We start from the raw sequence: 142,972 nt of genomic DNA, 5'->3' as shown, positions 1-142,972 counted from the left end.
ACTAGTTATTTCTAATCATTGTTTTGTTCATGCTGAATGAACGATACTTTTACACTAAATATAGTGTTTGTAATTCTTTAAAAGTAATTCTCATATTTTCAAATAAACAACATTATGATTGTTGTTCATTGACTACCGTTTCATTTCAGAAGAGTGTCCACACTTGATATACTCTCTGTTATCTGCTTGAATAGTCCTGTCTAGACTAATTAATAGCTGATCTAGGATTTCGGAAAGCATTTTAAAGACTACTCGGTGTTATTAAGCCTCACAAAATAAACAACATTCACGATTGGACTGACTAGATGGGTGCATTAGCTGTGAGGCAATAGCCACGTCTCCAGCAAAAATAACATAATGTTTGATTACGGATATGAGTGGAAGATAGGGGAAGATCGGACACCACAACGATGTCTCCAATAGTTTTATAATGAGTAATATCTCTTCTCTGACCCTGGTTCAGCAGTATCGACCATTATCCGACCACGCGTCGTGTGATTTGTATTTTAATGGCTGCGGTAGTGACAGTGTCAGGGAACCCAATAGCCAATAACCATTTACAGTCATTTGTAAACCAGATGGTGACAAAGTTTGCCTCTGTGAAGCAAGTCTAAATGTTGCAACAATTAACTACGAAATACATTGAAATCTATTTGAAAGAACTACAAATGAAAGAACAGTTCCTTGATGCTAACTATTGACTATGATCTACTCCATAAACCACTCATGGGGAAAATTGCTCAACTGGAAATAAGAAGGATGACGTTCAACAGTTTAGTCTGCTACAGTTTATTACCATATGTATATGGTTTAAAATCATCTGTTAAAAACCTGAGTACATTCACAGTTCATCCTGGCAGAATCAGAAATGATAAAAACAGAGACGTTTGAATCATTTTCCTTTTGGCTGTATCTGCTGTAAATAATTCATACTGCTATTCTGACACATTTTAATTGAACAAACAGAGCATCGGACACAGTGTAATCATTAATATCTAGTCACAGTGTCCTTGTAGACACATACCATACACTCTGTCCAATGAAGTCTTCCCTCACCAATCCACCGCCTATCATCATAATAATGTCCATGCCAGTTCATACAGTGAGGACATTTTGATCATTCATGTTCTTCGGGGTTTGTGGCACGCATCCTATCAACCCCCACTGTTCCTGCACGGCTCTACTCAGCAGGTTACCCCCGCTATGTGGCCTGCATCCATTTTGGTCATGTCCTGGGGTGTGGACTGTGTGTGTGGTGGGGGAAGGGGTGGGTTTGCGGTTGGGTGGGTGGGTGGGATGTGTGGTGTGTGTGTGTGTTTGCACAAGTGTGTGTGTGTATTTTTCCCAGCCTCTGGACTGCTTGGCACTAAGCTCAGTCTCCTCTCCTGGCTGTTTAGAATCATTAATGTTCTCCAAACGGCTCAGTGCTCCCGCATCCTGCAGAGTACAGTGGACTGTAACACATAGCCTGTTGGGATGCTGATAAAAACCCAGGGAGCTGGGGGATTTGGAAATAGAATCAAAGTCCAGCTTTAAAAAAAAAGACTGCATTAGATTTTTCCTGCACTGCTCCTTATGAAGATGTGAGAAAAATGGAGAGAAGGAGGAAAAGGGAAAGCGGGAGATGGAAAACATGAAGTTGGTCAGATACGCTTGGTTGACTGTTGGAGAAGTCATATCAGACTCTGTAATGGGAATTTGTGATGGGACCCAGAGATGAGTGAAGAGCAGAAGTCTGTTCTCTCTCTCTCCCTCTCTCTTTTTCACACTCACAGATGGACCTCCAAATGTTTTGGGGGAGGAGGACGCTCATCGTGTTGGTAGCGAGGGTATATTTGGAAGTGAAACAGACAGTGTGGGACATGAAACAGACCACTGTTGTTGCTCACTGCTGATGCACAAGGGACCATCATGCAGACTGTGGCTTGTTGCTCATCATAGCCACTCATTCACAGCCCAGTATAACAAACTTCAGTCAGAGTCAGGATCATTAGTCTAATGGTTGATTAGATATATTGATTGTAAATAAAGAACAGATTGTTCAGTGGGCTCATTTTGTGTACTTTAGGGCTGCTGTATTATTGCACCTTTCACATATACTACTGAAACCAGCCAAGTATGAGTAGCTGCAGCCCAATATGGCGACCGGAATATGGCCGAGTGGTTGTGTCGAAAGGAGTGGGTGTATGGAAAGCAAATCAGCTAATTGGGCAGATTTGTTGCCACTCAAGACCGTTTTGAGTGGCTGATTGGGCTGCACAACTAAAGCGGCCATCTTTTTCCCTCCCATGATTTCATTTCAAGTAGGATGGCAGCCTACACAAGAAATAACTAATATTGATAACCATCTAGTCATCTTGATACATACATACAGTCTACTAGGGGAGGGCATGAACGTCAAGAACACCTGGACACAGTGCCCTTCACTCCCGCTTGCCAAGTACTATTTTCCTGGCAACAGTGTGGGAAGTAACAGTACACCCATAATAAGTACTTTTAATAAAAATAAAAAATGGTCAGTTTTATAACTGAAAAGTATTACAATTATTTGTGTAAAACTTACAGTGAAATAGGACTCAGAATCCTGTGGCTTCAAAAGTCCAAACTCTTGTGTTACGGTTGCTCAACAACAACAAAAAATCGAAATAAAACATAGCTCAATCAAAACCGTCTAACCGATAACAGAGCCCTTTTGACACACCCACTCCTTTCCACACGCCCACTACTTTCCTTTCGACACACCCGCTCGCCCATACTCTGGTCGCCATATTGGGCTGCAGCTACCCCCTTCTCAATCCAGCAGGAACCACTAGCAGAAACCAGATTTCCATATCAGAGGTAGGTAAGGACCCTGGAGTTCTTTTGACATGGATGCTTCTAGGCTGATTTCATGCACGAGAGTGAAGCTGAGGAACGGACATGTTTGGCAAGGGATAGTGTCATGATGAGTACTGACAGTACTACTGACTAAATACAGTAACAAGAGTTTGGTTAGGCAATTGAATATGACTATGTTCTCTTACCACAGGAACAAGCCAAGCCATGCTGATGTGTCCCGACAGATGACAGGTCTCTGATCAGCGCGGTCATGGGCAGACCTGCACAGCAGCATCAAAACTCCCCTCTCTACTGATCTGGTGTCAGGGGTCTGGGATGAGAGGATGAGGGTAATTTAAGGCAGGGGGAGGGGGGTTACAGAGGGTAATGGCACACATGGGACTGCCAGGGACACACACACACACACGCACGTGCATACAAACACACACACAAACACACACACATACAGACCCCCCCACCACACACACACACACACACACACACACACACACACACACACACACACACACACACACACACACACACACACACACACACACACCAACACACACTCCTACATACTTTGCAAGCACTGCACGTTTGGCCACGCGCTCCCTCTGCCCTCTGACATAAAACAATGGCACCCTTGTTGCTGCTCACAAGGGGGAGTCATTAAAAGTTAACACTGCTGTGACAAACCAGGTGGAGATCAATGGAGGCTGCAGCATACAGGAAGAGATGGCAGCTCAATGGAAACACACTGCTAGCTTTGAAGCTGACACTGCCAGCTACTGCATACCGCTGAACCAGGCGACATTGTAATACTTTTTATTTATATATATTTTTTTACAGTGAACCCAATGAGCAAGGTGCAGTATAAAGACCTGCAATGCCTTTTAAATTCAGCCTAGAGTTCTTTAGGATATGGTTTCTATTGTAAAAGAGAATGACTTAGTTACCTGGTTAAACAAAGATTATACAGTGTCCAGAATGTACAATGTCAACAAATTAATCAGTCTGATATTCCATATGAATGTGTAATACTGTTGCCACAAAATTGCTTAGATAATGTTATATCCTTCCTTCTCAAGTGTCTTGTTGTATAAAGCCAGTGCGACCATGCCATTTTCGAAACTAGAGTAATGTGCGCCCAGTTTAAGTCTAATCTCCTGTGTGTGTGTATAGGCCAAATATTGTCCCCTTCTTCCAATCCACACTCAGGGGTAGACAGCTCCATTACAATCCCCATAGCCGGAGGCATTGTCTCTCCCCAGGCGTCCACTACACTCTGTAGACGTAAATAAAAGCACAGGTTTTTATTTCAACTGGGGATGAAATATTCATGGCGTATATTTTATTCACAGGCCAAGCCGCTACTGCTACACCGGTGCAGCTCTACAGCTGTTGCAGTCAGGTTTTTGGAAAAGCTGTGGTTTCTCTCTCTGTGTGTGTGTATTGTTTACATATGCCCTTAAGAGACAATACATTTCACTTCAAAAACTGCAGGATGTATCAGAATATATAAATATCTCATTCATGTGTATGTGGTGTACAACTACCTCCCTCTTCCCCAACACATACAAACACACACGCACACACACACACACACACACACACACACACACACACACACACACACACACACACACACACACTGTTCACAGCCTTTACAACAACCACAGAGCGATACAAAACTGTGTTTTTATTCAAGACCGTATTTAATTCTGTCTTGCGTTTTTTTGTTGTTGTTTTGAGGTATTTTTAAAGAGTATTGTCTGGAGAGGGATGTTTTGATACTGTATACAGTCACTCGTATTATCCCGTTTTTAGGAGACTTAACAGGATATTTTCAGGTATGAAAGACTGTATCAGGTTATTCACACTATCCAACCAACCATGGGATTTGATTACTGGCATATAACCTCAGTCACTGTAAACAGCGAAGCACTGCAGAGACAAGACTAATAACTGGTGTGTTTTGTTTTTTTAGAATTTAAAATATGACAATTGCTTCTCCACTTGGAAAACAAACGGTATTAATACCCCCGGGAAAACACAGGAAATGACTCAGATGGAAGCAGAGTAGAAATTATTTACAGTGCATTCGTAAAGTATTCACCTTGACTTTTAAAATGTTGTTACTTTACAGCATTATTCTAAAATTGATTAAATTGTTTTTTTTTTTCCCATCATCAATCTACACACAATACCCCATAATGACAAAGCAAAAACTGTTTTTAATTATATTTTTGCAATTTATACAAAAAATAAATGGAAATATCACATTTACATAAGTATTCAGACCCTTTACTCAGTACTTTATTGAAGCACCTTTGACAGCGATTACAGCCTCAAGTCTTCTTGGGTATGACGCTACAAGCTTGGCACACCTGTATTTGGGGAGTTTCTCCCATTCTTCTCTGCAGATCCTCTCAAGCTCTGTCAGGTTGGATGGGGAGTATCGCTGCACATCTATTTTCAGGTCTCTCCAGGGAAGTTCGATCTGGTTCAAGTCCGGGCTCTGGCTGGGCTATTCAAGGACATTCAGAGACTTGTCCGGAAGCCACTCCTGCGTTGTCTTGGCTCCGTGCTTAAGGTTGTTGTCCTGTTGGAAGAAAAACCATCACCCCAATCTCGCTCTGGAGCAGGTTTTCATCAAGGATCTCTATGTACTTTGCTCTGTTCATCTTTCCCTCGATCCTGACTAGTCTCCCAGTCCCTGCCACTGAAAAACATCCCCACAGCATGATGCTGCCACCACCATGCTTCACCGCAGGGATGGTGCCAGGTTTCCTCCAGACGTGACGCTTGGCATTCAGGCCAAAGAGTTCAATCTTGGTTTCAACAGACCAGAGAATCTTGTTTCTCATGGTCTGAGTCCTTTAGGTGCCTTTTGGCAAACTCCAAGCCTTTTACTGAGGAGTTGCTTCCGTCTGGCCAGTCTACCATAAAGGCCTGATTGGTGGAATGCTGCAGAGATGGTTGTCCTTCTGGAAGAGTCTCCCATCTCTACAGAGGAGCTCTGTCAGAGTGACCATTTGGTTCTTGGTCACCTCCCTGAAGAAGGTCCTTCTCCCCCGATTGCTGTTTGGTCGGGCGGACAGCTTTTTTATTCGGTACAGGCTTCCTTCTTTTCACTCTGTCATTTACTGGGGAGTAACTACAATGTTGTTCATCCATCCTCAGTTTTCTCCTATCACAGCCATTAAACTCTGTAACTGTTTTAAAATCACCATTGGCCTCATGGTGAAATCCCTGAGCGGTTTCCTTCCTCTCTGGCAACTGAGTTAGGAAGGACGCTTGTATCTTTGTAATGACTATGTGTATTGATGCACCATCCAAAGTGTAATTAATAACTTCACCATTCTCAAAGGGATATTCAATGTCTGCTTTTTAATTTTTTTTATCTACCAATAGGTGCCCTTCTTTGCCAGGCATTGGAAAACCTCCCTGGTCTTTGTGGTTGAATCTGTGTTTGAAATGCACTGCTATGATGAGGCTCCCGAGTGGCGCAGGGGTCTAAGGCACTGTATCTCAGTGCTAGAGGCATCACTACAGACCCTATTTTAATTCCAGGCTGTATCACAACTGGCTGTGATTGGGAGTCCCATAGGGCGATGCACAATTGGTCTGGGTTTGGCCGGGTTAGGCTGTCATTTTAAATAACAATTTGTTCTTAACTGACTTGCCTAGTTAAAAATAATTGTATGTGTGGGGTACATAGATGAGGTAGTCATTCATGTTAAACAGTATGATTGTAAACAGAGTGAGTACATGTAATTTGTTAAGCAAGTTTTTATTCCTGAACTTATTTGGCTTGACAATACAAATGGTTTGAATACATATTGACTCAAGACATTTCAGCTTTTCATTTTTTATTAATTTGTAAATATTTCTAAAAACATAATTCCCCTTTGACAAATTCAGGCTGTAATACAAGAAAACATGGAAAAAGTCAAGTGGTGTGAATACTTTCTGAAGGTACTGTATGTTTGTAAATTAATTTGATCAAGCTATGTAGCCTATTGATTAATAAATAAAACCAAAAATGTTTTTTAGTTTTTTTTTGTAATACTAGCCACCTAGCAATTTTTTGAAGTTGACTTTAGCTAGCCAGCTAGATAGATTCCCAATTTCCCAACCTCATAATTAGCAACCAAGCCATTTCAGGCTGTCAATCAAGTTAGAGTAGCTTGTCTAACTGTAATAGCTGGCATGCCTGCTGGCAAGGTTTCTAGACTTTAGAAAAAGCAAGCAATTACTAAATGTACTGAATAAGACACATTCCTTTAAATCTTTTACCCAGATTTTATCAGAGATGCAAAGAAGCATATTAGGTTTCTTAAAAAAAGAGAACAACCAATCAGGAGGATACAGACAGCTCAAGAAGTATGCTTAGAAATGCAGAAAAAGACTTGGTTTAAATGTATTCTGGCACCTTATGATAATATTATGATATTTGTGTATTAATTATGATGCCATGATATGTGCCTGTATTGATGAGGTGTGTTATAATCCCATGTACTGGGTTGAAATTTGGACGTAATATCCTGGGCATGTTAGTGCAGTATATTGTGATGTGTGATATACAACAGTCAGAATGACACCCTCATTTAAATGACAATTCAACAGGTAAAGAGGTATGCTTAGATAACCTATGCAGAAAAATAGACGTATATATTGTAACATACCTTAGGCATAATGATTATGCCTCTAGATTGCAAGAAAAATATGTTTCAGGTTTTAGATTTCTTTTTAATTCTCTTCCATCCCCCCCCCCCCCCCCACTCCATCCTCTCGTACTTCGTGACCCCTCTAAAATAACGGGTGCATGACGCCCCTGGACCAGCTGGTCATCGGTGGCACTGAAAACACAACAGCAGAGCAGCGCTCTGCGTAGCATCTCTGATTAGCTAAACCGGTGCAAATGGGCATCCTGTTCTAACAGTGCATGATAATGACAAGTCTAAATCAATATCAGTGAGGCGAGGGCGGGCAGAAGAGCCCTGAAACAGGGCCAAATCACTGCTCCTTCACAATGGGCTCATTAAAGCCTTAGGTTACTGCAGGCCGTCATCACTGGGATCTATAGCAGTCTGCCCACCCACCCACCCAGACTCTCTCGCACACACACACACACACACACACACACACACACACACACACACACACACACACACACACACACACACACACACACACACACACACACACACACACACACACACACACACACTCTCTCTCATACTCTCTCACACACTCTCTCACACACACACACACACACACACACACACACACACACACACACACACACACCATTGTTCACGCCCACTTCCCCATGGCATACGTGGCTATGCGAGGTCAGAGTGGTCCGGCTGATACTGATACTCTCCTATGCAGTGGAGGATGCATGCAATGGTGATGTGGAGGATAGAGCATCCTCGCTGCATGGGGGGGGTCTTTGACTAGGGTTGAATTAAGAAATGAAGGGAATTGGTTGCAGCAGCGGGTTCACATCATACCTATTCTGTTCATAGTGGACTGTGTGAGTTGTTTTACAGCATTCGTGTATGTGACAAGTATGTGAATGAACATGTGTATATTCATAAATCTGTCTGTGTGAATGCCTTTCAGCATGTCACATACAATTGCTAAAAACGTTAACATGGTCAGCCTTAACAGCACAAACAACAACTAGCTAAATGCATTGAGTGAGGGATTTGGCATTAGGTCAGAAAGTGATGGGGAGAATGGGAGAGTATGCTCGGTGAAGCTGCCATAAGCCTAATTATTTAAATAGGCTCAGTCTCCCCTGTGCAGACGAGTAGCTGCTCTCCGTTTGGAAAAACACATCTCTCTTTCTCTTTAAGTCTGTCTATTTCGCAGTATGTATGTGTATAGTACAGTATAGTAAAATACTGTATGTCTGTGTGTGTGTCTGTGTGTGTGTGTCTTGCTCTCTCCCTCAGTCACGCCCTCTCAGTCCCTCTGTCTGTTTCTGTCTCTATCCTCTACCCTTCCAACCCCCTTCCCACCTCCCCTCTCAGTCTGTTTTCGACTCAATCACTCTCTTCCCCTCTATTTTGTTTTTGAGCTTGGGAAACAGTGTGTTGCCTCTGACTTCCATTATGCGTTCTCTCTTTTTTTTAGATCCACTCTCTCCAGTGATGGAGCCTCATTATTGGAATGACATCCATGCTTGTTTACAATAATACAGGTGCAATATCCTCTGTTTCAGATGCTGGGGAAATCAGTGTGGCACATGGCTGACAACTACCTCTGCTGAGATGTCACGTCCAGCTTGCCTTCCCATCAGCACTGTGTCAGAGAGTTCACCGGTGTTTCTGTATGTGTGTGTGTGCGCGTGTGTGTGTTACTGTGGGTGTGTGTGTGTTTCTAAATTGTTTTACAACTTCTAAATTGTATTTCACTTGACCCTTTCTTCTGGGAGCCATCGGAAGCCCAACTGATCACTGTAACATCAGTGTACTGCAACATATTCTCACTGTAGTAAATGAGAGTTGGTCTTTGTGTGACTCCAGTGGAGGGAGGGAGAGAGAGAGTGGGAGAGTGAGAGAAAGTAAGAGAGAGAGAGAAAGAAAGATAGAGCAAGAGCGTGTGAGAGAGAGTGAGAATGAGAGAGAGAGAGAGAGAGAGAGAGAGAGAGAGAGAGACTGGAGGAACAGAGAGGATTATGAGAATGTGCTGAGATAAAGTGAAGCGAGAGATCTGAGGAAAAGAGAGTCAGAGAACAGAGGAAGAGATACAGAGAACACAGGAGGATAAAAGAGTGGCGACATTACAGTACAGACTGTTAGGGTGTGTGTGTGTGTGCGTGCGTGCGTGTATATGTGCCTTTGTACATGCACGCCTGTGTGTGTGCCTGCGTCTGTGCATGTGTGTCCTTGCTGGTGGATTTTTCAGTGAGTGTGTGTGTGCCCTGACTTACATCATTCGCAAGGGCACCTTTGAAGTCCATACAGTCCAATCTTGGGTACACGTATCTACCAAAGCCTAAGAAACTTCCTGGCCTCCTGCTACAGAGATAGCATGTATATATCCACCTATAGGAGCAAAGCATTTTTCAAGAGACTATCTTCTTCCAAACACTGGTATGGGCTCATTGTTAGCACAGTTACAGTCCAACAGGCTGTAACTCTATTAACTTGGTGAATAAGGTTATCTCAGGTGCATAGGCTATTCTAATACAGACTACAACATTATTGTACACCCGCACCAACCATCACCATTTAATGGACATGTAGCTACATTCATTTTTTGGAATCCTTAAAGGGTGATCACACTTCCTGATTTGGCCTCGTTTTAGATTTGGTTAATTAAGAAACGCTATTGGCCATGACTGAATTCAAATGTGAGTTGGTTTCAGGGTGGGGTTTGATGTTGGTGTCTCGTGTGTGTCCGCAGGTGGGAAGAGTAGGCCAAACTGTTTAGCCAATTAGCTTCAGACTGAAGTGCCCGATGCAGGTATGCTTTGTTTATTGGTTGTGTGGTGCATTGGCACAGAAACCTGTTGCTGGAAAATGTATATAATTATAAATATGGCAGCAAAATGTTGAAAATCTGATTTCCCCCTTGCTGATCATTTTCTGCAGCCAGCTCTGATGGCAGTCTAAGGAAACAGACAAGGAGAGTGAGCTCATCTATGGTGGTCAGCAAACCCCCAACATTCTGGCTTGTAGCCCTGCGTGGCCTCGACTGTGCCACAAAAGCATGCTGAAGTGGCAAAGTCAATATCCATGTCTATAAACAAAGGGTTGCCACAGTTATTGTTATTTGTGGTCATTAACATTCTTTTTATTTCATTCTGTGAAGGGGGAGGGTGTTTAATTTATTTTACTGTGCAAGGAGAGGGTCATGTGGAAATATTTTTAATGTCAGGAGGAGGGTGCATCTTTTTATATGACACCTTGAGTTTGACCAGCCCCCCCCCCCTCCCCCCAGTAATTTCAATTTGTCCCTAAGAGTGTACAATACCATTCTATCCAGACAGGGTATCTTGAGGAGCCTTCACAGCAGCTAGCCAGCAGCCAGCCTGACCTCCAGACAGGGTATCTTGAGGAGCCTTCACAGCAGCTAGCCAGCAGCCAGCCTGACCAATGACACTAATGTATCCACTGTCAGGGAGACAGGACGTGACATTATGGAGGGCTGATCTATGGAACCTGCTGTTGAGTGGGCGGCTAGGTTAGCGATAGCTATAGCGTTAACCATGATGAGTGGGTGGCTAGGTTAGCAATAGCGTTAGCCATGATCTGATTACCAGCTTGCATTGATGGAGGTCTGGGACAGCTACATCAGCATCACCAGCCCCCAATTCAGGAAAGGATGCATGGCCTTCCTTTTCACTACCGGCAAATGCTGGAGAGCAGCTAAGAAGGCATTTATCTTCATGGGGTTATGGGGTTTTCTGTCTCCCTGCATGTGTTTGGTATAAAGTCGTGTCCCCATGTTGTCTAGCTAGCAGGCTGACTTCCATCATCCCTAAACGTATTAGACCCAGTGTTTTGTTCTCCTGCTTTTATGCAATGCCATTTATACATTGTGCCAATGCCATCAAAGTCGATCTTTAATCAATGTACAACGGTTGTCATGTTAGAATTTTTGATTTCTTTATCTCTGTGTAATTCCGTTTTTTTGTGGTTTCAGATTTCTATTTTCATGTATAAATGCTTTTATCTGGGAATACGTTTCAGATTTGAAATTAATCGGGTTTGAATGAATCTTATATAATCTGATAAAGAGAAAATGCCATTGTGAAGTTAGTTGGATGAATAGGGTCTGGCTTACTTGACCTTTTCTGTGTCTGTTGCCACAACAGGCTGATATCCCACCAGTGCCAGGGATGACCTTTGTCAAAATGCCCTGATGTCACCCAGTCTGAGGGGAGGGCAAGGCCCAACTCACTTCCCTATAGCTTGTCTAAAAGGTTAGAGATAATTTGACAGTGACAATGAAAGCAATCAATGGCTGCAGCACACACCACACACCAAACCTTAGACCCTATGCCCTATCCCCTACTCTCTACGCACCACAGTCGATCAGGAAGCATTAGATAGGGAGAAGCAAAAACTCTACCTGGTCCATTAGAGGGCAAGGTGGAGACAATACCATATTGATTATACCTGGCAGAGACCTTACCCTAAATACACAATTGGAAATGCTTAAAAATATAGGTGTATAGTTAAAACATGGGATCATATGAAACACATAATCAATTTGCCAATAGAACCATGCTCTAATTATTTCAGTACATTATGGAAATTATATATTAAGCAAAACTTCCATGACTGACAATGTAGGTAAAAAAATATCAAGTGGATTATTTTGAAAATATTAAACAAAGGGTTTCCCTTATGGCATGACATGCAGAAGCATCAATAAACTCCCAGAACAACCGTGACACCTTTCGGATAAATCACAGAAATAGAGACACAAAAACTGGGTCAACATAATCTGACCAATGATCGAGGATCAGTCTGCAGCATTTACAGAAAGACTGGATGGACACCGGATCTCAGATTAATCGGTAATGTCATATAGGATAAGTATGGCCTCTGTACCAAATGATTGATGATCAATTATTGTATATACGGCAATCAACATGGAGGTAGTATTCAATAATTGGGCAAAAGATCAGAATTGGCTGCCTGTGTAAACGCAACCTTAGACTTACTGTGCTTCAAATTATATTTTAAGGATCACGTAGCAAAAGTCTTGGAGTTCACGTCATACCTCTTAAAATGTTCCAATTAGGAGTAGATTAGAGCTGCTTTACTGGAGCTGTTTCGGCGGGGCACGTGAGCCCTGTTCCTTTGTGAGAGGAAGCCAGTCCTGTGCTGTATCTGCCGGTGCTGGATGGAGAGGCCTAAGACAGCTGGAGATGGGGAAAGTCAGCCGTCTGACAAAAGCCTCTCTAATTTCTCTCTCATTAGAGTCACTCATTCACCCAATAGGTTTATAGTCCCTTTGGAGTACAGTTGTTTTGTTTTTTTAAAGATTCTCTTCCTTATCTTTTTTTTGTGAAAGTGGATTTCTCTACTGGTGTTATAATCACTGTCCTATATCCACTGAGTGCTTGTTCACATTATGGGATAGTCAAATTGGAACTCAGCATTCAGGAGTAGGCTCTCACACCCTCAGTGGTGTATCTATTTTATTTTTCTTCATTTCAACCTTATGGATCTCCTCTAATCTACTATTCCTGTAAAGTGTTGAGCTGCTGTCAGCTTTGACCTGAAAAAAAGGTCGGTGAAAAAACCCCAAAGAGGACAAGAGGTGATGATGAAACTCATAAAAAGCACCGGGTTGATTAGCTTATACAGCTCATATTGGTGGCGTCTTACCTCACCCTTCTTTCTCCGTAGTAAATAAAAAGCGTACGGATTGTTTGATTTCAATTTTATTTTATTTTGTAAACAATTATAGTGTCATTAGTCATTAAAGCTGTTTAAACATTTCACAATGCATGCAACCACATGATTTCAAACGTTCCTGAGAGGTAAATCACATTTTAAATGAATATCATAATATACCAAAATATTGAGTCTCTAGCCATAATATTGGGTATTGGAGACCTGCGCCGTTTAATGCACAATGTTTGTTTATTTGCATGTGGAGCTCCACAACTGTCCTTCCTAATGCAAATCAAATCAAATGTGTACTAACAGCTTTTATCCAATAGGTGGGAGCATTGCAATAACAAAAAAAGTACCCACTCAGAAAAACCATCCTACTCTTTTCTTTATTTACCTTAGGAAAGCAGAAATGTTACAATTAATTAGCAAATAACATAGTATATTTTAGTTAGCAATCAATATAATACACCCAAATCAATTTTGAAATGTTATAAGTCCACTTAGGGAGTTTTGCCTGACAACTGACAACTTCCTAATATGGAGGCCATAAAAAGCCTTACAATCTAAGGGAGTTCACCAAGTTCACAGTGGCTCAGTTGGTGTTTTAAAAAAATATATTTTAGTGTTTCCACGGCAATGTTGTTTTAACAGTAGGCTTAGTCATTGTAACTAATAAGATGACCTGGCTAGAGAGAGAGAGAGAGTACAGGACCCAGAGATCACTGAGAACAGTATGCACAACCCAGCAGCTAGCACATTTGATTCCATGGAAGTTGTTGGAACGTAGGTTTTTGGTTTCCCATTGGTTCTGGGAACGAAGTCACAAGTTTCCTGACCTGTGAAACTGAACGTTTAAAAAAAAAAATATAGAACGGAAGTGAACATGTCACCTGTTCTCGGAATGTTAAAGCTGCAATATGTGCCTTTTTGGGCTACTCGACCAAATTCAGATAGAAATATGAGTTATAGCTTTGCCATTCGTATTGAAAGTAAGTCTAATAAACGGTAGATCTGTTCTATGTGAGCTATTTCTATGTTTCCCGTTCTTAAATTTCATTTTTGCATCTTTTGCTTTCGGGTTTGTACATGAGCTTCAAACATCTAAAAATACAATATTTTTGGTTATGGAAAATATATTTTACAGTGATTTAGATGGTACAATGATTCCCTACTACACTATACTAGCATGTTTTGTCACATAAACTGAAATTAGGGGAACTCTTTTACATTTTTGTAACCAGGATATGGCGGAGCAATTTCTACATAGTGCAAGCTTCAATTTTTTGTTTGCAGGGAGGTTCTGAGAACGTTTTATTATGGTTCCCTGAATGTTTTCCTGGGAGGTTTTATTAACGTTCTGAGAACTGAAATTATAGGTTATTTGAAGGTAATTAGCTAACTTTTTGAGAACATGTTTCAATAACAATGCACACTTAGTTTAACTGTTTTTAATTTCAAGCACAGATACAAATTCATTTGTTTAGACATTAATCATGCAAACACATTATTTTCTTAATGTGGCACGGCATCAGTAAGATTCAAATCTATAATCTGTTCTCTATCCATGAAATTAGTCCACTGCGCCACTAGGATGGAGCTAATGTAGCATGCCATGTTTTTTTAAACTCATACAAAGCTGTTAATTTTAGTCTATTCAAACAGACCCTATTTCAAAGGAAACAAGCACTCATTAAGATCAGGTGTGGCCAATTAGTGGGCGCGGCCAACACACCTGAACACACTTCACAAGAAAGAGGATAGAGAGAGTTTTGTTGACACTGAGAACAGAATGTATATGTTTTTGTCACGTCCTGACCAGTAGAGGGGGTAGTGGGGTCAGGACGTGACAGTTTTTGTGTGTAGGTGAATGTTTGATTGTTGATTTGGGACTTCCAATTGAAGGCAGGTGTGTTGAGTTGCCTTTGATTGGAAGTCCTATATAGGTGTGTGTGTTTTTCTTTGGGGTTGTGGGTGGTTGTTTTTTGCACTGCTTTTATAGCCTGCAGAACTGTCACTGGTGTCACCCTTTTGTGTTGTTCCTGTGGATGCTCTACTCCTTTTGTTGGGTAATAAAAAATGAGTATTCACATACCTGCTGCGCCTTGGTTCATTTCAGAAGACAGCCGTTACAGAACCACCCACCAAACCAGGACCAAGCAGCAGAAGAGGAGGAAGCCACAGGAGAGAAAAAAGGAGGAATGGACATGGGAGGACGTCCTGGATGGCAAGGGAGCCTACACCTGGGAAGAGATCCTGGCCGGAAGGGATCGCCTCCCATGGGAACAGGTGGAGGCACTCAGGAGAGTGGAGGCAGCTGGACAGAGGAACCAACGGGAATGTTTTGCTGGAACACGGTTGGGTAGGAAACCCGAGAGGCAGCCCCAAGATTTTTTTAGGGGGGGGCACAAGGGCTGTTTGACGGGGCAGGAGCTGCCCGCCAGTCAACAGTCACCAGAGCTGCCCGCCAGTCAACAGTCGTCGGAGCTGCCCGCCAGTCAACAGTCGTCGGAGCTGCCCGCCAGTCAACAGTCGTCGGAGCTGCCCGCCAGTCAACAGTCGTCGGAGCTGCCCGTCAGTCAACAGTCGTCGGAGCTGCCCGCCAGTCAACAGTCGCCGGAGTGGTCAGACTGCGCTGAACTGCCGGAGTGGCCAGACTGCGCTGAACTGCCGGAGTGGCCAGACTGCGCTGAACTGCCGGAGTGGCCAGACTGCCCTGAACTGCCGGAGTGGCCAGACTGCCCTGAACTGCCGGAGTGGCCAGACTGCCCTGAACTGCCGGAGTGGCCAGACTGCCCAGACTGTCCCGAGCTGCCAGACGTCCCCAGTCCAGTCCGGCCCGTCCCTGCTCCCCGCACCAAGCCAGTGGTGCTTGTCCCCAGTCCAGTCCGGCCCGTCCCTGCTCCCCGCACCAAGCCAGTGGTGCGTGTCCCCAGTCCAGTCCGGCCCGTCCCTGCTCCCCGCACCAGGTTGGTGGTGCGTGTCCCCAGTCCTGTCCGGCCCGTCCCTGCTCCCCGCACCAGGTTGGTGGTGCGTGTCCCCAGTCCAGTCCGGCCTGTCCCTGCTCCCCGCACCAAGCCGGTGGTGCGTGCCCCCAGTCCAGTCCGGCCCATTCCGGCTCCCCGCACCAAGCCGGTGGTGCGTGTCCCCAGTCCAGTCCGGCCCGTCCCTGCTCCCCGCACCAGGTTGGTGGTGCGTGTCCCCGGTCCTGTCCGGCCCGTCCCTGTTCCCCGCACCAGGCCCACGGCGCGTGTCCACAGTCCGGCACGGCCTGTGTCCGGTCCACAGGTGACCAGTCCTGTTCCGGTCGGCGGCTCCGCTCCGGAGCCTGAGCATGCCGCTCCACCGTGGTCCAGTCCGGGCCAGAGGGGTAGGGCTAGGGTGGAGGCAGGGGGAGAAACACGCCCGGGGCCAGAGCCTCCACCGAGGGTGAGGCGCCCACCCGGGTCCCCCCCTAATAGACTTTAGGTTGGTGCGCCGGGAGTACGCACCGTTGGAGGGGGGGTACTGTCACGCCCTGACCAGGTGAACTCTTCTATTTTGGTCAGGGTGTGGCATTTCTATAGTTTATTTTCTATGTTTTTGGTATAGCCTTGCTTTGGGGCGTATTTCTATGTTGGGTTCTGTCGATTCCCAATCAGAGACAGCTGTCGCTAGTTGCCTCTGATTGGGGAATCATATTTAAGTTCCTTTTCCCCCCACGATGTTTGTGGGTTGTTGTCTCTTGGTCTTTGAGCAGTAACGATACGTTTATTCTCTGTTTTGACCGTGTTATTTCAGTCTTTAATAAATAACATGTGTTCGCTCCCAGCTGCGCCTTGGTCCACTTCTTCCTTCCTGCACGACGATCGTTACAGAACCACCCACCAAACCAGGACCAAGCAGCAGAAGAGGAGGAAGCCACAGGAGAGAAAAAAGGAGGAATGGACATGGGAGGACGTCCTGGATGGCAAGGGAGCCTACACCTGGGAAGAGATCCTGGCCGGAAGGGATCGCCTCCCATGGGAACAGGTGGAGGCACTCAGGAGAGTGGAGGCAGCTGGACAGAGGAACCAACGGGAATGTTTTGCTGGAACACGGTTGGGTAGGAAACCCGAGAGGCAGCCCCAAGATTTTTTTGGGGGGGGGCACACGGGTAGCTTGGCCAGGCCAGGGAAGAGCCGTAAGCCAGCTACCCGTGATTACAGGGAGGTGCGTATGAGGTGGAGGGCGCCATGTTACACTGTGGTACGCACCATCTCGCCTATACGGACGCACAGCCCAGTTCGACAAGTACCAGCGCCCCGCAGGTGCCAGGGCAAGGGGAGCATCGAGCCGGAAGGGGTGATGCCAACCCTGCACTCAAGACCGCCAGTGCGCCCTTTCGGTCCGGTGTTTCCCGCTAGAAGCACTAGCATGGAGGTGCGTGTCTCCAGGCTGGCAAGTCCAATACCAGCCCCACGCATCAGGAGTCTAGTGCGTCAGCCCAGCCTCGCCAGTCAACAGTCACCAGAGCTGCCCGCCAGTCAACAGTCACCAGAGCTGCCCGCCAGTCAACAGTCAGAGCTGCCCGCCAGTCAACCATCACCAGAGCTGCCCGCCAGTCAACAGTCGTCAGAGCTGTCCGCCAGTCAACAGTCGTCAGAGCTGTCCGCCAGTCAACAGTCGTCAGAGCTGTCCGCCAGTCAACAGTCGTCAGAGCTGCCCGCCAGTCAACAGTCGTCAGAGCTGCCCGCCAGTCAACAGTCGCCAGAGAGGTCAGACTGCGCTGAACTCCCGGAGTGGCCAGACTGCGCTGAACTGCCGGAGTGGCCAGACTGCCCTGAACTGCCGGTGTGGCCAGACTGCCCTGTACTGCCGGAGTGGCCAGACTGCCCTGTACTGCCGGAGTGGCCAGACTGCCCTGTACTGCCGGAGTGGCCAGACTGCCCTGTACTGCCGGAGTGGCCAGACTGCCCTGTTCTGCCAGAGTGGCCAGACTGCCCTGTTCTGCCGGAGTGGCCAGACTGCCCTGTTCTGCCAGAGTGGCCAGACTGCCCTGTTCTGCCAGAGTGGCCAGACTGCCCTGTTCTGCCAGAGTGGCCAGACTGCCCTGTTCTGCCAGAGTGGCCAGACTGCCCTGTTCTGCCAGAGGTGCCCGCCTGCCCTGATCTGCCAGGGTGCCCGGCCTGTCAGGATCTGCCAGAGTGGTCCTCCTGCCCTCCGGTCCAGCCCGAGTGGTCCTCCTGCCCTCCGGTCCAGCCCGAGTGGCCCTCCTGCCCTCCGGTCCAGCCCGAGTGGCCCTCCTGCCCTCCGGTCCAGCCCGAGTGGCCCTCCTGCCCTCCGGTCCAGCCCGAGTGGCCCTCCTGCCCTCCGGCCCAGCCCGAGTGGCCCGCATGCCTTCCGGCCCAGCCCGAGTGGCCCGCATGCCTTCCGGCCCAGCCCGAGTGGCCCGCATGCCTTCCGGCCCAGCCCGAGTGGCCCGCATGCCTTCCGGCCCAGCCCGAGTGGCCCGCATGCCTTCCGACCCAGCCAGAGTGGTCCGTCTGCCAGGGTCAGCCCGAGTGGCCCGTCTGCCCGGCGCAGCTATCGGCGCCAACAAAGTGGGCGACGCCGAAGGTGGAGCGAGGTCCACGTCCTGCACCTGAGCCACCTCCAGGATAGGTGGGTTGGGGAGGGAGGGTGTAGCACAGTGCCGTCGGTGACGGCAGCCACCCTCCCTTCCCTCCCTTATTGTTTAGGTGTTAAATTTTGGTTGGGGATTTTCTTGTTTTCCTTTTTTAGGTGCATCCATGCGTCTGCACCTTGAGGGGGGGGTACTGTCACGTCCTGACCGGTAGAGGGGGTAGTGGGGTCAGGACGTGACAGTTTTTGTGTGTAGGTGAATGTTTGATTGTTGATTTGGGACTTCCAATTGAAGGCAGGTGTGTTGAGTTGCCTTTGATTGGAAGTCCTATATAGGTGTGTGTGTTTTTCTTTGGGGTTGTGGGTGGTTGTTTTTTGCACTGCTTTTATAGCCTGCAGAACTGTCACTGGTGTCACCCTTTTGTGTTGTTCCTGTGGATGCTCTACTCCTTTTGTTGGGTAATAAAAAATGAGTATTCACATACCTGCTGCACCTTGGTTCATTTCAGAAGACAGCCATTACAGTTTTAAAATAACATTCTTAGAACGTCCTTTGAACATTACTAATGTTTTCTTGTGTTTTTTTTAGAATGTTTTCTTAGTGTTCTGAGAACATGACTTTAAATAGAACCATGAGGAAACCTCTAGAAACATTATGCTGAAATACTGAAATTTCTCTTAACGTTCTCTGAACAATTTGAGAACATTACTCAGAGGAGGATAGGCCACTGGCAATTCTGGCAAATGCCAGATGGACCAGACAATTTTTCTGTTGGGTGGGCTGGTTGAAATTGACACACACACATTTTTTTTAAATATATAAAATGAAAAAACAAAAAGGTGACATGGCCGGCTGTTCATAGGCCTGTTAATTAGGATTTTTGTTTTAAGATTTTTGCGTAATTTCTCTGTTACGCTAATCTATAATGAGCCTGGGTGATCAGTGAGCAACGGTCATCCCCCTATCATGATGGGCTAGGCTGAGTTGAGGTCACGCAAGCTCACATTCAAAGTCAAACTCAACATCAGCCTAGAGACCTGCTCCGATTCTGTTATCAGTTAGACAGCCAAGATCGTGGATCGTAAAAAAATGAAAAGGGTGATTATAAACATAGAAAGAGGGATACCTAGTCAGTTGCACAACTGAATGCATTCAAACAAAATGTGTCTTCCGCATCTAACCCAACCCCTCTGAATCAGAGAGGTGCAGGGGGCTTCCTTAATCAAGCTGCCTGGGGATAGCTGCCTTGCTCAAAGGCAGAACAGATTTTTCCATCTTGCCAGCTCAGGGATTCGAACCAGCGATGTTTTGGTTCCTGGTTCAATGCTCTTAACCACTAGATTACCTGCTCCCTGTTCTACATTGTCACCACAATGTAGGGCGGCTAAACCCATGTTTTGGTCAAACAGTAAAGTGTATTATTCTCATGATTCCTGTAATGAAAGTGGGGTCCTGCCCCTGAGCCTGTTTCGCTGTGGTCTGCTGCTGTATGAGCGAACCACTCTCCTCTCTCCCCATGCGATGGCGAGAACATTTTGTTCAGATCGTATAGCATTTCAAAATGCCTATGTGGGAAAAACACTGCTTTGGAAGGTTCATCCCCTTGTCCCTGTCGAAGTGAGGAGGATCTCAGCTTTCTGTAGGTATAATTTGTATTCCTCAACTGTCAATATTCAGGTCAATAGCAACTATTTTAAAACTAAGATATTTGATAGGGCTTTGAGATATGGAGTGGCGCGAGCTCGAAATGCGCACCGGCCATTGCAAGGGCATAGGCCTATAGGTCTCATGGGTAGTAGCTTCCAACTGCCATTTCTTTAAGGACATTCAATTTACTGTTACTAGCAGTGGAAATTGTATTTAGAGTTAGTGATCTAATTAATGTGTTCGGAGTTACACTTCCTCAGGTGTTGAACCCCAAAGTAATTATCCTATGATAGTTTGTGCACAAAAAGATGTATACAATTCAACTCAATTGAACAAAAGAAAAATACGGAAATTCTGGAGTCCTATTTTGACAGTAAAACAGCAAAATTCATGACAATCATTGGATTAGGTTGTACAAAATAACTTTAGTCATGCATTCCTGCTTGAATGTGTTAGATGAAACAACGTATTTCTTGAATACCTCAGTAGTCTATTTATTACACTTCTTAATAAAGTACTATGAATTACTTTATACGATGATTACTCATGATTTGGGTCTGATGGGGAGTTGGTGGCAAGCACAGTGATGTGGGCTCATGTGGATAAAATGCCAGGGCTGAGTTATTGTACCAGTCCGCCCCTGACATTACTTTAAATAGAGGCATGAGGAAACCTATAGGAAACTTTATGCTGAACATTGGTGTAAAGTACTTAAGTAAAAATACTTGAAAGTACTACTCAAGTAGTTTTTTGGGGTATCTGTTCTTTACTTTACTATTTATATTTTTGACAACTTTTACTTTTACTTCACTACATTCCTAAAGAAAATGATGTACTTTTTACTCCATACATTTCCCTGACACCCAAAAGTAGCCTACTCTTTACATTTTGAATTCTTAGCAGGACAGGAAAATTATCTAATTCACACGCTTACAGTATCAAGAGAACTGGTCATCCCTAATGCCTCTGATCCGTCGGACTCAATAAAGACAAGCTTCGTTTGTAAATCATGTCTGAGTGTTGGAGCGTGCCCATTGCTATACGTAAATAAAATTATGAAGAAAAAAAACTATTTTAGCCTACTTGTGGAACAGTGCAACATGAAATAGATACATAATAAACACTAACAAGACCGACTTCAAATACCAACATCAATGTGAAAGTAACCAGTGCATAAAATAGCTGACTGTGAATGCAAACTATGCCAGATAAATCCTACACATGCATTGAAATAAAATACATAAATCAAAGGATTACATAGGCCCACAGTCGACAAGGACGCGTAAGACAAACAAATTTGACCATGGAACGAAGAAAATCATGAAATACAAAAGGAAAAATCTAGATTAAGGCCGCACCCTTGATTCAGCAACTCCTCGGGAATAGGTAGGCATGGAGCTCCATGGCGTGTGACTGAACGGACAGTGTCTCTGTCTAGTAGCCAGCTAGAATTAGGCTATGCAGTTTGTGGGCAGTTAGCATTTTTTTTGTGCACAGTTGAATAGCCTACAATGCTTATACGAAAATCACAAATTGTAGGATCAATTGTAAATTGCCACTCATATAAAAAAAGGTTGGCCACCCACTGCTATAGGCTATATGAAGGCCCCCTTGTGGAACGGCGAATACAGTGTACTATGACAGTGTCATTGTCCACCGAAATTGTTGCTCTGCATTCAGAGATCTTCCTTATAATGTGTGCGCTCAACTCGTTTTTGTGTTTGCTTGTCTGCATTATTCACCCGGGAAGGGAAACATTCTGTGAATATTGAAGCGTTGCATGAAGGTGTCTCCGAGAATATTGAAATATTGTATCATCTAATGAGGCAGCTCTGAGAATATTGAAATGTTTTGTATCAACAAGACCGTTCCGAGAATATTAATATCACAACATAGTAGCCAACGTTTCCCCGGGTCAACTTGTCTCTGTCTGATATTGTGTTGCCTACTGGGCGCTCATTATAAACAAAAACAGCCCTACATCCACACTATAGCTAAATAACTTAGCAATATTACATTAATTTTTGCAGCAAGATTGATCTGTTAGAATATCACATTTTAATTGAGGAAGATGGATAAGCAAAACTGATAGAGTGAGAGGTGGAAATTATACCAGAGTGTCTGGTAAAGGCCCAGTGAGAAATTATACCAGAGTGTCTGGTAAAGGCCCAGTGCACTACTTTTGTGAAAATAAAAGTTTTTACAAAAATAATACTTTTTTATTATTCCGAATTTTTAGCACCCCTACTTCCCGCGGCTATGCATAGAACAAAGATCAATGAACACAGAAAATAGCAATATACATTAGGTACCTAATGTACAGTACCTACATAAAATACAGAACAAAGGCTAGATATAATACTTGAACAATGAACAGCAGGGAAGCCCGAATACAGAACGAGAACAATGAGTCACATAGGGCAGCACACAATTGGCCCAGCGTCGTCCAGGTTAGGGGAGGGTTTGGCCAGCGTAGGCCGTCATTGTAAATAAGATTTTTTTTCTTAACTGACTTGCCTAGTTAAACAAAGGTTAAAAACTAAATAAATAAATAAAATTGAAAGCAAAGTACGCAGAACAATGAACACAACCCGGCCACTGAGCAATTAGATGATTATGTCAGTGCCCCAGCTGTGTTCAGTGAAGTCTCCTTCTGTTGGGCCACGGGCTGGAACAGCCATGTACACAACACAGCACACATAGTCAAAGTATCCAACACGCACACACATACGGCATCCATATTAGGAAGTCCCTCAGTTGTCAGACTAAATTAGTTTTGTCTGACAACTAAGAGACTTCATAATGTGGATACTATACACACATCGAAACTGAAAGATACAGCACATATAAGGCTTTATTTTGCAGGCGGTAGCTCTATAAGTTCGGTGTGTGGGAAATATTTGAGCTATTTTTACTATTACTATCATAATTATTTGAAACAAATAAAGCGAAAAAAAAGTGTTTTATGTGTACAGTCACCAAAATCACATTAGGCTACTCTTGTTCCATGCACGCATGGGTAGTGTGTGTCACTGCTGCATCCACTGCGTTTCCACTGTCAAAATTCATTCCATAACCAGCTGCATTACTGCTAAAAAAAGCTTTTGGTTGGTCTTAAATATCCATATCACCGCCGCCTGAAAATAGCACTTTGGATCATGTTTTTAATAAGGACACACCTCAAATATTTCCCCCACTCCCATCTGAGCGGAAGCGAGCTGATATAAGACAGGTAAATTGCAGAACTTGGCGTTAGGGCTGGAAAATGCCAGTGCGACAGTTTTTACATGATGAAATTGCAAACTAACTGTTTGACACTAGCACAGCCTTAACGCCATCTGAATATAGATCCCATACTGTACACAGTATCACAAATATGGACATGCCTTCGTGCATGCCTTCTAACACAATGCCAAATCTAAGTGCAGGCGGTAGTGCTATATGTTCAGGGGTGTGATAGAAATAATTTAGCTAATTTCACTATCACAATTATTGGCACATTTCCTGGCGCTGGCTCAAAAGGGCTGGGTTTTGATGAATGAACAAGTTGTGGCTGTGTCGAGGATTGGCCCAATCGCTGGCCAATCAGAACGTGCTCCATGGAGAAATAAGTGGTTGCTTCAGGTTGTCTATTTATTGTATTTTATGTATTGCCTTGGAATCAACTCCAATTACAAAGTTAGTCCATTATAGTTTGTTAAATGGCTTACAAAAAAACGAAATGACAAAATGTAGACCTATTGCATCTTTGCTAAATAGGTTAACTTGAACCCATTTCCAGTCCACATTGTTCTAAGTAATTGCATGAATTCAATAGCATTCACACTGGTATAGGGGCTAGGCCTATTTTAAATTGCATTATGGCTGAGCATGGACATACCAAAAGTTATCAATAAGCAAGATTCAATTCATTATTGATAAGGCCTAAAAAGAGAACGAATAAATGATATTCAAATTCTAAACAAAACAAAAAAAAAACACTTGTTTTAAATAGGCTATTTCACACTTACAGGCACCATCATTTCTCCCCGTGGGCATATAATATTAAAACAATGCAGACTACATCCAAAATGGGACCTGCATGGCTAAAATAATGTGGGCCTGCCTACAATGCATAGATAAAAATGAAATGTCAGCTCAATGTTTAACGTCTCTCAAACTTCATATTTTAACAAAGCTTTGATGATTAAGATTTATTCCCTTGCAGTCTCAGGAACCCTTTATCGACAGTTTTGACTACTTTGCGATTGTATTGGGCAGATCAACAAAAAAAGAAAAATCGAGAGGGGAGGCTATGCTTGGTTTATAATCAAATAAAACGAAAATAGAAAAAAACCATCAGTTTTTATGTTTCTAAATACAAAGTATACAGGCACCAAAAGCACATTAGGATACTCTTGCTCCATGTTCATATGGGCAGTGTGCGTCACGCTGGATAGGCCGCATTTCTGCTGTCAAAATGTATGCCATAACCAACTGCGTTACTGCTAAAACCAGCTTTCTGTTGGTCTTAAATATCTCTATGAGCACTGCCTGAAATTAGCACTTTGGATCACGTTTTTCAGGACACACCTCAAATATTTCCAACCCGCCCATCTGAGCGCTAGCGAGCTGATATAAGACAGGTAAATTGCAGAACCTGGCATTAGGGCTGGAAAATGCCAGTGCACCAGTTTTTACAAGACGAAATTGCTAACTTCTGTGTGTTTGACACTAGCGCTGACTTAACGCAAGCTGAAAATAGAGCCCCCAGAGAGACACGTATGCACACACACGCACTTTATTGTGAGAGTACCGTAGTCTCTCTGATTAAGGATCACTCTGGATGAAAGAAAGCAGATACTTAGAGCTACTCTCATTTACCAAGAACAAAGCATTTGATTGCAGGCATGGCCAAAGAGCCCTTATGATATGCAAGTGGCTAGTTTCAATATGATTCCAATACTTCAGATCCAGCCTGTAAACATCTTTCATCGAGCTTTCTCATCAGAAGTGTACTCTTGAGATAATTGGAGCAACATCATTTTGGTGTTGTGGGAATTTCAAATATTGGATAAAACACAAATTGTAAATGATGTTTTTCAATTGAATTACTTTGTTCATGGAGCTATAGTAATGTTGGTGCATGGGAGGGATAGCAATTGGGCACCGGTCATGTAGAGTCATGTCAATCAATCGTCACAAGAGGACTCCATAGCTACAGCTGCAACTATTAACATATCAGAGAGTTCATCAAATGCTCAAGGCTGTCCTCACTTTTGGATGCAGTATTATGTCAACACATACTGTACCTCTCCAGAATAGTCTCTTCCCACAGCTGCTGTGGAGTGCCGTGAGGCTGGTAAGCGAGACTAGTCCAGAAAGTCTCTATGAGCTCACAAACATGTTGAGCCAGTGGCCATGATACTGTGTGGAACTAATGGAGAAAAAAACAACAGATTCTTGGAATCAGTTGAACCAATCAATCGCCTTGGTCAAGCAAGGTTATGATCACGGCTTCTATCCATCCGTACCCATACATTCATTACCACTGTGATGTTTTACTTCCTCTTCAAGTCAGTGAAACAAACAAACATGGCCTCCTCTCCCACACCCGAGGCTTCCTTGCTTCTTCCCTGTTGTCTTCGGAGAATGATCAACAAGCCAATGAATAATTGATGGTGACGCCGCTCCAGGAGGTGCAGCCCCTCGTCTTATTAGTACAGCGTCCCCGGCTTGGAAATTGCAGCTTGATAATTAGTGTTGATTCCAGGGTCGTGAACAGACAAGTCAAGTCACGCTCAAGGATGGTGAGTTTTTTCCCCCTCATGCCTGCTCTACTATGCCAGCAATGACAATTGAATCCACATTTAGGGATGGAGAGAAGAGGAGTTACAGATATGCCTCTGAACTATGGCTGTCCTAACAGACCCCTGTTATAGCTGACACTAGAGTCTCTAGTGTCAGCTCTATCCCCAGTCTATCACCACACACGGTCATGGGTGGCGTTCACTATGAAGGATCTGAGTAACAGGTATTTTATTCCAGACATCAGGATGAGATTGCCTGACTATCAATGCTTTTCACAGTAGTAAATAGCGTTTGTCTTTTTCTCGCCATTTTACTGTTATTAATTACCCCAAACTGCTGCCACTCATATCTGAAATAAATCTTTGGAATATTGTTAAACTCCCCCTGAGAAGTCTATTAGCGACTGCAGGTGGGTGGCGACTAGAGAAGGTACAGTATAAAAAGACGCGTTTCTCTCATCTTCTATAAACGGCACTGTTAATAACTTTCAGGTAATGCAACTTCCAGGGGATTGCCATGGTGATGCCATGGCAACAAGGATTATTACTGAAAGAGGCGGACAAGGTCTGCATCAATTAAGGACATTGATTTAGCAGAGTGTTTGTCACATCTAAATCCACCTAAATGCTAAGTGGGAGTAAGAGGAGTTATTTAAAAGTGCATCCAAAAAATTTATGTGTAGGGTACAAAAAGCAATGTTCTGAAAAATAACAAGAACAAGCCAAACATGTTGAATGCTCCTACACTTATTGAATGCTAATGTCGTTTTACGAAGTGCATTGTGTCAAGAAGATGGTTTTCCTAAAATACACTGTTTACAGCTAATGCATTCACAGGTTTGTACAACCCTACATAACCCAGCATTAACATTGGTGGTAAGAATAATCTAGCGATTTTAACCGTGGATCCATTCACTTGCCGTGCATTAGTCATTAGGGTGTGACATGGCTTAGTCAATAACAGAGCCAGTGGAGCATCCTACATCCTGCAGTCCTGGCTACTCCCGATGCTGGGCAGAGAGATGCTGTCTGAGAGAGGCAGTTTGCTAAAGGTCAGGGGGAAACAGAACAGCAGGGTCCTCACATGAACCACCAGCTGGACTAACCTCCTCTGACAGGGAACTGTCACTCACTGCATGGGCCTCCGGTTCTCGGTCAATCGCATACCAAAGGGGGGACAGAAGTGTCCACCTTGAACTTAAATCTAGGCTAGATTTAATTGTGAGTATGTGACTCTGTATGTGACCATGTGTGATATATGACATGTGACATATAAGGAGTATAACTACAATGGTTAAATGTCACTATTTGGACATATTCTAATGAGACCATTTTGTGACTATTCAAAGTGTTGATACATAGAATTGGTGATACAGTCAGTATCTGCATAGCTTCCATCTTTAACGTACAGACATGTAGACAGTTCTGCTCCAGAGGATGTGATGCTGAGCGGGTTTGATGAGGCAGAGAGGTTGTGAAGAGGGGTAATGAGGTAACTGAACCTGAAGATGAGTGAGTCTCTGGTACGCTGTCAGTCATGGTCTGATACAAGCCAATGGATAGTCTTTGAAAGGGTGAGCATGGAGGATGAGCTTCTGATGGTTTACATGAGGTGATTTACATGAAGGTGTTTAGTTTCACATTTAACATTAAACATGGTAACAAATAGAATGTAAAAAAATAAATAATATGATAATACGATCTACAGGTACTTTTTCCTCATCAGAAACTTGATCAGATGAGCTATCTATTTCCTGTTTCTTGTCACAACCGTGTTAGACAGACAATGATGGCTGCTTCAAATGTTAGGACCTCTGGTACACATGGTTTTGTATGCATTCCCTCCACCACCAGAGCCTTGGACTTGGATGCTTCAGCAGATTGAACAGGCTCCAGCAGATTCAACAGGCTCCACAGTTGTTTGTTGTGAGGGTGTCTGTATGAAGGAATTACAGGTGAGTGGGTGGACTTGCCCTCAGGCTGGACTGTGGTCCGTTGGTCTAGGTCTAGGACAGTTCAAAAAGGCCTTAGTGAAAACAGAGGAAGAGGATAACACACAGTTATGGGTCCATGTACTTTAGACCTTCTCTGGATATTACACATCTCTTCATCGATAAAGGCTATTATCTTTCTCCACGTCGTTTCTATCTTTAAACAGCATGGCGCCACTGTTTCTGTTGCAGATGGATTGTACTTGCGTTTCTATTAGTCATGCGGGTAGCCCTACACTCTGTCTCGTCATTTCTTGAATGTATGTATGTTACTCTGGTTGCTTGATGCTGTAAGGGTTTGAATATGAATGTGTGCCTTTCCACTGTCAAGTCACAGTCATTTTCAAGTTAGTGCTTCAAAAGCGGTCCCTGCCATATTTACTAAGGACTAGGAAGTAAACTTCCAAGCAGTTAAAGGAAAAGAAAACACTAACTAGAAAACTGTACTCCTCTCAATTGTATGTTAATAATGCACACATAAAGTGCAGACTCAGCGTGATATGTCTGCGTGATCAGATTCTAAGTACTGTTAGCAGTTGATGTTACTCTTCATTAACACAGACCACAAAGCAAATCAGGGAGAGAAGAATAGGTTTATTTAAAAAGGACAAATCATAGATGTTATGCTGAGAGGTAAATGTTCATTCTCCCCTGTCCTCAGTGATTCTCTCCACAGAACAAAAGGGACAGGATGTACTTTATAATCCAGCCCAAGCCTGTGGTTGACCAATTAGAATCCCTTGCAATAAAACTGGGCCAATGGCCAAATAACAAGTATCCTATTTCAAGCTCAATGCCTAGACATATTCCTCCAATGTCTCTGACCCATTGATCAATAATTCCCTATTACAGAAAAACACTATTTCCATTGATCATTAATTCCCTCTTGACCTTTAGTCCTCTATTGACTTTTAGTCCTCTTGACATTTAGTCCTCTTGACCTTTAGTCCTCTGTGTTGTGTATTTATCTTCAAAATATCCGTACAGTAGGTTATTGACTTGGCTTAATAAAATTAAATATCCAATCGCATTTTCTGAGAAAAAAAGGGAGAAAAGAGAGGGACTCCAGTGTCATTGATCTCAGTTTGTCACATATAGGCCCACCTGTTTTCCAGAATGACAGGAAATGACAAAGCACCATTTCAGAGTGATTGACACAAGTGATTTCCAAGCAGCTTGTCATGTGAGGTTGTCAGTGGCAACTGATATGGTTGAACAAATTCAGTAGTATGATAGCGATATTACCAACAGGTTTTCTGATAGTTTTCTTGGTCACTAAGTACGTTGGAACAGGATTCTTATGTAGGGTCTGTAACGTCTGCTTCCAACTCACACTCTCAAACACGTAGATCCCCAGAACGCAGCTCACTTTCCAGCCCACTTTCCAGGTCACATTCTCAAACACAGATCCCCTGAACGCAGCTCACTCTCCAGATCCCAATCACCTGAATTCTGATCACCTGTTCACACCTGTATGTCATTATCACAACCTATTTAGTTCAGTTCCTTGCACTCCATCATTGTGAGGTATTGTTTGTTTTGTGACACACTCCTTTCAGAGCGCTGGTTTTCCCGTAATTGACTCCTCCCTTGTATGATGGTTTATGCCTGCCTCACTTACGATGCCTTTTGCCTATTCCCTGCTTGTATCAGATTTCCTGTTATCAACCTATTGCCTGATCTCCCAGATGACATTACTAGGCAGAGTTGCAAAGAAAAAGCCACATCTCAGACTGGCCAATAAAAAGAAAAGATAAAGATGGGCAAAAGAACACAGACACTGGACAGACGAACTCTGCCTAGAAGGCCAGCATCCCGGAGTCGCCTCTTCGCTGTTAACGTTGAGACTGGTGTTTTGCAGATACTATTTAATGAGGCTGCCAGTTGAGGACTTGTGAGGTGTCTGTTTCTCAAACTAGACACTCTAATGTACTTGTCCTCTTGCTCAGTTATGCACCAGGGCCTCCCACTCCTCTTTCTATTCTGGTTAATGCCAGTTTGGCTGTTCTGTGAAGGGAGTAGTACACAGCGTTGTACGAGATTTTCAGTTTCTTAGCAATTTCTCACATGGAATAGCCTTAATTTCTCAGAACAAGAATAGACTGACGAGTTTCAGAAGAAAGGTCTTTGTTTCTGGCCATTTTACACCTGTAATCGAACCCACAGATGCTGATGCTCCAGATACTCAACTCGTCAAAAGAAGGCCAGTTTTATTGCTTCTTCAATCAGAACAACAGTTTTCAGCTGTGCTAACATAATTGCAAAAGGGTTTTCTAATGATCAATTAGCCTTTTAAAATGATAAACTTGGATTAGCTAACACAACATGCCATTGGAAAACAGGAGTGATGGTTGCTGATAATGGACTTCTGTACGCCTATGTAGATATTCCATAAAAAAATCTGTGGTTTCCAGCTACAATATTAATTTACAACATTAACAATGTCTACACTGTATTTCTTATAAATTTTATGTTATTTTAATTAACAAAAAATTTGCTTTTCTTTCAAAAACAAGGACATTTCTAAGTGACTCCCAACTTTTGAACGGTGGTGTCCCTTTTGCATCATTGTTCAGTATGAGTTGGAAAACACTAAGATCTGGCCGTTTCACCACCTCCTCAAACACATCCCCAACAACTTCAGTTCCAGACCCATCATACAGCTTTGCCTCTGATAAAGTAGTAAGTGGGATCTCAACTTTGAGGAAAGCTGTGTCACATTAAAACAACAAGCTACAATTAGATTTGCAATCGTAATGGTAAGAGTAATCAGACCGCCTTGTAAATGTATGAAAACAATACATTCATTTCCAATCACAAATGAAAAGTTTACCTCCAATCAAAAGGTTTGTGTCTGGTCAATGATCTTGACATATTTTTGTTCACCATTGAATTTCACCCTGATCAGCATGACTAGGTCTGAAAGCAGTTAATGGTACGAGAAGGCCAAAATTGATGAAAAAGCATTACATTTGTATTTCAATCATGACACATTATATAAGGATGACTACAAACGTTTTCACCAATACTCCTTTACTTAGCATTATGAAAATATTGGATCATGACTACAACTTGGGTTTTGTTGATCCAACAATGGTGTCGAGAAAAGAGGAACTTTGAACGCAGAATCTGAATTTATGGGCGGGGTTGTGATGATGTTTACACTTACTGAGTGAAAGTCTACACTAATAGAGTAAAATGTTATACCTTAGCAATTAATACCAGTTATCAGCACTGACGCTAAGGGTCATTTGGCACCGCCAGTTGCTAAAACTATGCGACTTGATCACTTTTGACACAGTGAATCTAACACGGGTGATTTTACTGTATAGTTGGGAAGCCCGCCATTTGGACAGCGTGTGTGGCTATAGACCTAGCTGATTATTGACATGTGGCTGTCAGTGAAACGCAATGCATCTGAAATATGTGTGAAGATAATGCGACTTGAGGATACTTTGAAATATTGAGACAAGAATGGGAGGGGTGTGTGGCGAAGATATTGGTGCATCTCTCTCCAAAACGCGGTCAGCTCTACATAATGCACTGAGCTGTCTCCTGCCAATTCTTGTGCATTCATTGTTTTATTGTGTTAATTGTTTGCCCTTTGATGGTTTATTTTTATTACATACAGTATGTCACCAGTAGGTAATTTACCATTAATTCCCCTAATTTGGTTACATTCATTTATGTTAATGTATGGATTGATTAGGCCTACAGTCATTTACCTTTCTCATTCTCAGAGTTCACAACCTGCTACACTTGTGAGAAACAAGTGTTGGTTCATTTCATACCATCACTTACGATGTTTGTCAATTTTTTCATTGTAGAGTCGTGGCCAAAAGTTTTGAGAATGACACAAATATTAATTTACACAAAGTTTGCTGCTTCAGTCTCTTTAGATATTTTTTTGTCAGATGTTACTATGGAATACTGAAGTATAATTACAAGCATTTCTGTCACGTCCTGACCAGTATAGGGGTTATTTGTATTTGTAGGTTGGTCAGGACGTGGCAGAGGGTATTTGTTTTATGTGGTTCGGGGGTTATGTGTATTGTAGAGGGGTGTTTTATTCATGTATTCCGGGGTTTTGGTGTATGTTCTGGTTTTTGTATTCTAGGTTTTTTTCAGCCCACTCCAACTCGGCCGGTTCCTGCTCCCCGCATTAGCCCTGAGGTGCGTGTCTCCAGGCTGGCACGTCCAGTACCAGCACCACGCATCAAGCTTCCAGTGAGTCAGCCCAGTCCAACTCAGCCTGTTCCCGCTCCCCGCACTAGGCCGGAGCTGCGTGTCCCCAAACTGGTACCTCCACTACCAGCCCCACGCATCAGGCTACCAGTGCGTCAGACCAGGCCCGAGTGTCCGGCAACAGTGCCTCGTCCAGAGTGTCCGGCAACAGTGCCTCGTCCAGAGTGTCCGGCAACAGTGCCTCAGTGTCCAGAGTATCCGGAACCAGGTGAGACGGCCCACTGTCCGGAACCAGGTGAGACGGCCCACTGTCCGGAACCAGGTGAGACGGCCCACTGTCCGGAACCAGGTGAGACGGCCCACTGTCCGAAACCAGGTGAGACGGCCCACTGTCCGGAACCAGGAGAGACGGCCCACTGTCCGAAACCAGGTGAGACGGCCCACTGTCCGAAACCAGGTGAGACGGCCCACTGTCCGAAACCGAGTGAGTCTGCCTGCGACCCGGAACCAAGTGAGTCTGCTTGCTACCCGGAACCGAGTGAGTCTGCCTGCGACCCGGAACTGAGTGAGTCTGCCTGCGATCCGGATCAGAATGAGGTTTACAATAACTTTGAATTGTGTGAGTCTGCTTACAGCCCGGAACTGAATGAGTCTGCCTACGACCCGGAACTGAGTGAGTCTGCCTACGGTCCGGAGACAAGAGACTCTGCCTACAGTCTGGAGGACAGTAGGCCAGAACCTAAGACACCTCCAGTATAGGTGGGTTGGGGAGGGGGGGTGTAGCACAGGTGCCGTCGTTGATCTCAGCTCGTTACCTGTATAAAAGACACTTGGGAGCCAGAAATCTTTCTGATTGAGAGGGGGTCAAATACTTATTTCCCTCATTAAGATGCAAATCAATTTATAACATTTTTGACATGCGTTTTTGTGGATTTTTTTGTTGTTATTCTGTCTCTCACTGTTAAAATAAACCTACCATTAGAATTATAGACTGATAGTTTCTTTGTCAGTGGGCAAACGTACAAAATCATCAGGGGATCAAATACTTTTTTCCCTCACTGTAAAACAGTCACAAACTTTTACAACTGCACAATCGAGAGCATCCTGTCGGGCTGTATCACCGCCTGGTACGGCAATTGCTCCGCCCTCAACCACAAGGCTCTCCAGAGGGTAGTGCGGTCTGCACAACGCATTACCAGGGGCAAACTACCTGTCCTCCAGGACACCTACAGCACCCGATGTCACAGGAAGGCCAAAAAGATCATTAAGGACAACAACCACCCAAGCCACTGCCTGTTCACGCCGCTATCATCCAGAAGGCGAGGTCAGTACAGGTGCATCAAAGCTGGGACCGAGAGATTGAAAAACAGCTTCTATCTCAAGGCCATCAGACTGTTAAACAACCATCACTAACATAGAGTGGTTGCTGCCAACATACAGACTCAAATCTCTGGCCACTTAAAATCTCTTTGGGAAAGGTGGGACGCAAGCGCCCCATCTCGACAACATCCGGTGAAATTGCAGAGCGCGAAATTCAAAATACAAAAATCTTATATTAAACATTCATGAAAATACAAGTGTCATACATCATTTAAAAGCTTAACTTCCTGTTAATCCAGCTGCTTTGTCAGATTTCAAAAAGGCTTTATGGCGAAAGCATACTATGGAATTATCTGAGGACAGTGTCCAGCATACAAAAGCATTAAAAACATTTTCCAAACCAGCAGAGGAGTCACAAAATTCAGAAATAGCAAAAAAATTAATCACTTACCTTTGAAGATCTTCCTCTGTTTGCAATCCCAAGGGCCCCAGCTACACAACCAATGGTTGTTTTGTTCGATAAAGTCCTTCTTTATACCCCAAAAAAGTCAGCTTATTTGGTGCGCTTGATTCAGTAATCCACCTGTTCCACTCGTTCAAAATGCATACAGAGAAATCCCAAAAGTTACCAATAAACTTCGTCCAAACAAGTCAAACAACGTTTGTAATCAATCCTCAGGTACCCTAATATGTATATAAATGATACAATTTAAGACGGAGAATAGTGTGTTCAATACCGGAGATAAATAACGAAGTGCGCGCCCTCATCCACGGGCGCCACAAGTCTACAGTCAAAATGAGATCCACCTTGAAAAACTACAAATTCTAGCTCATTTTTCCAAAAACAAGCCTGAAACCCTTTCTAAAGGCTGTTGACATCTAGTGGAAGCCATAGGAACTGCAATCTGGGAGGATTTCTTTTGAATTTCAAATAGACAAGCATTTTCAATGGGTGGTGACCTAAAAACAATTTCCTCTGGTTTTCGCCTGCCATATCAGTTCTGTTATACTCATAGACATGATTTTAACAGTTTTAGAAACTTCAGAGTGTTTTCTATCCAATACTACCATCATGCATATCCAAGCTTCTGGGCCTGAGTAACAGGCAGTTTACTTTGGGCACGTCAGTCATCCGAACTTCCGAAAACTTCCCCCTAGCCCTAAGAAGTTAACCTCTCTGGGGAATGTGGGACGCTAGCGTCACAAAAAGCAGAAATAGAGATAAAATGAATCACTAACCTTTGATGAACTTCATCAGATGGCACTCATAGGACTTCACGTGACACAATACATGTATGTTTTGTTCGATAAAGTTCATATTTATATAAAAAAAATCTCATTTTACATTGGCACGTTATGTTTTGCCTCTAAAAAACATTCGGTGATTTTGCAGAGAGCCACATCAATTTACAGAAATTCTCATCATAAACTTTGATGAAAAATACAAGTGTTATGCATAGGATTATAGATACACTTCTCCTTAATGAATATCGTACAGATTGGTTTCCAACACACTCATGTGTAAAACAAGGAGACTCCTTATCACCGACTTTGTTTACCTTGTTTATAAATGATTTGGCAAAATAAATTAAACAGTTAAATATTGGAGTAAGATTTGATGATGAAATGCTAAGTATCCTTTTATATGCTGATGATATTATTTTGATGGCAGAAACTGAACAAGACCTACAGAACATGTTAATATGTGCTGTCAATTGGTGTAAAATATGGAGACTATTTTAACCAGACAAAAACACAGATAGGCATTTTTGAAAACCAGGTACTAAGATAAGTGTTTTTCGGTTTTCTTTTGGTGAAGACATTCTTGAGTTTACTAGCAATTATAAATATTTGGGTATTTTTATTGATGAACATATTGCCTTTCTATATGGAACATCTGCCCTGGCCGACTCAGCAAGTAGAGCTCTTGGGGGAGTTATAGGAATAACATAAACACTCAAAGATATTGGTTATGCCACGTATTCCAAACTGTATCAGACGTACGTGTGTCCTGTTCTGGACTATTCAGCAGGAAGGTGGGTTGCTAAGAGGTATTTTAAAAACAAACATGTCCATAACAGAGCAGTAAGTTACTTTGTAGGTGTCCACAAGTTACATTAATCATAAACCCAAATTGAAAACCTTTTGTTTGATTAACCCTCCTGCTGTGTTCTGGTTGAATTGGACTGATTTATAAGTTTCTCTCTGAAGAATGTAGTTAATTTCATCTGATTGTCACAAGATTCCATGACTTTGTCCACACAGGGCATCTGAACACACAAAATACATTTACATGATTTTCATAACATTTTGGATTTTTAATTTAACTTTTGTATGCCTGTGGTGTTCCCGGTCAAAAATGACCAGTCATTAGAAATTAATGGGTGAGACTACAATTAGTGTATAAAATCGAGTTCAGGCACATGCCCATTCCTCAGATGGACACAGTTCCTCTCCCAGACCCCCACATGCATTTGTGTTTGAGCACACACACGCACACACACCTCACTCCCCTTCTTGGCTTCCATGGCAACCCCCACAGGAACCTTTCCCCAATAGAATCTTTCCCCCACGGGAACCATTGTTTCAATAATATATAAAACTTTTCTCGCAGCCCTGGGATATAAAGCTTTTTTGAGGCCTTGCTCACAATTCATTCTGTGGCAGCACAATGACCAAACAATATACTATATGTGAGGCTCTTGATCATATCTTTGATCATGACACTGGTGAGGAGGAGAGAGTCCTTGTTAAACTTTGACACAAAGTAGTCTGTGATAAATATCACAATATGTTTAATCTGAGTATTTGTTCCAGTCAAAATAATCCATACATTATGCTTTTTTTTGTATGAGCTCAGGTCAATGAGGCCTACAGTACATAAATAGCAAATAGAAGTTCAAAACTTGTAATGTTCACAAGAACTTAAGTTGCTAAAAAGATCTAACACAACATTAGGTGATAATATATGTATTATTATGGATTTATAATCAGCTATAATGGGGCGGTCATTCTGGACCGGGAACACAGAATGAATTAACACGAAACGAACACAACAGGAGGGTTAAGGGTGAATGTGTGTGAGAGATATATTATGAATAACCTACCTAAAAGCAAGAGATCGCTAAGTGCACAGGTAAGATCAGCGATATTACCTCTGCGTATTGAAACAGGTAAGATCAGCGATATTACCTCTGCGTATTGAAACAGGTAAGATCAGCGATATTACCTCTGCGTATTGAAACAGGTAAGATCAGCGATATTACCTCTGCGTATTGAAACAGGTCAGATCAGGGATATTACCTCTGCGTATTGAAACAGGTCGGTATTGTGGTGAAATGGAAGAGGAAATATATGTAACTATTGTGACCTCGAAGAAATTTTATTTTATTTATTTTTATTTCACCTTTATTTAACCAGGTAGGCAAGTTGAGAACAAGTTCTCATTTACAATTGCGACCTGGCCAAGATAAAGCAAAGCAGTTCGACAACATACAAAAACACAGAGTTACACATGGAGTAAAACAACATACAATCAATGATGCAGTAGAAAAAAATAAGACTATATACAATGTGAGCAAATGATGTGAGATAATGGAGGTAAAGGCAAAAAAATGCCATGGTGGCAAAGTAAATAAAGTATGGCAAGAAAAAACACTGGAATGGTAGATTTGTAGTTTGAAGAAAGTTAAAGTTAAAATATAAATATAAATAATATGGTGCAAAGGAGCAAAATAAATAAATACAGTAGGGGAAAAGGTAGTAGTTTGGGCTCAATTAAAGATGGGCTATGTACAGGTGCAGAGATCTGTGAGCTGCTCTGACAGCTGGTGCTAAAAGCTAGTGAGGGAGATAAGTGTTTCCAGTTTTAGAGATTTTTGTAGTTCGTTCCAATCATTGGCAGCTGAGAACTGGAAGGAGAGACGACCAAAGGAGGAGTTGGCTTTAGGGGTGACCAGAGAGATATACCTGCTGGAGCGCGTGCTACAGGTGGGTGCTGCTATGGTGACCAGTGAGCGGAGATAAGGGGGGACTTTACCTAGCAGGGTCTTGTAGATGACCTGGAGCCAATGTGTTTGGCGACGATGATGAAGTGAAGGCCAGCCAACGAGAGCATACAGGTCGCAGTGGTGGGTTGTATATGGGGCTTTGGTGACAAAACGGATGGCACTGTGATAGACTGCATCCAGCTTGTTGAGTAGGGTATTGGAGGCTATTTTGTAAATGACATCGCCGAAGTCGAGGATTGGTAGGATGGTCAGTTTTACGAGGGTATGTTTGGCAGCATGAGTGAAGGATGCTTTGTTGCGAAATAGGAAGCCAATTCTAGATTTCACTTTGGATTGGAGATGATTGATGTGAGTCTGGAAGGAGAGTTTACAGTCTAACCAGACACCTAGGTATTTGTAGTTGTCCACAAATTCTAAGTTAGAACCGTCCAGAGAAGTGATGCTGGATGGGCGGGCAGGTGGAGGCAGCGATCGGTTGAAGAGCATACATTTAGTTTTACTTGTGTTTAGGAGCAGTTGGAGACCACGGAAGGAGAGTTGAATGGCATTGAAGCTCGTCTGGAGGGTTGTTAACCTCTACGGGCCACGGGGGCAGTATTGAGAATTTTGAAAGAAATATGTGCCCATTTTTAACTGCCTCCTACACCAACTCAGAAGCTAGGATATGCATATTATTAACACATTCGGATAGAAAACACTCTGAATTTTCTAAAACAGTTTGAATGGTGTCTGTAAGTATAACAAAACTCATATTGCAGGCAAAAACCTGTGAAAAATAGATAAAAAAAAAAGAGAATTTTGTGACTGTATTATTTAGTGTCATTGTTTTAAAGATACCACAGTGAGAAAGGATTCAGTTCGCAACTCCTACTGCTTCCACTAGATGTCAACGATCTTTAGAAAGTTGTTTGAAGCATCTGTGATAAATACACACCGAATTAGAAAGCTTACAAGTTGACACGTCATCACTTCATTTTTTGCGCCTGCGCATGAATCTGAGAAGAGTGCCTTTGTCATTATCGTTTATTCTAGACACTTGATAGGTTGTGTGAAAATATTACTGATGTTTACTGATGTTTCACGTTAAAAATGGAACAAAAGATTAGTGCTAAACAACGTTTGACATGTTTAAACAAACGTAAATAGATTATTTACTAGGTTTTCTTTAGTTTTTCGACGTGACTTTACACTGCCCACCTCATTTTGTGGGAGCCTACTGAACGCTAACTATTTGGACATAAATTATGAACTTTGTCAAAAGAAACCACATTTGTTCTGGACCTGGGATCTCTGGCAGCGCCTTCTGATGGAGATAATCAAAGGTAAGGGGATATTTAGAATGTTATTATCGATATTAGATGATGCTAATGCTAACGGTATAGCTTAGCTTAGCTTAGCATATAGCTTATTGTTGTTAGCATAGTACCCAGTTTATACAAAATGTGATTTCCCAGTAAAGTTATTTTGAGATCTGGCCCTTCGGTAGCAATTACGAGATGATAATATATTATTCTTTGAATGACAATATTATAATTTACCAATGTTTTCGAATAGTAATTCCGTGATTTGTAATGCTGGATTCACTGGGTGCATTCGAGCCGAAAAAAATTCTGAATTTCACCGCGACTGTAAATGCTGTTTTTGGATATAAATATGAACTTGATGGAACTAAAAATGCATGTATTGTATAACATAATGTCCTATGAGTGTCATCTGATGCAGATTGTCAAAGGTAAGTGCATAATTCTAGCTAGTTTTCTGTCTGTTGATGCCCTTCTTTGAATTGGCTAAACATTACACGCAGCTATTGTCAATGTACTCTCCTCACATAACCTAACTTTATGCATTCTCCGTAATGCCTCTGAAAATCGGACAGCGTGGTTAGATTTAGGAGATATATCTTTCAAATGGAGGAAAATAGTTGATTATTTGATTTTTTGAAATGATTACTCTTGCAGTTTTGAATTCCCCGCCATGGTCACATGACAATGAATCCCAATACCGGGATAAGATCGGGATAAGATCCTCAACAGGTTAACACAGTGTCCAAAGAAGGGCCAGAAGTATACAGAATGGTGTCGTCTGCGTAGAGGTGGATCAGAGATTCACCAGCAGCAAGAGCGACATCATTTATGTATACAGAGAAAAGAGTTGGCCCAAGAATTGAACCCTGTGGTATACCCTGTGAAATAGAGAATGAAACAATTTTTTTCCTCTATTGTCCTTTCTACCACGAAATATGCGCTTGCTCTTATTCCAGAAAGCACACCAGATATACCCTGGCATTATGTGGCTGAGAGATGAGGAGAAATTGAAATGTTTTTTTGTCCATTGTGTATTTCCGTTTGCAAAAATATTTAGATAAAGCCTGGAATAAAAGAAAAAGTGCTACCTATAATTAAATTGTAAAAATGTTTAGCTTCTATGTGGTAAATGGCATGTGTGTATATAGATTGTGTATAGGCTTGTCTCCCATATGAATCTTATTTGTGCCAGACAGGGTTCAAGTGACTTCTGTTTCTTTTTTCTTTTTCTCTGGTATTTATTTATCTCTAAATGTTATGTATGCATGTATGTATGTGTATATATACAGTTTTACACCCGAGTGTGTGGGAAACCAATCTGTATGATATTCATTAACACGCACACAAGCAATTGGTACTTTGGAAGAGACTGGATTTCGTGATACAATTTCCCATCAACCCCTGTCTTTAACAAACTATAGGCTAAAAGTTGGAAATGTTACATGTATGAGGGGAGATTCACAATCCCTCTCCGGCATTGGATTTGCAGGGGAATTTGTCTAAAATATGACAAAAATGTTGATGGAGTCTTGCGTCTTGTGTTTCAGCATTTAAACTGGTTGTGATCGCTTCATAGCTTTTGATATCCTGGTTCTTGGTTTTAAGAGCATAGGTCTTGGTCTGTAGACCTGGCTCCAGTCTTGACACCAATGCAATATATAATCCTGTAAAACAACTACTGCTATTAATATCTCATATTTAAGAATTATAGATTCAGAACTCCTTTATGCAATCGCTATGTCAGATTTCAAAATAGCTTTCGGCAAAAGCACATTTTGCAATATTCTGAGTACATAGCTCAGCCATCACGGCTAGCTAATTTGACACCCGCCAAGTTCGGGACAACCAAAACTCAGAATTACTATTAGAAAAATTGTATTACCTTTGCTGTTCTTCGTCAGAATGCACTCCCAGGACTGCTACTTCCACAACAAATGTTGTTTTTGTTCCAAATAATCCATAGTTATGTGCAAATACCCCCATTTTGTTCGTGCGTTCAGGTCACTATCCAAAGGGTAACGCGCGAGCGCATTTCGAGACAAAATATTTCAAAATGTTCCATTACCGTACTTAGAAGCATGTCAAACGCTGTTTAAAATAGATTTTTATGGTATTTTTCTCGTAAAATAGCGATAATATTCCAACCGGACAATACTGTATTCATTCAAAGAGGGAAAGAAAAAATGGCGAGGTCTCGTGACCGCGCATTTCCATTCCCTTTGTCCTCAGGCAGACCACTGACAAACTGAGTTACTATACTTTGCCCAGAGACAAGAGACGCCCCAATCCGCTTCCTGGCGGCTTTAGAGAGCCAATGTAAGCCTTAGAAAGTGCAACATAACCCCACGGACACTGTAGTTTTGATAGACAAGCAAAAGGAGAACTACAAAATCACAGACAGGCCACTTCCTACTTGGAATCTTCTCAGGTTTTTGCCTGCCATATGAGTTCTGTTATACTCACAGACACCATTCAAACAGTTTTAGAAACTTTAGAGTGTTTTCTATCCAAATATACTAATTATATGCATATTCTAGTTTCTGGGCAGGAGTAGTAACCAGATTAAATCGGGTACGTTTTTTATCCGGCCGTGAAAATACTGCCCCCTAGCCCAGACAGGTTAAGTAATGAAAAATAACGTTGCAGTAGCGCCCTCTTGTGGCAAAATGTGACATCACCATAAACTGCACCAGCAACGTCTTATCTTTTTTTCACCTTTATTTAACCAGGTAGGCAAGTTGAGAACAAGTTCTCATTTACAACTGCGACCTGGCCGAGATAAAGCAAAGCAGTTCGACACATACAAGAACAAAGAGTTACACATTGAAACATACAGTCAATAATACAGTAGAAAAGGTCTATATACAGTGTGTGCAAATGAGGTAAGATAAGGGAGGTAAGGCAATAAATAGGCCATTGTGGCGAAGTAATTACAATATAGCAATTTAACACTGGAGTGATAGATGTGCAGAAGATGAATGTGCAAGTAGAGATACTGAGGTGCAAAGGAGCAAAATAAATAAATAAATACAGTATGGGGATGAGGTAGTTGGATGAGCTATTTACAGATGGGCTATGTACACTATGTACAGGTGCAGTGATCTTTGAGCTGCTCTGACAGCTGGTGCTTAAAGTTAGTGAGGGAGATATGAGTCTCCAGCTTCAGTTATTTTTGCAGTTCGTTCCAGTCATTGGCAGCAGAGAACAGGAAGGAAAGGCGGCCAAAGGAGGAATTGGCTTTGGGGGTAACCAGTGAAATATACCTGCTGGAGTGCGTGCTACGGGTGGGTGCTGGTATGGTGACCAGTGAGCTGAGATAAGGCGGGGCTTTACCTAGCAAAGACTTGTAGATGACCTGGAGCCAGTTGGTTTGCCAACGAGTATGAAGCGAGGGCCAGCCAATGAGAGTGTACAGGTCGCAGTGGTGGGTAGTATATCCTGTTGGGGCTAGGTGGCAGTATTTTCACGGCTGGATGAAAAACGTACCCAATTTAAACAGGTTACTACTCTGGCCCAGAAAATAGAATATACATATTATTAGTAGATTTGGATAGAAAACACTCTTTCTAAAACAGTTTGAATGGTGTCTGTGAGTATAACAGAACTCATATGGCAGGCAAAAAACCTGAGAAAAATTGAATCAGGAAGTGGGAGAAATTACAAATGTAGTTTTTCTTTTGAATCCCTTGAAAAACTACAGTGACATTGGATTTACGTTGCACCTCCTAACTCTTCCATTGGCTGTCAACAATCTTTAGGAACTGGTTTCATCCATCACCTGTTACCGGGCAGACAATTGTGGCTCAGTCAATCACTGGCCAGTCTGAGGACAGGTGTCTTATGACGCGCATGCACGTGACTTCGTTGTTTTTTATTATTCTTCTGGGATGAATACCTATTGCCCGGTTGTAAAATTATCGCAATTTTACATTAAAAAAATACCCTAAAGGATTGATTGTAAACATCGTTTGACGTGTTTCTACAAACGGTAATGGAACTTTGAACATTTTGTCTATGGATTTGCATCCATGCCACATGGCATTGTAAAGTGTTCTGGATGGGTCAACAAAATGGACGTATTTGGACATAAATGATGGACTTTGCAGAACAAATGAACATTTCTTGTGGAAGTGGGTGCCCATCCGAGTGCATTCCGCCGAAGATCAGCAAAGGTAAGTAAATATTTCGAACAGATTTTTAGCGATTTTTCTCGACGCTGTGGTTGTAGGCTAACTGTATAGCTTAGCATTGAAGGCTAAGTTCTGTACTCAGAATATTGAACAATGTGCTTTTTCCGTAAAGTTATTTTGAAATCTGACAAAGTGGTTGCATAAAGGAGTAGATTATCTCAAAATCTTTAAATAATTGTTATACATTTTGTCAACGTTTATGAGTTCTTCTGTAAATTAAATGTGCCTATTCACCGGTAGTTATGGGGAGAAAACATTTTCTGAACGTCACGCGCCAATGTAGAAATTGGGTTTTTGGATATAAATATAAACTTGATCGAACAAAAAATGCATGTATTGTCTAACATGATGTCCTAGGAGTGTCATCTGATGAAGATTGTCAAAGGTTAGTGCTTAATTTTAGCTGTATATCTGGTTTTGTGATGGCTATCCGTGCTTGGAAATTTCTTTATTTTTTTGCTAAGGTGCTATGCTAAAATAATCTAATGTTTTGCTTTCACCGTAAAGCCTTTTTGAAATCGGACAATGTGATTGGATTAACGAGTAGAGTATCTTTAAAATGCCGTTTAATACTTTAATTTAAATTTTTGTTTAGAATTTAGAATTTTGTTTTGAATTTTGCGCCGTGCTATCTCACTGGTTGTTGTCCAACCAATCCCTTTAGCGGGATTGTATCCTCTAGAGGATATGGGGCTTTTATATGGGGCTTTGGTGACAAAACGGATGGCACTGTGATAGACTGCATCCAATTTGTTTTCAATCTGATTCTCGAACGGCAACCACGGCGACGTTCTGAGATGGAAATCCAGCGAACGATGATCCGATCCAGAAGAACGGTCCCGGCACCACTGTAACAGTACTCTTCTTGCATTGTGTACAATCATCAACACGAAATCATGCAATGCGCGGCTCACCATCCAACTCTGCACTCATGCATGCTGGTTTGGTGCTTGTTCACTGGGCAACGCAGTTACCAAAATAATACAGCAATTACAATATAATATTTCTTACATAGAAACAGCACAAAATTGCACGTCTTGCAATGCACCCACCACCAGACACAGTAAGTTGGGAGCTACTGTAGCATTAGCTGGAGTTCTCTACAACATAATGCACAACAAATATGCACAAAAAACACTGCATCTTATGTGTGATGATTTGAATGTACAATTTATATCAATTTGTTTGTAAATGTTATTAGAACATCACTTGGGAGTATAAAATTCACTTTTGACGTACAGTGCTTTGCAACCAACAACTTACCACTGGTTTGGTGCTTGTTTACTGGAACGATTCTAACTGAAACAGCCTCCCTCGTAAGCAAGCAAACCAGCCAATAAGGTGCCCTTCTTTCCGAGGCATTGGAAAACCTCCCTGGTCTTTGTGGTTGAATCTGTGTTTGAAATTCACTGTTCGACTGAGGGACCTTAAAGATAAGTGTATGTGTGATTTACAGTGATGAGGTAGTCATAAAAAATTATGTTAAACAGTATTATAACACACAGAGTGAGTCCATGCAACTTATTATGCGATTTGTTAAGCAAATATTTTCTCCTGAACTTATTTATGCTTGCCATAACATAGGGGTTGAGTACATTTTGACTGAAGACATTTCAGGTTTTTTAATTAATTAGTAAATATTTCTAAAAACATAATTCCAATTTGACATTATGGGGTATTGTGTGTAGGCCAGTGACACAAAATCTCAATTTAATCCATTTTAAATTCAGGCTGTAACACAAAAAAGTGTGGAAAAAGTCAAGGGTGTGAATACTGCCTGAAGGCACTGTGAATATCCCATGTTTTTTATCATCTCCCCTACCTCATTCCCAGTATCATTTATATCAATAATTCAACAGAAAAATTGCTTAATAGTTTTTTATTGCAACACAAATTCTTGCAGTTTACCATCGCACCACCAGGGGGTGGTGCTTTACCCGTAGCACCTGTACGTCCCGCGGCTATGCTTGCCAAATCAACCCAATTTTGGCCAGATACTCTCAAAACCTGAGTGGTGCAGCGGTCTAAGGCACTGCATCTCAGTGTTAGAGGTGTCACTACAGACCTGGGTTCAATCCCAGGCTGTATCACAACTGGCCGTGACGCGTGAGTCCCATAGGGCAGCGCACAATTGGCCCAGTGTCTGTCATGTGTGCTCCCTCTCTGGCCTCTAGGTCACCAGGCTGCTCGTTATGGCGCACACCTGTCACCAATGTTACACGCACCTGCGCATCATCCCTCACCTGGACTCTATCACCTCCTTGATTACCTGTCCTATATATGTCACTCCCTTTGGTTCCTTCCCCGGGCGTCATTGTTTCCTGTCTGTGTGCCATTAGTGTTTCTTGTTTTGTATTATGGTCCGGTCTGTTAATTTTATTAAAATACTCACTCCCTGAACTTGCTTCCCGACTCTCAGCACACATCGTTACAGCATCGTCTGGGTATGGGGATGGTTTGTAAATAAGAATTTGTTCTTAACTGACTTGTTAAAAAATAATAACAATAACTTAAACAGTTGAGCATTAAGCCCTCTGAGCATATATAGCCCCTAAATAAAATATATATTTGCTTTTAGATTAGCCCAGGTGGTCTGGAAGGACAGGGAGAGAGAACAGAGAACAGCTCTGTCCAGATCCATTGTCTGATAGCGCCATCTCTGCCATGCAGTAGACACACACTTCCCCCCCTGGCCTTTCCCTGGCGCTGCCACCCAGTTAAGCTGTTTACCTTTTTGTTTTCTGTGCACATTTTTATTGGTTTTGTTGATGGGGTTACAGGTACATTATCCATTTCAAATTATGAATTCATAAATCATGTACCCGTAGGCTGAAAGAAATTAGAGAATGTGTCACGTGTGCTTCCTCTCCAGCCTTTAGGTCACCAGGCTGCTCGTTTATGGCGCACATTTGTCACCAGCGTTACGCACAATTGCGTATAATGACACTCACCTGGACTCCATCACCTCCTTGCTTACCTGCCCTTTATGTCACTCCCTTTGGTTTCTTCCCCAGTCGTCATTGTTTCTGTTTCAGTTTCATGTCTGTGCGTTGTTCTTGTTTCTTGTTTTGGATTATGTTGCGTTTATTTATTAAAGCACTGTGTTTAACACTTTTTTGGTCTTCACTATTATTCTACAGAAATAAAATTTAGAAATAAAAAATCCTTGAATAAGTAGGTGTGCCAAAACATCTGACTGGTACTGTATATATTTCCAAAAATATATATTGGGGATTGGAAATGATGCAGACAATTACATTGATGGAAGCTACAGTTTATTGGCAATATTAAAGCTGATCAAAAAACATTGGCAGTAGAATGGCTTTACTGAAGATCTCAGTGACTTTCAACGTGGCAGCGTCATAGGATGCCACCTTTCCAACAAGTCAGTTCGTCAAATTTCTGCCCTGCTAGAGCTGCCCCGGGCAAGAGCTGCTATTGTGAAGTGGAAATGTCTAGGAGCAACAAGGGCTCAGCCGCAAAGTGGTAGGCCACAAAAGCTCACAGAACGAGACCACCGAGTGCTGAAGCTCGTAAAAATTGTCTGTCCTCGGTTGTAACACTCCGAGTTCCAAACTAGCTCTAGAAGCAACGTCAGCATAATAACTGTTTGTCGGGAGCTTCATGAAATGGCCGAGCAGGCGCACACAAGCTTAAGATCACCATGCGCAATGCCAAGCGTAGGCTGCAGCCATTGGACTCTGGTGCAGTGAAAACACGTTCTCTGGAGTGATGAATCACGCTTCACCATCTGGCAGTCCGACGGACGAATCTGGGTTTGTAGGATGCCAGGAGAACGCTACCGGCCCCAATGCATAGTGCCGACTGTAAAGTTTGGTGGAGGAGAAATAATGGTCTGGGGCTGTTTTTAATGTTTCGGGATAGGCCCCTTAGTTCCAGTGAAGGGAAATCTTAACGCAACAGCATACAATGACATTATAGATGATTCTGTGCTTCCAACTTTGTGGCAGCAGTTTGGGGAAGGCCCATTCCTGTTTCAGCATGACAATGCCCCCATGCACAAAGCAAGGTCCATACAGAAATAGTTTGTCGAGATCGGTATGGAAGAACTTGACTCGCCTGCACAGAACCCATGACCTCAACTCCATCAAATACCTTTGGGATGAATTGGGACGCCAACTGCGTGCCAGGCCTAAACGCCCAACATCAGAGACCGACCTCACTAATGCTCTTGTAGCTGAATGGAATCAAGTCCCCGCAGAAATGCTCCAACATCTAGTGGAAAGCCTTCCCAGAAGAGTGGAGGTTGTTATAGCAGCAAAGGGGGGACAAACTCCATATTAATGCCCATGATTTTGGAATGAGACGTTTGACTAGCAGGTGTCCACATACTTTTGGTAATGTTGTGTATTTCTCAATATTGGCCACCATTAATTGGATATTTGAGTGATATAAAATACAAGTGAACTATACCTGACAAGTATCAGTTGTTTAGGTTCATTTCCCCTTCTTTGTGGGCTTTGCCTGTCAAGCAGCAGAAGGGCGCATTTGCTGATGTACTGTTAGCTGATGGTGTTTGCTTTGCAAGCTATCGGTAGAAACTTTGAACAGCTGGCTAAACACAGTGGTAAGTAGACCTAATGTAAATATTGTTGGATTTACTTGCCATCTGACAGCTCTGCCAGGATGAGGAACAGCCAAATCAACAAAACCAACAGAAAATGTCACCATGTCATTGGATTTAGATTAAAAGTCGATGACTTTTAGCAAATCCAATACATTTTCCACGTTGATTCAACGTCATCTCATAGTTTTTGGGGGGTTGAAATTATGTGGAAACATTGTTGATTTAACCAGTATTTGCCCAGTGGGTGGTTGCTAAATATGCAATTTGAATGACAAATTGCATGTTGTATGATGCAAGCCTGCGAATATAATGAATGCCTTGTAACGAGCCCTTCAGAGCACCTTTTACTCTATAGTCTGAATACGCTCCTGAGTCAACACAAAAGGAAGAAAGGTCTGAACGCATTAGAGATGGACTGCTGAGAAAGAGAGACGGACATGAGGACCTGACAACCCTCACTGTATGGCGCTTTCCTTTCTTTCACTGTCTCTTATCGCCTTCCTCTCACCCCTTAGAGTCATTAACAGCCAACCGCACTCACCACCAGTGTCAAAATAACCAACAACCGTATTTCCCAAAAGTTCGCTGCAGGATAGAAATGTACTTTCCCTTTCTCTTCCTGCATGCTGAGTCTTTCTTTGCCTTTCATAAAGATCTCATTATTAATTTTTGCAAGGGGTTGTAAAATTGCTGAAGCCACTTTCTTCATGTCCCCTCATCCAAATAAAGACTTCCCCTCCATCTTATTGCGTACAGATTTAAGTACCCTCAAGCAGTGCCTTTCTTTACTTAACGCAGAACGAAAGGAATTAATAAAATGTGAACCAGAATGTTTTGCCCCTGCGGGAAACATGATGTAGTTAGAAATTCATTGTAGAACAGGCCTATGCATAAAATGCATCCTCCAATTGCAACGTCTGCCTACAGTATGCCCAGACATATTGTCTCAAGAACATTTTCTATTTTTAATACCCCCAAACACCAAGTTAAGGCATACCTTGTTTCAAAATAGACCATCAACACTGTCAATTGTGAATTTTAATTATTCTCTTTTTACCACCGAAATGTCCACAACTGCATGCCAATCATTTGATCTCAATCAGTTTCATGGGAATATGCATTTAGAGATTCTTGAATGACTGTTTTGTGAGCAAATTAAGGCAGATGGTGGTTAACAAACTATTGGCCTTTCTTGAATGCATATTTTGTTTAAATTGAAACATTTATCCTGCCTAGTGGCATACGTTTTCGAGTTTTGGCCGCATGAAGGGAAAAAAAATACTTTTCAGCTTCAGACAAGTAATGACTGAGGATGTATTTTTGGTGTATCATATAGGCTTACTATGCTACAGTATATGCTATTTCAACATTTCAACCCACGAAAATCATATGGCCCAGACGACATCAGCAGCAAGGCACTTCAGGCATGCGCAGACTAGCTCGCATTACCGTTCCAGAAGCTGTTCCAGCTGTCACTGAACAGTGAGATGATTCCAGACTTATGGAAGAAGTCGCTGATTGTTCCAATACCTAAAAACAGCAGGCCAAAATAAATGAACGATTTGTACCAATGAAATTCTGTACAAAACAAATTCTCTCTGGTCTCTCATCCCAATTAGACCCAAACCAATTCGCCTACTGCGCCTCCTGGGATGTTTATGACGCGTTACTGGTCATGCTAAGCAATATCTATGACCATTTAGAAAAGGCAAATAGCCTAGTGAAAATTGTACTCATTGACTCAGTAGTGAGTCACTCAGTAACGCGTTTAACACCACCCAACCCCACCTACTGGTGGATAAACTGGTGAATTTAGGTGTCAACTCTCTACTGATCAAGTGGATTAATAGTTTCCTGGTGAACCGCACTCAACAACTCCCCAATAACTTAACTCTTTTAAGGGCTTGTAAGTAAGCATTTCACGGTAAGGTCTACACTTGTATTCGGCGCATGTGACAAATAAAGTTTGATTTGATTTTAACTCAGCCTCTCTATATCTTGAACGGTGAATACAGGAGCCCCTCAAGGTTGCATACGTTCACTGAGACTGTACACACACGATTGTCAAGCCTCTTACGCAGCACATACATTTTCTAAATGTACAGATGATACCACTGTTGTGGGTTTTCTCCACCCAGACCAAGCCATCTTCAAGGTTTTGACAAAGAAAGGCAAAATTCATCCAGTGGTGTGCAGATAACTTTCTTGAAATAAACGTTAAGAAAACAAAAGAGATGGAACTTGATTTCAGAATGGAAAAAACCTCCACTACCCCCTACGAAGATCAATGGGGAATCAGTTGATAGAGTGACCGCAAATAAGTACCTGGGAATCGAAATAGACAAACTGAAAATCAATGACTGTGCCTTTGTAAAGATAAAGACATTGCATATCTTACAAATGTTCTATAAATCTGTCCTGCAGAATGTGCCGTCCTTTGGTCTGATATGCGTGTTCGGAAACATGCGAGTGCAAGACCAAATCAAGCTTTAGCGCTTGATTAAGACGGCGGGAAAGATAATTGGTATAGATCAAGAATCAGCCACCAACCTGCACACAAAACTCATCGAGACATTGATTCAGCTTTGATCTAACTACTAAACGAGCACCATTATGAGAAGTGATAATCTTCTATAATAATAAGTGATGAGTAGGATTATTAGGCATAGGCATCATAACTTGATGAGGGTTATTTTAAGCGACTTTGAAATCGTGGTGCTGAAAGGACAGCAACCAAGTGTAACCAAGTGGTCACATATCTTTCTGGGTTCCACTGCACAAGAGGAGTGATGGTTGGTGATAAGGTTCATATACGTTTCTGTTGTCTTAGCACTTGGACAGTAGGATGAGTTCAAGTGCGTCGTACAGGAGCCTCAAGTCCATAACGGAAGTAACGAATATAACTATGGTTCTGCAAATACATGGAAGACCGTCAGTCGGTTGAAATTATGGATTATATCCCTGGCACTCCACGCAGGTCGAGTGATAATAACAACTGCTGACGTGACAGTGTGGGAGGACATGACAGCATGGGAGGACGTGCCCCCACGTCCTCCCACGCTGTGGTATCATGTAGTAACCAAAAAAGTGTTAAACAAATAAACATTTATTTGAGATTTGAGATTCTTCAAAGTAGCCACCCCTTGCCTTCATAGCAGCTTTGCACATTCTTGGCTATCTCTCAACCAGCTTCATAAGGCAGTCACCTGGAATGCATTTCAATTAACAGGTGTGCCTTCTTAAAAGTTAATTTGTGGAGTTTCTTTCCTTCTTAATGCATTTGAGCCAATCAGTTGTGTTCTGACAAGGTAGGGGAGGTAGACAGAACATAGCTCTATTTGGTAAAAGACTAAGTCCATATTATGGTAAGAACAGCTCAAATAAGCAAAGAGAAACGACAGTCTATCATTATTTTAAGACATGAAGGTCAGTCAATATGGAACATTTCAAGAACTTGAAAGTTTCTTCAAGTGCAGTCGCAAAACCATCAAGCGCTGTGATGAAACTGGCTCTCCACAGGAATGGAAGACCAAGAGTTACCTCTGCTGCAGAGGATAAGTTCATTAGTTACCAGCCTCAGAAATTGCAGCCCAAATAAATGCTTCACAGAGTTCAAATAACAGACACATCTCAACATCAACTGTTCATAGGAGACTGTGTGAATCAAGCCTTCATGGTCAAATTGCTGCAAAGAAACCACTACTAAAGGACACCGATAAGAAGAAGAGACTTGTTTGGGGCAAGAAACACGAGCAATGGACATTAGACCGGTAGAAATGTACCTTTGGTCTGGAGTCCAAATTTGAGATTTTTGGTTCCAACCGCCATGTCTTTGTGAGACGAGTGAACGGATGATCTCCGCATGTGTGGTTCCCACCGTAAAGCCTGGAGGAGGAGGTGTTATGGTGTGGCGGTGCTTTGCTGGTGACACTGTCTGTGATTTATTTAGAATTCAAGGCACACTTAACCAACATGGTTACCACAGCATTCTGCAGTGATATGCCATCCCATCTGGTTTACGCTTAGTAGGACTATCATTTGTTTTTCAACAGGACAATGACCCAACACACCTCCAGGTTGTGTAAGGGCTATTTTACCAAGAAGGAGAGTGATGGAGTGCTGCATCAGATGACCTGGCCTCCACAATCCACTGACCTCAACCAAATTGAGATGGTTTGGGATGAGTTGGACCGCAGATTGAAGGAAAAGCAGCCAGCAAGTGCTCAGCATATGTGGGAACTCCTTCAAGACTGTTGGGAAAGCATTCCAGGTGAAGCTGGTTGAGAGAATGGCAAGAGTGTGCAAAACTGTCATCAAGGCAAAGGGTGGCTACTTGAAGAATCTCAAATATAAAATATATTTTGATTTGTTTAACACTTTTTTGATTACTACATGATTCCATATGTGTTATTTTATAGTATTGATATCTTCACTGTTATTCTACAATGTAGAAAATAGTAAAAAATAAAGAAAAACCCTTGAATGAGTAGGTGTTCTAAAACTTTTGACTGGTAGTGTAGCTCCCCACTGACCATTCCCCACATTCTTATGTTAGAAATATTGATCCAATATGCACTTTTGAACGTGTTAGAGTTTAAGAGGGAAAACTGTCTGTGAAACAAAGATACTAAAGGGGGAGAAAGAGCCCCCCTTTCTTGTGAACCGTCGAACCGGCCCAGTTCCCTCTTCCCCTTTTCTGTGGGTGAGAGAAGGTATGGTTATTGTCAATCATTGCCAAGCTGATCTGACCCATTGTGATCCTCACATGACAGTCATGACAACATGCAGGGCAATGACCAGGTAGCAGCTGCGCATATATCATTCAGGGGGACGCCTCTCTGTGCAGCCCAGGATGTGGCGACACTTCTGGTCGAGTGACATATCACACCTTCTGGGACAGGGAGCCCTACACCCTCGTAGGCCTGAGTGATGACATCAACTACCCAGTGTGAAAGCCTCTGCTTGGACAATGCAAGGCCTTTTGACTTCCCAGCACAGAAACAGCTGGTCTGATTTCCTGTAGTGCTCTGAGGCTTGCATATAGCGTTTGAGGGAACGGACTGGACAAGGGAGATTTGCTCGCTCCTCCTCCACATTCTGGAAAGGAGGGGGGCAGTAGGTCACCATTTCGATGGCTTGATTGATGTGAAGGGGTGATAAACTTGTCTAGTTAAATAAAGGTAAAATAAAAAAATAAAACCTTAAGCAAAAAGACTGGATTGGGCCATAAAGGCCTTCCATTGTAGGCAGACAGGGATCATAGAGACTGTATGGAGCTCACTCACATGTTTCGATGATGAAATAGCTAAGAGGAAAGCCGTTTTCAGAGAACCATTTTATGTCCGGCTCCTCTGTTTGCTCAAAGGGAGGTTTCATCAAAGCCTCCAATACTAGTGGCAGCTCCCAAGATTCTGCACGGACAGCCCTGGGGAGATGCAGCCAGCAGACACCTTGGAAGAATTGGCAGATGAGGTAGTGGGCCCCTGCTGATTTTCCATCGATGCATAAATGGTTAGCCGATATGGCTGAGGCATACACCTTCAAGGTAGAGTACAATATTTTGTGCATTTAAAAAAATATTTTGCCTCTTTTTTCTCCTCAATCTCGATTTTGTCTCATCGCTGCAATTCGACCAACGAGCTTGGGAGACAAAGGTAGAGTCATGCGTCCTCTGAAACATGACCCGCTAAACCATGCTTCTTAACTTTTTAGTGACAGGGGGCAGTATTCGGAAATTCAGATGAATAACATGCCCAAATTTAACTGCCTGCTACTCAGGCCCAGAAGGTAGGATATGCATATTATTAGTAGATTTGGATAGACAACACTCTGAAGTTTCTAAAACTGTTTGAATGATGTCTGTGAGTATAACAGAACTCATATGGCAGGCAAAAACCTGAGAAAGAATCCAACCAGGAAGTGGTTTGTAGTTTTTCAAGTGATTGCCTATCCAAACTACAGTGTCTGTGGGGACATTTTGCACTTCCTAAGGCTTCCACTAGATGTCAACAGTCTTTAGAACCTTGTTTCATGCTTCTACTGTTACTGGGGAGAGAATAAGAGCACGCAGGCGCGCCGTTCCTTCTTTTTCCTCTGTAATGAATACGCTATTGTCCGGTTGGAATATTATCGAAGATTCATGTTAAAAAGACCCTAAGGATTGATTGTAAACATCGTTTGACATGTTTCTACGAACGGTAATGGAACTATTTGACTTTTCGTCTAGGGTTTTGCGCTAGCGCATTCTGCCTTTGGAATAGTGATCTGAACGCGCGAACAAAACGGAGGTATTTGGACATAAATATGGAGTTTATCGAACAAAACTAATGTTTCTTGTGGAAGTGGGAGTCCTGGGAGTGCATTCATTTGAAGATCAGCAAAGGTAAGTGAAGATTTATAATACTATTTCTGAGTTTTGTTGTCTCCAGAACTTGGCGGGTAACTGTATAGCTTGCTTTGATGGCTGAGCTCTGTACTCAGAATATTGAACAATGTGCTTTCGCCGTAAAGCTATTTTGAAATCTGACAAAGCGGTTGCATTAAGGATAAGTGTATCTATAATTCTTTCAATAACTGTTGTAAATTTTATCAACGTTTATGATGAGTATTTTTGTAAATTGATGTGCTCATTCACCGGAAGTTTTGGGAGGCAAAACATTTCTGAACATCACGTGCCAATGTAAAATGGGGTTTTTGGATATAAATATGAACTCTATCGAACAAAACATACATGTATTGTGTAACATTGAGTCCTGGGAGTGTCATCTGATGAAGATCATCAAATTTTAGCTATATTTCTGGTTTTTGTGACGCCTCTCCTAGCTTGGAAAATGGCTGTGTGGTTTTTCTTGTTTAGGCGCTGTCCTAACATAATCTAATGGTATGCTTTCGCCGTAAAGCCTTTTTGAAATCGGACACTGTGGTTGGATTAATGAGAAGTTTACGCTACCATCCCACATTTCCCAGAGAGGTTAAGACCACTACAAGTGTCGTAGGCATTAGCTCATCTGTGGCCCTGCACTGAGGTCTGGGGCAGCTGCCATCATCTGGGAAGAGCATCAGCTCTGCTATGCATTCATCCACCTTATGTACTGTATATGGTCCAGGCTATGTTGTTTTGCATCGCACATGGCAGATAGCATCCTACTATCCTTGCCGTGGTGGACCAGAGCCTGCGGGTCGGCCCAGCATCTCTGAAGCTCTGTAAGAAAAGACGGTGAAGGTGGCAAACTGAACGGTGTAGCTGTCTGGGCCTTCTTAAAGAATGTGTTAGCTGCAGGGGCTTTCTAGAAAAAAGAAACGCACACCTATAAAGGCGAGGTGCTGGCTAGCGGAGCAGAACACTAGAAAATAAAGGAAAGCCGCACACTCTAAGAGCTCAGATGCAAAAATTTTAATAACCAACGTTTTGACAGCTAAGCTGTCTTCATCAGGGTATCATCACAAACACTGAGAGATGAGTCATTTATATAGTGTCAAGAGACACACAGGTGTTTGTAATCATGGCCAAGTATGGCCTAATATCATTGGTTAACTGAAATATTTAAAAAATGGTATACAAGGAACATACAAAAAGACAAACAAATGGATAACATATGATCATAGCATTTGTAGTCTAAAAAGTATCTAACAAACAATTACAATGGCAAAATCACAATAATCACAAGAATGGCTTCAGATCAAAGTCTATGTTGAGACCGAAGGGAGCAAGTGTCTTTAAATTAAAGATCCAGGCAGCCTCTCGTTTTAACAATAAATTATCAAGGTCACCCCCTCTCCTCGGGAGGGTGACATGTTCGATGCCAATATAACGCAGAGACGAAATCGAATGGCCTGCCTCCAAAAAGTGGGCCGCAACTGGGTAAGTCAGGTTTTTGCACCTAATGGTGCTACGGTGCTCTGAGATACGTACTTTTAATTCACGCTTTGTTTTACCCACATAATTTTTACCACAGGGACAAGTTATAAGGTAAATAACTGCCTTAGTGGAACACGTAATAACACCTTTAATTGGGATAGATTTCCCTGTTTGGGGGTGTTTGAAGGATCTACATTTGTAAGTGCCATTGCATTGAGCACAGCCATTACACTTGTAATTTCCATCCAGTATGGGCGCAAATAGGCGTTGTTCAGGAATATCTTGGGGTGGTAAATCAGAGTGTACCAATTGGTCTCTGAGATTTCTGCCCCGCGAGAATACGACCAGGGGAAGATCAGAAAACACATTACCAAGACTATCATCATATTTCAGAATGTGCCAATGTTTGTGAACGATTCCTTTAATTTGTTCAGAGCACTTTGAATAGCGGGGCAGAAATCTCAGAGACCAATTGGTACACTCTGATTTACCACCCCAAGATATTCCTGAACAACGCCTATTTGCGCCCATACTGGATGGAAATTACAAGTGTAATGGCTGTGCTCAATGCAATGGCACTTACAAATGTAGATCCTTCAAACACCCCCAAACAGGGAAATCTATCCCAATTAAAGGTGTTATTACGTGTTCCACTAAGGCAGTTATTTACCTTATAACTTGTCCCTGTGGTAAAAATTATGTGGGTAAAACAAAGCGTGAATTAAAAGTACGTATCTCAGAGCACCGTAGCACCATTAGGTGCAAAAACCTGACTTACCCAGTTGCGGCCCACTTTTTGGAGGCAGGCCATTCGATTTCGTCTCTGCGTTATATTGGCATCGAACATGTCACCCTCCCGAGGAGAGGGGGTGACCTTGATAATTTATTGTTAAAACGAGAGGCTGCCTGGATCTTTAATTTAAAGACACTTGCTCCCTTCGGTCTCAACATAGACTTTGATCTGAAGGCATTCTTGTGATTATTGTGATTTTGCCATTGTAATTGTTTGTTAGATACTTTTTAGACTACAAATGTTATGATCATATGTTATCCATTTGTTTGTCTTTTTGTATGTTCCTTGTATACCATTTTTTTTAATATTTCAGTTAACCAATGATATTAGGCCATACTTGGCCATGATTACAAACACCTGTGTGTCTCAACACTATATAAATGACTCATCTCTCAGTGTTTGTGATGATACCCTGATGAAGACAGCTTAGCTGTCGAAACGTTGGTTATTAAAATTTTTGCATCTGAGCTCTTAGAGTGTGCGGCTTTCCTTTATTTTCTAGCTGCAGGGGCTTTGGCTTGAGGGTTATCATGCTTAGCTAAGGCCGCACACAGGATGGCTCGTAGTCAGGCAGAGCTTTCCTCTGACTCAGTGTAATCAGAGCCTCGGAATGACTCCTCTGACCCATCTTCAGCGTTGAGACTGAATGGTTGGCACCTCCTTCACCATGTTGGGCATGCCATCATCCCGGTTGGATGCCCGAGTGAATAGCAGGTCATCATCACGGCTATCTGAGTCCTCTGTTGCGTCCCCCATGCTGGAGGGAGTGCTAGAGGGCCCCGACTCAGGGGGCTTGAAGGAACCCAAAAGCGTTGTTAGCTGCTCAATCTCAGAAGATAAAGAATCAACTTTCTGAGTGAGGCTCTTATTTTTTTTACTTTTTCACAAGGGGGGTGCCATCGGTTTCGTGGGCTTTCCCTCTTGTGGTGGTCATGGGTGGGTCCTGGAGAACAACATTGGACTCTGGTAAATTATCTGTGAAAACCAGGCCCTCAACTCTGGCTAGTCGCTCTTCCCTTACCTTCACAGTCAGGATGGTGCAGTTAATGCAGGGCCTCAGAAAGAGCCTCACGCAGGTGACCAATGCCTAGGCAGGCGGGGCACAGGTCATGACCATCAGGTCATGACTATCTTATACTTGTAGTTCAACTCTTGTTCTCTCAGATCAGAATGTGAAGAAAAAAAAATAACATACAGTACCAGTCAAAAGTGTGGACACACCTACTCATTCAAGGCTTTTTCTTTATTTTGACTATTTTCAACATTGTAGAATAATAGTAAAGACATCAAAACTATGAAAAAATAACAGTTGGAATCATGTATTAACCAAAAAAGTGTTAAACAAATTATATTTTAGATACTTCAAAGGAGCCACCCTTTGCCTTGATGACAACTTTGCACACTCTTGGCATTCTTGTTGTGCCTTCTTCACCACGCTGTCTGTGTGGGTGGACTATTTCAGTTTGTCCGTGATGTGTACGCCAAAGAACTTTCCACCTTCTCCACTACTGTCCCGTCGATGTGGATGGGGGGGGGGGTGCTCCCTCTGCTGTTTCCTGAAGTCCACAATCATCTCCTTTGTTTTGTTTTGTTGACGTTGAGTGAGAGGTTATTTTCCTGACTACACACTCCACGGGACCTCACCTCCTCCCTGTAGGCCGTCTCGTCGTTGTTGGTAAACAAGCCTGCCACTGTAGTGTCGTCTGCAACCTTGATGATTGAGTTTGAAGCGTGCATGGCCACGCAGTCATGGGAGAAACAGGGAGTACAGCAGAGGGCTGAGAAAGCACCCTTGTGGGGCCCCAGTGTTGAGGATCAGCGGGGTGGAGATGTTGTTTCCTACTTTCACCACCTGGGGGCGGCCGTCAGAAAGTCCAGGACCCAGTTGCACAGGGCGGGGTCGAGACCTAGAGTCTCAAGCTTAATGACGAGTTTGGAGGGTACTATGGTGTTAAATGCTGAGCTGTAGTCAATGAACATAAAGCTGAAGTAGGAAGTTTACCTACACCTTAGCCAAATAGATTTAAACTCAGTTTTTCACAATTCCTGACATTTAATCCTAGTAAAAATTCCCTGTCTTAGGTCAGTTAGGATCACCACTTTATTTTAAGAATGTGAAATGTCAGAATAATAGTAGAGAGAATGATTTATTTCAGCATTTCTTTCTTTCATCACATTCCCAGTGGGTCAGAAGTTTACATACACTCAATTAGTATTTGGTAGCATTGCCTTTAACTTGTTTAACTTGGGTCAAACGTTTCGGGTAGCCTCCCACAAGCTTCCCACAATAAGTTGGGTGAATTTTGGCCCATTCCTCCTGACAGAGCTGGTGTAACTGAGTCAGGTTTGAGGCCTCCTTGCTCGCACACGCTTTTTCACTTCTGCCCACAGATTTTCTCTAGGATTGAGGTCAGGGCTTTGTGATGGCCACTCCAATACCTTGACTTTGTTCTCCTTAAGCCATTTTGCCACAACTTTGGAAGTATGCTTGGGGTCATTGTCCATTTGGAAGACCCATTTGCGACCAAGCTTTAACTTCCTAACCGATGTCTTGAGATGTTGCTTCAATATATCCACATCATTTTCCTCCCTCATGAGGCCATCTATTTTGTGAAGTGCACCAGTCCCTCCTGTAGCAAAGCACCCCCACAACATGATATTGCCAACCACATGCTTCACGGTTGGGATCGTGTTCTTCGGCTTGCAAGCATCCCCCTTTTTCCTCTAAAAATAATGATGGTCATTATGGCCAAACAGTTCTATTTTTGTTTCATTAGACCAGAGGACATTTCTCCAAAAAGTACGATTGCAAACCGTAGTCTGGCTTTTTTATGGCAGTTTTGGAGCAGTGGCTTCTTCCTTGCTGAGCGGCCTTTCAGGTTATGTCGATATAGGACTCGTTTTACTGTGGCTATAGATACTTTTGTAGCTGTTTCCTCCAGCATCTTCACAAGGTCCATTGCTGTTGTTCTGGGATTGATTTGCACTTTTCGCACCAAAGTACATTCATCTCTAGGAGACAGAACGCGTCTCCTTCCTGAGCGGTATGACGGCTGCGTGGTCCCATGGTGTTTATAGTTGTGTACTATTGTTTGTACAGATGAACGTGGTACCTTCAGGCATTTGGAAATTGCTCCCAAGGATGAACCAGACTTGTGGAGGTCTACAATTTTTTTTCTGAGGTCTTGGCTGATTTCTTTTGATTTTCCCCTGATGTCAAGCAAAGAGGCACTGAATTTGAAGGTAGGCCTTGAAATACATCCACAGGCACACCTCCAATTGACTCAAATGATGTAAATTAGCCTTCTAAAGCCATGACATCATTTTCTGAAATTTTCCAAGCTGTTTAAAGGCACAGTCAACTTAGTGTATGTAAACTTCTGACCCATTGGAATTGTGATACAGTGAGTTATATGTGAAATAATCTGTCTGTAAACAATTGTTGGAAAAATTACTTGTGTCATGCACAAAGTAGATGTCCTAACCGACTTGCCAAAACTATAGTTTGTTAACAAGACATTTGTGGAGTGGTTGAAAAGCAAGTTTCAATGACTCCAACCTAAGTGTATGTAAACTTCCGACTTCAACTGTATATCATAGAGGTAGGCTTCAGAACCAAGTGCAAGATTAGTTTCTGCATCACTATTTTGAACTGTGATCAGTCAGACCTACTGTCATACAGTATGTCTTGAATCAATTGACCTTATTTTCCAAAAACATTTCAGTCATTTTGATTGCCTTTTTCCCTTTTTCATCAACTTTTCTTTTCTTCCTAGAGTCCGTTGTACTGCTTCTCTTCACCCTTTATTGCCTTTTATGTTTTTCTTTGTATTTTTCAGCCCTTTTTCATTCACTCATCTCCTTTTCTACTGTCCGTGGTATATCTTGAAGAACTCAATGTGCAGTGGCGCTTTGCATTTCTCACATGCATATGTAGTGCGTTTGTCACAATGACGACATCTATGGAACCGGTGCATCGTGTTGATTGGCCAGTGAGAAGCTTTGTCATATCTTGCCTGATCTTCAACAGTAGCAGGCAGTAGAGATCTCCTTCTGTGGCTCAGTGTTTTCATGCCAAACTTTTGCATATTTGGGCTGTATACTATGTGTTTTAGAATCTGTGTTTTTAGGGAGTCTGTAGAGATTGCATGGTATCTACTGGCCCAGGGTTTGGTCGCACATTACCAGAGATCAACAATAAAAGCATAACAATATATTTCAGTTGCCCAATGCGTGAGGACTTGGTGGATCCAGCACCATTATCAATAAAGCGAATTGAGTCTTTCGACACAGAAAAAAAGTAATTCAATAGCTTGAGATTTTGGAAGTATGCCATCAAGTGTAGGTCCAGTTGCATTTGAGAGGGGTACAAATGCAATTGCAGAGAGAGACCAAGTTCCTGGTGGTATTGACATGATGGTCTCGTCAGAGTGTTTGCAAATTGTAGGGCATAAGGCAAAGATAATTCAGTCAACCATTGATAATTCAGCCTATTTAATCCAGGATGGCATTGAGTAAAGAGCAGGCACAGTAACAGATACATAATGCTGGTTTTTAGACGTATTTCAGCACAGGTGTGCAATGACCAGTAGACGTTGTGTAGAACAACGTAGATTTTCCCACCGCTCACGGTGCATCAGGTTTTCCAATCCGATAACCGCTTCTCTGCTCCTAGCCTTCAGTGCGCACCTGCGCTCGCGCCGCAGGCCTTGCACGCAGACAGACGCTCCTGACACGGCTGGCTCCAACTCCAGAAAGGTGTAGAAAAAAAATAAAGGCCTTCTCAATACGAAATATTTGTACATGTAAATTTCGTAAAATAGAGACTGAGATCTAAAAATAATATATTTTATACACAGCATCCACCTTCACATAAAAAGTATTTGCTTCTGTAAATAGGATCAGGGTCATTAAAACATAAAAACTCTTAAAACTCTGATCTCAAGGATCACACATACAAACGGACAGACTGATTGGCTACCATCTTGGATTTGAGAGATCCCTCTGGTGCTGCAAATAAATAAATAATAAAGCTTCAGCTGGCTCAAAACAGAACAGCATGCAACTAAAGGTCTCTTCATAGTCCCTAAACGAATTCAAGGTAACATATAAAGCCATGATAGTATGGCAAGCAGCAGCAAAAGTAGCTTCAAAAAACTGCACATCACAGCACAACTCCTCTGACCTAAATAGCTGTTGCATCTCCCTCCCGAACATATCTGGTGTTTTGGTTAAAGTTAAAGATAAGATGTGCCCTTGGCATCAGGACATCAAAGCCTGCTCAGAGAAAGTATTTGAAAGCAAAGTCTCAGTATAGTAAGAACGTACTGCTCCATATGATATGATAGTCTGGTCAGCTTACTGATGTTAGTCAGTAGAGCAAAGTTGTATTGAAGTGAATGAAAGTGTATTCTCATTTTGTGTGTGACTGGATGCTGCTGGGTGTAAGTGTACTGCGGGGAATGAAAATGGAAATGCAAAACAAGTTCATGAGAACCGGAGGAAACTCCACAAGAGAACTGGAGGAAACTCCATATCAAGGAAACTTTATTCATCTTATGAATAATGAGTCATTTACAGGAGGTTGACTGTTTACACAGCAAATGTTTGGTTTAGTTCATTTCTATGCACTAGACAGGGTGAAGGACGTAAGTGAAGCCCATCTGATGATAATGATGGAGCGATGGCTCTCTAAAGAGTCCACAAAATTACCTAAAGTGAAGGATTAAATTGAAACATTCGCTGGAGAAAAGTCTAACACGGTTGCTGAGGGGAAGGATTAAATTGAAGCCTTAGCGGGGAGGAAACTTTATCTGTAGCTCATTGCTTTGAGCTGAATGGCACGGTTGCTAGGGTGAAAACTGTGGTTCAAGCCTTAGCTGGAGGAATTGTTGCATTTCCATTGTCACTTTCATTGCACTTGCATTCAGTAGCATCTATGGATCACATTATTATCATTAATAGTATTGACGTCAAAATGGGAGAACCAAGGACACGAGTGGTTCCTAATGTTGTGAGATTCTCGCTAGTGTTTACAGAAAAACTGGTTCTGAGATTTTAGGATCAGGACCTGCAATCGTAACAGTAAGCAACTGTAACAAAATGGATGATTGCAGTGTAGCCGTTATTATGAGTACATGTTGCATGGATTGCTAAGGCATAAGAATATGAAAGTGTGTATTCTTGTTTTAAATGTATGTAGTTCTGTACATGTCTATTAATGCTATGTATTGCCTTATTTACATTTAATTTATGTCTATTAATGATAACCATTCAATTGTATTATGTAATTTTATGTAGTTCTGTCCTTCAGCTGCAATTGTCGATTAATGTTATGTATTATATCATGTTTTATGTTTTATGTGGACCCCAGGATTCACCCCCCTTTTCCTATTTTGTTGCCTTACAACCTGGAATTAAAATGGATTTTGGGGGGGGTTGCATCATTTGATTTACACAGAGACACCTTTTGCAGCAATTACAGCTGCAAGTCTCTTGACGTATGTCTCTATAAGCTTGGCACATCTAGCCACTGGGATTTTTGCCCATTCTTCAAGGAAAAACTGCTCCAGCTCCTTCAAGTTGGATGGGTTCCGCTGGTGTACAGCAATCTTTAAGTCATACCACAGATTCTCAATTGGATTGAGGTCTGGGCTTTGACTAGGCCAATCCAAGACATTTACATGTTTCCCCTTAAACCACTCGAGTGTTGCTTTAGCAGTATGCTTAGGGTCATTGTCCTGCTGGAAGGTGAACCTCTGTCCCAGTCTCAAATCTCTGGAAGACCGAAACAGTTTTCCCTCAAGAATTTCCCTGTATTTAGTGCCATCCATCATTCCTTCAATTCTGTCCAGTTTCCCAGTCTCTGCCGATGAAAAACATCCCCACAGCATGATGCTGCCACCACCACACATCACTGTGGGGTTGGTGTTCTCAGGGTGATGAGAGGTGTTGGGTGTGCGCCAGACAGAGCGTCTTCCTTGATGGCCAAAAAGCTACATTTCAGTGTCATCTGACCAGAGTACCTTCTTCCATATGTTTGGGGAGTCTCCCACATGCCTTTTGGTGATCACCAAACGTGTTTGCTAATTGTTTTCTTTAAGCAATGGCTTTTTTCTGGCCACTCTTCTGTAAAGCCCAGCTCTGTGGAGTGTACGGCTTAAAGTGGTCCTATGGACAGATACTCCAATCTCCGCTGTGGAGCTGTAACGACCGTCGTCGCAATGAGACCAAGGTGCAGCGGAGGATGTGTTCATCATAAAAGGTTTTAATGACCGAATGAACCCTACAAACAAAACACGAAAAGAAACGAGAGCCAAACAGTCCTGTCAGGATTAACACAAACCTAGACAGAAAATAAGCACCCACAAACCCCAAAGGAAAAACAGGCTGCCTATGTATGACTCTCAATCAGCAACAACGATCTACAGCTGTTCCTGATTGAGAGCCACACACGGCCAAACCAAAGAAACAAACCAACATAGAAAAATAAACATAGAACGCCCACCCATGTAACACCCTGGCCTAACCAAAATAGAGAATAAAAAAACCCTCTCTATGACCAGGGCGTTACAGGAGCATTGCAGCTCCTTCAGGGTTATCTTGGGTCTCTTTGTTGCCTCTCTGATTAATGCCCTCCTTGCATGGTCCGTGAGTTTTGGTGGGCGGCCTTCTCTTGGCAGGTTTGTTGTGATGCCATATTCTTTCCATTTTTTAATAATGGATGCTCCGTGGGATGTTCCATGGGATGTTCAAAGTTTCAGATCTTTTTTATAACCCAACCCTGATCTGCACTTCTCCACAACTTTATACTGAGATCATGTGACAGATCATGTGAAACTTAGATTGCACACAGGTGGACTTTATTGAACTAATTATGTGACTTCTGAAGGTAATTGGTTGCACCATATCTTATTTAGGGGCTTCATAGCAAAGGGGGTAAATACATAGACACGCACCACTTTTCCGTTTTAATTTTAAATTTATTTTTTTAAACAAGTTATTTTTTAAATTTCACTTCACTAAATTGGACTAGTTTGTATGTCAATTACATGAAATCCTAATAAAAATACATTTAAATTACAGGTTGTAATGAAACAAAATAGGAAAAACACCAAGGGGGTGAATACTTTCGCAAGCCACTGTATGGCTCTGGTTATATCCACTGTCCAGATGGATGGAACGTTACATACATTTTTTTTCCGCTGGTGCAAAAGTGAGTCATTTAGTGAATCATTCCCATTATATTTTTCTGTTCAGTCAAAAGTTAGGTTTCTCTAAATATTTTTTCCACACTTAGAAACATAATCAGTATCAGTAGAATGTAATCAATATTAATTTAGGTTAACCCCTGGCTTAAGGGGTCTGCATACATAAGCTCAGTTTGCTCTTAACAGAACTCGGCTAGGCGAAGCAACCGTCTGTGCTCTCATACTCCCTAAAGACCTATGCTTGAAAAACAAGAAAAAACAACAATAATACTGTTGTTTGTCCGTCTTGAGCCACTGTAGCAACAACATAAGCAGAAACACTTCCTCAGAATAGTCCAAATTAATCTAAGATAAATCAAGAAATCTATCATTCATTTAGATGTTTTTGCCAAGGTCTTAGTTACGCAATTTTACATCTAGCTAAGATATTTGGTGCATTATTCCTCAAGTGAAAAAAATTTGCATGAAAACTAGTCGTCGACACCAAACACGTCATGTTCCCACTCCTACTAAGATTAGTACTGTTGACCAATAACCAAGGAAGGGGTGTAGACTTCGGCTACTGAACTTCGACTTGTCAGCCGAAAAAACATTGTGTGCAAGAACATCACAAAAAGAAACTGTGGAAGACCAAAACAAATGAAAACGTCAACATTTCATCATAATATATGCGCAAACTGTTTCAATTGGGAAGTATACGGTAAGCTTAAGTCAGCCAGATACGGTGATAGACAGCTATCAGCTGTTCACGCACTGGCTACCTAGCGTTACGTTAGCTTTGAGCTCTTGAGTGTCGTGGACCCTTTGATTATTATGGGTCCCTTCGACAGTTTGGATCCTGTGATATCTGTTCCTGTTGGACGAAAAAGTAAACTTTCTAAACATGCTCATGAAAAGGAGAGAGCCAAGATCCAGCGACGGGAAACACTGCAAACATACGGAGGCAAACAGCGGGCTGTGTCACTCTGACAACAAGAATCAATCCATCCTTGACCGGCAAATTCATTGCAACAGACTTTCCATGTCCTTATTATTCCTTAAATCCTTCCCTAAAGTCTACAGTGCCTTCAGAAAGTATTCAAGTACCCCTTGACTTTACCCACATTTTGGTGGGACTGAAACGGGTTTAATTGTCATTTTTTTGTCAACTATCTACTCAAAATACTCTGTATTATCAAAATGTATGAAAAATAAAACACTAATATATCTTCATTACATAAGTATTCAACCCCCTGAGTCAATACATGTTAGTATCACCTTTGGCAGCGATTACAGCTGTGAGTCTTTCTGGGTAAATCTTTAAGAGCTTTGCACACCTGGATTGTACAATATTTGCGCATTATTATTTAGATATTCTTCAAGCTCTGTCAAGTTGGTTGTTGATCATTGCTAGACAGCCATTTTCAAGTCTTGCCATATATTTTAGAGTCGATTTAAGTCAAAACTGTAACTAGGCAACTCAGGAACATTCATTGTTGTCTTGGTAAGCAACTCCAGTGTATATTTGGCCTTGTGTTTTAGGTTATTGTCCTGCTGAAAGGTGAATGTCTTCCAGTGTATGTTGGAAAGCAGACTGAACCAAGTTTTCCTTTTTCTTTCTGTTTCTTTTTATCCTAAAAAAAACTCCCTAGTCCTTGCCGATGACAAGCATACCCATAACATGATGCCGCCACCACCATGTTTAAAAATATGAAGAGTGGTACTCAGTGTGTCATGCCCTGATCTGTTTCACCTGTCCTTGTGATTGTCTCCACCCCTCCAGGTGTCACTTATTTTCCCCGGTGTATTTATCCCTGTGTTTCCTGTCTCTCTGTGCCAGTTCGTCTTGTCTTGTCAAGTCAACCAGCGTGGTTTTCCCGTGCTCCTGCTTTTTCTTATCTCTCTTTTTCTAGTCCTCCCGGTTTTACCCTTGCCTGCACTGACTCTGAACTTGCCTGCCTGATCATTCTGCCTGCACTGACCTCGGGCCTGCCTGCCACTCTGTACCTCCTGGACTCTGTCCTTGTTATGATCTTTTTGCCGGTCCACAACCATTCTCTTGCCTGCCCCTGGGATACTAATAAATATCAGAGACTTAAACCATCTGCCTCCCGTGTCTGCATTTGGGTTCTTTGCCCTTATACAGTGATGTGGTGTGTTCGATTTGCCCCATTCAGGACATAAAGTACATTTCTTTGGCAATTTTTTTGTAGGTTTACTTTAGTGCCTTATTGCAAACAGGATACTTGTTTTGGAAAATGTTTATTCTGTACATGCTTTCTTCTTTTCACTGTCATTTAGGTTAGTATTGTGGAGTAACTACAATGTTGTTGATCCATCCTCAGTTTTCTATCACAGCCCTTCAATTGTGTAACTGTTAAAGTCACCATTGGCCTCATGGTAAAATACCAGAGTGGTTTCCTTCCTCTCTGGCAACTGAGTTAGGAATGACGCCTGTATCTTTGTAGTGACTGGGTGTATTGATACACCATCCAAAGTATAATTAATAACTTCACCATACTCAAAGGGATATTCAATGCCTCTTTTTTTAAATATTTTTTTACCCATCTACCAATAGGTGCACTTCTTTGCGAGGCATTGGAAATCTGAGTTTGAAATTCATTGCTTGACTAAGCTAATTGTATCTGTGGGGTACAGAGATGAGGTAGTCATTCAAAAATCATGTTAAACACTTATTTCCATGCAACTTATGTGACTTGTTAAGCACATTTTTACTCCTGAACTTATTTAGGCTTGCCATAACAAAAGGGTTCAATACTTATTGACTTATTGAGAAATTTCAGCTTTAAATGTTGTATTAATTCGTATAAATGTCTAAAAACATAATTCCACTTTGACATTTTGTGATATTATGTGTAGGCCAGTTACAAAGAATCTCAATTTAATCCATTTTAAATTCAGGCTGTAACACAACATAATGTGGAAAAAGTCAAGTGGTGTGAATACTTTTTGAAGGCACTGTATAATGAAACTCAAAAAGCTTTCCTTAATTTATCCTAATGATAAAACCTGTAAAACCCGCAGATTTTTTTTCAAAAGTTGCTTAAATGTCCAAAAAGAAAAAACACATTGTATACACTGTTCGCTCTCTGGATACAATAAATTGACTATGTGATATAGGCTATTTTGCACAAAAAAGTTGAAAGAAATTGATTATTTTAATATTTATTCATTCATGTATCGATACTTTCTTACATATAACTGTTTAAAACCCAATCGGGATACCTTTTCTATTGGAGTTTTGTTGTTTGAAGTGGATATATAGCATTTTGCCACAAAGCATGGTTATTTGTCTCTCTAAAATAAAAATACCTTGCAATATATTTCAAACAAAATTATATCTGTCTTTTCACTAGCCCATGTCATGTTAAGATGAAAAAAGCTGAGCTCTATCTCTTTCACAAGATGTGTTGTTAATTCATGTCAATTTTAAAAAAAATCTGAAAATGGATATATAGTATCACGTTTTGGAATGAAACTTCAAAACAGACATGCTTGAGTCAAACCTATTTATTTTGATTTTATTCAAATACATTTACACCACAACTTTCTCACAGTTGAGTTATTTTTTCATTTTCTACAGTGTAAGAGGTCCTGCAGCTGCTGCTGGGTTAATGTTACTCATAGTGATGAGATCAATAAACAAAGATCTGGTATAATGGCACAATATCAAAACAAAAGAGTTATAAAAGTAACGAAATCTGTACAAGTGAAAAAACGAACACTCAAACTACATATAAGATCAAAACAATACACAAATATATTATATATTATAATTAATACATTTACATATTTTTTTAAGTAATGAAATGGTTGACAGTGAACAACATCTCCAGAATCATTCAAATGCCCCATACATTTTCTAGAAAAACTAAGACAAAGTAAATAATGAGATTTTAAACGTATAAAAACCATGTCATCACATTGTACATGTATAGATACCTTTTCTAACTGCACATGAATAGTAGAACCCTCCATTTTCAGATGATGGTCTGAGACTGTTAGGGGTCATACGGTACGACATACCATTCAGACAGTAGACGGTAAACAGTACAGCCACATACAGTACAACAGTGTAAAAATGTCATCATGGAGATTAAACATACAACAGGGGTTTTCATCAAATTGTGGTGGTATAAAAACAACTTTACCCATAATGCATTTGGGAAACTGAAGTCTAGTCGTGCATCAACTATGAATCTCATTGCTGGCCTGTGAGTTTAAAACAATACTCCATATTGTGCTAAACAAGTATCTGACATATCAACATACAGTATAGATCCATGCTTTTGCAACACAATGAAATAGGAGGAATGAAACCGAGAAATGAAAAAACATCTCTTTATTTCCATATTATTTCCGCACTGGCTCTGTTGCCTGACCGTGGTCATGTTATGGTTGTTGATTGTCTGGCAAGCCCTAAGCAACATCCTTCAATCCACAAGAGAAAATTATGTTCAAAGGTTTATCAAGCACACACACACGGACACACTTTTACGGCTCCATGCACATATGTACACACAGTCGCATAGTTGCACACCTAAATGCCCATGTATTTCTAGCTAATCGTAAGAGGGACACAATTCATTAATTGATTTCTCTGAAAACTACCAAAGCCTATATAAAATGGCAATGATCTTTGGCTCTTCATTCTCTCAGGTCTGGTTGGTAAAATCTAGACAGAAGTAAACCCATACGTATTGGCTCTGACAAGATACAGTTTGGATTGCACTTTTGCAAGCAAGCACATATAAAGTAATAAACAGCCATGATAGAAAACACATTATACACGTTTACGCTGTTGGCTAGGATTCATGATCTTTGACATTGAAGGAAATAAAATAAAAATGCTGTACAATACATATATATATACACATATATGAGACGTGTTTGATACAGTAACTTATAGTATATACAAATAAGGAATACTTTTTGGGAAATCAATGAACACCATTCATCAGGTGAAGAACAGAAGGAGGGAACATGTTGATTGGAGAGCAAAAAAAAAAGTAAAGCTAAAGGATGTTTGATTTGGAAATAGGGTCATACTGTATAGATCAAGGTTGGGGTCAATTTGAATTGAAGTCAATTCTTGAAGTAATTTGAATTTAAAATAAAATGATGGAAATAAAATATAAAATGATTGAGAAGTCTTATAAAATAGATGCCTTTTTTCAATTATTGAATTGCAATTTCAGTTTACTTCCAGAATTCACTAAATGCAACTGACCACAACCCTGTTATACATAGATATCATCTTCAGGATCTGTGTTGCCCTCTGGTGACCATGACAGTGAGCAGCAACCACATCCAACTGTGTGTCATGTGACACATTCATTGTCATGTGACCTCGGCGAAAGTATTAGAGTTCTAAAGGAAAAAAGAAGCAAAAGAAGAAACAGAACAAAAATTTGTCTTCAGTGATTCACTATATTTAATATTCAAGACATTCTCTGCATTCAATACATCCCAAGATTAGTAACGCCATAAAGGAACTATTAAGTACTGAAGCATTTTCATGAAGTAAACTGATTACGTCAGATTAGACATTACTTGGTAACATGATATTTGCGATCTTGATATAAAAAAAACACAAAATAGCACAGTCAAGGTACAGTATCAGTCCTGTGACATCTTGGTCCCCAACATCTCTTGCTTTCCGTATTTCAATTATATAACGACCCTTACATAACCTCAAGCTAATGAGTCAGTTGCTTTGATTGCGCTGAGGGGCTTGTTAGGCTGTCTGTCCACACATGCATGCACTCACACAACATGTAAATGCACACACACACAGACACAAACACACACACAAAGTGGGCCAGGTAGCATGAGGCTAGCACACTGTACAGCTCCTGGGTTGCCTCTACAGTGGTTGCTCAACTAAAAGTTTTCAGATTATGCTGTGGGGCATAGAGGTAATTTGTGGTTTAGTACAGTACCCTGCGTCACTACTTCATTACTCCAGACCAGCGCAATGGGGAGTTAGAGCACTGATTATGCTTTTGGGTCCCAAGGCGCTAATGTGTCTCTAACTGACAATGAATGGGCGACATAAACCAAATAGAAACTGATAATTATGCACGACTTCAAAATGTAATTTCAATGAACTGAATGATGAGGATGAAGAAGGTGATTGAATTTAGAAAAATAGTGTAAGAATTGCTATTCATCTGTCCTGCACGTGCACACCCTACTCGTCAGTATTACTTACTAAAACTGTTGTTACACTAAGGTTTTTATTCTAAGAGAAATTAAAATGTTCAATTATATTCCATGATATTCTTAAGATATACAGTTGAAGTCGGAGGTTTACATACACCTTAGCCAAATACATTTAAACTCAGTTTTTCACAATTCCTGACATTTAATCCTAGTAAAAATTCCCTATCTTAGGTCAGTTAGAATCACCACTTTATTTTAAGAACGTGAAATGTCAGAATAATAGTAGAGAGAATGATTTATTTCAGCTTTTATTTCTTTCATCACATTCCCAGTGGGTCAGAAGTTCATATACACTCAATTAGTATTTGGTAGCATTGCCTTTGAATTGTTTAACTTGGGTCAAACGTTTATGGTAGCATTCCACAAGCTTCCCACAATAAGTTGGGTGAATTTTGGCCCATTCCTCCTGACAGAGCTGGTGTAACTGAGTCAGGTTTTTTGGCCTCCTTGCTCGCACACACTTTTTCAGTTCTGCCCACAAATTCTCTATAGGATTGAGGTCAGGGCTTTGTGATGGCCACTCCAATACCTTGACTTTGTTGTCCTTAAGCCATTTTGCCACAACTTTGGAAGTATGCTTGGGGTCATTGTTAATTTGGAAGACCCATTTGCGACCAAACTTTAACTTCCTGACTGATGTCTTGAGATGTTGCTTCAATATATCCACATAATTTTCCATCCTCATGATGCCATCTACTTTGTGAAGTGCACCAGTCCCTCCTGCAGCAAAGCACCACCACAACATAATGCTTCCACCCCCTTGCTTCACGGTTGGGATGGTGTTCTTCGGCTTACAAGCCTCTCCCTTTTTCCTCCAAACAAAACAATGGTCATTATGGCCAAACAGTTCTATTTTTGTTTCATCAGACCACAGGACATTTCTCCAAAAAGTACGATCTTTGTCCCCATGTGCAGTTGCAGACCGTAGTCTGGCTTTTTTTATGGCTGATTTGGAGCAGTGTCTTCTTCCTTGCTGAGCGGCCTTTCAGGTTATGTCGATATAGGACTCGTTTTACTGTGGATATAGATACTTTTGTACCTGTTTCCTCCAGCATCTTTACAAGGTCCTTTGTTGTTGTTCTGGGATTGATTTGCACTTTTCGCACCAAAGTACATTCATCTCTAGGAGACAGAACACATCTCTTTCCTGAGCGGTATGACGGCTGCATGGTCCCATGGTGTTTATAGTTGTGTACTATTGTTTGTACAGACGAACATGGTACCTTCAGGCGTTTGGAAATTGCTCCCAATGATGAACCAGACTTGTGGAGGTCTACAATTATTTTTCTGAGGTCTTGGCTGATTTCTTTTGATTTTCCAATGATGTCAAGCAAAGAGACACTGAGTTTGAAGGTAGGTCTTGAAATACATCCACAGGTACACCTCCAATTGACTCAAATTATGTCAATTAGCCCATCAGAAGCTTCTAAAGCCATCACATCATTTTCTGGAATTTTCCAAGCTGTTTAAAGGTAGTCAACTTAGTGTATGTACATTTCTGACCCACTGGAATTGTGATACGGTGAATTATAAGTGAAATAATCTGTCTGTAAACAACTGTTGGAAAAATTACTTGTGTCATGCACAAAGTAGATGTCCTAACCGACTTGCCAAAACTATAGTTTGCTAACAAGACATTTGTGGAGTGGTTGAAAAACGAGATTTAATGACTCCAACATAAGTGTATGTAAACTTCCGACTTCAACTGTAATTGTCAGGAGAGAAGAACAGAACTGCTGGCCTGACACTGAAAACAAACAAGCTACTGGAAATACACAGGGTTTGTAGATGGATGGGGTTAAGTGTTCCACAACATGAATTATTAATTTTTATAAGAACTTAACTTAGCTTTAGTTATTGTTTTCAGATGAATTCATGTATCCTATATGCACCAATAGTATCAGTTGTGGAAATGCCTTTTAAAATAATAATTGTATATTAATTTTCATTCTTTCTTACTTAGCAAGGCATGATATCCTTCACTAATATCTACTGGCTTAATTATGGGATAGTGTATGCGTGTTTAATTTACCTCCCTTAAAATCTATGAATACTGAAGCAGGCAGCCAGGCAGTCAAAGCGAGCAGTGAGCCTGGATCCAAAGGGTTTTCTAAAGCATCCTAATGTGTCAGATTTATTTGGGTCACCTCCTGTACTGAGTTTGAAGATGGCCTATGGCCATGTTGATGTTGTGTGTACCAATGCATTTAGTGTGGAAATGCATTTAGCTACAGTCTCCCTGCTGCTACACTAAACTGTGCAATGAGTGAATCCATACTGCAGTTTAGGTTTCCACTGGGTGTTTTTGGATTTCTAAAGTACATATAGTCCCTCAAACCTCAACTACTACAAATTTGACCATTCTTGCCATTAATCCTTTGCTCATCTCGCTCTCACGCATGCATTCATGCATGAACGCAAACACAAACACACCTCTCCACATCTCCTCGTTCTTATTCACCTCACACACCTCAGTCTAATGAGATGTGGTCATCCTCCTTCGCGTTGACGAATGGCCCAATGTAACTTCCCCTGGACTCATTGTGATTTCAAATAGGGGGAGCACTGGGTCTCCATAAGGCACTTCATCAAGATTACCAAGGGGGCCGGAGACATACTGTATGTCCCTGTAATGCATGACCTTGCATTCCCCTCGGTATAGGGTCTGCAAAGGCTACATCATTAATCTTCAGGAGCAATGCCACTGTATTATGCTTATAGAGGCAACCCAGGAGCTGTACAGTGTGCTAGCATCATGCTACTTGGCCCACTTTGTGTGTGTGTTTACATTTTGTGTGTGTGCATCCGTGTGTGTGTGTGTGTGTGTGTGTGTGTGTGTGTGTGTGTGTGTGTGTGTGTGTGTGTTTGTGTGTGTGTGTGTGTGTGTGTGTGTGTGTGTATGTGTGTGTCTGTGTGGACAGACAGCCTAACAAGCCCCTCAGCACATTCAAAGTGCAGTGGTTCTTCCTGTAAGGTCTGCTTCATACTGCAGCACACCTTGCGGGCTGCCACAGAGATCTATGGCATGTTATTTAATCGTCAGCCATTGTTACCATTAATACTAGTTAGTGCTAGCTTGACCACCAGAGGATATCTTTGAGAAGCATTCGATAGCCTTCAATATTGGCTGTACTAGAGAATTTAAAACCTTTTTTGTAAGAACATAGTATATGGGATTGATTTTAAGAAATGTAGCTTAATTTAATTAATAATATTACATTTACGTCATTTAGCAGACGCTCTTATCCAGAGCGACTTCAAATTGGTGCATTCACCTTATGATATCCAGTGGAGCAACCACTTTACAACAGTACATCTATATCTAATATATCTAATATAATGTTTCTATTCCAAGAAAAAACTAAAAACGAAACCCTCATGGTTTCCGTTAGGAAAATATGGCGCTGTACTACGTGACGGTCGGGAGTAGGCTACAGTACTAAGAGCATAACATTTCCACACCCTAACTATAGTCTAACCAATACCCAAATGGAAATTCAGTGAAAATACAAATCTCATTGATTTATCAAGACCAGTCCCCAACGGTGCTGAAATAGTTGACCACAGCGGGTAGGCTATGGCTTCAAATCCTATTGCTTCTAACTTCAATATACTTCTGAAATAAATAAGACCTACACCACTTTTAACAGCACATTACTCAACACTAGTGAGACTCATGTCGCCGACGGTAGGCCTTCAGTATATTGAAAAATACTTTTTTCAATGACGTGACTCTCCACCAATTATTAGATTTAGAGGATTGGAGGATTCTAAATTAATATCTAAGGGGCATTTTTCTTTAGAGCATATCTGATCTGTGAGAATATCTAAGGGGCTTTTATATCATTCTAAATTAATTAATAATGATAATAATAATTTCTTTGTTTAAAAAATAACAATATTTTGGAGAGTTCAAATAACATAAAGTGAGTGAGAAAAAGGCCATTCTTGAACATGGGGTGAGATATTCTCACTAATTTGTAAATAAAGCCAGTTTGTTATTTAGAATGATTTCTTTCTGTTTTTAGAGGGAGATGAAACCAAAAGCCCACCGTCGCGGCCGGAACGGGTATCTGTAGCAACGCAGTTTGCTACAGCATCTGTAGCAACGCAGTTTGCACTGCGATGCAGTGTCTTAGACCGCTTCGCCACTTGGGAGGCCCCATTCACAAAGTTTGTAATGCTAATCAATTGCCTTGCAAAAAGTATCAAAATACTGGAAAGAGTCTATTGTCCTACTAATAGCCCATAATGGACGATTATAATACATGGTGTCAAGATCAGGAAAACCAAAATATTTCTTTATTGAAGTCTATCAGAAAGAATGTTTGTACTTATTTATTTTGATCCAAAGCTATGAATGAGGCTACATGACTGCGTCATCAACTTGATTATTTAGCTTATATTCAGTCAACACATACAGTTGAAGTCGGAAGTTTACATACACTTATGTTGGAGTCATTAAAACAAGTTTTTCAACCACTCCACAAATTTCTTGTAAACAAACTATAGTTTTGGCAAGTCAGTTAGGACATCTACTTTGTGCACGACACAAGTAATTTTTCCAACAATTGTTCACAGACAGATTATTTCACTGATAATTCACCGTATCACAATTCCAGTGGGTAAGAAGTTTACATACACTAAGTTGACTGTGCCTTTAAACAGCTTGGAAAATTCCAGAAAATGATGTCATGGCTTTAGAAGCTTCTTCACCTCCAATTGACATCATTTGAGTCAATTGGAGGTGTACCTGTGGATGTATTTCAAGGCCTACCTTCAAACTCAGTGCCTCTTTGCTTGACATCAAGGAAAAACCAAAGAAATCAGCCAAGACCTCAGAAAAATAATTGTAGACCTCCACAAGTCTGGTTCATCATTGGGAGCAATTTCCAAACGCCTGAAGGTACCACGTTCATCTGACAAAACAATAGTACGCAAGTATAAACACCATGGGACCACGCAGCCGTCATACCGCTCAGGAAAGAGACGTGTTCTGTCTCCTAGAGATGAACGTACTTTGGTGCGAAAAGTGCAAATCAATCCCAGAACAACAGCAAAGGACCTTGTGAAGATCCTGGAGGAAACTATATCCACAGTAAAATGAGTCCTATATCAACATAACCTGAAAGGCTACCCAGCAAGGAAGAAGCCACTGCTCCAAAACCGCCATAAAAAAAAGCCAGATTACGGTTTGCAACTGCATATGGGGACAAAGATTGTACTTTTTGGAGAAATGTCCTCTGGTCTGATGAAACAAAAATAGAACTGTTTGGCCATAATGACCATCGTTGTGTTTGGAGGAAAAAGGGGGAGGCTTGCAAGCCAAAGAACACCATCCCAACCGTGAATCACTGGGGGGGCAGCATCATGTTGTGGTGGTGCTTTGCTGCAGGAGGGACTGGTGCCCTTCACAAAATAGATGGCATCATGAGGAAGAAAAATTATGTGGATATATTTAAGCAACATCTCAAGACATCAGTCAAGAAGTTAAAGCTTGGTCGCAAGTGGGTCTTCCAAATTGACAATGACCCCAAGCATATTTCCAAAGTTGTGGCAAAATGGCTTAAGGACAACAAAGTCAAGGTATTGGAGTGGCCATCACAAAGCCCTGACCTCAATCCTATAGAGAAAATCTGTGGGCAGAACTGAAAAGGCGTGTGCGAGCAAGGAGGCCTACAAACCTGACTCCGTTACACCAGCTCTGTCAGAAGGAATGGGCCAAAATTCACCCAACTTATTGTGGGAAGCTTGTGGAAGGCTACCCGAAACGTTTGACCCAAGTTAAACAATTCAAAGGCAATGCTACCAAATACTAATTGAGTGTATGTAAACTTCTGACCCACTGGGAATGTGATGAAAGAAATAAAAGCTGAAATAAATCATTCTCTCTACTATCATTCTGACATTTCACGTTCTTAAAATAAAGTGGTGATCCTAACTGACCTAAGACAGGGAATTTATACTAGGATTAAATGTCAGGAATTGTGAAAAACTGAGTTTAAATGTATTTGGCTAAGGTGTATGTAAACTTCCGACTTCAACTGTATGTGGTAACTGTTGCTCCCAATGTTCTGAACAGTGTTTCAATCAACACACAGCAAATGGGCTACTTATCCCAATTTGACACACAATGTTTATACCCGCACAGCTTTGCTATCAAGACACTTTGTATAGACAGGTAACGAGGCATGCAGGTTTTCATTCTTACATGATCAGTTTACACAGTGTGCGATTTAGTCCAATGTAACAATGTGTGTGACTTCTTGCTACTCACCTGTATACAGATGATTAGCAGACAGACTATTTTCAGGGACTGGGATTGTGTACCTCTTGCCAGAAGCATTGTAAGAGCTTATAGAAATTTTAACTGGACTATAAAACTAAGAAGATGAGACTCTCAACCCAAAGTGATACATACTTTGTATTCCAAACCCCAATGTATATTTTTGTCAATGTTCATATTCTTTGGTCAATTTTCAACCTTCACACTACACAACTGGAAGACATTTGTATCTTTCTATACAGATAATGGAGGATATACTGTATCTGATGTGTCTTTCTGTATGGTGGACACAGCAGAATGGACTGAGGCTGACAAACAAGGTACTCTACTCCAAGCAAAAGCACATTATATTGTATTTAGCCTACTGCAGTGAAGTGTGGCTGACAATACCTGTGAGGCTATGTACTTCTCCATGGTGTTGTCCATGATGCGGGGCTGGCCCATCATAGGAACACTGCTGACCACGCTCTCCTCCGGCGGGATCTCATTCAGCAGGGTCTTCCCTTTGAAGTTCTGCACCACCCCCAGAACCTGCACTCACAGCCACAATCACGGGGCGGAAAATAGATAAGGGGATAGATGTGCACGGAAGAGAGACGGAAAGAAAGAAGAAATAGAGATGTGAGAGAGGAGAAGGAGTGGGAGACTTAGTAAGTTAGTTAGGCTGAGCTGGAAATAGAGGCTCTGTGGTGTTTTTGCAGAGCTGAGTGCCTCGCAGAGTGCCTTTCACTTCTCATAACATGGGTTATGTAAGTATTTTTTTCTATTATAAAGGAATTGCATGGCTTGTTGCCCAAAAACATGAATTCAATCAGGGGCTGTGTGTTTGTGTGTCTTCAAGGAGTTTCATCCATTACCAGAGCCCAAATTAGCCTTTTTTGTGAGATGTCTATCTAAGGCAATGTTCAGATGGAAGAGAAATGCAACTCAGAGAACAATGATCATCTAGAGCAGTGGTCACCAACCAGTCGATCGTGTTCAATTTCTATGTCATTTGTAGTCGTTTACCAAACATTTCTGTAAAAAAAAAAAAAAAGATAAAGCCTTGCGTTCCTATAATTCTTCCTTTGTTTAGCGCTGTTGGCGGTAGGTGCACATGATTCAGCAGCACTAGCGCCATGAAGGCAGTGTGTTCCCATTTTGAACCATTTCATGTTTCTGAAGGTAGAACTCTGCATACCTGGCAGGCCCAGAGAGCCAGTGCACCTATAGGCCTACCGCTGACCAATCAGGTAGTTCAGGTCACTGTGTCTGCAGTTTCCTCAAGCCGTAGACATAAAACAAAGCCTCGAGCACACTGCAAAGTTGATACTGTGAGATTTCAAAACGTTTAAAACCCTGACTAGAGAGAGACAATGAATACAGCAAAGAGCTACTGTTTTAAAAGTAAATTCATGTTTAAGTTGTTATTCAGCACTATCAACACTTTGTTCAACACTTTTACAAGTCTTAAATGCGTGTTCTCCCTACTTCCACTCACGCTACAACCAGTACTGCTGCTGCAATGAATAAGTATAGAAAAGATTTTCGATAAGCTTGCAAGATTCTTATTAGCGGCTTGTCTTTTATAATATTGAGGAATATTTCATTTTCCCTAGTCATAGGAGTAACAACATGAATTGGTGCATAAGGCAGAAATAATGCAGTGCGACTTGAAGACTGAGGGAGAGCGGAGGGACTCACCGCTGCTCTCTTTCTCCCTCCCTCCCCTCAAACTTACCATCAGATGCAGGCCATCAGTCCAGTAAAATTGTTAATTTTTTTTTATGTTCACTCAGCTGTGCCTCACAAGTAATACAACAAGTGATCTATAACCAGTCTGATCATACAACAATTTTTTATTTTATATACTGAAAAAAATATAAACGCAACACGCAACAATTTCAACGATTTTATTGAGTTACATGTGACCCGCTGGCTCAAATTGGTCTGATGTAGCAACATTTGAAATTGCGTTTTTTACATAGGATAAAAGTAGAGACTCAGAGCCACACAATGGTATAACATACACTACAGTTGAGGTACAATGGGGAAGTAATTTTGCTTTGAAAGTTGATCAACTTGTAAACTCACTTTTGAGAAAATGGCCTTTGAATGTTTTGTTACTACTACTGGAGAGCCCTTCTCTTCTATACCCATTCAGCGTCGTTCACACCCTCTTCAGCTTTAGCCCCACCCATCTCTTTAACTTCTCAGCGCTACATGGGACGCTACTGTCCAACCTGCGGCACACACTATTCAACAGCCAGTGAAATAGTATGGCGCAAAATACAAAACAGCAAAAATCTTATAATTTCATTTTCTCAAACAATCAACTATTTTACACCATTTTAAAGATAAACTTCTCGTTAATCTAACCACATTGTCCAATTTCAAAAAGTCTTTACGGCGAAAGCATACAATTTAGATTATTTTAGGACATAAACTTCACAAGAAAAACCACACAGCCATTTTCCAAGCAAGGACATTGTCGTGTCTTTGGCTATGCCGGATTAAGTGATATGACATGCTATCCTATAAAATTCTTCCTCTGTAATTAATATCACCTGATTCGCTAATCATGTAAATGTAATTAACTAGAATGTCGGGACACCACAGAAGAGTGTTTATAGAGCCATTATCTTCCGAATAAACTCTTAAAAACGTAGTATTATTTTACATTGATAGCAGTCAATATTAATCGTCACCTTATTTTCAGTCTCATAATGAAAGTTGTAAATTCTTGGTTATCTTCACGAACTCTGGCTAACAAGTTGAATCAGCAATACAAAATTGGGTTTAATTATTTATTTACCAAATACCTAAACTAATCACACAGAATTACATATACACAGAATACAAATTATGTCATACAGAAAACTCCCTGGTGGACGGAGCCGACATGGCGGCTTGTTACACAAAGAAAGGGGGTTGGACTTGAATGAAAGAGCGGGAAGACTGAGGAACAAAAGAAACAGCAGCTATGCTATCGTAAATACATTATCTTATGCATTCTAAATTGCTGCCCATTTGGAAAAGGAAAATGCAATAAATATTTACTCTGAGCTGCGCTTCGGTAGGTTGGTCGTAGATGCTGGCCGGGTTGGCCAACAGAGATCTTCCTGTTCTCGGAAGAATGTCTCTTTTGGTAAATTGGATACGTTGTGGTATCTTCGTCGTGTGTTAGACTGGATCCGTCGTCCGTCCTTTCCTAGCCCACGTCTACAGTGGATGCTGCAAACTCAACGGCTAGGAAGTATCACTTCCGTAGTGAATAAGCGTTCAAAGTTCATACCATTCACAACCAAAGTTCACGCTGAGGTTGGCTTAGTTCTGTACTTGACATGTGTGTCCTTTTAACGCAGAGGCTGCAGACCTCACGTAGTGGAACCCTGGTTACATTGTGTCATTGTCTTAAATAGTGGCGAGGGGAAAAGGGTGTGTTTCATCGTTTATAACCCCTGTCTTTTCACAGGGGCGGGCCACTGATTAAGCAGGGCACTTTCCTTATGAAAACCCAATTCTCTCATTTGGAAGCTAAAATGACATTTAATCTCCTAACAAACAATCTCAATATTAAACATTTAAATTGCACAACAATTCCATGTGAATTTGATAACTACAATGTGTGGACTTTCCCAGGTACAGTTTATGTCGTCCTGTCATCAGTCATAATGTCTCTGATGACAACTGAACTGACATCCATACTCATTAATTTCCAACGCATATTTCCAACTGGTTGTATTACCGAAATATGGTTCCTTTCCCCCAACTTGTTTGATGTTCCCAGACTCTCTATATTTAACAAAGGCTGTTCAACAGTCCTTCAGTAGGGTCAGAGAGAGAGGGGAAGGGAGAAAGGTATTTATGGGGGGGTCATAAACCTTACCCACAGGCCAACGTCATGACAACATGCATCACAAAAACCAAAGATACAGCTAAAATATTCACTAACCTTTGATGATCTTCATCAGATGACACTCATAGGACTTCATGTTAAGCAATACATGTGTGTTTTGCTCGATAAAGCTCATATTTATATCCAAAAACCCCATTTTACATTGGCGCGTGATGTTCAGAAAATGTATTCCCACCAAAACCCTCCGGTGAATATCAATTTACAAATATACTCATAAACGTTGATACAATTTACAACAGTTATTGAAATAATTATAGATATAATTGTCCTTAATGCAACCGCTGTGTCAGATTTTAAAATAGCTTTACGGAGAAAGCACATTTTTCAATATTCTGAGTACATAGCTCGCAATCAAAGCAAGCTATACAGATACCCGCAAAGTTCTGGGGTCAACTAAACTCAGAATTAGTATTATAAATATTCTCTTACCTTTGCTGATCTTCGTCAGAATGCACTCACAGGACTCCTACTTCCACAAGAAATGTTATTTTTGTTCGAAATACTCCATATTTATGTCCAAATACCTCCGTTTTGTTCGTGCGTTCAGATCACTATTCAAAGGCATAACGCGCGAGCGTAAATCCAGACACGAAAAGTCAAATAGTTCCATTACCGTTCGTAGAAACATGTCAAACGCTGTTTACAATCAATCCTTAAGGTCTTTTTAAGATAAAATGTTGATAATATTCCAACCGGACAATAGCGTATTCATTCAAGAAGAAAAAGCAGGAACGGCGCACTAGCAGGCTCGCGCATGACCAAGTCTTTGTCCATAGGCAGTCCACTCATTGACTGAGCTCCTATTTTCTGCCCAGTAACAGGAGAAGGATCAAACATGTTTCTAAAGGCTGTTGACAGCCAATGGAAGCCTTAGGAAGTGCAACATGACCCCACAGACACTGTAGTTTCGATAGGGATTCAAAAGAAGAACTACAATTCTCAGATTTCCCACTTCCTGGTTTGATTTTTCTCAGGTTTTTGCCTGCCATATGAATTCTGTTATACTCACAGACATCCTTCAAACAGTTTTAGAAACTTCAGAGTGTTTTCTATCCAAATCTACTAATAATATGCAAATATTTGACTCTGGGCCCGAGTATTAGGCAGTTTACTCTGGGCACGCTTTTCATCCGAAAATGTTAAAAAGTTAAGGGTTGATCCGAGTGTTCTGTACTAACAACAGCAGTCAAGCACCCCTGTAAAGGCCTTTATTATACACAGATTCAAAATAGTTAATGATAACAAATGTTTATTTTGTGGTTGTGACCCAGAGACTCTTGACCATTTATTTTGGGCCTGTTCTTATGTCAGAAGATTTTGGAGTGAGTTAGAATATTTTATTTTTAAATAAACTATTATTAATATTAATGCAAATAGTCCGGGTAGCCATTTGATTACCTGTTCAGGAGTCTTATGGCTTGGGGGTGAAAGCTGTTGAGAAGCCTTTTGGTCCTAGACTTGGCGCTCCGGTACAGCTTGCCATGCGGTAGCAAAGAGAACAGTCTATGACTGGGGTGGTTGGGGTCTTTGACAATTTGTAGGGCCTTCCTCTGACTCTGCCTGGTGTAGAGGTCCTGGATGGCAGGCAGCTTAGCCCCAGTGATGTACTGGGCCATACGCACTACCCTCTGTAGTGCCTTGCGGTCGGAGGTCGAATAGTTGCTGTACCAGGCAGTGATGCAACCAGTCAGGATGTTCTCGATGTTGCAGCTGTAGAACCTTTTGAGGATCTGAGGACCCATGCCAAATCTTTTCAGTCTCCTGAGGGGGAATAGGTTTTATCGTGCCCTCTTCACGACTGTCTTGGTGTGTTTGAACCATTCTAGTTTGTTGGTGATGTGGACACCAAGGAACTTGAAGCTTTCAACCTGCTCCACTACAGCCCCGTCGATGAGAATGGGGGAGTGCTCGGTCCTCCTTTTCCTGTAGTCCACAATCATCTCCTTTGTCTTGATTACGTTGAGGGATAGGTTGTTATTCTGGCACCACCCAGCCAGGTCTTTGAGCTCCTCCCTATAGGCTTTCTCATTGTTGTCGGTGATCAGGTCTACCACTGTTGTGTAGTCTGCAAACTTAATGATGGTGTCGGAACAATGCCTGGCCATGCAGTCGTGGGTGAACAAGGAGTACAGGAGTGGACTGAGCACACAACCCTGAGGGGCTCCAGTGTTGAGGATCAGTGTGGCAAATGTGTTGCTACCTACCCTCACCACCTGGGGGCGGCCCGTCAAGAAGTCAAGAATCCAGTTGCAGAGGGAGGTGTTTAGTCCCAGGATCCTTAGCTTAGTGATGAGCTTTGAGGGCACTATGGTGTTGAACGCTGAGCTGTAGTCAATGAGTAGCATTCTCACGTAGGTGTTCCTTTTTGTCCAGGTGGGAAAGGGTAGTGTGGAGTGCAATAGAGATTGCATCATCTGTGGATCTGTTTGAGCGGTATGCAAATTGGAGTGGGTCTAGGGTTTCTGGGATAATGGTGTTAATGTGAGCCATTACCAGCCTTTCAAAGCACTTCATGGCTAAGGACATGAGTGCTACAGGTCTGTCGTCATTTAGGCAGGTTACCTTAGTGCTCTTGGGCACAGGGACTATGGTGGTCTGCTGAAGCATGTTGGTATTACAGACTCAATCAGGGACATGTTGAAAATGTCAGTGAAGACTACTGCCAGTTGGTCAGCACATGCCCGGAACACAAGTCCTGGTAATCCGTCTAGCCCAGCTGCCTTGTGAATGTTGACCTGTTTAAAGGTCTTACTCACGTCGGCTACGGAGAGCGTGATCACAGAACAGCTGATGCTCTCATGGATGCCTCAGTGTTGCTTGCCTCGAAGCAAGCATAAAAGTGATTTAGCTCATCTGGTAGGCTCGTGTCACTGGGCAGCTTGCAGCTGTGCTTCCCTTTGTAGTCTGTAATAGTTTGCAGGCCCTGCCACATCCTACGAGCGTCGGAGCCGGTTTAGTACGATTCAATCTTGGTTCTGTATTGGCGCATTGCCCGTTTCATGGTTCGTCGGAGGGCATAGCAGGATTTCTTATAAGCTTCCGGGTTAGAGTCCCACACCTTGAAAGCGGCAGCTCTACCCTTTAGCTCAGTGCGTATGTTGCCTGTAATCCATGGTTTCTGGTTGGGGTATGTACGTACAGTCACTGTCGGGACGACATCCTCGATGCACTTATTGATAAAGCCAGTGACTGATGTGGTGTACTCCACATTGCCAACGGAAGAATCCTGGAACATATTCCAGTCTGTGCTAGCAAAACAGTCCTGTAGTTTAGCATCTGCTTCATCTGACCACTTTTTTATAGACAGTCACTGGTGCTTTCTGCTTTTGCTTGTAAGCAGGAATCAAGAAGATAGAATTATGGTCAGATTTGCCAAATGGAGGGCAAGGTAGAGCTTTGTACGCGTCTCTGTGTGTGGAGTAAAAGTGATCTAGAATTTTTTTCCCTCTGGTTGCACTTTTAACATGCTGATAGAAATTAGGTAAAACTGATTTAAGTTTCCCTGCATTAAAGTCCCCGGCCACTTGGAGCGCCGCCTTTGGATGAGCGGTTTCCTGTTTGCTTATTTCCTTATACAGCTGACTCAGTGCGGTCTTAGCGCCAGCGTCCGTCTGTGGTGGTAAATAAACAGCCACAAAAATGTTTTTTGAAATAGTGTGGTCTACAGCTTATCATGAGAGACTCTACTTCAGGCGAGCAAAATCTAGAGACTTCCTTAGATTTCGTGCACCAGCTGTTGTTTACAAATATACACAGACCGCCCCCCCCTCATCATACCGGAGTGTGCTGTTCTGTCTAGTCAGTGCAGCATATATCCCGCTAGCTGAATGTTTTCCATGTCGTCATTCAGCCACGATTCGGTGAAACATAAGATATTACAGTTTTTGATGTCCCATTGGTAGGATATTTGTGATCGTACCTCGTCTAATTTATTGTCCAATGATTGTAAGTTGGCAAGTAATATTGATGGTAAGGGGCGTCGGCGGATCCTTATGAGGCACCCCGCCCTGTGTCTCTTTCTCTTGACTATGGCGGGGATTTCGGCCTTGTCGGGTGTCTGAAATACATCCTGTGCGTCCTGCTCGTTGAATAAAAAATCTTTGTCTAATCCGAGGTGAGTGGTCATTGTCCTGATATCCAGAAGCTCTGTATGTACAAAACATTATGTACAAAATAAGTTACAAATAACACAAAAAATAATAATAGCACAATTGGTTAGGCGCCTGTAAAACAGCTGCCATTTCTTCCGGCATTATCTTAACTCATGACGTTACTACCCTGCATGAATCTGTAGGTAGCTAACCAACCAGGTTCAATGTTAGCTACAGTAGCTAACATTAGGCTATAACTAGTCAAGCAAATGGGTATAATAAGATCACACACGGAACAATAGCTAGCTAGCCAGCCAGCTAACATTAGCTAGCTAACAGTACACTTTAACTTGAAATGAAACCACTGTCAAAATCTGAAAATGTAAGATAGTCAAGCTAGCTACCCATATACATCATCGATGGACGTGTCTCCTTTGGACGCCATGGCTGCTCTTAGTATGAAGATGGAGACAGATGTTTTCTCCATCTCCTTAGCTATCATACTCAAATTCCACTGATTTCAAAACTCAGTCCTCCAGAAAGTGTAGAGCATACACGTAACATTAGTTAGCTATTAGTACACTTTAACTTGACATTAGGCTTTTGAAGATTTACTACGCAATACAGTTTTAAAAAAGCAGCATTAGAGAGGATTAGCTAGACATACTGACCAGCTCAAAAAGAACCAGCTCAAATAGACAGAAGCATGCTATATGGCAGACCAATCCAAACTCAACTCTCGGCATGTCCAGTCCACTCATTTTTTAAAAATTTCTTTATTTATTTCACCTTTATTTAACCAGGTAGGCCAGTTGAGAACAAGTTCTCATTTACAACTGCGACCTGGCCAAGATAAAGCAAAGCAAAGCAGTGCAACAAAAACAACAACACAGAGAAACACATGGGATAAACAAACGTACAGTCAGTAACACAATAGAAAAATCTGTATACAGTGTGTGCAAATGAAGTAAGGAGGTAAGGCAATAAATAGGCCAATAGTGGCGAAGTAATTACGATTTAGCAATTTACACTGGAGTGATATATGTGCAGATGAGGATGTGCAAGTAGAAATACTGGTGTGCAAAAGAGCAGAAAAACTAAAACAAATATGGGGATGAGATAGGTAGTTGGTTGGATGGGCTACTTACAGATGGACTGTGTACAGGTGCAGCGATCGGTAATCTGCTCTGACACCTGACGCTTAAAGTTAGTGAGGGAGATATAAGTCTCCAACTTGAGTGATTTTTGCAATTCGTTCCAGTCATTGGCAGCAAAGAACTGGAAGGAAAGGTGGCCAAAAGAGGTGTTGGCTTTGGGGATGACCAGTGAAATATACCTACTGGAGCGTGTGCTACGGGTGGGTGTTACTATGGTTACCAGTGAGCTGAAATAAGGCGGAGCTTTACCTAGTAAATACTTATAGATGACCTGGAGCCAGTGGGTTTGGCAACGAATATGTAGCGAGAACCAGCCAAAGAGAGCATACAGGTCGCAGTGGTGTTTAATATATGGGGCTTTGGTGACAAAACGGATGGCACTGTGATAGACTGCATCCAATCTGCTGAGTAGAGTGTTGGAGGCTATTTTGTAAATGACATTGCCGAAGTCAAGGATCGGTCGGAAATAGGAAACAGATTCTAGATTTAACTTTGGATTGGAGATGCTTAATGTGAGTCTGGAAGGAGAGTTTACAGTCTAGCCTGAAACCTAGGTATTTATAGTTGTCCACATATTCTAAGTCAGAACCGTCCAGAGTAGTGATGCTAGTCGGGCGGGCGGATGCGGGCAGCGATCGGTTGAAGATCATGCATTTCGTCTTACTAGCATTTAAGAGCAGTAGGAGTCCACGGAAGGAGTGTTGTATGGCGTTGAAGCTCATTTGGTTTGTTAACACAGTGTCCAAAGAAGGGCCAGATGTATACAGAATGGTGTCGTCTGCGTAGTGGTGGATCAAAGATTCACCCGCAGCAAGAGCGACATCATTGATATTTACAGAGAAAGAGTTGGCCTGAGAATTTAACCCTGTGGCACCCCCAGAGGTCCGGACAACAGGGCCTCCAATTTGACACTGAACTCTATTTCAGCCAATCACCGAACTCTATCTCAGCCAATCATGGCTAGTGGGAAGGTTGCTGTCTTTTTATGTGGCTAAACCAACTAGGCTTGTAATTTAACCATTTTATTTGTATTTACAGATGGCATACAAGTTTGTTATTAAGGCACATGTTCCAGAAGGCATTTCTGCCAAAAACCGCATTTTGATAAAAAATCACTTTTTAAAAAGTTTAAAAACGGCTCTCCTGTGAAGTAGTGACCCCCGACATATGCCTAGTTTCCTGATACGGGTCACATAAGGAAAATCAGTCAATTGAAATAAATTCATTAGGCCCTAATCTATGGATTTCATGACTGGGAAGGAGCACAGCCATGGGTGGGCCTGGGAGGGCATAGACCCACCCAACTGGGAGCCAGGCCTACCTACTGGGGAGAAAGGCCCAGCCAATCAGGATGGGTTTTCCCCACAAAAGGGCTTTATTACAGACAGAAATACTCCTCAGTTTCATCAGCTGTCTGGTTGGCTGGTCTCAGACGATCCCGCTGGTGAAGAAGCCGGAAGTGGTGGTCCTGGGCTTGCGTGGTTACACATGGTCTGCGGTTGTGAGGTCGGTTGGATGTACTGCCAAATTCTCTAAGATGACTTTGCAGGCGGCTTATGATATTAACATTAAATTATCTGGCAACAGCTCTGGTGGACATTCCTGCAGTCAGCATGCCAATTGCACGCTCCCTCAAACGTGAGACATCTGTGGCATTGTGTTGTGTGACAAAACTGCAGATTTTAGCATGGCCTTTTATTGTCCCCAGCACAAGGTGCACCTGTGTAATGATCATGCTGTTGAATCAGCTTCTAGATATGACACAGCTGTCAGGTGGATGGATTATTTTGGCAAAGGAGAAATGCTCACTAACACGGATGTAAACTAATTTGTACACAAAATTTGAGAGAAATAAGCTTTTTGTGCATATGGAACATTTCTGGTATCTTTTATTTCAGCTCATGCAACATGGGACCAACACGTTACATGTTGCATTTATATTTTTGTTCAGTATAATTTCAAAATGCTCTGAGAAGAACAACATTGGCAGGGCAATTCAAGCATAGCCAGTATGCAGTAATAATGGATTGGGCCTATAGCCTACTGCACAAACCTCATTGCTACAGAACTGTTTTTAACAAGTTAATGTTGCATTGGCTTATGTTTTTTAAGTCATGTTTAATAGATCTCGCCTTGCTTTTGGACTCAGAGAGTGATCTTGACTCAGAAAAGGTTGGTGACCACTCATCTAGAGGGACTCTCCCATTACCATTACAAGGCCAAAAGGCCCTGCAGTCATACCGTATGTGTGGTACTTCTTTTCAGTATATGGATCAGTATACTTCCATTATCTCAGCAGGTTGCTGTAGTACTCTGCTTCAGATATGGTATGTTATGAAATTGCAATGTAGTAATAATCGTTTGTGCGCAAGTTGTAATCTTACGCCACGGCACTAAATTATATACACATGCATCACTGAACACTGCATGTGAGAGTGAATAACACAAGCAGGGCACAAGCGTACAGAGAATTGACAAAAGTAGGGCACATCAAAGGTAAAAGACATATGTGCCTTAACGTGAGACACATACACATGTTATGAATGCATCCAGAATATAACATTCTGTAGTTATAGGTTCATGTACTCTATAATAACACTTGAGGGGAAAAAACATGCAGACACACACAAGACACAGACATGGATGCAAGTAAACCTGCACACACACCTTTACCCCATGTTCCAGGCACCCTGCGGTTTTCACACACACACACACACACACACACACACACACACACACACACACACACACACACACACACACACACACACACCATGGCCCAGGCACCCTGCTGTTTTCTGTTAGGCACTGTGCTTTCTTGCTGATGACGCGTGATGTGCACCTGCTCGCCTGTTATACGGTGGTTTGATCTCAGATATCTCCTGCTGGGTCCTTTCCCACCTTTCCCCTTTCCCCATTCTCGTTAACTAGGTCATACTAGGCTTCTGTCCCAAATGGCACCCTATTCCCTACACAGTGCACTACTTTTGACCAGGGCCCTGTTAGAAAAGTGGTGCACTACATAGGGAAATAGGGTGACATTTGGGACACACTTTACACTACAACTCTCCACCTATCCTGTCAGAAATGGATGATCTTTGTGCTAGTAGTAATTTAGAGTTGTTGAGGATAGACATGCCACGAGCAGCAACTTTGCACTAATGTTTCCACAACCAATTTGTATGCAACAACCAATTAAGCAAGATTTCTCCATAGACTAGTGCTCTGAAATCCGAGAAACTCAAGCAAATCTAACAGTTTTCATACTCACTCTAGCAAGAGACACACCAACTAATACGTGTATTGCAGAGACATCAAAAGGAGCCCACTCACAGAGGAGCTCAGTCACTTTCCCTATACTAAACACAACAGATCCACGTGGCCCTACTGTGTTCATCTGAGCCAATTATCCAGCCATACTAGGGGGACAACCCAATGTTTTCCATAAGTGCCGGCCGTCGGCTAAATTCACAATAACATTGTCATTGTTTCTTTTCATTTAAACGTTTCAATTCGCTAGTCAGAAAAATCCGTACAGCCTTCTCCCGCTAGAATGAACGATATGCATCTTACAGTGATCTATTGGTAGGACAGGCACCTGTCAGTCACAAAGCGAGCGATGACAGGGAGACTGCTGGTTTGTACAGTTTGTCAGTCTGCTGTCTGTCCCACCTCTTGGCACCGGTGTTATTTTTGTGCCCTGTGGTTGGCTGAAGTCAAATCCATTTATGGAGGAGAGCATGATGCTTCTTCCTCATCTCCTGTGAGTGAATTTACACGTCCTATGTAATGTAACTGGTAACGATGAGTTGAAATTCACGTAATTATTGTTTTGTGGCACGTGCATACTGGTAGGCTACTACTGCTTTTTGGCGATTATCTGCAGATAAATTATGAATACATTCGACGAAGGTCTTGAATCCTCACTGCAGGATCAATAGGAAGTGAAGAGAGAGCCTCATTCTGGTCCAAAATACGATAGAAGACAACAGATTAGCATTTGCATTTATTAAGGATCCCCATTAGCTGCTGCCAAGGTCCAAACAGGATTAAGGCAATTACATCACCCGACATGTACTACTTTATTTAACATCATACAACACATTATTACACCACTACTCTACTACTACATATTTACAATACAAAATATATAATACCATAATATTTCTACATTACAATGTACGTGTGTGTAGTGTGTTTAGCATATGTTGGCGTATGCGTGCGTGTGCCTGTCCTTGTTGTTCCATAAGGTGTAGTTTTATCTGATTTTTAAATCTGATTTTACTGCTTGCTTGAGTTACTTGATGTAGTCATGGCTCTATGTGGTACTGTGTGTTTCCCAGAGTCTGTTCTGGACTTGGACTGTGAAGAGACCTCTGGTGGCATGTCTTGCTGGTTATGCATGGGTGTTGGAGCCGTGTGCTAGCCGTTTGAACAGCTCCCAAAAAGACAAGCAGTGATGCAGTCAATCGCTTCTCTATTTTGAGCCAGGAGAGATTGACATGCATGTTATTGATGTTAGCTCTCCGTGTACATTTAAGGGCCAGAGGTGCTGCTCTGTTCTGGGCCAATTGTAATTTGCCTATGTTCCTCTTTGTGGCAATTGACCATATGACTGGACAGTAGTCCAGGTGTGACAATACTAGGGCCTGTAGGACTTGTTTTGTTGATAGCAACGTCAAGAAAGCAGACCTCTCTCGATCTTAGCTACCGTGGCATCAATGTTTTGACCATGACAGTTTACAATCCAGGGTTACATCAAGCAGTTTAGTCCTAAACTTGTTCAATTTCCACATTACAAGATTTAGTTGAGGTTTAGGGTTTAGTTAATGATTTGTCCTAAATACAATGGTTTAAGTTTTTGAAATATTTAGGACTAGCTTATTACCTGCCACCCATTCTAAAACTGACTGTAGCTCTTTGTTAAGTTTTGTTGTGATTTAACTTGCTGTGGTAGCGGACGTGTATAATGTTGAGTCATCAGCACACAGACACACAGGCTTTACTCAGTGCCAGTGGCAGGTCATTAGTAGACAGCTGCCCTGGGGTATGCCTGACTCTACCTGGATTATGTTGAAGAGAATTCCGTTAAAGAACACCCTCTGTGTACATCTATATCATTTTTTTGGGGGGGGGGGGGGTTAGAAGGATTACTTTATCCTATCCCAGGTATTCCTTAAAGAGGTGGGGTTTCAGGTGTCTACGGAATGTGGTGATTGACTCCGCTGTCCTGGTGTCGTGAGGGAGCTTGTTCCACCATTGGGGTGCCAGAGCAGCGAACAGTTTTGACTGGGCTGAGCGGGAACTGTGCTTCCGCAGAGGTAGGGAGGCGAGCAGGCCAGAGGTGGATGAACGCAGTGCCCTTCTTTGGGTGTAGGGACTGATCAGAGCCTGAAGGTACGGAGGTGCCGTTCCCCTCACTGCTCCGTAGGCAAGCACCATGGTCTTGTAGCAGATGCGAGCTTCAACTGGAAGCCAGTGGAGTGTGCGGAGGAGCGGGGTGATGTGAGAGAACTTGGGAAGGTTGAACACCAGACGAGCTGCGGCGTTCTGGATGAGTTCTAGGGGTTTAATGGCACAGACAGGGAGCCTCGCCAGCAGCGAGTTGCAGTAATCCAGACGGGAGATGACAAGTGCCTGGATTAGGACCTACGCCGCTTCCTGTGTAAGGCAGGGTCGTACTCCGCGAATGTTGTAGAGCATGAACCTACAGGATCGGGTCACCATTGAACACCATTTATTGATTGAACACTCACCTTCAACAACATAGTGCCCTTCAAGCTCATCACTAAGCTCGGGGCCCTTGGCCTGAACCGCGCCCTGTGCAACTGGGCCTGGACTTCCTAACTGGCCGACCCCAGGTGGTAAAGGTAGGCAACAACACCTCCGCCACGATGATCCTCGCCATGGGGGCCCCACAAAGGTGTGTGCTCAGCTCCCTCCTGTACACCCATGACTGCGTGGCCAGACACGTTTCCAACTCAATCATCAAGTTTGCTTGAAGCATGTAGGCCTCATCACCAACATGCTTCAATCATGTTTCAAGTTTTATTAGTCGTATGTACAGGATACACATGGTATACACTCTCCAACGAAATGCTTACTTGCAGGTTCCTTCTCGACAATGCAACAACAATAAGAAATAAGAAAATAAAAATATGAACAAAGTAAATGGCTGAGTAGAATAGAATAGACATTTTAGCATAAGTATAATACAGGAAGGCACAATTTATAGTACAATATTTACACAAGGAGGGATTGGAGGGCAAGTGTTTAAATTGTGCAGTATGAGCAAATTGAGTCTGGTAGCAGTAGTTGTAATTTGTGTGTAGCATGAATGCATATACTGTATGTGTGTGTGCACCACACAGGTGGATTTGCAGAGCTCCTACCTACTTGCATTGTACGCGTTGCACGACACAGAGCCGTCGGGGTTCGTTCTGCTGACATTGAATTCTGAACTACGGGCTCTCAGCAAGGTATGGATTTCTCAGTTCATCCAGGTTTTTTTGGTTGGGGTATGTCCAGATTGTCATTGTGGGTACATCATCATCATCAACGCATTTCCTAATGAAGCCTGTGACTGACGATGTATATTCCTCAATGTTGATGGATGAATCCTGGGTGGATGAATCTTTGAGCATATTCCAATCAGTATTTTCAAAACAGTCCTGCAGCATCGAGTCTGCCTCCTATGTCCAGCGCCTCACTATTCTCTGTATTGATGGCTCCCTCTTGAGTTGCTGCTTGTAGGCTTAGAGAAGGAACAGAGAGACGTTATCTGATTGGCCGAAGTGGGGGTAGGGATGGCTTTGTACACATCACGGCTGTTTGCGTACACATGGTCCTGCACGTTGTTCGCTTTCGTGTGGCAGTTTAAATGTTGGCGATACTTTGGAATCATTTGTTTAAAATTTGCTTGGTTAAAATCTCCCACGGCAATAAAGACTGCTTCCAGGTGAGACAATTCTTGCTGGTTAATGTGCTTATACAGTTCACTAAGTGCGGCCTTGATGTTTGCTTGTAGGGGTATGTACTCAGCTGTGATAATAACAGAAGTGAATTCCCTCGACATATTGTAGCATCAGAAGCTCCATGTCGGGTGAACAGGAGCTGGAGACCTTTTCAACTTCGGTACACCAGGAATTGTTGACGAGGAAGCATACACCTTCCAGCATACTCTAATCAGAAGCCACCATACGATCCATACGTAAAATTAAAAAGCACAGTCGAGTGAATTGTATGTAAGCCATGTGTCTGTAAAAACAAGATTCAGCATTCCCTGATGTCCCTCTGTAATTGAAGCTTTACTCGAGTTCACAAAGTTTATTTTCCAGTAACTGGATATTAGCCATCAGGATACAAGGAATCATACCACAGGAGGTTGGAGGCACCTTAATTGGGGAGGATGTGCTCGTGGTAATGGCTGGAGCATTATGAATGGAATGGTGTCAAATAGATCAAACACATGGTTTGATAACATTCCATTTACTCCGTTCCATACATTATTATGAGTCGTCTGCCCCGCAACAGCAGCCTCCACTGAATCATACCTGTAGGTCTATTCATGGGTGCCTGACTTTGTATCTGGAGGGGGGTCTGAGGGTCCTCCCCCTGAAAATGTAAGCATTTTTAAAACCATTTCCTGTGATTCTATATTTTTCTCAACAGGGAATCAATGTTAACTTGAAAGAACACAAAACATTTTTAGGTTTTTGCCACAATAAATTCAATTGAAGTGTAGACTAGATTTAGATTTTGCCATAATAAATTCAATTGAAAGAGTAGACTAGACTAGTTTTTCTGACTTGACTACTAATCTACAGCCTTCCTCTAAGTCCCACCCACAGTGATTGACAGGTCTGAAACCCTAACAACTCTGTGACTCAAAAACACCCTGCCCCCTCCCCTGACAATCCCAACCACAGTGATTGATTGAAAGGCCAAACTGTTAAAGGGATAGTTCACCCAAATTACAAAATGACATTGGTTTCCTTACCCTAAGTGTCCACAGCAGCAGAGCCAATAAAATACATTCAGTGCAATTGGAAAATATTCAGACCCCTTGACTTTTTCCACATTTTGTTACGTTACGGCCTTATTCTAAAATTTATAAAATCATTTTGTTTCCCTCATCAATCTACATGCAAAACCCCATAATGACAAAGCAAAAACTGTTTTAAATGTATAAATAAAAAACAGAAATATCTTATTTACATAAGTATTGCTATGAGACTCGAAATTGAGCTCAGGTGTATCCTGTTTCCATTGATCATCCTTGAGATGTTTCTACAACTTGATTGGAGTCCACTTGTGGTAAATTCAATTGATTGGACATGATTTAGAAAGGCACACACACACACCTGTCTATATAAGGTCCGACAGTCGACCAAGCCATGACAATTAAAGAAATTGCCCATAGAGCTCCGAGACATGGGAAAGGGTATCAAAAAATGTCTGCAGCATTGAAGGTCCCGAAGAACACAGTGGCCTCAATCATTTTAAATGGAAGAACGTTGGAACCGCCAAGAATCTTCCAAGAGCTGGCCACCCAGCCAAACTGAGCAATCAGGGACGGGCCTTATTCAGGGTGGTGACCAAGAACCAGATGATCACTCTGACAGAGCACCAGAATTCCTCTGTGCAGATGGGAGAACTTTCCAGAAGGACAACCGTCTCTGCAGCACTCCACCAATCAAGCCTTTATGGTAGAGTGACCAGACAGAAGACACAACTCAGTAAAAGGCACATGACAGCCTGCTTGGAGTTTGCCAAAAGGCACCTAAATGACTTTCAGACCATGAGCAACAAGATTCTCTGGTCTGATGAAAACAAGATTGGCCTCTTTGGCCTGAATGTCAAGTATCACGTCTGAAGGAAACCTGGAACCATCCCTACGGCGAAGCATGGTGGTAGCAGCTTCATGCTGTGGGGATGTTTTTCAGCGGCAGACTAGACAGGATCAAGGGAAAGATGAATGGTGCAAAGGACAGAGAGATCCTTGATGAAAACCTGCTCCAAGGCGCTCAGGACCTCAGACTGGGATGAAGGATCACCTTCCAACAGGAAAACGACCCTAAGCACACAGTCAAGACAACACAGGAGTGGCCTCGGGACAAGTCTCTGAAAGTCCTTGAGTGGCCCAGCCAGAGCCCGGACTTGAACCCGATCGAACAACTCTGGAGATACCTGACAATAGCTGTGTAGCAACGCTACCCATCCAACCTGACAGAGCTTGAGAGGATCTGCAGAGAAGAATGGGAGAAACTCCGCCAAGCTTGTAGCGTCATACCCAAGAAGACTCGAGGCTGTAATCGCTGCTAAAGGTGCTTCAACAAAGTACTGAGTAAAGGGTCTGAATACTTATGTAAATGCATTATTTCTGGGGTTTTTTGTTCCATAAATGTGCCAAAAAAATCTAAAAACTGTTTTTGCTTTGCCATTATGGGGTATTGTGTGTATTTTGATGAGGGAAAAAAACAATTTCATCCATTTTAGAATAAGGCTATAAAGTAACAAAATGTGAAAAAAGTCAAGGGGTCTGAATACTTTCCGAATGCACTGTCATTTGACGAACAAACATTATTGTAAAACTGTAAATATGACTTTAATCTCAAGAGGACACAGGTTAAATGTTAAAAAAGGTTATCTTACTTAGAAAAATAGTCCTGATCATATAGGCCTAGACGATAGACGATATCCGAAACACTGAATTCATACATTTTCAGTAATTTTAATTGTAAAGTAATGTATTTTTACTCAATACCACAATCTTGGAGGTAAAGTGCTTAAAGTATTCAAATTAGCTGTGTATTTCAAGGCATTTGAATGTACCAGAGGCCACCAAAATAGAGCTTGTTCTGCAATGTTTTCCCCCCGAACCTCAAGCCCAGAACTCCCTGGTTGGTTACTTTTGTTATTTGCCTGGCTACTCCATGTACTTACAGAAAACAGAACTGAGCCATGACCAGTGATTTTTCCAGGTTTTCCACCCAGATCTACAGTAGATAGTTAAACAAGGATCAATCTATGACAGTCTTAAGATTAATCATTGGGAGGAAATGGTAAAACAGGCCTTAGATCAATGCTTAGAGGAAATTTCATCCTACATCTTGTGGCTATCCCTGGCGCCTCTTTTTTAAAAGATGGTGAGAGAGAAGGGACACAGGCAAACACAGGGTTGTCCTAAAGACATTCTGCAAAGTTCCCATTAGGTCCATTTAAGGGTTTTGGCGAGACTTTATCCGACTCACGTTCTGGGAACATTCCAGGAATATTAAAACATAACGATAACCTCGGGACCATAAGAAGATATTCAGTACAGGTTCCGGTTTGGTCACAGTATAACTTTATAATAAGGTATTATGATGTCCATTACATGCTGACCTCACCGCCCGCGATGTGTGTGCCAAAAGTGGTCAGGATTTTGTTTCATGGTCATCTGGAGGTTTGTGTAGTTCTCGCATTTTCCCAGGGACGACCACAAGGACGTTTTTAGGACGTTCTTGGGCATTGTATTATGGTCCCCTGGAGATTTTGTCTAGTTCCCGGTATGTTCCAGGGACATCCCAGAGGATTTTTTAGGACAGTCTTGTCACGGTTGTCGTAGGTTAAAGACCAAGGCGCAGCGGGTTGCGTGCTCATCATTATTTTATTTATAGGTGAACGCAAAAAAACAATAAACAAAGAACGACAGTATGACAGTTTCGCAGGCTATACACAGCAGTGCAAAAACAATCTCCCACAAAGGGACAGGTGGAAAACAGGCTCCCTAAGTATGACTCTCAATCAGAAACATCGATGTACAGCTGTTCCTGATTGAGAGCCACACCAGGCCAACAAAGAAATACACAACATAAAAACCCTAGAATACAAAACAAGAACATAAACCAAAAACCCCGGAACACATAAATCCAACACCCCTCTACATACACACACCCCGAACCATATAAAACAAATACCCCTCTACCTAAATACATAGCCCAAACCACATGAAACAAACACCCCCTGCCACGTCCTGACCAAACAATAACAATAAATAACCCCTATTACTGGTCAGGACGTGACAGTACCCCCCCCAAAAGGTGCAGACCCTGGATGCACCTCACACAAATAACCAAAAATGACCCCCCAAAAATAAATCCCAAATCTAAAGGGAGGGAAGGGAGGGTGGCTGCCGCCACCGACGGCTCCTGTGCTACACCCCCCCTCCCCAAACCTCCTACAGTGGAGGTGGCTTAGGCTCAGGCCTTAATCCCCTACCGGACCAAACCACCCCCACTGCATACCTCTGCCTGAGGCCAGTCACTGAAGACCCTGGACTGGGCTCTGGGAGCTCTGGACTGTAGGGCGACTCTAGGAGCTCTGGTCTGTAGGCCGTCTCACTCGGTGCCGGACTGTAGGCCGTCTCACTCGGTGCCGGACTAGACACTGTTGCCGGATCCCACTCTGGACGAGGTACTGTTGCCGGATCCCACTCTGGACGAGGTACTGTTGCCGGATCCCACTCTGGACGAGGTACTGTTGCCGGATCCCACTCTGGACGAGGTACTGTTGCCGGATCCCACTCTGGACGAGGTACTGTTGCCGGATCCCACTCTGGACGAGGTACTGTTGCCGGATCCCACTCTGGACGAGGTACTGTTGCCGGACACTCTGGACGAGGTACTGTTGCCGGACACTCTGGACGAGGTACTGGGCTGACGCACTGGAAGCCTAATGCGTGGGGCTGGTAGTGGAGGTACCAGACTGGGGACACGCACCTCAAGGCTAGTGCGAGGAGAAGGAACAGGCCGAGGTGGACTGGGCTGACGCACTGGAAGCCTAGTGAGTGGTGCTGGTACTGGAGGTATCAGACTGGAGACACGCAATTCAAGGCTAGTGCGAGGAGCGGTAAACACTGGACCGTAGAGGCGCACTGGCGGTCTCGAGCGCAGGACTGGCACCGCCCATACTGGCTGAGTGCCCACTTCCCCCTGGCAAATGCGGGGGGCTGGCACTGCGCACACCGGCCTGAAAATACTTGGCCTCGCCACAGTAAGCATTACCCCTAAGCACGGGACCTGTCCAGTCATATGTTGCCTAAAAAAAGCACGGGGATTTGGCTTGGGGCTTAATCCTCGCCCAGCCAAATTACCCGTGTGCCCCCCAATTTTTTTTTATTGGGGCTGCCTCTTGGGCTCCCTTAACTCCTCCATAGCCCTGGAAATACTCATCCTCATCTACGCCCATGTCCATCCTTCTTCCTCGTGCTCCTTACCCCGCTGCTTGGTCCATTTGTGGTGGGAGATTCTGTCACGGTTGTCGTAGGTTAAAGACCAAGGCGCAGCGGGTTGCGTGCTCATCATTATTTTATTTATAGGTGAACACGAAAAAACAATAAACAAAGAACGACAGTACGACAGTTTCGCAGGCTATACACAGCAGTGCAAAAACAATCTCCCACAAAGGGACAGGTGGAAAACAGGCTCCCTAAGTATGACTCTCAATCAGAAACAACGATGTACAGCTGTTCCTGATTGAGAGCCACACCAGGCCAACAAAGAAATACACAACATAGAAACCCTAGAATTCAAAACAAGAACATAAACCAAAAACCCCGGAACACATAAATCCAACACCCCTCTACATACACACACCCCGAACCATATAAAACAAATACCCCTCTACCTAAATACATAGCCCAAACCACATGAAACAAACACCCCCTGCCACGTCCTGACCAAACTATAATAACAAATAGCCTCTATTACTGGTCAGGACGTGACAAGTCTTGGAATGTGGTGTCATAGTATATTGTCATCACTGCATTCATCTCATATAAACTATTCATAGAGCAGTCTTTTCTATTCCCTGAAATCTTACCAAGGTAAATTCAAGACCAGAATTTCCCACTTACACAATATCATGCTATGTAGGCAAATTTACTTGGACCAGAATAAGTCATTTCTTTTCTTTCACTTTGAACATGTGGAGGACGTTGTGTAGATCAGTAGGGGGGAACAAATCTAACCTAATCCCTTTTTAGATTTAAGGCAGCAAAATGTGAAGACTGTGCAAGGGATGTGTAGACTTTCACCTTGGACTGTATAGAGTTCAAACATGTTACATGTAAAAAGCATGTACATGTGACCACTGAGAGGGCCTTATCATGAAGAGTTAAATGTAGCAAGCATATAATAAGCATGTAATGCATACTGTTGGAATCGGCTAAACTTTGAACATTGAGATATTAAATAAATGGTTACACGATGGTTACGCAAAAATTAAGAGGGCCAAGAGGATTGCTACACTACCTTAGGGCGGTACAGGCGACAGAAATGGTGTTGCATAACATTACAAATGGGTAAAAAAGTTGATTTGTACGTTACACACGCAGTAGCAACCATAGTGAACAGCACATGTTACTAGTGCAAGATGGACAAAATGGGAGTTAACGTTAAATGGGGAAAATCTACGATTTCAGAAGATTGGTGCTTTGGAACCTGCGTCGTTAATGCTGTTGCATGGGGAGGGTGAATTGCATACATGTGACCCAGATCAGATTACTCCAAAACCTAGGCCTGATTTGCAAGAGACAGCATTGGAATCTGGAAAAATATTGTATACAGATGGCTCTAGTTACATGAACACAGAAGGGAAGAGAGTAACATAACGGGGTACGCTGTGTGTGGTATGCATTTGGAGTAGTTCATGATATCGATACATTGTGGACACAACGGGGCACGTTAACAGCGACAGGAACACCAATAAAAATGGTCTGGAGGTAGAGGCATTATCAGAAGCATGTCAGTTACCCAGTAAATTAACAGTGGGGAAATGTAAAGCTCATACTAGTCGTACAGACAAAATCGCCATAAGGAATCGTAAAGCAGACGGAATGGCTACCTTGGTGAGAGAAAGTGTTAGAAAACCACATGTATATATTGCGGATTCCTTACGATGGCTAAATTTGTCACAGGAAAACATATTTTGGGTTGAAGATTCTAGGCGAAATGCCAGGGGAATGGATTCTAAAGGTAAAACATTTAAATTATATGGCCAAACACTCCTTGCAAATGCAGAAGGTTATTTTATGTGGTTTTATTTTTAAATACATTTACGTTTGACGTCGTCTTATTCTGGAATGGAATTCTAGAATGGACGAAAGAATGGAGGGGTCACGAGGAATTAGTATAGGGGTTACCTAATCTAAAATGAACTGGGATCACGAGGAATTGGTATAGGGCTTACCAAACCTAAAATGAACTTTAAATTTTTATGTGGTGTGGTGGTTATGGAGAATCATGGGGAAAAGGAGACCAGTGAATCGTTAGACTCGGTGGAGAGATACTGTCGCCATGTTGTGGGATTTATTGGATGGGGTCTTTTCAATGCAGTTAAATTGGGTATGCAGGAGGATGGAAATGTTTGAAGAGGTATTTAAATGGTTTCCGAAGGGAAAGGAAGGGAGAGGAAACATTTTAATGGTGTAGAAAGCCCTGTACACACACAATTCCTAATGAGAAACGATCACCCTCATTAGAAATTGACGGAACGGGGGATTTCATTATAAAATTCATGAGAAACACCATTCTCTATCCAAATTGTACCATTACTTTAGGAGATTATTATTATTTCCGTAGGGAGTTATAAAGAGTTGTAAGTCTAAGTTGATTAGTTATTCGAATTTGTTTATTTTTGATTTAACATGTTTTTGTTTAATCACGTGTTTGAAAGGGGAAAATTACCAGTTGCCTGAGGTCCTGGTCTTTGGGTACTTATACAGTGGCACTGTGTTCAGGCTGCATATAGAAAGGAAAATATATGCTGATAAGGGATGACAGTTACTTCAAATGAAATGTGATATATGTATTGCTGATTTCATGTTGTGTTTTTGTTTTGATACAAATATCACCAGATTGGGATCCTGGAGTGGGAATTATGCGAGGGGTTAGGGTGCTATCTTCAGGACCTGGTAACTCTTCCTAGAGGTCGCCAGTAGAATAAGGGAGTATGGACTCATTTAGAAAATGGTTTTAGCAGTAACATTATGTCATGCTTTTTGACATTTGTCTTAGCGATAGTATTAAGAGAAGGTTATTATCGCTAAGTGTCATCCTGAGGGGAGGTGGTTTGTTTGGGGGAATCACTGGATAATAGCTTGGGACAACCATGAACGTTTTTATTGTTTTACCCTGTATTCAGAATTGTTATGTTCCAACGCATCAATGAGTTGTGCTATGTTTTAAACATGTACTTTGTTTCTTTTTTCCTTTTCAAGTTAATATGTTTTTAGGTTTTGTGGAACATGAGTGTTCATTGTTCCAGAGGAGGGAATGATGTATATTGACTAACTGATTTGAGAATGTGTTAGGATGTTTATAACTGTAGAAAATGCATTAGGAGTATAGTGTGTTATGGGTTAGATGTAATGATAATCCTCTATCATTCCCCAGAGACTGTATATTGTTACAGGAGATGGCTCATAGAAGAGGGAGAGCAGCTAACTGTACACAATATGGGGATTTAGTTGAACATTACACATACCTAGATCATGGTAAGAGTAGAAGAGATAGTGGTGGCATTTCAGACACTATGGTAAACTTTCAGGACACCTGTGACTCAGAGTTTTGTTAGGTTGGATATTGTTCCCAACTCATAAATTTTTCTCCAATTTCTAACAGCCGGTGAACATTTGACAGATTACATGGAGGAGGTATTCTCACGGCAGGCGCTGTGGGGACAGTAACTGAAGGAGCAGTACTAGTAGCGTAGGATGCTATATTGATAGCATGGAATTGGGCTACTGCACAAATGAGGTAGTATTGTGAGACTATAGTCATGGGCCATGTTGGAAGTAGCAATGGTTACTTTAGTAGCATTGTTGGGATATCAGTTGATGATGACTCATGTCACATGGATTGGTAACTGGGGGACCGATGGGAGGACAGGGGATGTGGTTATTCAAATATCACTAATTATGATGTCAGGAAATGACCCATGTGTTGCAGTGTGTATATCCTCAGGTGGAAGCAGAGATATAACCAAGGGCACGGGCTGAATTCTGGAGATTGAGTGTACATCTAGAGACACCAGGCGGGGGTGTTGGGACAGCGTTGGTTTGGGACTCACACTACTCCATACAGTACCTGCAGTGGTAAAGATTGTCATGTCTCTCCTTGGGGGGGTGCATAGTTCTCACATGAAGTGAGGTCCAACTGCATAATGGGTGAGTGAAAACACCATGACAGAGGAAGCGGAGCGAGACCAACTAGTTTCCACTGTAAGACATACAGATGGGTGGGGTCTGGGAGCTACTATAAACATCATAGTTGGGGTTAGCTGCTTTATTGGTTAATGCATCATATGATAGAGGATAGAGGGGTCATTATACTCTGAACAAAATGTTGAAGGCATTGATATGAAAGCATATACAGTGCTGAGTTACCTCAAGAGGATGTAATGTTGATTAGAGATACGCACTTGCATTTCAGGTGACGTGCCTATCAGGTGAAATGGAGGAGATGGGGAACAAAGTGAAAATGTCATGACTTGGGAACACCTCTCGGAACCTGGGGCCAAAAGGGGAAGACTGGGCGAAAGCATGAGGAAGCTTTTTAGAGCTTTAATTTTTGTGGAACTCAGCAGGAAAGTATCCGGGAGGCATAGAGTCAGGTGAAGAGAGAGTGGGAATTGTCAGGGTCTCAGACTCTGGTTTTCATGTATATTTATATTTATGCATAGCTTATCACATTGTTAATACTGTTATGTTTTGTGTGTCTTTTTGTTGCTTTTCAAGTCTTGTGCAATTACTCTCTTAGGAACCAGAAGGGGGAAGTGGACTAACCAAAGCCGCTCCATCTGACATATAACAAGACAGCAGATTCAGCTGGAATGGCATTTTGTTATGTGATGATAGATGGGAATAAAATTGTGTGATCATAGTACAGATGCCATAAGTCTCTTAATTTGTAAACCTCGAGGTGAATGTTGTTCATTGTTTATTCCATTTGTTAGATTGTGTAATTAATGTTTTATGATCATTTGTTTTTGTTTTTGTGTAAATTCATATTTTATTGTCATGGTTTATCCATTTATAAGTAATTTCGAAGTTTATTTTAAATTGAACATTAGGACGCTATTGTTCAAGAGGAAGGACCGTTGGAATCGGCTAAACTTTGAACATTGAGACATTAAATAAATGATAGAGAAGAAGCCTTGAATAGAAAGAGTGAAAGAGACTGGGTTTTATGTCAGAAGTTAAGGGTTCTCTGTAGAAAGACAGAAGGCTTTAGAATGTGTTGGGCGGATGAGAGGAGAGCAACTGTTGATTATAGGGAAGACAGATGGATATCTGTGGATTAGGTGAAGGAGGGGTTGAGGTCAGGAGGTGAGGGTTGAGGTCAGGAGGTGAGGACAGATTCCCTTAAGGGAGTAATAAGGGTTTGGTATCCTGTTACCCTCTTTCTGTTGAACCATAAGATGTAAGGATTGGAGAGAAGGAGGAGTGTCTTAAGTGGGATGTATATAACTGTGATGGAGAGAAATGTTTTTCTGTCTGAATACAGCTGTACAGAACCTTTGGGAAGAATTAAACTTGGTTTAGCTTCTCTAGTGTCCGTGAGTTATTTACTCTGAAAAATAAGAACCTAACAATACGTAACAAACACGTTCAAAGAAACGATCCCTCTATCTTTAAAAAGAAGGCTGTAGTATAAAGACGTTGAGATCCCTCACCATGAAGACTGCTATGGCCCCTCCGATGATGAATCCGGCGATGACGTCACACCAGTGGTTGCGGTACTCCACCACCCTGTTGATGCCCGTGAGAAACGCCAGACATATGAGACCCAGAGATAGGACAGGCTTGGCCAGCTTGGTCCCCTTGGCCTTCACTGTTAACGTGATGTACATCTGCAGCAGGGAGACACACATCAAATCCAATTTTATTGGTCACATGCGCTGAATACAACAGGTGTAGACGTTACAGAGAAATGCTTACTTATGAGCCCATTCCCAACAATGCAGTTAAAAATTAAGACAAATACTTGCTAAATAAAAAAGGAAATAGTAACACAATAAAAACAATAACGAGGCTATATACAAGGAGTACCAGTCCTGAGTCAATGTGCAGGGGTACGAGGTAGTTCAGGTAATACAGTATGTACATGTGGGTAGGGGTAAAAGTGGCTAGGCAATCAGAATACAGAATAAACAGAGTAGCAGCAGAGTATGTGAAATGTGAAAGTGTGTGTGTTTACGTGTGAGCGTGTGTGTGTGTTGGAGTATCAGTGTAGTATGTGTGAGTGTGTGGGTAGAGTCTAGTGAGTGTCCATAGAGCCAGCGCAAGGGAGTCAGTGCAAAACAACTAAGATAAATAAATAAATAATAAAGGGAGTCAATGTAAATTCCAAATGGCTTGGGTAGGCTGGAGTCAGAAATTTTAGGGCCTTCCTCTGACACCGCCTGGTATAGAGGTCCTGGATGGCACGGAGTTCGGCCCCAGTGATGTACTGGGTCGTATGCACTGCACTCTGTAGCGCCTTACGGGTCGTATGCCGAGCAGTGATGCAGCCAGTCAAAGTGCTTTCAATGGTGCAGCTGTAGAACATAGAGGATCTGAGGGCCCATGCCAAATCTTTTTAGCCTCCTGAGGGGGAAGAGGTGTTTTCATGTCCTCTTCACAACTGTGTTGGTGTGTTTGGACCATGATAGGTCCTTAGTGGAGCGGGTGTCCACATCAACTATTGCCCTGTTGATATGAATGGGGGGCCAGTTCGGGATCCAATTTCCTGTAGTCCACGATTAGCTCCTTTGTCTTGCCGAGGTTGAGGGAGAGGTTGTTGTCCTGGCACCACACTGCCAGGTCTCTGACCTCCTCCCTATAGTCTGTCTCATCGTCATCGGTGATCAGGCCTACCACCGGCGCATCGTCGGCAGACAATACTGTTGGGGTCGTGCGCGGCCACGTAGTCGTGGGTGAACAGGGCATACGGGAGGGGACTCAGCACGCACCCCTGAGGGGCCCACATGATGAGGGTCAGCATGGCGGATGGGTTGTTGCCTAAACTCACCACCTGGTGGTGGTCCATCAGGAAATCCAGGATCCATTTGCAGAGGGAGGTGTTCAGTCTCAGGGTCCTTAGCTTAGTGATGAGCTTAGAGGGCACTATAGTGTTGAACGATGGGCTGTAGTCAATGAACAGCATTCTCATGTAGGTGTTCCTTTTTCCCAGGTGGGAAAGGGCAGTGAGGAATGAAATAGAGATTGCATCATCTGTGGATCTGTTGGGGCAGTATGCGAATTGGAGTGGGTCCAGGGTGTCTGGGATCATGGTGTTGATGTGAGCCATGACCAGCCTTTCAAAGCAGGCGGTAGGCATTTAGACATGTTACTTTGGCGTTCTTAGGCACAGGTGCTTATGGTGGTTTGCTTGAAACATGTAGATATTACAGACGGTGTCAGGGAGAGGTTGAAAATGTCAGTGAAGACACTTGCCAACTGGTAAGCACAAGCTCTATATACGCGTCCTGGTAATTCTTGTGAATGTTAACCTGTTTAAATATCTTACTCACATTGGCTACAGAGAGCGTGATCATACAGTCGTCTGGAACAGCTGGTGCTCTCATGCATGGTGCAGTGTTGCTTGCCTTGAAGCGAGCATTGAAGAATTAGCGTCCACTTCATCGGACCAAGCGAGTCACTGGTACTTCCAGTTTGAGTTTTTGCATGTCAGCAGGAATCAGGAGGATAGAGTTATGGTCCAATTTGCCAAATGGAGAGCGGGGGGAGCTTGGTATGCGTCTCTGTGTGTGGAGTAAAGGTGATCTAGAGTTTTTATCCCTCTAGTTGCACAGGTGACATGATGGTAGAAATGATGTAAAACGGACTTCGGTTTTCCTTCATTAAAATCACCGGCCACTAGGAGCGCTCCCTCTGGATGACCATTTTCGGTTTTGCTTATGGCGCTATACAGCCCGCTGAGTGCGGTCTTAGTGCCAGCATCGGTTTGTGATGGTAAATAGACAGCTACGAAAAATACAGATGAAAACTCTCTTGGTGAATAGTGTGGTCTACAGCCCTCAAAGTCAACACTGAACCTCGAAGCCAGTTCCACAGGCTTCGCTCCTCGTAGGGCAAGAGTTAAATAACCCTGGTCTAGAGCTTATAATGAAGTGTCTAGAACCTAAAAGGGTTCTCCGATAGGAAAACCCTTTGAAGAATGCATTTTGGTTCCAGGTAGAACCCTACTATGTTCCATGTAAAACCTTTTCCCCACAGGGTTCTACCTGGAACCAAAAAGGGTTATCCTATGGGGACAGCCAAAGAACCCTTTTGGAACCTTGAGACTTCCTTAATATTAGAGAGCGTGCACCAGCTGTTAATAAAGACACACACATCACCCCCCTGATCTTATCGGAATCTGCCATTCTGTCCCGCCGATGCATAGAAAAACTAGCTAGATGTATATTATCCATGTCCTTGATCAGCCATGACTCCGAGAAGCATAGTATCCGTACTCAGTACATCAGATTGGAAGGTTGGGTGTTCGATTTCCAGTCGTTTCATATGAAAGACAAAACATTTGGGACCTGGTGTCTCTGCTGTCTATGGAGCTGTACTTGTATGTCAAGCTGCCTCACACTACAGAAACAGGAGATAGAATAGCCCATAGGGCAGGAGTCTGACTCAGGCAAGGCTTACTTTTCTTACCGCTCCAGGGTCAGTTGCAAAGAAACACTATTAAGCGTTCTAAAAAAGATAAGTCTCTGTAGTTCATTTGCTGAAAGGTCATGTTGAATCTGCCACCAAAGGTTAATTATACTAAACGAAAATATAAACACAACAATTTCAAAGATTTTACTGAGTTACAGTTCGTAGAAGGAAATCAGTCAATTGAAATAAATTCATTAGGCCCTAATTTATGGATTTCACATGACTGGGCAGGGGCAGCCATGGGCAGGCCTGGGAGGGCATAGGCCCACCCACTGGGGGGCCGGGCCCAGCCAATCAGAATTAGTTTATCCCCACAAAAGGACTTTATTACAGACAGAAATACTCTTCAGAACTGCCCCCTCAGACGATCCAGCAGGTGAAGAAGCCGGATGTAGAGGTCCTGGGCTGGCGTGGTTACTTTCCTGCAGTCAGCATGCCAATTGCACGCTCCCTCAAAACTTGAGACATCTGTGGCATTGTGTTGTGTGACAAAACTGCACATTTTAGAATGGCCTGTTATGTTTCCCAGCACAAGGTGCAGCTCTGTAATGATCATGCTGTTTAATCAGATTCTTGATATGCCACACCTGTCAGGTTGATAGATTATCTTGGAAAAGGAAGACTGCTCACTAACAGGGACGTAAACAAATTTGTGCACAAATATGAGAGAAATAAGCTTTTTGTGCGTATGGAACATTTCTGGGATCTTTTATATCAGCGCATGAAACATGGGACCAACACTTTACATGTTGCGTTTATATTTTTGTTCAGTATATATTTAAACTTTCAATTAATTTGCAGTTTCAATGAAGTGGAGATGAAACATTTGCTCTGGTAATGTTTGGAGAGGACATTGTTTCTGCTCTTCCAACTCACCTCCAGTCCCTCACCCCTCTAGCGACAAGCATGAAGGAGAGACAAGGGTTATGCAGCCGAGTCTATGTCTGATTCTGAGAGACAATGTCCAATAAGGCTGAAGAGCAAGAGGCAGCAATTACCGCTAAGCTCTAGCTGGTAGGCACAGAGCAGCCCTGAGACCCAGAGACATTGCCTACAGTATTAACCAGAAATAATTTGAATAACTCGCCCTGCATTCACTCTGCATTGACTCCAAATGTACCCCTCCTCTGGCAACAATAAATAATTCAAACAAAACATTAGAAATGATTAGGCAAATATAAATACTGTATTCTAAACATTCTAATGCTGGATGAGTGTTAATGATAAGCATGTCCCCAAACTGCTATGTCTAGCCTCTACCCTCCGGCTTCACATAAAATCAGTCGCTTTGAGAAAAACAGAGACATCCAATCTTAGAGGGCGGGCCAAAACTGACCCTGGGCGGGCCACTTGAAGAATGCATTTTGGTTCCAGGTAGAACCCTATTATGTTCCATGTAAAACCTTTCCCCACAGGGTTCTACCTGGAACCAAAAAGGGTTATCCTATGGGGACAGCCAAAAAACCCTAGTTCTAACCCTAGAATAGTTTTAGAAACTTCAGAGTGTTTTCTATCCAAATCTACTAATAATACGCATATATTAGCTTCTGGGCCTGAGTAGCAGGCAGTTTACTCTGGGCACGCTTTTCATCCGAACGTGAAAATACTGCCCACTATCCCAATGAAGTTAAACAAAGTGGCGTAGATCATCTTCAAACTGTCCTTAGTAGTACATTTGGCGTAGTCGGCAGGATCAGATATGCATAGTTAGCATGAGATCCCCCACTTCAGCGTATGTACTGTATAATAGCCAACTGTGGTAATATCATCTTGCATCCCTAATAGCCCACCAACAAACAAACAAATACGTAATAAATAAATTATACGTAATAGTAACTTCTACAAATAGTGTTCTACACTTACCGCTGTGTAGAGCGCGGCGTAGACACTGAGTGCTGCCTCTTTGGAGGGGAAGGATTTGCGGGCGCGCATGATGTCGTCCTCGTTTCCCGTGCACACCCCCTTTTGGTTGACGAAGCGGGCGGTCTGCATGCAGCCCAGGGCCGTGTAGTTGGGCTTACACACCGTCAGGAAGTGGGGGGACAGGTTTCCTGTCACAACCTGGCCTGCGTTTACAAAGATGTCTGTGGAGAACAGTCCGAACGCATACACACCTGGAGAGAGATGGGAATCAGAGAGAGAGATGGGAATCAGAGAGAGAGAGAAAAAAAAAATCAATAAAGGTTAGAGGTGAGGAAGTGAAGAGACAGGGTGGTCTCCAACCACTGTGTTAAATGAGTCAAAGACTAATGATGAGTATGTGATTATCTTTGTCTAGACGAGAGTCCTTCACCTTGAATGTCTTCCTTCAGCTTGAAATCCTCCAGAGAATAAAAAATTGTTAAAGGCTTGACTGCAGTTTCTGATTAGACCAGGGACGGGCAACTTGTGGCAGAATAGTTTTTTTAGGGAACTGATGCCGCATTCACGTGCTAGTCAGAACTAGGAAACTCTGAAATGTCTAACTTGTAGTTAATTACGTGTCGTGTTCAACAAATTACCAAAATCAGACATTTCAGAGTTTCTTAGTTCCGACTAGCATGTGAATGCGGCATCAGTGGAGGTCTCAACTTATTGTTGAGAGTTAGAATAGTAGAATACACAAAGTGCAATTTAGAGGTTTGGTTGTGTATCAGCAGTTTTTCTATTGTTATGTGAGTCACTGGCAGTCACTCAATTAGCCCATGTCAGCCACTTTTTTGGATTGGTAAATTAATTTTCCCAGCTATCTAAACTTGTAGTAATCATAGTCGATTTTGTTAGTCACTCTCACTCAGATATCATTTTAAAAATGTCAAGCATTTCTCTCCACCCAATGGCAAAATGTGTAGAAATACAGGACATTTGCTGTGAAACTGCACATTTGACAGAATGGTTACAATTGCAGCAAACTTTCTTTAAAACTACAACATTTTCTCTACGTCCCATGGGAAAATATGTAGAATTACAGGTAATTAGCTGTAAACTGCACATTTTTCTCTCGCCAACATAGTTTATGTCCCAGGGACTGTTTGTATGTCAATGCAACAGGTCAAACTGACAATAATTACAAGAGAGGGGCTCTGGGATTGTTAACTTTAGAAGGTACCTACTCACCTTATCGGGACACTGCATAATCTAATGTGTCTGAATTCCATATACGGCTGTTTATGAATGATTATGTATCTCTCCCTTTGAAAGTCTTCCTAAGGCAAGTGCCTTGGGAGAGCAGTTAAAAGTGCCCGGATCATAAACAAGTTTATAATTTATCAATAGTCCTATGTGTGATTCAGGCCATGTGAAGGTCAGGGAGAGGGCGCTGCCCCTGAGACTGGGACACCTGTCTCTAGTCTGTTTAACCATTACCTTATGAGATACAATTATTTCCTTTATGGAGTTATCAAGAGCTGTAACTTGATTAGTTATTTTTTATTTATTAGGCAGTGTTGGTTTTTGGGGACGCATGAGTCACGATGTGAGAGTCATGTATCCAACGGGGTATTACCGGTCCCCTATGGTACATATGCAAATTAGGTTCCCTGGGCCTTTGGTAAATATGCAAAGTGCTTTTCTTCACATGCCTGCCAGTAAAAGGAAAAAGATGTTGGTAATGGTTGAGTTACTCCAAGTGGGTTGAAGTTTTCTTCGTTTTTTTCTTGCTTCAATAACAACTTTCACCAGATTGGGTCTGCTGGATGGTCGGGATTTCTCCCTAAGGATTAGCCCTCTAACTCCCTGACCCTGTAACTCTGCAATGAGATCGCCAAGATGATAGGTGAATACAAGCCAATTTTGAAAAGAAATTATTGTTTCAACTGTGTGTTATTGTCTTTGACATTTGTTTTAGAAATATGTATTAACAATATTGGTAGTAGTAATAATAATTTGTCATACTGTAAATAACTCAGAACTGCCCTAAATTAAACTGTTGTTCTGGTCTGTCCTCTCTCGAGGTTATAGCGAAGGTGACCACAGATGGTATCTAGATGCATGGTAGGGATCATTTGACCACGAACTGTGTGAACCTCAACCTCCCCTATCCGGCTGAAGCAATGACGACAATGGCGTTCAGTATGGTCTTTCACCACTTCTACCGTGAGACCTGAGTCCGAGCCAGCAACCTGTACACTGCTCAGGTCAGAGACACTATCAAGGGCCATCCACTTTGAACATGTGCCATTGGGAGGATGAACTGAAACACTATCTGAAGAAGAACATTAAGAAACATCAGAAGGATGGGTGCCAGTTCGGGGGTGGTCAACAGTGCCGTAATTGATTTAGGCTTATGCAAAATTGTTTATTTTGTAAACTGCACATTTTTCTCTCCCCACCATGGCAAAATTATCCAAATCGCAAAATTTCACTTAGGGCCCCCAAAAGTCTAGGGACAGCTCTGACTGCATGTGTGGGTATGGATGTTGGTACGCAGACCAGCAAGCAACTGCGGTTCCTCAGGATGAGTTCAGATTTTTTGTGGCCCCCACCCAATAAATGTTGCCCATAACTGGATTAGGTGAGATGACGAACTACTAGTACTTGAGCTGAATAGCTACACAGCAAGGTCTAGCAAGGTTATTCTATTTTTTAAATTATTTAACCTTTATTTAACTAGGCAAGCCAGTTAAGAACAAATTCTTATTTACAATGACGGCCTACCCCGGCCAAACCCGGACGACGCTGGGCCAGATGGGGAGGACTCTTCCTCTGAGGAGAGTGAAAACCAGTCAAATAGACTGAGTAAAAATGGGTCTTACTGGAGTAAGACCCCCCCCCCCCCACACACACACTAAAGGCTGGACCAGAAGCCATTAACATCCTGAGGAGCTGCCCAGGGCCTGTGTGTCACCAAAAGTTGCCTGGGAGGCTGTTCATTAGTGACAACATCACCGAGGAGGTCCTAAAGTGTACAAATTTAGAAGGACGGTGTCACGTCCTGACCAGTATAGGGGTTATTTGTTATTGTAGTTTGGTCAGGACGTGGCAGAGGGTATTTGTTTTATGTGGTTCGGAGTGGTGGTTTGTTTGGAAGGGTGTTTGATTTATTATTTCCAGGTTTTGGGTTATGTTCTATGTTTTTGTATTTCTATTTTTATGACTTAGTATTGGGTGTTGGACTCTCAATTGGAGGCAGGCGTTTTCTGTTGCCTCTGATTGAGAGTCCTATATATAGGTTTGTGTTTTTGTTTGTAGATTGTGGGTAGTTGTCTTTAGCACTGCTGCTATGTGTATAGCCTGCTAAACTGTTTCCTGTCGTCGTTTTGTTGTTTATTGTTTTTCCGTGTTCACAGTCTTTATTTAAAATAAATATAATGATGAGCACGCAACCCGCTGCGCCTTGGTCCTCTCTACCCGAAGACAGACGTTACAGACGGAGAATAGCAACAGCAAAAGGGACAGAGTGGAGAGAGGTCAACAAAGAGGAACTAAAGGCCTTCATTGGCATGGAGAAAAGGTGGGATGTCTCCACACGGGAGCTATTTTTGGATCAACTGCAGAATCCAATGTATAAGGCCAACATGTCAGTCGGAAGATATGAGGATATCCGTCACTACCTGAGGCTTGATGACAGGAGGACCAGAGTGATCAAAGAGGCAGCATTCCGGTATGTGTGGGACCTTTTCCAGCAAACTGTAAAGGTTCATACCCAGCGACTGCGTCACAGTGGATGAGCAGCTTTCCTCCAGACGTGACGCTTGGCATTCCATCCAAAGAGTTCAATCTTGGTTTCATCAGACCAAAGAATCTTGTTTCTCATGGTCTGAGAGTCCTTTAGGTGCCTTTTGGCAAACTCCAAGCGGGCTGTCATGTGCCTTTTACTGAGGAGTGGCTTCTGTCTGGCCACTCTACCTTAAGGCCTGATTGTTAGAGTGCTGCAGAGATGGCTATTCTTCTGGAAGGTTCTCCCATCTCCACAGAAGAACTGAGGCAATGGAAGGATGTGGGGTGATGCAAGAGAGCCATGCCACCACCACTCAGAGTAGCCAGGGCCAGAAGAGGTGCCAGCTCTGCCCAACGCAGAAGATAGAAAAGTCAGCTGCTGGTGTTCTCAGCACACCTTTCTGCAAAGACACCACTCAGAGCAGCCAGGGCCAGAAGAGGAAGAGGTGCCAGCTCTGCCCAAGGGCAAAGGATGGAAAAGTCAGCTGCTGGTGTTCTCAGTGCAACACACCAGTCTGCAAAGAGCACAGTCATATGCTTGTGGTTTGTAACAAATGAATGGACTAAGACGCACACTTTGTTCCTTTTCGTGTTCATGTTTTCTGAATTCACAATTGTTAGTGTTGTCGTTTATATTGATGATTAACTTTGGATTTTCAAATAAATGTTTTGAAATTTTATAAAATATTCTTAAGGTGGTTTTATTTTGTTCTTCACACTAAAAGGTTGAATGTGAAACTTTGATTGTAAGATTGATTGTAATAAAAATATGCTAAGATTTTCAATAGCTGTTATGAATTTTCATAATATGTTATCATTGAAATGTGTATCAAACTGTTGAAGAGCGACTAAAAACAATTCAAACAAAATAATTATTGAAAAGGTCCAAATAATTATGTTCCACAAAATGGATAATATTTTAGACACATATAAATAAAACACAGATATTACATTCTCGGGTCATTTTGACCCGGCATATGCATTCTTGGGGTGCCATGTTTACTATGCATCCTAGGGTTAAAGTAGAAATAGAATGAAACAAACAGGCCACTATAGTAGACATTGATCAAGTGCACAAGACGACATGTGTGCAAAAATAACCCCCCTCACTCACACAAAAGTGTTACTGTCAAGTTCAACACAACAAAAGCAATATCTTTGGGCTACACTGCACATTATTACATTGTACACTTTCTGCCTGTGGACATCTGTTCTACAATGTGCCAGCAGAGCATGATACCCTTGGTTGGTATAATCTCTTTCAGGCAGAGAGTACACCAGTGGCATGCCCCCTTTTTATCCACTGTATTGAAAGAGGGAAAGTGTATGGCGTTTCTTTCACCTCTATTGACATCTAGCATAATAAACCAGGCCCAACTCCAGCTACACTTCATCCCTGAATGAAGCAACGCCTCATTTTCACCTTATTCTCTCATTCTGAAAATTAATCACATTCTGTAGAGGGAAAACATTAGTACACAGATAGTAGTTAGCTAGTTACTTAGTTAACATTTCACACAGATTGCCAGGGTCCAGTAAGCAACTAACGCGTTATAACTTGAGGAACGGCAAGGAGTTGTATACCAGTTAATACTGTAGCGAATTGGTTAGGTTACTAATGTTAGCTCATCTAATGTTGTAACGTTAGCTAGCTAATGTTAGCTGTCTGACTTTATTAGCCAGAACATTTTCACACAATAAACTCAATTATTAGATTAGCTAAGTAGGCTAATGTTGCTAAACATTTCTCTGGCTAGCTAAGGCTTCTCACCACCCTCTTCGTTAATAGTTCAGGGGACACACTGCTGTTAACTGCCTTTGCACTATCTGCTGTCTTTCTAGAGTGCGCGCTGATTCTGTAACTGGCAAATTGGTTGTCTCTTCTCTCTTCAGTCGCGTGCGGCATTCTGTTGTTATGTGAACGACTGACTGAGCCTTGGATACAGCAGGTATTTCTCCAAACGTGCAACACTCGTTTGCTTACAGCCAGTAATGATCCAAAGCCTCTACCCCCTAAACTTTTCTCATCGGATCTGCACGATTCACGTAGGTCACCTATTTTGGATTCAAAACGGCGAATTTCACCGAAACGTGACTAGTTCGCATCCCTGATATACTGTATTTTATACCATCTATTGCCTATGCCGCTCTGTCATTGCTCATCCATATATTTACTTGTATATATTCTTATTCCATTCCTTTACTTAGATTTGTGGGTATTAGGTAGTTGTGGAATTTTTAGATTACATGTTAGATATTGCTGCACTGTCGGGACTAGAAGCACTTCGCTACACTCGCAATAACATCTGCTAAACATATGTATGTGACAAATACAATTGTATTTGATTTGATTTTGAAGTCAAAGGGTATGAATACTTTCTGAAGGCACTGTACTTTAAGGCCTGCCATAGTGACAAAATCAGGTTGGAAACACATGAGCCGGTGTGTCATGAAAATGGCGTCGACAGACATGGCAGCTCTGCTTCTAGCTCCTAAGCAACTTTGCAGTATTTCGTTTTTTTGTGTGTTATTTCTTACTTTATTAGCCCAGAATGTTTTTTGTGTTATTACATAAAGCCGGAAATAACTTTTGGATATCAGAGTGGCGGTAACTCACCAGCATTAAGACCAGAAATACGACTCCCGAATTGGATCCTTTGTTTGTACCACCCAGGGCAATTTAACTTATCCCAGAGGCTGCTCCAAGATGCCGGCGGAGAAGAGGTATTTGGAGTGAAATTTCTAGTCCAACTCAGGAGGCGTGCACCCCATCCACCGCGTCCGAGTATTTACTCACTAATGTTCAGTCCCTGGACAATAAAGTAGACGAGCTCAGGGCGAGGATCTTTCCAGAGAGACATCAGGGACTGTTCTCCGGATATACAGGCCGCATCCATACAGCCAGCTGGATTCTCAGTACATCGCGCAGACAAGAATAAAGAACTCTCCAGGAAGAAGAAAGGCGTTGGTGTATGTTTCATGATTAACTACTCATGGTATGATTGTGACAACGTACAGGAACTGAAATCCTTTTGTTCACCCGACCTAGATTACCTCACAATCAAATTCTGATCATATACCTCCCAAGATAATTATTTTAGGTTCCAGTCACAGCCGTTTATATTCCCCCTTAAGCCAATACCACGACGGCCCTCAAGGAACTACACTGGACTTTGTGCAAACTGGAAGCCACATATCCTGATGCCGCATTTATTGTAGATGAGGATTTTAACAAAGTAAATGAGGAAAACGCTACCGAAGTTCTATCAACACGTTGCCTGTGGTACGCGTGCATCAAAAACTCTCAACCATTGGGACTCCCCCTTCCGGGATGAATACAAGGCCCTCCCCCGCCCTCCCTTCGGCAAATCCGATCACGACTCCAACCTGCTCCTCTCTTCCTATAGGCAGAAACTCAAAACAGGAAGTACCCGTGCTAAGGTTTTAGGAATTGGAATCCATGCTTCAAGATTGTTTTGATCAACCCGGATATGTTCCGGGTTGCCTCTGAGAATAACATTGACGTAAACACGGACACAGTGACTGAGTTCATCACCCAAAACCAACCAAAAACTGTAGAAACATGGCAGCATTCGCACAAAACTGAAAGCGCGAACCACCGCATTTAACCACGGCAAAGTGACTGGGAATGTGGTTGAATACAAACAGTGTAGTTATTCCCTCCGTAAGGCAATCAAACAGGCAAAACATCAGTACATAGACAAAGTGGAGTCACAATTCATCAGCTCAGACACGAGACGTATGTGGCATGATCTACAGACAATCACGGATTACAAAGGGAAAACCAGTCAAGACGCGGACACCGACGTCTTGCTCCCAGACAAGGTAAACACCTTCTTCACCTGCTTAGAGGATGACACAGTGCCACCAACACAGCCCGCTCCCAAGGACCGTGGGCTCTCATTTTCCGTGGCAAGACATTTAAGTGCGTTAACACTCGCAAGGCTGCCGGCCCAGACGGCATCCCTAGCCGTGTCCTCTGAGCATGCGCAGACCAGCTGGCTTGAGTGTTTACGGACATATTCAATCTCTCCCTATCCCGGTCTGCTGTCCCCACTTGCTTCAAGATGTCCACTATTGTTCCTGTACCCAAGAAAGCAAGGGTAACTGAACTGACTATCGCCCCGTAGCACTCACTTCTGTCATCATGAAGTGCTTTGAGAGGCTAGTTAAGGATCATATCACCTCCACCTTACCTGACACCCTAGACACACTTCAATTTGCATACCGCCCCAATAGATCCACAGACGACGCAATCGCCATCTCACTGTGCACTGCCCCATCCCATCTGAACAAGAGGAATACCTATGTAAAAATGCTGTTCCTTGACTATAGCTCAGCCTTCAACACCCTATGTCCCTCCAAGCTCGGGGCCCTGGGTCTGAACCCTGCTCTGTGCAACTGGGTACTGAACTTCCTGACAGGCCGCCCCCAGGTGGTGAAGGTAGGAAACAACACTTCCACTACGCTGATCCTCAAGGGGCCTTACAAGGGTGCGTGCTCAGCACCCTCCTGTACTCCCTGTTCACCCATGACTGCATGGCACGCACACCTCCAACTCAATCATCAAGTTTGCAGACGACAACAGTAGTAGGCCTGATTACCATTAATGACGAGACAGCCTACAGGGAAGAGGTGAGGGCCATTGCGGAGTGGTGCTAGGAAAATAACATCTCCCTCAATGTCAACAAAATGAAGGAGCTGATCGTGGACTTCAGGAGACAGCAGAGGGAGCACGCCCCTATCCACATCGACGGGACCGCAGTGGAGAAGGTGAAAAGCTTCAAGTTCCTCGGAGTACACATCACTGACAATCTGAAATGGTCCACCTACACAGTGTGGTGAAGAAGGCGCAAAAGCGCCTCTTCAACCTCAGGAGGCTGAAGAAATTCGGCTTGGCCCTCTAAGACCCTCGCAAACTTTTACAGATACACAATTGAAAGCATCCTGTCAGGCTGTATCACTGCCTGGTACGGCAACTGCACCGCTCGCTACCGCAGGGCTCTCCAGTGGGTGGTGTGGTCTGCCCAAGGCACCATGGGGCACACTGCCTGCACTCCAGGACACCTACAGCACCCAATGTCACATAATCAAGGACATCAACCACCCGAGCCACGGCTTGTTCAACCCGCTATCATCCAGAAGGTGAGGTCAGTACAGGTGCATCAAAGCTGGGACCGAGAGACTGAAAAACAGCTTCTATCTCAGGGCCATCAGACTGTTGAATAGCCATCACTAGCCGGCTTCCACCCGGTTACTCAACCCTGCACCTTAGAGGCTGCTGCCCTATGTACATAGACATGGAATCACTGATCACTTTAATAATGTTTACATACTGCTTTACTAATTTCATATGTATATACTGTATTCTATTCTACTGTATTTTAGTCAATGCCATTCTGACATTGCTGATCCTAATATTTTTATATTTCTTAATTCCATTCTTTTACTTTTAGATTTGTGTGTATTGTTGTGAATTGTTAGATACTACTGCACTGTTGGAGCTAGGAACACCAGCATTTCACTACGACTGCAATAACATCTGATAAATATGTGTATGTGACCAATAACATTTGATTTGATTTGATTACACTAGCATTGGGCTTTCTGTCCTATAAGCTGTCACTGGCCAAAACACAGTCTCACAGCCACTGTTAAAAAAATTACTATATTACAGATATTCAAACAGCTTTTATCCAATCAATTCTGCTCCACTTCATTTCTGTAGGGCTTTTGGAAAGGTTATTTTCTTACAGCAAGGGTAAACACCACAGAGCATTGCTTCAAGCAAGCACACGGCAATGACAAACATTCCATTCACCATCTTGACTGCAGCCAGACCTAGGCATATGTGGGTAGGTTTAACTTTGTTAACACTAATGATAGCTTAGAAAATGTTGCTACATTGTACTTTACTAGCTGCATTAAATATAGGTAAACATCACTCATCATCACTTATCATTTTGAGTCAGACATTTCCTGTACACCACTTACTGTATACCAACAATCTTTGTCTTATTTTGAGTGCAGACCTTTGACATTATATTGCAACGAAGGTCCTTGCTACCATATCATTAATTCGGGCAGCCATTCTGCATGGGGACAGTAAGCATTCGGCAAGTAGTATGGAGGGAGGTTACCGCCAAAACACGTACCCAGGAAGTGGAAGGTCCTGCGCACCAGAGGATTGAGGTAACAGCAGTCTCCCATGACGATGATCTTCTCCCTGTTGTCCAGGTCCTCTGACACATACTGAAGCAGAAACAACACCGACTCTATGGCGGTGATCTAACATACAGAGGGAGAGAGAGAGACTTTAATCACTGATAACAGGATCTGAATATTGTGATTTATTTTTGCAAAGGATGCAAACTATGGTCCCCGTTAAACCATCTTCCCTGTAGCAATGTCTTTGTGCCACATCAACCAAATGTCCTATTGAGGGCATGCATTAACACCTATTTTGTTTTCTCTCTGCAACCACGCATAGAGTACAACACATAGACCTAAGGCGGAAGAATACTGCACCAATGAACAATGAAACTGATTTGGGCTCTGATTCGGTTCAGCTGTAATGCCAGTGCTCAACTACAGCTGTTGGCCTTGATTGCCATTTAGCTCAATTGCCAAAGTTCAATGGGGTGAAAAGCACCTTTAGGTAAAGACACTGTGCAGACATCCAGTATAATGTCTGCAATAATTTCCGGAAACAAACTAAGGCGTTTTTGTGGTGGTAGAGTGTTAAGCCTTGGTATGTGACAAGGTAGGTTGGCAATCATGACAAATTCGTGACACAGGGCATCAGCTCTAGTCTGCAGGTTTACCTATTCCAACACCTAGACCAGTGCATCAGGGATACTGTGTTTAATCCACTTCAGTGAGTTGAATCCACTTCAGTGAGATTATATTATACTGTCTCCCTGGTGCCCCTAGACTCTAGCTGCTGTCTGAGCCCCACCTGTTTTGAGCCCCACATTTTTTGGCAAAAAAAAAGAAAATATTTTTTTTGGGGGGGGTTACATGTTTTGCATGTTATCATGTTATTTTGGCATTAATAAGTGTTACATATCAGTTTGCAAACAATGTAAAAAAAAAAAAGTTAATAAAGCCGCATACTAACATGGTCTCTTTTTTGCTTTCTTGAGTAATGCAGCTCCAAAATGCCATGATTGGCTCAGTGTTCTATCACTCATGGGGACACAACGAAAATTCAAGCCCCATGGGTGCTGCCATAGAGTTACATTAGAAGTGCCCATCCAAGAAGATTCAAGGTCATTGGCCACAGATAAAATGACGTCAAATCACGTTATATCTACAGTAGCTTTGATTGGACTGATCAACATCATACTTTCAAAATCTTAGATAGCAGTCATCATGAATCAAGTCGACATTCTACTGTCAAATCCTTTTTAATCCTTGTCATATGAAGAGAAATAATAAAGAAAAATTATAGATAAAATGTATCGGTGCTCATCGACCATTGGACATAAACATTAGAAGTTGGAAATCGCCAATTTAACAATGAGTGGTTTGGAAGGAATCAGTGGCTAACTGCAAGCATTGCAAAGCAATCACAAGCCTGCTATTCAGTGGAGTGGGTGTGTGGTCCTAATTCTGGGTCTAAGTGTCTCTTTTCCAAGCTTAGAATAATAAACATTCAACGTTGGCCATGCTGTCAATCCAGCATGATTTCTGCCGCGCTAAAAACAACTGTTAACTTGGAACTGGGAAATCTGACTTCAATGAGTTCAAGACAAATGGGAACTCTTGGGAAAAAATGAGCTCTGACTGGGAAAATACGTTTTGAACGGTCATCCAACTCGGAATTGTAAGTCGGAAACTCGGGCCTCTTTCTAGAGCTACGACCTGAAGATCACTGACGTCATCATGATTCGACCTTGTTTCCAAGTTCCCAGTTGTCTTGAAAGCACCATAAATACAGAGAATGCCAGACTTTGATGACAAAGTTTTATGACAAAATTTGCCCACGAAGGACTGGCGCACCACCTTCCTGTTCAAGTGAGCACAGCACAACAAGGTGAGTCCACACACACACACATCTTCTACGCTGCTGCATAAATTATGTAATGTAGGCCATAACAGTTTGTGGGCACCGTTTGTCACCATTATAGTGCAATTAATGTATTGTTTAGTGTTGTGTTGTGTAGTGTAGTGGCTTTGCTGGCATGCATTCCATCTTTTTTTTGTTTTGTTTGCCCCACCAAGATTTACATGCTAAAATCAGCACTGCTTATGAGTGTGGTCCAATCAAGAACATAATCATGATGGAATCACACCAGAAAAGTATGCCAACTGGGCTTTTCCCTTGTAAGTACTTTGATTTAACACTTTGTAAGCTGCAAACATACATGTCACAAGTCATAATGGTACAGTTCTGAAGCACTAAAAAATTTGACAATTTGCATGGACTCATTCTGTGTGCAAGAATAGTGTTTAATATGATTTTTGAATGACTACATCATCTCTGTACCCACACATACAGATAATTGTAAGGTTCCTCAGTCGAGCAGTGAATTTCAAACACAGATTCAACCACAAAGACCAGAGAGGTTTTCCAATGCCTCACAAAGAAGGGCACCTATTTGTAAAGAGAAAATTAAAAAAAAGCAGACAGAATATCCCTTTGAGCATGAAGATATTAATTACACTTTGGATGGTGTATCAATACCAGTGGTGGAAAAAGTACTCAATTCTCATACTTCGTAAATGTAAAGATACCTTAATAGAAAATGACTCAATTAAAAGTGAATGTCACCCAGTAAAATACTACTTGAGTAAAAGTACATTTTTTTATTTTAAATATACTTAAGTATCAAAAGTAAATGTAGTTGTCACGGTTGTCGTCGGTGAAGGAGGACCAAGGCGCAGCGGAAGTGTGGATACTCATATTTTATTTCCCCAACAAAAGGAGTAAAGCATCCACAGGAAAACAAAAAAAAACACGACAGCAGCAGCAACCGTTTGCAGGCTTAAAAACGCAGTGCAAAACAATTCCCCACAACCCCAAAGACAAACACACACCTATATAGGACTTCCAATCAAAGGCAACTATACACACACCTGCCTTCAATTGGAAGTCCCAATCATCAAACCAACATTTAACAAACACAAACCTGCCACGTCCTGACCCCAAAACTAAAACACTAGCTCCATCTGCTGGTCAGGACGTGACAGTACCCCCCCCCTCAAGGTGCAGTCCCCGGAATGCACCTACCAACAGAAAAACACCAACAAAAAACCCATAAACAATAACCCCTAAACAATAAGGGAGGGAAGGGAGGGTGGCTGCCGTCACCGACGGCACTGTGCTACACCCTCCCTCCCCAACCCACCTATCCTGGAGGTGGCTCCGGTTCTGGCCGTTCCAGGCAGTCGGGCCACTCTGGCAGTTCGGGGCAGTCTGGCCAGTCTGGCAGCTCGGGGCAGTCTGGCAAGTCTGGCAGCTCGGGGCAGTCTGGCAGCTCGGGGCAGTCTGGCAGCTCGGGACAGTCTGGGCAGTCTGGCCGCTCGGGACAGTCTGGGCAGTCTGGCCGCTCGGGACAGCCTGGGCAGTCTGGCCGCTCGGGACAGCCTGGGCAGTCTGGCCGCTCGGGACAGCCTGGGCAGTCTGGCCGCTCGGGACAGCCTGGGCAGTCTGGCCGCTCGGGACAGCCTGGGCAGTCTGGCCGCTCGGGACAGCCTGGGCAGTCTGGCCGCTCGGGCCAGCCTGGGCAGTCTGGCCGCTCGGGCCAGCCGGGCAGTCTGGCCGCTCCGGCAGTTCAGGGCAGTCTGGCCGCTCCGGCAGTTCAGGGCAGTCTGGCCGCTCCGGCAGTTCAGGGCAGTCTGGCCGCTCCGGCAGTTCAGGGCAGTCTGGCCGCTCCGGCAGTTCAGGGCAGTCTGGCCGCTCCGGCAGTTCAGGGCAGTCTGGCCGCTCCGGCAGTTCAGGCAGTCTGGCCGCTCCGGCAGTTCAGCGCAGTCTGGCAGCTCCGGCGACTGTTGACTGGCGGGCAGCTTCGGCGACTGTTGACTGGCGGGCAGCTCCGACGACTGGTGACTGGCGGGCAGCTCCGACGACTGGACTGGCGGGCAGCTCCGACGACTGGTGACTGGCGGGCAGCTCCGAAGACTGGTGACTGGCGGGCAGCTCCGACGACTGGTGACTGGCGGGCAGCTCCGACGACTGGTGACTGGCGGGCAGCTCCGACGACTGGTGACTGGCGGGCAGCTCCGACGACTGGTGACTGGCGGGCAGCTCCGACGACTGGTGACTGGCGGGCAGCTCCGACGACTGGTGACTGGCGGGCAGCTCCGACGACTGGTGACTGGCGGGCAGCTCCGACGACTGGTGACTGGCGGGCAGCTCCGACGACTGGTGACTGGCGGGCAGCTCCGACGACTGTTGACTGGCGGGCAGCTCCGACGACTGTTGACTGGCGGGCAGCTCCGACGACTGTTGACTGGCGGGCAGCTCCGACGACTGTTGACTGGCGGGCAGCTCCGACGACTGTTGACTGGCGGGCAGCTCCGGCGACTGTTGACTGGCGGGCAGCTCCTGCCCCGTCACACAGCCCTTGTGCCCCCCCCTAAAAAATTATTGGGGGTGCCTCACGGTCTCCCAGTCCTTGCCAGCCTTCTTCCGCTGCTTGGTCCTGTGAAGGTGGGGAATTCTGTCACGGTTGTCGTCGGTGAAGGAGGACCAAGGCGCAGCGGAAGTGTGGATACTCATATTTTATTTCCCCAACAAAAGGAGTAAAGCATCCACAGGAAAACAAAAAAAACACGACAGCAGCAGCAACCGTTTGCAGGCTTAAAAACGCAGTGCAAAACAATTCCCCACAACCCCAAAGACAAACACACACCTATATAGGACTTCCAATCAAAGGCAACTATACACACCTGCCTTCAATTGGAAGTCCCAATCATCAAACCAACATTTAACAAACATAAACCTGCCACGTCCTGACCCCAAAACTAAAACAGTAGCTCCATCTGCTGGTCAGGACGTGACAGTAGTTGCTAAAATATATTTAAGTAAAGGGATGTTCTATTGATAAGTGTGCGAATTTGACCATTTTCTGTCCTGCTAAGCATTCAAAATGTAACTTTTGGGTGTCAGTGAAGTAAAAGTAAAAGTTGTCAAAAATATAAATAGTAAAGTACAGATACCCCAAAAAACGACTTCAGTAGTACTTTAAAGTATGTTTACTTCATTACTTTACACCACTTATCAATACACACAGTCACTACAAAGATACAGGCGTCCTTCCTAACTCATTTGGTGGAGAGGAAGAAAACCACTCAGGGATTTCACCATGAGCCCAATGGTGACTTTAAAACAGTTACAGAGTTTAATGGCTGTGATAGGAGAAAACTGAGGATGAATAAACAACATTGTAGTTTCTCCACAATACTAACCTAATTGACATAGTGAAAAGAAGGAAGGCACTAAAGTAAAACTGCAAAAAATGTGGCAAAGAAATGAACTTTATAACCTGAATACAAAGTGTTATATTTGGGGGAAATCGAACAACACATCATTGCGTATCACTCTTCATATTTTCAAGCATGGTGGTGACTGCATCATGTTATGGGTATGCTTGTCATCGGCAAGGACGACAGAGTTTTTTGTTTAAAAAGAAGTGGAATAAACCTAAGCGCAGGCAAAATCCTAGAGGAAAACCTGGTTATCTGCATTCCAACAGACACTGGAAGATAAATTCACCTTTCAGCAGGACAACAGCCTAAAACAGAAGGCCAAATATACACTGGAGTTGCTTTCCAAGATGACATTGAATGTACCCGAGTGGCCTACTGTAGTTACAGTTTTGACTTAAATCGGCTTGAAAATCTATGGCAAGACTTGAACATGGCTGTCTAGCAATGATCAACAACCAACTTGACAGAGCTTGAAGAATGTTAAAAAGAATAATGCGCAAATACTGCACAATCCAGGTGTGCAAATCTCTTGAAAGATTCACTGCCAAAGGTGATTGTAACATGTATTGACTCTGGGGGTTGAATACTTACCTAATCAAGATATATTTGTTTATTTTGTATTTATTTTACTTTGGCATTACAGAGTATTTAGTGTAGTCGTTCACAAAAAAATGACAATTAAATCAATTATAATACCACTTTGTAATAAATTTTTTGGGGAAAAAGTAGTGGGGTGTGAATACTTTCTGAAGGCACTGTACCATTTGACCCATCTGCACTTCAGCCCAATACACAACAGAAATTTTAACAGGTAGGCCTACTATCGAGCACCAACAAACCACCTTCACTCTATTAATGTAGGGCTGCCTTCTCTCTAACCTCCCTGTTTCTCCCCATGTCTGTGGCAATGTCCTTGTGATGCAAACAGATTTCAGCTCCATTATCGCCCATGTCCCTGTTCTTGTAACCGTGTGAAAAAACACATGGAGTGACTGGGCAAACTTCTGAACTTGAGCGCAAAACACAACAATGCCATCCACTCGAACCAGGGTGGCTTTGAAGTACAACACAGTAGGCATTAGTGCAGCTGAGAAGCTATTTGGACTGAGACATCATCATGAGAAATCACCGGCTGTCATCGTCGTGTGTGTAGGTGGCAGGGAAGTCAGGCGCAGGAGAAACCAACTTGGTGTAACTGGAGTAGTTTAATAAAAACAAAACCAACGTACATAAATAAAATAAACATGGGTAAAATAACCCGTCGCGCACCAATACAATAACACGAGCACATAACAACAATCAATCTCTGACAAGGAAATGAGGGGAAACAAAGGGTTAAATACACAACATGTAATGAATGGGATTGGAACCAGGTGTGTAGGAAGACAAGACAAAACCAATGGAAAATGAAAAATGGATCAATGATGGCTAGAAGACCGGTGACGTCGACCGCCGAGCGCCGCCCGAACAAGGAGGGGCATCGACTTCAGCAGAAGTCGTGACACCAGCTCACTTTCTCTACTCGTGGCACTCTGTGCAGAGAGAGTGAGAAGAAATCTCTATCAAATAATGTAGTCGCCAATCCGTTGAGAAACAGTTCAGAATATTTGATGACTAATATCAAAAAAGAAACTGAAGGAACTATTGGAAGTGATGGTCAGCCTACATGAATCAAGCCTTTGGACATAATGTGCCGACTGGCCTTAGACTTGTTTTTTCCTTTATATGACTGAACAAAGCATCCATTTAATCTATTCCCACTTTTCTTTTAATGTTGTCTAACACTCATTATCTAGGCTTTAGAAGCTTACTGTAAATAAGACATGAGTTTGTCAATCTGCTTAATGACGCATCACTCGCTTATAGTCATTAATGAAGCTCTGACAAGCTCAACCTTTTCCAGTGTACCTCGGCAAAGCACAGGGACCTAAACCCTATGTAATTTATTCACATCTCACTGCAAACCCATCCCCCTACTACTGTGAACAGGAGCGAGTCAGAGCCTTATTCACGGCTCACTAATAATAGCAATCATGCCATCTTTGGCCCATACATGTCAAGCAGTATAACCCTGGTAAGTGGGAATGTTCCTCTGGCCGCTTTACAAGGACTTTAGCAGGTTATTATTTTATTCTTGTTCATTTTCCATATATTGACAGCTCCGAGCTATATTTGCAGCCTATCTAGCCAATGAAAACTCTCAAAGTTATAGTAGGATTCTGTGAAGTTGTTGATTGCCTTTACATCCTGCTTAGCGTGTCCCAAACCCTACCAAAATGGGTCACTTTGACTTGATCACCAGTTGGTGGAAATGGTCAAGTCTATTCTGATCTATGGCGCTCAATCATGATTAGGGTGGCAAAATTCTGGCAACTTTCAATAGTTCAGGAAGGAGTACTCCAACCGGGATTTTGGGAAAATCAGGGAATTTATTTAAAGTTCCCGGAATTTTTCAAACCTAATCATTTTTATGGAATGGTCTGCCTATCCATGTGAGTGACGCAGACTCGGGTCTCGACCTTTAAGTCTTTACTGAAGACTCATCTCTTCAGTAGGTCCTATGATTGAGTGTAGTCTGGCCCAGGAGTGTAAAGGTGAACAGAAAGGCACTGGAGCAACGAACCGCCCTTGCTGTCTCTGCCTGGCCGGTTCCCCTCTCTCCACTGGGATTCTCTGCCTCTAACCCTATTACAGGGGCTGAGTCACTGGCTTACTGGTGCTCTTCCATGCCGTCCCTAGGTGGGGTGCGTCACTTGAGTGGGTTGAGTCACTGACGTGATGTTCCTGTCTGGGTTGGCGCCCCCCCCCCCCCCCCCCCTTGGGTTCGTGCCGGGGGGGGATCTTCATGGGCTATACTCGGCCTTGTCTCAGGATAGTAAGTTGGTGGTGAAGATATCCCTCTAGTGGTGTGGGGGCTGTGCTTTGGCAAAGTGGGTGGGGTTATATCCTGTCTGTTTGGCCCTGTCCGGGGTATCATCGGACGGGGCCACAGTGTCCTCCTGTCTCAGCCTCCAGTATTTATGCTGCAATAGTTTGTGTCGGGGGGCTAGGGTCAGTCTGTTATATCTGGAGTATTTCTCCTGTCTTATCGGGTGTGAATTTAAGTTATTTCTCTCTCTCTCTCTCCTCGAGCCCTATGACCATGCCTCAGGACTACCTGGCCTGATGACTCCTTGCTGTCCCCAGTCTACCTGGTCGTGCTGCCTGCGGCTATGGAACCCTGACCTGTTCACCGGATGTGCTACCTTGTCCCAGACCTGCTGTTTTCAACTCTCCAGAGACAGCAGGAGCGGTAGAGATACTCTGAATGATCGGCTATTATTATTTGACCCTGCTGGTCATCTATGAACATCTTGGCCGTGTTCTGTTATCATCTCCACCCGGCACAGCCAGAAGAGGACTGGCCACCCCTCCTAGTCTGGTTCCTCTCTAGGTTTCTGCCTAGGTTCTGGCCTTTCTAGGGAGTTTTTCCTAGCCACCGTGCTTCTACACCTGCATTGCTTGCTGTTTGGGGTTTTAGGCTGGGTTTCTGTACAGTACTTTGTGACATCAGCTGATGTAAGAAGGGCTTTATGAATAAATTTGACTGATTGATTGATTGATAATCATGATTGACAGAAGACCAGGAGAGGGGAGCTAGTCTGGTGCTGGTGGGAGGTTTTAAATGGGTCACGAGTTTCAGATTTATTTAATGAAAAATACTCCAGTCTAAACTTAAACGACTAAAACCAGGTAGAAAGTAACCTTTGAAGTTTGAACTATGTCTTCAATCACAGTATTTTCAATATAGAGTTATTAGCAGCGCTATTTAGCGTATTTGGTTGATTTTGTGGTCTCATAGCAGTGAGCTTAACATTCTTCATCAAGAATATAGGCAAAATGGAATTATTGACAACGAAAAAGTGGGGACTTTCATTCCCTTGTAATATAACTGATACATTTACTATCAATATATAATTTAAAATAGTTTTCCAGATTGCATTTTTGCAACAACAAAAACATTGTGATGTGAATATTGGATCGCGACTGAGACAACCTGGTTCAATTTGGGTCCCGAAGCAAAACAAGTTGAGAACCACTGGTCTAGTATTGAAACCAACCCATACCTGTGGTTCTGTCACAGATGACACCTCATTCCAGATATAGGGCACAACTTTGGGTGGAATTTGATACTCGCACTATATGTCTCTCATAAATACACTTCTGATTGGGTGAAAAATCCAAATAAAAGGGATCAGCGGGGTTCTGGTGTGTACATCATAGAAGGCTTTAAACTTTGCTGTTTACACTGCTCATTTGAAGCTTCAAATGAGCAAAGTATTAGATAGAGGTTACTCAAGCTGTGCGGCTAGTGGTCAATCCGAGCTGGCCTGGACAATCAAAGCTAGGCTACATCTGAAAATGATGTGCTAACATGAGACGGCAAAGAGGACATATTGGACAACCTTTACATTTTGGAATATCCTCAACTGCTGTATAACTTAACTAGTATATTAACTAGTATATTGTGTCTGCCTCTGAAGAACTTGTGAAGACACTGAAGAACTGAACAAAGCATAAAAACTTAAATAAAAACCTGAAAGACAAGTCTGTCTACAACTGCTATAGTAATTAACTATTTGTTATCTAATACCTTGGAGAATCTTGTAAAAAGATAACTGATCTGTTGCATCCTAAGATGCTGGGTTCTTTTACTGAAGACTCCGAAGTGTACTTATAATAAACGGAACAGATTTATTTAATGTTCTCCTGAACACATTACAGTCGACTACTCTCTTCAGTGTCTTCAGCCCAACTCTCCAATACATCATTGAACTTGTACTGCCCTTGCATCTCCTAATCCAATCACTTCAATGCAAGAACGGAAACCCCATTGTCATTTGTTAATTCAAATAACTCAACCCCTGCATACAAATCCCATTGGCTATTTGGAACCATTTTACACCTAAACTCGTTTAACACATTTCCCAATACACCACATGATCCATTTAAAGAATTACAAATAAACATTTCCACTTGAAATTAAGTTTTGTGACTACCAATGATGACCCAAATTCAGTCTTTCACAATTTTCAGATTAGGGAAAGAGACAAACTCCCCCGAAAATCTCACTTACATAAATCACCCTGGTAAAGTGAGTCCACCTCCTGGAGTCAAATGATTCATGATCTCTTTTAAAGCAGCGCGTCAAGTGGAAAATCTCACAACGCAGCACCGTAGATTAATAAATGCCCGGATCTATCTTTAAGCATCCTGAGATCCAATCCCAGGGGCCTGAAGTGCTTTAAACAGATGATGCACAGTATAAATAAAGCTGGAAGCTGAAGGAGGGGGGGAGGAAGTAAGTTCACTGTATGTGTGGAGACTGTACTAGTAATGACAGGTTCACATAGCTCCGGTTTTAATGAAATCATCCATCAAAAGGAAAAAGAGAATTGTTGTCCAACAACCAAGGGGAAGTTATAAGTGTGTGTGTGTGTGTGTGTGTGTGTGTGTGTGTGTGTGTGTGTGTGTGTGTGCGTGTGTGTCCAAATGATTGTGTCTGCATGATTGAGTAGATGCATGGGTGTGTTCATGTGGGTTTTAATCAATGTGGACATACTCTGCTGGACATGGAGAGAGACTGATGTCCTGATGATGTCAAAAGCAGTGCACAATGTGTAGAGCTAATGTGTCCCTTCCCATTATGCTATACATGTTATGGTATGAAAATAAATAATACCATGACATTAATAAATAGCAGGCATTGACTTTTTCACTTTGTGGATGATGGATGTCAAATCACTACTCAATAATGATCATTACAATGGTTTGGAGGGCCCTGAGATTTTCCTGGTTCTATCAAGGCTACAATGAGAGCAAAGTGATTGCAACCAATATATTGGTTGATGAGTTGGGGAGAGGTACAGTACATGTCAGGATGCTTGAGGCTACTAAATATAGTAATACACACTACTATACAAACTGTATACAGTTTGCATATGCATATATATAAAGCTATAACATAACTGTCTGGATTAAAACCTTTCATTATGTTAATGAACTTTAAAGGGGCAATCTGCTGTTCAAACAATTATAAAAGCTGGGGATGTATTGAGGCTATATAGTTTTTTTTAAGTAGGGGTGTGGCTCAGAAAAGCAGTCAGTTTCTGGTGTGACCACCAGGAAATGTGTACAGATCCTTGCGACATGGGCCGTGCATTATTATGCTGAAACATGAGGTGACGGATGAATGGCATGACAAGGGCCTCAGGATCTCGTCACGGTATCTCTGTGCATTCAAATTGCCATCAATAAAATGCATTTGTGTTCATTGTCCATAGACAATACCTGGCCATAACATAACCCCACCACCACCATGAGGCACTCTGTTCACAACGTTGACATCAGCATACCGCTGCCCACACGTCACCATACATGTGATCTTCAGTTGTGAGGCCGGTTGGGAGTACTACCAAATTCTCTAAGACGCCGTTGAAGGCGGCTTATGGTAGAGAAATAAACATTCAGTTCTCTGGCAACAGTTCTGATGGACATTCCTGAAGTCAGCATGCCAATTGCATGCTCCCTCAAAACTTGAGACATCTGTGCCATTGTGTTGTGTGACAAAACTGCACATTTAGAGTGGTCTTTTATTGTCCCCAGCACAAGGTGCACCTGTGTAATGATCATGCTGTTTAATCAGCTACTTGATATACCACACCTGTCTTGGCAAATATATGTCACGTCCTGACCAGTAAAAGAGGCTATTTGTTATTGTAGTTTGGTCAGGATGTGGCAGGGGTGTGTTTGTTTTGTGTTGTCGGGGTTTTTGGGTTGTGTTCTATGTTTTGTATTTCTATGTTCTATTTTCTATTTTTTCTATTTCTATGTCTAGTTTATTGTTTTGTCCTTCAATTGGAGGCAGCTGTTCCTCGTTGCCTCTAATTGAAGGTCCTATTTAGTAGGGGTGTTTTTTCTATGGGATTTGTGGGTAGTTGTTTCCTGTTTAGTGTTTGTTGCACCTGACAGGACTGTTTTTCGTCGTTCTTTTTGTTTGTGTGTTTTTTTGTTTAGTTTCTTCAATAAAAGAAGATAATGAGCATACACATTCCCGCTGCGTTTTGGTCCAATACGACGCCCGTGACAATATACCACACCTATCTTGGCAAAGGAGAAATACTCACTTACAGGGATGTAAAAAAAATTGTGCACAAAATTTGAGAAAAATACAATTTTTGGGTGTATGGAACATTTCTGGGATCTTTTATTTCAGCAGTGGTGTAAAGTACTGAAGTAAAAATGCTTTAAAGTACTACTTAAGTTGTTTTTTGGGATATCTGTACTTTACTATTTATATTTTTCTACTTTTCTACTTCACTACATTCCTAAAGAATATAATGTAATTTTTACTGCATACATTTCACCTGACACCAAAAGTACTCGTTACATTTTGAATGCTTAGCAGGACAGAAAAATTCACCAATTCACACACTTATCAAGACAACACATGGTCATCTTTTCTGCCTCTGATCCGGCGGACTCACTAAACACAAATGCATCTTTTGTAAATGATGTCTGAGTGTTGGGAGTGTGCCCCTGGCTATCCATACATTAAAAAAAAAATACAAAATGATGTCTGCTTTGCTTAAAAGAAGGAATTTGAAATGATGTATATTTTTACTTTTGATACTTAAGTATATTTTAGCAATTACATTTACTTTTGATACTTAAGTGTATTTATAACCGAATACTTTTAGACTTTTACTCAAAAAATAGTATTTTACTGGGTGATTTTACTGGGTAACTTTCTATTAAGGTATCTACATTTTTACTCAAGTATGACAATTGGGTACTTTTCCACCACTGTATTTCAGCTCATGAAACATGGGACCAACACTTTATATCATGCGTTTATATTTTTGTTCAGTGTACATTGTTTACAAACAATGGAGTAAAACAAGCTTATATTGGACAGTTGAACTAAGCTCGTGAGAGTTGAACTAAGCTCATGAGCTATTAATAAGTTGTATTCTTCATGAATCATTGGGTACACATCATTAATTTATAAGTCCAAAAATGTATGCAGCAATTGCAGATTGCCGCTTTCAACTATATTCTCTCCAACAACCAAATATGCCTGTCTAGTTCCACTTTTAGTCTCATAACTCCTTTGTTAAGACAGACAGACAGATGGCACAGTGGATAACTGGGCCATCTCCTTTGATTCAGCTTGAGTAGTCCTTGTCCGAATTGTCAGTGTGTCAGCCTGCATGTCTGTCTGTCTGTCTGTCTGTCTGTCTGTCTGTCTGTCTGTCTGTCTGTCTGTCTGTCTGTCTGTCTGTCTGTCTGTCTGTCTGTGTGTCTGTCTGTGTGTCTGTGTGTCTGTGTGTGTGTCTGTGTGTGTGTCTGTGTGTGTGTGTGTGTGTGTGTGTGTGTGTGTGGAGACAGCTCTCCACACACACATCGATTTCTCCTGCTGGGTTTAATTCTTACAGCTGTGAGTTACTGCTGTGGGTCAGGACAAGACAGAGTAGTGAGGACCTGTGGTTATGAATCAAAAACTGTTTGATCGTAAAGTCAATGTTTACAACGGCTCGTCACCCTCATGTTGTGAGACTTCAGTTCAAGGAGCACCATCCCCTAAAACACCAAAGAAATACCCTTTATAGCTCAGAACATGTATAATCTATGTATTACGTGTGTTTGTGTTTATAACACGTTCACAAATGAGGCCTGATTCCTGTCCTCGTTTCTATACTCTCTTTGTAAGACTCTCTTTGTAAGTTAGCAACCTTGCAGCAAAGCTAGCACCCTTAGCCATTGTCAATTTAAGTAAATGGATGTACACCACCATAACCCTCAGGGTGCAGGAGAGAATTTGTTCGCTTTTCAGTGCACCCCTGAACAGCTTCTGGAGAGGTATGATAATAATGGCTACCATTACGTGTCTAGTGGAGTGTGAGATTATGACCTGTTAGTAGTCTCATCCATCCTAGCCCATTATCGAACACAATTCCCCAGAACATAGCAGATAATAATAGTGATTGGGAGAGGGAATCTAAGAGGCCTTGGTATCAGGCAAGGCCAACCTTTCATTGATCAAGTTATGGTGTGGAGAAATGCGTCTTAATGGTCATGCTGCTACTGTTTTATTGATAGCTGGGTCCGTCAATATCCGCTCATCATAAATTCCCCCTCAACATTACATAGGGCCATAAGGGATGTCCGGGGAAGTCTAGGGGAAGGCTAGGGGTGAGACACTCTTCAGTGGATGTTTCTGATTCTCGTCTGTCAAGGATTCGGGGGTTGGACTGTGCCAGGCTTCAACCATTACTGATTCTCCTCTGCCTAGGATTCGGGAGTTGGACTGTCCCATCTAATGGTGTAACATCCATCGCTGCCCACCCACGATAGGAACCCACAGAGTCAAGGACTGGTGCACTCAACTCAAAGGTCATTAGACAAAAGTCCTTAGGTGCAGGGTTGAAAAGGACTCGAGTTCACAACAATATGTAAGACCATAGCTACTGACAATCAGTAGCCGACCAAAACCATGGCAGTACTTCATGGCCCAGAGAAAGGTGACCACTCGACAAGCCATGGCTTGCTCTTGCTAGCTAGTTAAAATCTGCAATACTACATATTGAGGTGTTGAATCATGCTTTTTAATCTAGCTCTCTACCTCTGTAAATTTGTCCAAAGCTCAGATCTCAGTGCAGTTGAGTAAAAGCTTAATTTTTTATGAACCTCTTCGCTGTTCCCTATCTATTTGCAATAAAAACTAATCCTATATTGGTATGGATCAAAAAAAATTCTCTCCCCTTCCTTCTCAAAGGTAACAACTCTGGGGGAATGAATGGGAATGGATGGGTCTGGAGGAGCGGTTTGCGAGATGAGTGACAGTAATGAGACAGTTGGATAGAAGTGCTTAACGGCACAGAGGTGCAGGGTAGTCAGACTCAGTTTGGGAGAGGGGGAGATGAGGTAAGGACTGACCTAAAGCCTGCCCTGACTCAGTCTATCACAAAGTCAGAGCTCTGATATTACGTTTGACCTTAAGTAAAAGTATCTTACTTAGATTGTAATTTACTCAAGTAAAAGTAACCCTCTTTAGAAACTACTCAGGCAAAAGCAAAAACGTATCTGGTCAGAAATCTACTTAAGAACTAGTTTTTTACAACTTATGGTAAATTGTGAAAGCAAACAAAAAGATCAACAACTTGCAATTGATTTTACATTAATTTCCTTATTTAAGCCTGCCAGCACCATTTTGCAGATGTCCTCCAGCACAGGTAGGCTGTACAGTTTCAATTACGATCTTATTCAAAGTTGACTTGATATCCAAGCTCTGATGCTGGTCATTAGTAGCCTACCAAACTTGCTAACTGCCTGGTACTCGGCACTATTGTCCCTGTAATCACTCTGACATTAATGCAAATGTACTATAAAATTGAATCAAACACTTCATGAGAGCCCATGAGCTCATATTGAGCAACATTTCTACAGGCTATGTAAATGCACGAGAAAAAAAAAGAGGCGGATCCCATCAGCTTTCTAGGCTAGGCCTACTACAGTGAGGGAAAAAAGTATTTGATCCCCTGATGATTTTGTACGTTTGCCCACTGACAAAGAAATGATCAGTCTATAATTTTAATGGTAGGTTTATTTGAACAGTGAGAGACAGAACAACAAGAAAAAAATCCAGAAAAACGCATGTCAAAAATGTTATAAATTGATTTGCATTTTAAATGAGGGAAATAAGTATTTGACCCCTCTGCAAAACATGACTTACTACTTGGTGGCAAAAACCTTGTTGGCAATCACAGAGGTCAGACGTTTCTTTTAGTTGGCCACCAGGTTTGCACACATCTCAGGAGGGATTTTGTCCCACTCCTCTTTGCAGATCTTCTCCAAGTCATTAAGGTTTCGAGGCTGACGTTTGGCAACTAAAACCTTTAGCTCCCTCCACAGATTTTCTATGGGATTAAGGTCTGGAGACTGGCTAGGCCACTCCAGGACCTTAATGTGCTTCTTCTTGAGCCACTCCTTTGTTGCCTTGGCCATGTGTTTTGGGTCATTGTCATGTTGGAATACCCATCCACGACCCATTTTCAATGCCCTGGCTGAGGGAAGGAGGTTCTCACCCAAGATTTGACGGTACATGGCCCCGTCCATCGTCCCTTTGATGCGGTGAAGTTGTGCTGTCCCCTTAGCAGAAAAACACCCCCAAAGCATAATGTTTCCACCTCCATGTTTGACGGTGGGGATGGTGTTCTTGGGGTCATAGGCAGCATTCCTCCTCCTCCAAACACGGCGAGTTGAGTTGATGCCAAAGAGCTTCATTTTGGTCTCATCTGACCACAACACTTTCACCCAGTTGTCCTCTGAATCATTCATATGTTCATTGGCAAACTTCAGACGGGCATGTATATGTGCTTTCTTGAGCAGGGGGACCTTGCGGGCGCTGCAGGATTTCAGTCCTTCATGGCGTAGTGTGTTACCAATTGTTTTCTTGGTGACTATGGTCCCAGCTGCCTTGAGATGATTGACAAGATCCTCCCGTGTAGTTCTGGGCTGATTCCTCACCGTTCACATGATCATTGCAACTCCACGAGGTGAGATCTTGCATGGAGCCCCAGGCCGAGGGAGATTGACAGTTCTTTTGTGTTTCTTCCATTTGCAAATAATCACACCAACTGTTGTCACCTTCTCACCAAGCTGCTTGGCGATGGTCTTGTAGCCCATTCCAGCCTTGTGTAGGTCTACAATCTTGTCCCTGACATCCTTGGAGAGCTCTTTGGTCTTGGCCATGGTGGAGAGTTTGGAATCTGATTGATTGATTGCTTCTGTGGACAGGTGTCTTTTATACAGGTAACAAGCTGAGATTAGGAGCACTCCCTTTAAGAGTGTGCTCCTAATCTCAGCTCGTTACCTGTATAAAAGACACCTGGGAGCCAGAAATCTTTCTGATTGAGAGGGGATCAAATACTTATTTCCCTCATTAAAATGAAAATCAATTTATAACATTTTTGACATGCGTTTTTCTGGATTTATTTGTTGTTATTCTGTTCAAATAAACCTACCATTACAATTATAGACTGATCATTTCTTTGTCAGTGGGCAAATGTACAAAATCAGCAGGGGATGAAATACTTTTTTCCCTCACTGTATATGTATTTCTCAACTTTCCTAATAACAAGCACATTGCTTATATTTACAACAGAAGTATAGCCTATCTGGCTGGCATAAAATGTTTTTACATTTTTTTTAAATGTAAACTTTGTTTAACTGAACCACGCGAAAAACATCCTCCATTCGCTATTTAAGTGCATAGATTACTTTTATTCCCGCTGCCCCTATTTCGATACAGGTGCATGATAATGGTCCATTCTAAATCAAAACAAATTTCACACATATATGATTTAGTATATGTAAAGACAAGATTAAATCAAGAATAGTCTGATGGGTGACAATATTAGCCTATCACTTGTGAATGATGCCCAGCATAAGAAACAATGCCTTTTTTTGTGACTTTTTCGAATTAGTCGCACACCTCATGTAGCCTAGCCCATAGGCCTGTATGTTTTGATAAGGTTTGTATCACAACTAAAGTGGCCAAATAACTTCATAAAATTAAGCACATTAATCCTCTTTACAAGTGGTGCAGAACCTAACTGGCATACATAAGCAGCATGTGAGTTTCAAGTTTGGGGAAGATCATTTTCACCATAAAAATGCGCTTTTATAATAAAAGCATAAAAATGTGATAATGGAACATTCGCGCTTATAGCCTACTACCGTGTGCGCATTGCAATATCTTCAATTACAACTCGGGAATTGGATAAGGACACTCGCAATTGCGTCCCCAATGTGTCTGTTTTCACTTGTAGCCTGTGAGAAAGACCCGATCACGTGATGGAGAGTCATGAGAGTGAGAGGTAATTCGGAGCGCTCAGCACTCAGGGAGAAGGGCACACAGGCCACTGGTTGCAAAAGGCATGGATTTTTTAAGGGTGCATTACGCCCACACAAAGGGGATGCTGCCGTTAAATTCTAGGCATTATCAAGTGCTTGTCAAATTGTGAATGAGTGACTGATCTAGTGTGTACAGCCTGCGCAAAAAACAAAGCAGAACTGATGTCTTCAAGCAACTTTTTTCGATTCATCTTTAGAGTCATATCATGCAGCTTTACAAGGTATTAAAAATCAAAACATATAGCCCAACGTTTGTATAAAAACTAAAGTTACATTAATAACTAAATTAAGCATCTGGAATACCTATTTCTTTGTTAACCGCTCAACACAGAATAGCTGTATGTGCACACTCCCTCAAATCGTTTGGAGAAAATATCCTTTCTATTTTATTCAGCTTTGTTCAATTGTATTCTTCATACTATTAAAAAATGCCAATCTTGTCTGCTAAATTAACTATTGTAGCCCACAGCCATTTGGCATAGCCAGATCTGGACCTAACATAAGGAAAACTCCGAGTATGCTATTCTGTTCTTCTGAAATATACTACATTTTCTTCAATCAATTAGCTTAATTTCTCAGAGATCAAATTATATTTCAACTAAATAATGTTGCAGGAGTGATAATCTTATGTTTCTAACTACAGAAACTATTTCAGGCTTGCTGAAATGACATGGAACGACCCTGTAAGCTAACAGACTCAGGAGACCACTAAAGATGACCACATCTTGACAAATGGACCATATCTTGACAGATACAAAGAGATAAGTGTAAGAATATGGGTAAATTCATAGACAGGGTTTGTCTGTGTTTTTCACAAATAAACCAGATAGGTTTGGCAAATGGCAGTGCAAATAGGCAATGGCAAATAATTATACTTATTATCCTTGTTACCCAATGCATCTAGCTGTTTTTTAAGCCTGAATCCAAAAATAGCAGAGTACAGTACCTGCATGATTATTAACAGTTACATTATGCCTAGTAGTTCTATTTGGCCATATGGTGTCACGGTTGTCGTTAGAAACGGAGGACCAAAACGCAGCAGGGACATGTATACTTATCTTCTTTATTTACGGGAAAAGAAGGAAAAAACCAAACAAACACGTATACAAAAATAATAATACGATGAACGACAAAATAACAGTCTTGAAGGCAACACAGCAATCCAAGAACAATCTCCCACAAATACACAGACAAACACACCCAACTAATATAGGACTTCCAATCAAAGGCAACACCAAACAGCTGCCTTCAATTGGAAGTCCACCCCAATTAACTCAACATAGAAACACACTTACTAGACTACACATAGAAATACATAAACATAGACCATAACTCAAAACCCGGAAATAATAAATCAAACGCCCTCCTAACTAACACACCACCCTGAACCACATAAAACAAATACCCTCTGCCACGTCCTGACCAAACTACAATAACAATTAACCCTTATACTGGCCAGGACGTGACATATGGTGACTTCATTATTCCTTTCGGACATCTTCTTCATGCACAGACGTCCATTTATTTATATGCGAAATTACCCACTTGGCACGTTTACCTTTGGTTAAGTTGTCAACTAACGTTAATTCAACGTGAAATAAAATAAAAAATTCACCATGTCATTGGATTTAGGTAAAAAGTTGTGTAAAAAAAGGATGAAATGCCCTTACTTTAATGACTTTTTGCTAGTGCTGAGTGATTCACTGAAAAGTTGGTTACTTTTTGTTATTTAAACAACTAATTGACTGAAATAAATTAGGCAAAATTATTTGAATTCCATTTCAATTGTTTCTATTATGTAACCTCAATGCGCACATTGCAGTTTCTTTAGAGATAAATCAGATCAATCCCGAACTGTGCAATATAGTAGGGAGTTGTAGTTTCCAAAAGACCAAAATTCGACATAGTTTAGCTCAGAAAACATGGTAATTAACTACATAATCCATTGAGCACCTACTTGTCCAGTATGTGTTTTTTTTTATTCCTGTTACATTAGGTTAGTGTGGGCCAGACAGAGAGGAGAGAGAAGAATGTGTGATAGAGAGGGGTTGCTTCATGAGGTATCTATACTTGAAAATACATTATCTAAGTAATTGATAGTTGGTATTCAGCAGTCATAAAAGTATGCCTTATTTACTTTGAAGAATTACTAAAATAGTGATTTTGGCAGCAGCTCTAGAGAGATGATGATGATTTGGAATTAAATAATAAAGTAATCAAATAAAGCAAATGTAATGTACACAACCAGGAGTTGGAACCAAAATGATCTGAAATAAAATATAAACGCAACATGCAACAATTTCAGTTACAGCTCATATAAGGAAATCAGGAAATTGAAATAAATTCATTGGGCCCTAATCTATGGATTTCACATGACTGGGAATACAGATATGCATCTGTTGGTCACAGCAAAGTTACTGGATATTGGCGGGAACTGGAACATGCTGTCATACACGTTGATCCAGAGCATCCCAAACATGCTCAATGGGTGACATGTCTGGTGATTATGCAGAACATGGAAGAACTGGGACATTTTCAGCTTGCAGGAATTGTGTACAGATCCTTGGGGCCATGCATTATCATGCTGAAACACGAGGTGATGGCAGTGGATGAATTGCACAACAATGGGCCTCGGGATCTCGTCACAGTATCTCTGTGCATTGAAATTGCCATAAAATGCAATTGTGTTTGTTGTCCATAGCTTATGCCTGCCCATACCATAACCCCACCGCCACCATGGAGCACTCTGTTCACAATGTTGACATCAGCAAACCTCTCGCCCACACACGTGGTCTGCGGTTGTGAGAACAGTTGGAAGTACTGCCAAATTCTCTAAAACGACATTGGAGGCAGCTTATGGTAGAGAAATTAATATTCAATTATCCTGCAGTCAGCATGCCAATTGCATGCTCCTTCAAAACTTGAGACATCTGTGGCATTGTGTTGTGTGACAAAACTGCACATTTTAGAGTAGCCTTTTATTGTCCCCAGCACAAAGTGCACCTGTGTAATGATCATGCTGTTTAATCAGCTTCTTGATATGCCATGCCTGTCAGGTGGATGGATTATCTTGGCAAAAGCTAACAGGGATGTAAACAAATTTGTGCACAAAATATGAGATAAATAATATTTTTGTGCATATGGAATATTTCTGGTATCTTTTATATCAGCTCATGAAACATGGGACCAACACTTTACATCTTGCGTTTATATTTTTGTTCAGTGTATAGAACCAATCGTTTGGTTCTGAACAAAACCATAATATTTTTCATTCTGTTCCACTGTTCCGACAGCAAAATAAAGTTCTGAACCGGTTAGAACAACCAAAAAGTACCGGTTTATATCATTCCTTTCTGTTCCTTTTTTAAATATTTTTTTTTTACATTTAGCTCAACATTAAATTACTTCACCAATCAGTGTGGATAGAGCAGGATGCTGTGGAGCATTAAGAGCTTATTACATTTTTCCGTAACAGCATGGTTTAATCATAATGAAAGATAAATGAACACACTGCCAGTTAGTGTAGGGCGCAAGATTCAACTGAAATTGTGTAGGTGAGGAGAGGGCGAGAGAGGATAGAGGAAGCTTGCCTTGAAGCGCTGGGCATTTTGTGATGACATGCATTATCTGAATTTGGCCCACAGAATATACCTAAGCAGGAGCGGCTTCTATGGAGGAACTTTGAATGTCTTTGAACTTCCGAGTTGGTTTAACGTTGGACCAGAGCAAACGTTAGCTAGCTAGCTAGCTACTGTCGTTAACAAGCTTGTGAGTGCAGCACAATAACTAAAATCACATCTTACCTTTTTGTAGTTAATAAACTCAATATGAAACGTGATAACTACAGTATCCTTAACTAGCACTTAAAAAGTGAATGAATTATTTTAAACATTTCTCCCTAATTTCTGAATCACGCTTGTAGTGTCATCAGCAGGCAACAGTAACCTACTGTGTGCTTCGGAGGGGAGGGGCATGTAGCCTACACACCCCCTGGCACAAGATTTCCAGCTGGCAGGCAGACGCTGGAATACGTTTCTGAGTGACAGAGTGAGGGCTTTGCATAGGCTCTTTGTTGCTATTTTTATGGGATTGGAAATAAATGCACGGCACGTTAAATAACGTTTAAGCGGTTCCCATGCTTTTAATATAATGTTACTCTTTCGGAACAGTATAGATCGCTTCCGGTTTGTGTTTTGTTCCTCAAATAATTTTGTTCTTTTCCAGTTTTAGGTTATGTTCCCTGAACCATTCTAACCCTTGTATATAACAACTGAAATATTTTATTAAAGTACTGTCATATGAATAAACTATGTTTAATAAGTGATAAGCAGTAATGGGCAGTCACTACCATCATGGGGCACACTACCATCATGGGGCTTTTATTAATTGTTGTATACTGTGTTGTTACAGCATTCAACCCACAAAATGTATAGTGCATTTAATGTATTAAAAAAACGATCAAAACCGAAATTGAAAACCGTTATATATATTTTTTAAATAATTGAACCAAACCGACCTCAAAAAGCACTAATAACTCAGCACCACTTTTTGCAAATCCAGTTAGTTTTCCGCATTGATTCAACTTAATCACATATATTTTTGTTGTTGAAATGACGTGGAAACAACGTTGATTCAACCAGTTTTTGCACAGTAGAAAGTTACATGTAATGAAACACCTGAAAACATCCAGGGGGACTGTCAAAAGGGTAGAGTACAGCGGGTGCTACACAGTATCAGCCATGTAAAAGCAACGGGGATATATTGTATGTCTTATCAATAAGATATATGGTTGGCACGACTAATTTCCGTCGATTCATTACCAATGTAGAAAAACACATATTTTATGTTTACCTAGACAAATTGCACCATTGAGGTCTGAATACCTCTTTCCCAATGGAGACCTGTTCAACTGCTACTGTTGTAACCTAAAGTTGGACATTTGTGTGGTTCATCCCTATGCAGTTGGTGTGTCCATTAGTTTATGCCTTCCTTATCCAAATATTTGACCATTTTCCAAAACTCACCAAAAGCAACGGCAATCCGCAGACCACTGCGTAAAGTATGGCAGGAGGTACAGCGCTGGACGCCTCGGGTCCATGGTAGGGCTTGGTGTAGGCATTGTCATAGCAGAAAAACCCTTGGACGTGCACGTTGAAAGTGTCGGTGTACTCAAAGTAGTATGCCAACATGACAGTCCCAGCCATGATCACCAGCTGGAAGTAAAGCATGGTCACAGAGGTGAAGCGAACTGAGCCCTACGAGATCCACAGGCATCAGAAAAGCCCAGTTGAATGGAACCCCCAGCCGCCCGATTTTTAGGCTACTGCTGTAACCCGTCCAGTACTCCACCTCGCTCCGCGTTCCAACCACATATATCTCTCGCTACTCCCTACTACAATGGAAGATAATCCATACAACATTGTGTTAGGTGAACTGGCGAGCTCAGTCTTTACACCGCTCAGAGGTCCATGCGAGGGTGAGCGCTATGATAGAGAAAGAGTGTGGAGCGGGTTGGGAACATGAGCGCGTGGGATGGTATAGACTTTCCTTCCGTGGCGTGAGAGATAATGCGTGGAATGTACGGAACCATAGGCATGCAGACTTCTTACCGCCTTGAGCGATGATGAGTGACAGTGCGCGCCAACCATGAGCATGAGCCACAGGATCTTGCTAATGTTCATGTGTCCGGCAGCTACATCTGTAGGCAACTAGATTCAGCTAAAGTCCGATTTTTGTCGGAACGAATGTTTGGGTGTTGGATAATAATAATTTGTCCACCTCAAATTGACCACAACTAAGCCCAAAAGGAGATTGTATTTGAAAATAACATAATTTCATACCTTCATTGCATTTTGAGACATGATCAGATATGTCTCTTATTTTTTTGTGGGAATTTTGGGGACAGAT

At 42.3% G+C, this 142,972-nt stretch overlaps 1 protein-coding gene across 1 annotated transcript; it reads right to left on the bottom strand.

The window, feature by feature from the left end:
* Positions 1 to 68,154: 68,154 nt before the first annotated feature.
* LOC115156801 (phospholipid phosphatase-related protein type 5-like) lies at positions 68,155 to 142,768 on the bottom strand. Its single transcript, XM_029704502.1, has 6 exons — positions 142,090 to 142,768; positions 118,828 to 118,960; positions 108,878 to 109,128; positions 104,035 to 104,211; positions 77,561 to 77,701; positions 68,155 to 70,029 (listed from the first exon to the last, which is right to left on the bottom strand). Exons 1-6 carry the CDS (start codon positions 142,291 to 142,293, stop codon positions 70,000 to 70,002), a joined length of 936 nt encoding a protein of 311 aa, XP_029560362.1. The 5' UTR covers positions 142,294 to 142,768; the 3' UTR covers positions 68,155 to 69,999.
* Positions 142,769 to 142,972: the final 204 nt, after the last annotated feature.

This window comes from Salmo trutta, chromosome 21 (genome assembly GCF_901001165.1).
Source record: "Salmo trutta chromosome 21, fSalTru1.1, whole genome shotgun sequence".
Classification (NCBI taxonomy): domain Eukaryota; kingdom Metazoa; phylum Chordata; class Actinopteri; order Salmoniformes; family Salmonidae; genus Salmo; species Salmo trutta.
This window is presented reverse-complemented; position numbering and strand designations above follow the sequence as displayed.

Coding starts and splice junctions, on each gene's coding strand:
- LOC115156801 (XM_029704502.1), bottom strand. CDS start 142,293: ATGCTTTACTTCCAGCTGGTGATCATGGCTGGGACTGTCATGTTGGCA. Junction 109,129..118,827: donor CAGGACCTTCCACTTCCTGG/GTACGTGTTTTG, acceptor ATCTCTCTCCAG/GTGTGTATGCGTTCGGACTG. Junction 70,030..77,560: donor AGAAGTACATAGCCTCACAG/GTATTGTCAGCC, acceptor TTTTTCCTTTAG/AACTCTAATACTTTCGCCGA.